Consider the following 104,848-nt stretch of genomic DNA (forward strand, 5'->3'; position numbering starts at 1 on the left):
TCTTTTAATTCTCTGGACTACATAGCAGATTCTAATTTCCAAGATAGGGCAATGCACAGTGATACAAAGAGAGAGATCACGGGATGGAAGAGCAAGCTAAATGGATGTAGATTAAACAGAGCAATAGATATCAATGGCAAAACTGTGATTTTTATGCTGGAAAATGAGAGAAGAGAGATGAAGGTGCTAACCTAGATCTGCTATAATGTAATAATAGGCCAGCAGCATTATTGTTTAAAAGAGGCATACCAATGACTGAGAAACTGCAAAAATGTGCAAGTAAGGGAACTTTACATTAATCGTCACACCTTGCACTATATAGACCTCACATTTCTTGACATATAGGGAACAGAGCTATTAAGAAAATAAATTTTACTTTAGGACCACAAGAAAGACATAGCTGGGAATTGTTAATCAAGACAATCCTTTTTCCTGCCTGTGGGCATTGCTACGTTAGAAGAGTGCAATGCAGAAGATGGTAGCTGGTATTTAGAGAAAAACACATACAAGTAGATCAAGTTTCTCCAGATGAATTCCTGGAACTCAGAACAGCTGACAATCTGTGGGAAATGCTCATGGTTGCATGCATTCCCTCAAGCATAGCACCTTGCTTGACGTGTACTGCAAATTCTTTATGGTTTTTCTTGCAAACCATTATGAAATTCTCTAGAACCAGATCTGGTCAACATGAAACGAAATAGAAAGTTCATTGGATTAAAAGTCAAGCCTTCATAAACTATAGCAATTATTAAATATATTTTCAAGGAGCATATAAAGATACAGTAAGACTCTTTCTCTGAAGGATATACCATGTATAGACAATTCTCTCTCTCCATACTGAAACAGAATTCCCTATATTAAATCATGGCAATATTGGCTTTAAAATCTCAGTAATGAATTTACCTTCTATTAAGTCAGTTGAAGGTAAAGTTGCTATGAATCTGATCTGGAAAAATAAAAATAAATCTAAGGCATTTGTGAGGGGGAAATCACAACAGGACATCACTATCTGCTGTACGTTTTTAAAACAGAGCACTTTTCATCTTCAAATACTCATTACAGCTATTACATTAGTTATAATGACCCCTATTTGTAGATAGCAAATAGATTACACTAGAATCGTGCATCTTCAGTGAATTGTTTTCTTAAGCATTTTGGTGCATTTTGCTCACATCCTAGGCATAGAGGTAGGTTATGGGTAAGCATAAGATGATGTATATTGCTGAGCAACTGGGGATGGTATAGAGAAGGTTCTCTCCAGTTTCTTTTTCTGTATCAACTATAGGATCAATGATATAGAGGTAAATACTGTTCCTTAAGTTCTGGGTTGCTACATAAATTGTCTTAAGCAAGTCGATTAAACTTGGAGCTATGGGAAAGCTTTTTGAGGAAAAATACATTTTTTGGAAAATGGAAAAATGCAGTATTAGCTTTCTTTATAACTGAGAGTCACTATGGACCTCATCACACTAGATGAATCCTTCTCAGAAATGGGATTTAAAAGTAGGGGAAAAAACCACAAATGCGAGAGGTTTTTTAGATGATGTGTCCCCCAAACAGAAATAACATGAAAATAAAGCAAATGGAAAGTGGACAAAAGTGACACCTTTTTTACTTTTGGGAATTTTCTGAAAGTAAAAAGGTGTCGTTTTTGTCCACTTTCCATTCATTTTATTTTTGCATTATTTCTGTTTGGGAGAAATGCGTCTGAAAATCATCTCACATTTGCAGTTTTTTTCTACTTCTAAAATCCTGTTTCTGAGACGGATTTGTCTAGTGTGATAAGGCTCTGTTATTTTAAGGACATAAAATGGATTAAATAAATAAATAATAAAATAAAACTTATTTATATCCTGCTTTTCTGTGACAAGACAATCAAAGCGGCTTACAACACATTAAAATCCACATTTACAAATTTATGTCCCAAATCCCCCCCCTTAAAACAGGATTAAACAAGTTACAATTTAAAACATCTATTAAAAACACAATAAAAATACAGCGAGGACAGAGCGGTGGGCTGATTATGCATAACTTCTTGTTGTGAACCTTCCAGTCATTTGTAGGCCAACCCTAGTATAGAATTTTTTAAATAAGATTCATTTATTATTTGTAATTTATTATCTTTCTCTCACAATGGGATTCATTCAATTTATTCCAGGAGGTTTGCAATGGCCTTCCTCTTAGGCTGAGAAAGTGCCTAAGGTCAACCAGTGGCTGAGCACAGATTCAAACTCTGGTCTCCTGGTCCAATGCTCAAACCACTTGGCTTGGCATAAAAGTAGCATGTTTGATATACTGAAAGTACTATTTTTTCAGAAAATAATTTCAAGTTGAATTCACTTTTTTACATATTTTGGTTGGCTGGTAGTTTACAAATGAAGCTACAAGCTCCTGAACCTGTAAGGAACTGTTTCGTTTTTACCTGTTTATGGCCAAAGTACAAAATAAAATTTTAAAAAATCCCCCTCATAAAAACAAGAAATCAAACTTACTAAAACAAAGAAAATTATTTGTCTCCTCTAGTCCTCCAACGTGCCAGACAGACATAAAGCACTCATTTTCTCATGAAAAGAAATGAGAAAAGGAAACTAAGACCAGGAATTGCAATGTAAAGTACTGCACAATATATGGGGTGTGTGTGTGTTAAATGCTGGGGGGCAAATATAAGAACACTTTGTGTTAAATATTTTATTCCATAATAAGAATATTCCATAAGCAGGGGGAGGCTATGGGGGTATTTTCCCAGAATGATTCTTACCCCACCCCACCCTGTCCCGGGCCTTCACATCTTTCATTTTTACCAGATTGGACTAATTACTCAGAACAGTCAAAATGTTTTCCTGTTGGCGAACATGAGATGGTCAGGTTAAACAGAAGGTGACATTTGAACTCAGTTCCAAAGCCAGCCTGAGGAAAGAGCAAAACTGATTTTAAAAGACAACAGTTTGCAAAAGACTCTTGTTTGTTTTTGTTTTTTCAAAAATTCAAAGCAAATCTGTTAACCAATCTGAATAATATTTTATTTTAAAAAAATACTCCTGAGTGTAAAAATATGGAAGGAGGGACCTCAGCTATGGAATGCTTTCTCCATAGCTGAGGTGTTAACGGCACAAAACTGAAGCCCTTTTGTTTGCCCAGGCCTTTTAAGATTAGCTGATGGAATCTCTTATTGTTTTTCTTTATCTTAGTTGGGAGTTTTTATGGTTTTAATTATATTTGTATTTAATTATATTTGTATTCTGTCCTGGTACCCATAAGGAGGAAGGTCATTTTTTAAATGTTACAAAAAATAAATATAAACATAAATGTGCATACTATAATTTGAAGGCACAAAACAGCATGCATTGGGGGAGAAAGTACTTAAAGTATAACTGTTTTTTCTCCAGTTGACTTATTTACAAATACTTTTTCAAAAGTCCATACCAGAATATTATGCAAAAACTTGCATTTTGCAAGACAGAAACATTCTTATCAATGAAGTCCACTATCAACAGAAAAGCCTCAGGTCATGCCTTGGGAACTGAGAGAAGGCAAAGTTCATCCCAGAATAAATAGCTCACCCCTTCCCCTATTTGTGTACCTTGAAAGTTCTTGAAAGATGAAACAGTGGCATTTCATATACAAATTACAACTGAATCCTAACCTAGATATTTTTATTTTTTTTAATTAATACATAATCTTAAAAGACAAAAGGTAGAACAATGAAAAAATGCATCCAAACTATAAAACTAAAACTTACTACTTTTACAAACCACACAAACTAAACAAAGTAACCATTACACAAAATATCCAGCTAAGAAAGGGGAGAAAAGAGAAACAAGAATGATTTCGTATTTGCCAGCTAATGGTTATAATTATCAAATTGTTCTACTTCCTCTAAATATATATATATAGAGAGAGAGAGAGAGAGAATACATGTCTATAATCCAAATTTAGAAATTAAAGCTAATTTGCCATTTTTAGCAGGCTTGCTTGAAAGCAGACTCCATAAAAATCAACCAAATATACTGTTATAAATAAATAATAATAATAATAAAAGTTTTATTTTTATACCGCCCTTCTTACAATCAGGGCGGTGCACAACATATCAATGGTTACAAATACAAATACAGTAAAAATACAATTGAAATCCACATTAAAACCCCATTCTGGCCAGCTTGCCACTGCTGTCAGGGGGGGGGGGAGAGACTAACTGGAACTTGTGTCCGGGAATGCTAACTGGAACAGGAAGGTCTTTAATTCCTTCCTGAACTGGGCCAGGGAGGTGGCCGAGCGGAGCTCTATGGGCAGCGTGTTCCAGAGGGTCGGGGCGATGATGGTAAACGACCTCCTTGATGTGGAGGCTAATCTAGCCCCTGGGACCCTCAGTAGTTGCTGCCCAGAGGTTCTGAGGGTGCGGGGCGGATTGTATGGAGAGAGGTGGTCCTCTAGGTATCCTGGGCCCAAGCCATGTAGGGCTTTATAGGTTATAACCAACACCTTGTATTGCGCCCGGAAGCGAATAGGCAGCCAATGCAGATCTTTAAGTACAGGTGTAATATGACTGGCCCTGGATGTGCCAGTGACCAGTCTGGCTGCCATATACTGTACCATTTGTAGCTTCCGGGTATGGTACAAGGGTTGCCCCATGTAGAGCGCATTGCAGAAATCCAATCGAGAGGTTACCAGAGCATGTACTACCGTTTCAAGGTCCCTCTGGACCAGGTATGGGCGCAGCTGGCGGATAAGCCGAAGCTGATAACAGGTGCTCCTGACCGTCGCGTCCACCTGAGATGTAAGGTGGAGCGACGAGTCAAGGAGCACCCTCAGACTGCGCACAGAGTCCTTCACGGGAAGCGTGATCCCGTTCATGACAGGTGGAACCACCGCCATTCCCGGGCCAAGAGAACCTATCACAAGTACCTCTGTTTTCTCTGGATTCAGACTGAGTCGGTTTTCCCTCATCCAGCCCATTACTGACTCTAGGCAGGCCACAAGAGGAGAGATGCCATCCTCGGTCACTGCATCAGTCGGAGACATAGAGAAGACTATTTGGGTGTCATCAGCGTACTGATAACCCCGCGCCCCATGTCTCCGGATGATCTCTCCCAGCGGTTTCATGTAAATGTTAAAAAGCATGGGAGACATGAACTTGCAGTCTACTTGGAGTCCTAGATCCCTTTCACATGTAGTCTCGTTAAGCCTGGTGTCCCCCATCCTATGTATATGCATTTCATTTTTCCACCCTAAGTGAGTACCTTTCATTTCTCCTTGTTGAAATTCATTTTAGAATCATAGAATCATGGAGTTGGAAGACACCACAAGGGCCATCCAGTCCCATCACCTGCCCTGCAGGAACTCTCAATCAAAGCATCCCTGACAGATGGCCTGCTTAAAAACCTCCAAGGAAGGAGACTCCACTACACTTCAAGGAAGAGTGTCCCACTGTCGAACAGCCCTTACTGTCAGGACGTTCCTCCTAATGTTGAGGTGGAATCTCTTTTCCTGGAGCTTGCATCCATTGCTCTGGGTCCTGTTCTCTGGAGCAGCAGAAAACAAGCTTGCTCCCTCCTCAATCTGACATCCCTTCAAATATTTAAACAGGGCTATCATATCACCTCTTAACCTTCTCTTCTCCAGGCTAAACATACCCAGCTCCCTAAGACATTCCTCATAGGGCACGGTTTCCAGACCCTTCATAATCTTAATTGCCCTCCTCTGGACACACTCCAGTTTCTCCACATCCTTTTTGAACTGTGGTGCCCAGAACTGGACACAATATTCCAGGTGGGGTCTGACCAAAGCAGACTAGAGTGGCACTATTACTTCCCTTGATCTAGACACTATACTTCTATTGATGCAGCCTAAAATTGCATTGGCCTTTTTAGCTGTCGCATCGCACTGTTGACTCATGTTCATGTGCATTTCATGTTTCCGCCCTAAGTGCACCTTATATTTCTCCGTGTTGAATTTCATTTTGTTAGCTTTGGCCCAGTTTTCTAGTCTATTCATGTCATTTTGAATTTTTATCTTCTCCTCTGGGGTATCAGCTACTTGGTCTAATTTGGTGTCATCTGCAGATGGGACTTAAAAAGTTTTATTTTTTCATTTCATTGATGGCTGTGATCCTGCTTTGGAAGATGAGGCCCACTGTCTCAAGTAGTGGCCACTGAAGCGTGGTGGCTAAAAACCATTAGGCTATGCCCCTATAGTCACGCAAAGCATCATCTCCCATGACTTCTAGAAGGTCTTGGAGGATGCCTTCATATGTCTAACTGTGGGGACATAGTCCAATGCTTCTCAGCCATCCATTGGGGGGTGAGAGGCAGCAGGAAATGGGGGGGGGGCCACTGGCATCACTATGTTTGGTGTCACCAAATGGGGTCAACTGCAAGTGCGAAAGATGAGCCCACCCCACACACACTACACCTTCCAGCTTGGCTCGTGGGACAAAGAGGTGCTTTTCTTGCTTATAGTCACATCTCTTTGCATGTCTGGAAGGCATGGGGAGCAGGCATGGGGTGTGATCGGGACAAAGAGAGACTCTTCTGGCCTGCTCACTGGTGATGGCATTGAGTGAGAAGAGCATCTCTTCACCCTGCAAACATGGCTGGAAGGCTCAGAGGGCAGAGAGACATCCCCCATTCTCTTATCTGGAAATGGGAGAATTTCTCTCTGTCTCCCTGAGCCTGTCTGAAAGGCATGGGGTGGGTGGGGCGCAGCTCAGAGGACAGGGAGAGCTCTCCTGGCCTGCTCGCTGGTGGTGACTGAAGTAAATAGAATGTCTCTCTGCCCCTTGTGTGACATCCCACCCCCCACTCCCTGTCCTCTCCAGCCATACTAAGGGGATATAGAGATGTTCTCCTCACAATTACCATCAGAGAATGGAAGAGCGTCTCTCTGCCCCCTGAACTACCTGCGTCCCACCCACCTCCCACCTCCCACCTTGCAGTCATATTCATTGTTCATAATCAGTGAGCAGGAGAGCATCTCTCTGCCTGCTGAGCATGTTTGGGGAGCAGTGGTGTCACCCCACTTTGGATATCTCCTAGTGTGGTTTGCACCCCCTGCACTCCCTATAAGATGCCTCTGGTTGTGGGGGAGTCATTGTGTGTGGGAGGTAGTGAATTCCCACCTCCTCAATGATCTGAAAACCATGCCCTGTGTTGAAGGGCTTAGGGAGCTGGGTGTGTTTAGCCAGGGAAGAGAACATTAAGAGGTGACATGATAGATAGCCATGTTTAAATATTTGAAAGGATGTCATGTTGAAGATGGAGCAAGCTGCTCCAGAGAAGAAGACTCTGAGCAATGGATTCAAACTACAGGAAAAGAGATTCCACCTCAACATTAGGAACAGCCTCCTGACAGCAAGAGCTGTTCAACAATGGAGCACGCTCCCTTGGAATGTGGTGGAGTCTCCTTCTTTGGAGGTTTTTTAAATAGAGGCTGGGTGGCCAGCTGTTGGAGCTGCTTTGACTGTGAGTTCCTACATGACAGGAAGTTGGACTGGATGGCCTTTGTCGTCTCTTCCAATTTTATGATTCTATGAATGTCCAAAAAAGAGACAAATGCCAGCATTATGCCAGTGAAAGTCACCAACACTTTCATTTGCTTTCCTCATGTAAACCCAAAAATAATGTGACCGACAACTACCATATCCCATTGACTGGAATGGGTCAGGACTAAAAGTGACCATAAATCCAACTAATTGTTTCTCTTTCAGACATGTAAAATTAATGTGTGGGACAAGTTGTCTACCCAAAGAAGCACTTTGTAATTTCTCTGTACATGTGTATGTCACACTCTTTCATTTTCCTCTGCCTCCTCTTTTTTTTGTGGGTATCAGGAAGCAACTAACCAAACCGACCTCCCTATGTCCTTCACTCATGTAAAGATTGGGAAACAGGTGAAAGGCATCTAGTGTTTTGCGTTTTGCGTTCCAGAGAAAATAAGCTGGTGCTACAGATGCATATTATTGCAAAGCAACTTGGCTTTAAGAAAGCACAGGATGACAATGACAGTGGGTGGATCCTCTGTAGAAATTAAGTGAATAAACGATAACATGTCAGAGAAAAGGGACAATATAGACATAACTCACTGTGAGTATTATACCTTGTTACAACTGTGTAGGCTTAAGTTTCTATCAGTTTTACTTTCTCATGGAAAATGGAAACTGCTTGTGGATGCTTTTGGAATATGATATTATGAGAAAGAATTCCGACAAAACATGAAATGTACTTCCATCACATTACTTGACCACAATACTAATTACTGGATTAAAAAACTGGGTTTGTAAACATGATAGATTTAATGTATATCTTGTGGAGAAAATGGAAATTCACCTTTTGCTGCATGTAACAATTATTTGACCAACTTCGATCAGTCCAGAAGTCAGAGATGCAATTAAAAGTAATTTTATTTTTGTATTTTGCTTTCCTTTCACAACCACATCTCTTTTCAAAGTCTCTGTTTATGCTCCCTCCTGGTGGGTTCTGGAGTGGGTTTAGACAACCATCTGGACCTGCCTGCGGCCTGATTTAAGAGGATTTCCTTTGTCTTATTGTTCACTCAGCTGGGTTTGGTGAGGGCTGCCATGCTTGAACTTTCTACCTCAACCTGTTTGGGATGACAGACACATCTTTGTGGTTAGGAGGCTGATCTCTGCTTAATTTATGGGAAGCCAGAAGAACTCTGGACTGAATTGTCAGGGGGAATGCAGAAAGACATTATCAGTAGCTAAAAAGAAAGAAAAGCCTCAGTGGATGACTGAAACACTTCAAGCAGTTAAGGACAAAAGAGAAGCAAAATAGCATGCACTATTTACATAATTTACATGCATTCACAAGTTGCCAAAGCACATGCATGCTCAGTAAAAGATTCTAGAGGCAGATGCTATTTACCTTACCTACTATAGGTGAGTAAACATGGCAACAGTAGAATCAGCTAGAGTAGAATCTTGCTCTTTTCCAGCTTAAGCTTTATTGCACTGTTTATTACACACATACTGCTGCAACCCAAAACAAAGCTTGTTTCTCCAATTCTCCCTCACCATCCCTGCAATGCTGATTCTGCTAAAAACATCCAGCTTGACAGAAGACAAGGAGGAAGAGGGCTTGGAACTCTTTCTAAAGAGGAGCTTTACTATCAGAGGGTTTGTTAAGTGACGTATGCCTATAATGTACCGTAGCCAACTAATGTAGTAATTAGTTCAAATGAAAGGGTTTTATTGAATTCACATTGTCACTCTTTCCTCAGAATTCTAGGCATGGGTTTTATAAGCCAAGGTCATGGAGTACTTAAAGAAAACTACAGCCAGTGCAACAATGTGTTGTACTTTTTGCTCTCTTGTTACTAAACCTATTTACATCACGTAAGGATACAGCACTAACAAAACCCAACTGGAATTTTTGCTACTGACTTCAATGGGAAAAGGACCACACATTTAAGCTTCTTGCTATGATAGAAGAAAAGCGTATAGCCCACTAATATCTGCTTCCACTGGGTTGTTAATAAGTAGTAAACTGAAACTATGCAGTCAGGATTATTTAATCTTGTTTTAAGGGGGGTATTATGTATATATGGATGCATTTTAACCTGTTGTACACTGCTTTGATTGCCTGGCAAAAAGCGGGATAGAAATAAAAATTGTATTATTATTTATTTTTATTTTATAGGATTATACAATGCGGTGGTAAGAGGACTATAATGTACAAATACTAAGACCTTCTTTGTTGTGCCTGGCAAATAGGTTTCTACAGAGAACCTCCAAATTTTGGAAAACATGCAGTTGGCAGACTTTGTGTTTTATGTCTGAAACTGCATTGCAACATTCTGGAAAGATAAAAGCAGTCTGAGGAAATTTCAATTTTAAGGCAACTACTTGAATACATTAATTTTTCACAAAAATGTATTAGTGTGGTATTAGCTGTTGCCTCTTTTCTGTGATTATCAGGATTGCAAATTAATTTAGCCCACTGCTACAAAATAATACATAATAATGTGGGTTCTCCTTAGGGCCTACATCAGTGATGGGCAATGGTGGCCATCCTATGGTCCTCTGTAGTTCTTTTTTTAACATATTATATGAGTGTATTAATATAAACATTTTACCTTAGAAGCCAACAAATTAATCACATTCTATCTCAAAATGTTCTCAGCTATTAACTAAACCCTCATATATACACATCATATTTCCTCTATTTATTTGTTTGTTTGTTTGTTTGTTTTTACCCCTTCCTCCGCCCCAGGAATGGTGTATTCTTTTTAATTTCTTTTTCTTCCCATGTGGAAAATCATTTTAACTGTATCCTTAAAAATTTTATACCCCTTCTCCTAACTCAACAAACCCAGTCATTATTTTCCAATTATTAACCCAAATGTCTTCTTTCAATTGACCAAAATAATCCCCCCTTTTTTCTATTATAAAATCAAACATCATATATTCTAATATATATTGCTTCCATCTATTAAAGTTCCATTTTTCTTTATCCTTCCACCCATATGCAATTACTACATATGCTGCTATAATTAACTGTTTGATTAAATATTCCTCCTCCTTCTGTAATCCTATATTCCTAATATTACCAGTTATACATCTTTATTTTATTTTATTTTTCCCTCTTATTTTATGAATGTGGTCCTCCATAGTTTATGCTGGCTAGAGCTACTGAGAGTTGTAGAGCAAGAACATCTGGAGGGCCAGTTTCTTACCCTCACTCTAAATCCAAATACCATTTTCAGGTAAGACATGTCAACTAGATAGGGTTGCTAGATCAGAATTGTCCCAGGGATTTTTCCTAAGTCAAAAAGCAACATGATTTTGCCACTTTTTGCATGGGTTATTTTCATGTTAATGCCAAAGTCACACAACATCATCTGAAAACAATCCCACTCTTACAGAATATTCATGAATTTAAACCCTGTTTATCCACAGGATTTGGGTGCTTCCCTCCCAAGTGATAAGCTCCATAGCAAAATCAGTCAAATGATACAATGCAAAGTCTGATGAAATAATATCAGTAAGACTCTTGGAAAAACCCATCAATACAGGTAGACTATTCCATATCTGATCATCCAAAATGCTCCAAAATCTAGTACTTTTTTCATGGATGGCTGAGAAAGTTTTGCTTTCCGATGGTTCAATGTACACAAACTTTGTTTCATATAGAAAATTATTCAAAATATTGTATAAAATTACTTTCAAGCTATGTCTAAAAGGTGTACACAAAAAAGAAATGAATTCCATGTTTAGACATGGATCTCATCTCCTAGATATCTCACTATGTATATGCTAATATTTCAGAATCTAAAATCTGAAACACTTCTCATCCCAAACATTTTGGATAAGGGATAATCAACCTATATAACTGTAAACCAAGTTTATGATTCAACTAACTAGGCAGAAGAAGAAAAATTGAAAGATATGCTAGAGTCCAGAAGGAAACTGATCACACACCAAAACAGGACTTCTTGTTAATCATAGGCGATTGGAATGCAAAAATAAGAAACAGAGCAGAATCAAAAAATGTAGGAAAATTTGGCCTAGGATCAAGAAATGAAGCAGGAGAATGACTGAATTTTGTGAGATTAATAGTTTGTTCATCTCAAACACATTTTTCAAGTAATCCAAGAAGTAACCATAGACATGGGCATCACCTGATGGCCAACACAGAAATCAAATAGACGATGATGAAGAAGCTCCAATCTCTCTCTGCAAAAACAAAATCAGGAGCAAATTTTGGCCCAAAACAGATAGGTACACAGGGGCAGGTTTTGGCAGCTCAGGAGAGTGGCATTTAGATGATGCATGGCCCCAGAGCACCCAGAAGCTTGCCTAAGGCAGCCCAAAAAGAAGCAGCTGTTTTGTACTTCTTGCTGTGGTCTATTTAGGACCATGGCTATGGGTGCCCACGGGGCCATGGCATGTGTTTGCCATGGCCCTGGGGCAATTGGGCCAGGAGTGGCTTCTGTTCTGGCCAATCCTTCCTGCCCATCTGTTTTGCCCATATGTCACAGACCATGAACTATTAATATAAAAATTAGAGTAATTCTAAAGGAAAGCACTTAACCAAAATACAACCAGAAGAATATCCTTGTAGAATTTAAAGATTTTTTAAAAAAAAAAAAAGATTTGCATTATTAAGCCTAAATAATAGGACAGCCAACAAGAAAGCGATGCCTCAATGGATTACAGATCATAAGGACAGATGAGAAGAAAAAGTAAATGGGGACATAAATAGAGTCAGAACACCAAGTGCAACTGTTCAATTACTTATGCACAGGGACAAGGAAAACTAATATAATATTCGTGTAGAGAAACAGAAGATGACAACACAAAAAGTAAAACAAGAGACCTCCTCCACAAGATCTGAGACTTCAAAGGGAAATTTTAAACAAGAGTGGGGATGCTCTACAATATCAGCAGGGAAACACATTGCATGATCAAGAAATAAAAAGATGATGGAAACAATATAGTGAAGAACTACTGTACATATTCAAATATAAGTCAAGAAATTTATGCCCCAAAATTGACCTAAAATCCTGGGTTGACTTACATACAGGGCAATACATTAATACTATTGTACTTAGAAAGGTACTGAAACAGGCAAGCCTGATGCCCCACTCCTGGTGCCTCAAGGCATCTCTCTCTCTCTCTCTCTCTCTCCCTGTCTGTGAAAGAGGCTCCCATTCTGATTGGCAAGGCTTCCCACTTCCTTCCCTCCCTAGTTCGATTCTCTTCCCGTGGAAGAAACTACCCATTGAACACCACTCCCTTCCCAGTCCGATTTGCAAAGCTTCTCCCATGGAAGAAATACCTCATAGAATACCACTTCCTTCCCTTCCTAATCCGATTTGCAAACCTTCTCTTCCCACTAAAGAAACACCTCTTTTAACACCACTTGCTTCCCTTCTCAATCTGATGTTAAGATCTCTCCTCCAGCACCTAGGAATCGGTGGTCTGGAGAAGTCCAGAGAAAGAGAAGGCGGGACAGAAGTGGTATTTCCCCCTTTCCATCCTTTGTTATAGCCCCCTAAGTTTTACCCTCCACTTATTCACAGGTCATATCAAAATCCATGATTTTGACCCTGAAACCTACCCTGGACTTAAACATATCAACTTGTACATGAGTATATATGGTATATAAAAGAGATGGGAGAATGGCAAACCATTCTTCAGCACACCACTAGCAGAAAATAGCAAAGACTTGGAACAATTACTGGAGAAAGTCAAGAAAAAAAGTACAAAGGCAGGTTTACAGTTAAACATTATGAAGAAAACAAAAATAATAAGCACAGATGATTTTAATAACTTTAAAATAGATGATGAAGACATTTGAATAGTGCAGGATTTTTTTTATACCTTGGCAATCATTAATCAGAATGGAAATTGTAGTCAAAAGATGAGAATAAGACTGGGACTTGGAAAGGCAGCTAGGAAGGAATTAGACAAAATCCTGAAGTGTGAAGATATGTTATTGAATAATAAAGTCAAGATTGTTCATGTCATCATATTCCTAATTTCTATGTATGGTTCTGAAAAATGGACAGTGAAGAAAGCTGATAGGAAGAAAACTAATTCAATTGTAATGTGGTGCTTAAGGAAAAGTTCTATGGATACTGTGTACTGCTAAAAAAACACACACAAATAAATGGGTCATAGGACAAATCAAGCCTGAACTCTCTTTAGAAGCCAAAATGACTAAATTGAGACTGTTATACTTTGGACGTATCTGAGAAGACATGACTCACCAGAAAAGAGTTGGTAAGGTAGAAGGCAGTAGGAAAAAAAGAAGACTGCATTACAGACAGATAAAGCCAATCAAAGAAGCCACAGCCCCGCGTCTGCAAAACCTGAGTAAGGCAGTTGATTGCAGGATTGCTTGGAGGTTTCTCATTCATGTGCATATATGTGTATGTAACCTCAAGTCGCCTGTCAACTTATGGGCAACCCCATTAATTTCTTAAGGTTTTCTTAGGCAAGGAATACTGAGGAGTTTTTGCCTGTTCCTTCCTCAGCACCTAGTACTCCTTGGCAGTATTTCATCCAAGTACTAACCAGGGCTGACCTGCTTACCTTTGAAGATCTGCTGCCTTTAGGGTATTTACACCCCCTTTTTCATTCATATGGTTGCTGGAAGTCGAAATCGATTTGATACCATTAACAACAAAAACAGCACCAGCTTGTCTTTAGGGTGTCATGCAAAATATATTTTTAATTGCCCAGGCATTCCTACATGTTTTATTGTACATTCTTTTTCTGGTTTTGTGTCAATAGATTGCTAGATTTTATGTATTTGCTGACTCTACTGGTCATTGCCTGCTGCTTCTGCAGTTTGTATTGACTCTGGATGGTATTCATGGGTGTTTTTTTTCTTGGTTTTTGTTTGTTTTTTATTGTTTGTTGCCTTAAGAGTCTTACTCTGGAGGATGCACTACATTTTTGTTCAAAATGAGTTTGTTTCTGTAGCAAACTTCTCTAAGATGGTTCTGAATGCCATGGGAACAGCTCAGGACAGAGAAGGCTTGATAAAGGGCAGTCCTAGTAGTTATTTCTAGTTTCATGACCATTGTTCCATTATAATCATAGCTGTTTCTGAGTGAGCTCTGACTACAGCACTGTAGCTTCCTCCAGATATTCTCTGTGGCTTTACACTTTGTTGTTGTTGGCTTTACACTTAGTCATTTGTTAATAAAAGAAATCAATAAACAGTGCCCTTTTAAATGAAGTGTCAAAGTGCTAAACAGCTGAGGTAACAATGCCTAGCTTGGGATTGGTGAAAACAACAACATCAAATTTAACCTCCCTTCACAGAACCACCCCTATGTTGTTCCCTCCACATATGAACAGATTTAAAATCACAGATATCTCTGCATTGCATCGTCAGAATCCATACTGTGTCACCTGCCTTTCCATTCTTTGGTTTCCCTGCAAGTTTGCAAAGTATTTTTAAAAGGGAACCTTTGGGGTGGTTTTAAATATGTTAACTGATGGTGGAGAGATTTAAACCTCCACCGGAGGAAAGCAATGGCAAACCACCTCTGAGTTTTCCATGCATAAGAAAATTTTATAAAATGAATGGGATCACCATAGTTCGACTTGAGGGCACACACTTGAATGTCTGGAAACCATGCCCTATGAGGAATGGCTTAGGAAGCTGGGTATGTTTTGCCTGAAGAAGAGAAGGTGAAGAGGTGATATAATAGCCCTGTTTAAATATTTGAAGGGATGTCATATTAAGGATGGAGCAAGCTTGTTTTCTGCTGCTCCAGAGACTAGGACGTGGAGCAATAGATTCAACATACAGGAAAAGAGATTCTACATAAACATTAGCAAGAACTTCCCGACAGTAAGAAATGTTTGACAGTGAAACACACTGCCTCAGAGAATGGTGGAGTCTCCTTCTTTGGAGGTTTTTAAACAGAAGCTAGACGGTCATCTGTCAGGAGTGCTTTATTGTGTATTCCTGCATCGCAGGGAGTTGGATTGAGTGGATCCTGTGGTTTCTTCCAACTCAATGATTCTATGACCTACACTTCCAAGTATCCCTATTTGTATAGGGGGGGAAACAGAATTGTCTACATGCTATGCATTTAATGTATTGCATAGTTTAGCTTGACTGTTTCATGTGAAATGCTGACAAAGAAATACTTTGCATTCCTCTAAAGAGCCAGAGTTTCACTTACCCTCCGGTCAGGTTTCTTGTGATAAGTACATAAAAGAGTTAAAGAACTGGTCCCTCCTAGAAAGATATGGGAAGATTTGTAGACAGAAAGATATAGACAAGGTAAATCCTGCTTAACTGAAACTAATGCAAATACAAGGAGCATAAGTGTTTGCCTGCATGCACATCAGACCATATGGAGAGACTTCTGGCTACATGCATCTAAATTTGTAAAGTGGAACATCAATTTTTACTTTTATTAGGACTTATCATTGGAGGAAGGAAAATAATTAAGCACTGGGCAAGCTGTGTGGCCCCTCTTTCCCCAGACATGACTTCCAAGATGATGGGGGTGAGGGCAAAGCAAAGGAGGGCAAAGCCTGTTTCCTCCATTCATTAGGGAAGTCTTCAATCTGTGAGACCCTTTTGGTGGCCCTTGGAGCCCCCTCTTACTTCAATGCCAAAAAGGAAACATGGAGAACGGTATCTCTGGAAGTCTCCAAGTATACAATTATTGGATAAAGCCAGTTCCCTGTGCCTTATTTTAACACACACACACACACACCCCATATCTTTTTAAATTAAACAGCAACTGCCCTTCTGTTCTAGTGGGAGGAATGGTCAACCAAGTGCAGGATCAAAGAAAGAAATGGGGTAGGTATGACCCCCTTCGGGCTTTCCTTCCTCTACATGATTGGGGTGGGGGCAATTGAAAACTGAGCTGGTCACAGCTACCACTAAAGTAGCAGGCATCAGACAGTGGCCAACTGTTAAGCTCATATGGCTGTAATATTGTCAATGTGACATGGCAACAGCTGAGGCTGAAGCCCTATAGAAGATGAATAGCTGGCAGCATTTACTTCAGAAGGAAAAGTGGCTGGGCTGAGGAGAGAACCTCCCTTCTGTTTTCATTGGCATTGCAACACTGGAGGTGTTGTCAATCTCCTTTCTTCCTGGACAGAAAGGGTTGGAGTACCAGCACAGAGGCCTGCATTTTCAAAAACCTGCATTAGGCCTCACGCTTTGGGCAGGCTCTTGGTTGATCCTGTATTGAGAAGCACAACATTGCCACCGTATGGTCAGAATGCTCAAGAAGGCTCTCCTACTGAGTTGTTAATTGTCCCTGAGCTGAGTTCGACTCATGTAAATGTGACACCTCCAAGACCCCCTGTCTTCCACTGCTCTGCTCAGGTCCTGCAGGCTCAGGCTCATGGCACTCCCTGATTGAGTCTAGCCATCTGGCATGCAGTTTTCCTCTCTTCCTACTGTCCTCCACCTTGCCTTCTTGTGATGTGGCGAAAGTATAGCAGCTTCAGTTCAGTTATCCAGGGAGACTTTGGCCTTGATATGTTCTAGGACCCATTTGTTTGTCTTTCTGGCTGACCGTGGTATCCTTAGCACTCTTCTCCTGCACCATATCTATTCGCTTTCTTCACTGTCCAGGTCTCACATCCATACATGGTAATGGCTTGGACAATCTTAACTTTAATGCTCAGTTGTATATCTTTACACTTTAGGATCTTGTCTAGTTCTTTCATAGCTGCCCTTTCCAATCCTAGTCTTCTTCTGAGTTCTTGACTGCAGTCTCTGTTCTGATCAGTGTTTGATCCAAAGTATGGGAACTCTTTGACTATGTCTAGTGTCATCATCTAAGATGAATTCATGTAGTTCTTCATTGGTTAATATTTTTGTTTTCTTGATATTTGCAATAAGCCTTCCTTAGCACTTTCTTTCATTTTCTTTAGCAACTGTTCTAGATCTTTGTTGTTTTCTACTGGTACTGTACTATGGTGTGATCTGCATATTTTAGGTTACAAATGTTCCTTCCTCTGATCTTCATTATTCCTGCCTCTAAACCTGCTCTATGTATATTTTCTGCATACAGAATGAATAAATAGGGTGACAGAATGCAGCCTTCCCTGACCCCTTTGCAAACTGCCCATTGAGTTTACCATATATTTGTGTTAACACCTGATTTGTGACTGTTCCAGATCTGCCTTTGACTACCTATCCATGCATCTTTCTCCTCTTACTTGGCACATTCCTCTCTATGCATTCTTCCAGCAGGCCTGGCCCAAGATATTTTGGTGCCATGGGGCCCTTTCACACTACACAGTATGATTCAACTTAAACTGCTATGACTACATTCTATGGAATCCCAGGAATTGCAGTTTAGGAAGACTTTAGATTTCTTTTTAGACTTGTAAGCCAGACGTCTTTTGTGCCTCGCTGGATTCCATAGGTTGCAGCAGAGGTAGTTACAATTGGAATCTTGGTAGTATAATTAGGTAACGTGAACAGGCCCCAGGATCACAGTCTTTTGTTCACTTACCTGAGAACAAGTTCCAGTGAATACTTCTGAGTTAAATAATCACCCTCTGTCTCCCACTATACTAGCCTTAAAGATGCTAATAGTCAGCTACATAAAGCAAGTGCCTCATCTGGCTTCATGGAAAGGCAGTTGATTCTGCTTGTTTTTCAGCATCTATGGATTTGTCAAGCTAAATATATGACACAGCTAAATATGACACAGGTCTCTCCTATTTTGCTCTGTCTGTGTTCTGGGAAATGTTGGTATTTTCATCTTTTCTTTTTCCTTGTTAACTTTCCATCTTCCCCTGTTTCTCTCAGCTCATGCTTGTTACCATCATGTTTCCATCATTCCATTATCTGTATATAAAGTTCATCCTAGTAAACAAAGTTGTCCCTAGGTACTGGAGATTACCGCCAGAGGTTCTACAAACGGTATTGAAGTGGAATTACAACAACTGGTTCCACCGTTTTTCACACAACACAGACATTCCTTCATTGTTGTCTTGTTGCCCTACTGTTACTATTGTGCAAAACTGAATTAATGAGAAAAATCCATTGATGACCGCCAATATCACTACATTCAAGCAATTGTGCAAGTGCGAATCACTTTAGTGCTACAGTAGTGAGTTGGTGAAGTCCATGTTATGAAGGAAGGTGTGACATTAACTGTTCTCGCCACTTCTGTTGTATCAAGCAACTTCCATTGTTGGTATGAAAAAGGGCACTCTGCCCAAAACTGGTGAGATTGTACTCTTTATTCATATTGATGTATATATTTTATTCAAATTTAATAGTGCACAATTTCGAAGTCATGAGAAATTGCAGTGTTATTTCCTGTTTCCATGTAAGTGATTTTTCAGGTTCTCAGGGTACATTGTATACATCTAAAGTGACACGTATGTAATCCAACATAAGGTTTCCCAAAACAGACCTCAGTTTCACTGGATCCAGTGATACAAGGTAAGAAAGCATGTTGTTGTCTGCAGAATCACAGATCCTAAAACCTAAAACAACTACATGCAACTCTAAAATCACAAATCACTGGAAATGAGAGAAGACAAAAGAATCTTGCAATTGTGGGTCTAATGTCATTGCTGCAAGACTTCGGGTAAAAAGCTTTTTTAAAACGTCACATGTGCAAAAGAGGAAAAAGAAGGGGTGGAGGCTAGGGTAGCATGCAGTATGAGGAAAACAGATAATATACACTTTTCACACAAAACAAGGACTTTCATTCAATTAACTGATAATGCAGAAAGAAGTATTTTAATAATTGTATTATACTGTTATTGGAATTGCATGAATATAGTGCAAAAGCATCCTTGTGCGATCTTGCTGCTATATGCTTACATAATGCATTTACTTGCTTTCCTTTTACTGACTGGTAAAGATCTTTTTAAAAGGCATTTAGTGATTAACTGGTTGTGCAGAAGGGTTTTTAATGGAAGATGTGTACTTTTATTTTCATTGATATGTTTTTAAAATTAATGTATAGTGTTTTAAATTGTTGTTTTAACGCAATAGTTAACTTAATAATAAAAAAGTTTTAAAAACATGTTAAGTTTTTAGCTGCATTTTTTCATAAGCCACCTTGGGTTCCATGTCAGGAAAAAGGCAGGATATCAATAAAATAAAATAAATTGATAAGATAACTATTAACCCTAGACAAATTATTACAAATAGAAAATGTGCCCTGCCTTGCCCTTGAATACATACAGTTTCTAATACTTTTGTGGACAAGTTTGTAGCCCTTTTATTTCAAGCTGTTCCTTTTGGCTGCAGTACTGGGTTGCACTACTTGGCTGTTTGACGGTGGAGCCCACTCCGTCCACTTGACTGAGAAACTGGTTACTACTTGAATTCTCTTCTCCATGAACTTTCTCTGTTTAAAATGATCATAGTAAGAGAGTTGCATAACTTTAAAAACCAGGTCCTCAGTTTGCTTGTTTTTCTCTTTTTTTTTCCTCTTCTCTACCCATTTCTTTCACCCCTATACATCACTTGGCGGCTCTAGGTATTTTATAAATTTATAACAAGTGTGTCTAGAAAAAGTGAGAGTCTTTTCAGTGACTGCTCCTAAACTCTGGAACTCCTTTCCAAGGGAAGTTCAATTTGCCCCTCTTTGGTTGTATCTGCACTTCAGAAATAACATTTTAATTGCAGCTTGATAACATTTTAACTGTCATGGCTCCATCCTATGGAATCATGAGATTTGTAGTTTGTTGTGGCACCAGAGCTTTCTGATAGAGAAGGCAAAATATCTTGGAAAACTACAAATGCCATAATTACATAGCACTGAGCCATGGTAATTAAACTAGTGGCAAATTGTATTATTTCTGCAGTGCAGATGCAGCCTCTGTTGTCTTTTCGGCAGCAAGCAAATTATTGTTTAAACAGGCCTTCAGTCTTTGCTGACCAGGATGGACTGATGTGCAAATAAGTGTTCCTTTTTTATTTTTTAGTATGTACATTTTTCATTGTTTTCATTATATACATCAATAATGTTCGAAACAACAGCAGAGTAATCTAAAAGGATATTCACTGTAAGGTATTCAAATGCAGCTTCCTGGAATCTCAGTTCTACAAAATTGTAACTGTCCTGAATAAAAAGACCAATGCACCTATCTATTAATACAAACTTTATGCATTGTAATAACTTAAAACCCAAGGGCTTGGAAACCAATCAAATCAGGTAATCTCTGCAGGAAAAACAAGAAATTCTTCAACTCAAGCCAAATGTGGTTTGAACATTCCAGCTCTAGAATCCAAGATTACAAGTATTCAGTGTGAGCTTCTTAACATTTCACAGATTTGTTCCAACATTATATCCACCACTCTGCAGAACTTCCTAATGACTCTCAAGATCCACAATATTTTTTCAGCATTTTCTTGAGTCTGGCCCATAAAATTCATTACCTTAATTCAACTGTAAAGTCCCTGGAGTTCTCCTCCCACACAGATAGCAAATCAGCATACTCTACCTTCTTGCCTTGAAGTGACACTGAATTAGCCTCAGGAGAAGCAAAAGAATGAGGAACAACTTCAATAGCACCTTTATGATAACCAACTATTGCCACAAAAGAAATTCCCAACTTCAGCTGCTGAGCAACAGGGACTATGAGCACCCGCTAACATCATAGCATAAAGGTACAGAAGAAGCAATGAACAAGTGAGAGCTCCTACATTTCACATACCAGGCACTCCCCTGACACAGCTGCCACATGTCCAAAAACTTGTAACAAAAACATTGAGGGGGAATAGGTATGTAAATTCTAACCTAGAAGTTTGATATCCAAGAAATTTCTAATCAAAAGAAAAATCAAAAGAACAGAAGTAGAGAAACAAACTGCTGTACTGTGTTCAGATGTGAAACACTTAAAGTAGAATAACTCTGTTTTCCGCTCTGTGTGTGTGAGTGTGTACGTCTTCAAATATAGCCTACAACACCTGGTACAGTTGGCCCTTCCTATCTTTAGGCAAGATGTTTTCATTAGTTCCTTCTTCTGAAATATAGTTGATATTTGCTGCCTGTCTCCCATCCAGTACTAACCAGGGCTGAACCTGCTTAGCTCCCACAATCAGATGGAATCTGGTGATTTTGGGGTATTCAGGCTGTTTCTGTTTTCTCCTAGAAGCCTCTTAATAGCAGCCTCAAAAATAGCCAATGGAATGCCTATTATGACATTTTCTTTCTTCGCCAGAATTTAGTCAGTTGACAGCTTAAAAGTTTCCCTAAGATTTGCAGTTTCAGTGCTCTGTCAACCTGGCCTTTGCTCTCACATCACACTAACAAATCATCTCCTGACTGAACAATATCTTCCTCTGCTTTATGTAGCCATCTTACCATCTTCATAGTATTCACCACCCCTACCTTTATATTTTGTGCAACTGTCTTAATCATGAGCAAATTTTCTTGATTTTCCCCTTCCTGATTAAAGTCAGTGACAGAATCCCCACCATTCTTCTTTTATGCCTGAGCAGGCTTCGTGGTTGAGTGTGCTCATGGTTTCAGGTGGCAGAAAAGAAGGAGCAGCAGAAACATCCCAAGATCCCAAGCTCCTCAGCTGTCTTTGCATTCTTACTGATGACAGCAACATTTATCACTTTAGAAGGGAACACACACTGCCGACAGGAGCTATTTTGCTGCAGATACCTGCTCCTTACCTCCACAAGATATTTTCTTTGTGCCACCACGTCTCCTGTGACTCCCTCCAGGCATGATATCTGATTTCAAGGGGCTAGCTGAGAATTATGAGCTTCCTTCTCCCATCTTTTCCCTTCTGCCATTGTTGTTACTGCGGAATTGATCAGGTTGCAGTACTGAGATGAACCCATCCCTGCCCTGGCCCAACTACCCCATGCCAAGGGAGGATAGGAGAAGAACAGATTCAGCAGCATCTTCTGCAAAGCTAAAGGATCCGTATTTTGAGGATACGGGTTTCCAGTTTCAAGAAAAGAAAGGAATAAAATCCAGAAATTGATCCTTGCAAAATGTTAACACATCCTGGACAGTCAGAGAGGTTGGTTATCTTCACTCTGGCCAAAGTCCTCTCCCATGCCCTGCTAAATATTAGACCTCTCTTCATTTAATTGTCATACTTGATAGTTATGTCTGTTTTTACTTTTTCTAAAGTAGCTTTAAGTAGCATCCTTCACTAATCTGTGGGTCTTACTGTTGAGTTAACTTGCATAAGCCAAATGGGAGTCAACTCACACTGAGGCACCATTCCCAATCGCTCATTTGCTCTGGATAGAACTGGGCAGATCTGGGTGACCCCATCTTGAATCTGCTCGGAAACAAGTTCATACTACCTTTACCTCAATCAGGGTAATTTGCCCCTCTGAAGTCCACATTTGCGGTACCAGTTTAAAATGGAGCCTCCTCTGTTGTCAATCAAATTCACTTCCACTTTCGTCAAAGGTGACATATCCTACAGCCATTGGCTTTCCCCCTCCTTTAAAAAAAACTGCCAGCAGTGTGTGCATATTCTGTCAACTTGTCAAATTTAAAAACCTCCAGGTGTGTGTGTGTTGTGTGTATTTGGGTCATTACAGATTCTGGCAACCCTAAAACAACCCCGTCCTGGGGTTTTCTTGGCAAGATTGGTTCCAAGGAGATTTGCCATTGCCTTTCCCCTGAGGCTGAGAGAGTGTGACTTCCCCAAAGTCATGGGTTTCCACATGCCAGCCTCTAGCTTCCCCTTTGCTTGCAGCCCAGCATTTCCTCCTCTTTGGAACCATTTCCCTTCCCTTCGCTTCCAGCCCAATGCCGAAGCTCTAGCCTCCCCCTCGGATGCCAGCCTTCTGCCTCCCCCAAAGTCATAGGTTTCCGCTGCCTTCCAGCCTCTAGCTTCCCCTTCGCTTCCAGCCCAATGCCGAAGCCCTTGCCTCTCTCCCATGCCATCTCCTCTTCCCATAATAATAATAATAATAATAATAATAATAATAATTTATCACTCCAGAATGCCATCTATGCATCCTCTTGCTTTGCTTTCCCTCCTTGCAACCCCAGAATGCCTCACATACACATGCACATATGTAGCAAAAGCATTCTGTATCAGTTTGCCAAATTGAAAGGGAAACATTTGTAACATTCACATTGTAGCATTTACGTATTACATACAATTTTTTTTAAATTAAAAAAAGCCTCATTGCAAAGTGAAGTGCCCTGCCGGCAGCAAGCAAACGAAAGGGAAATGTAGCACAAGCAGACACATTCTATCAAAATGTATCAACCTGTAGAACTATTTGCATAGTCTGTCAAAAATAAAAATACAAAAGAGAGAGAGAGAGAGAGAGAGAAAGCTGTCTGCGAGAGCAAAGGCATGTTCCATTCCCTGCCCTCCCTCTGACCTAAATCCCTCCCCTGAGCTTGACCTAATCATGACCGGGGCCAAGTTCATATTTGCTGGAATCCAGTTTTTGTCAAAAGATACAGGTAAAACTCTGCTTTCAAAAGCCCTGTGCCAAGGGGGATTTGCCCCTGAACGAATGTGCAAACTTCAAATTCGGATGTTAAACAATTGGGGCCAATATGAACTTCCCACTTTTAATCCGATTTCGGAACCAGGGTAAAAGGTAGTCTGAATGGCCCCTTAGGAAACTTTCACATGGCACAATTACAGCACTTCCATTCCACTTCAACTGCCATGGCTGCATCTAACAAAATCCAGGGATTTGTGGTTTGACAAGGTACTATATGAGAGCCAGCATGCTGTATTGATTCGAGTGTTTGACTAAAATCCTAGGAGACCAGGGTCTGAGTCCCTATTAGCCATAAAAAAAACCCATAAGGTGATCTTGGATATTCTCTCAGTCTTAGAGGATGGCAAAGGACCTTTGAATAGATCTTGCCAAAACCCTTCTATGATAGAGCAGTCATAAGTCAGAGCCAACCTGAAGACACACAATGACAATAAAGCACTACAGCTGTCTGAGAGGGCATGTTAAATACATAACAAATATCTAAACTCAGATGGTGTAGGATGGAGCCATGGCAATTAAAGTGGTATCAAAATTACATAATTGTGTAGTGTTAAAGGAACCTTAGATGGTCGCAGCATTTTAATTTATAACCAATTCTCTGTTAGACTGACTCTCTTTCATTGAAAGAGCTCATGGCAAACTTGTATCCATTTTCTCAGTAGTCCAAGCCCCCTAGGTCCACACCACACAGGTCCAACAGGTCACTCCATTTCATTCTGTAGTGAGCTATGCCTTTTCCACCAACTGGATGTATATTTTGTAGTAGTAGTAATAGTAATAGTAACAACAACAACAACAACAATATCTGGCCTTTCTTCCAAAATCGGAATTTAATTTAGAGTTCTTGTTAGCATCATGATCAAATGTGAACAGGTGTCCAGTCTAGAATAAATAACACCTGGCTGAATGAAACTACGCGTGAAAGGGATCTGAGAGTCCAAGTAGACCACAAATTGAACATGAGTCAACAGTGCGATGCGGCAGCTAACAAGGCCAATGTGATTTTAGGCTGCATCAATAGAACTATAGTGTCTAGATCAAGAGAAGTAATAGTGTCACTCTATTCTTCTTTGGTCAGGCCCCACCTGGAATATTGTGTCCAGTTCTGGGCACCACAATTCAAAAAGGACATTGAGAAACTGGAGTGTGTCCAAAGGAGGGTGACTAAAATGGTGAAGGGTCTGGAAAGCATGTCCTATGAAGAACGACTCAGGGAGCTGGGGATGTTTAGCCTAGAGAAAAGAAGGTTGAAGTCATATGATAGCACTGTTTAAATACTTGAAGGGATGTCATATTGAGGAAGGAGCTGACTTGTTTTCTGCTGCTCCAGAGAACAGGACCCAGAGCAATGGATGCAAGCTCCAGGAAAAGAGATTCCACCTCAACATTAGGAGGAACTTCCTGACAGTAAGGGCTGTTTGACAGTGGGATACACACCCTTGGAGTGTAATAGAATCTCCTTCTTTGGAGGTCTTTAAGCAGAGGCTGGATGGCCATCTGTCAGGTATGCTTTGACTGAGAGTTCCTGCATGGCAGAATGGGGTTGGACTGGACTGCTCTTGTGGTCTCTTCCAACTCTGTGATTCTATGATTCTATGATTAAATTTGCATTGTTGTCTTACACTTTTTGCATTAGCTTGGTAGGTTGTGGCTGAGAAAAGATATGGAGGCAGGGAATGGAGTGGGGGAGTAAATTTTCCACTATTATTAACCTCCTTGTACAGTTCTCATAGCTGAGGGCGGGGTGAGAGATGGATCATGCTGGCATACTGTGATTTTCTTTGTTTGCATCTGCACTACATAACCCTGGGGAGTCCATCTTCCATCAGCTTTGCCCTGGAGAATGTGTGCTCCATGCCAGGGGCCCCATTTAGCTAGCAATGGGGAATTTGATCACTGGCCAGGGATGGTCTGGGTAGAATTTGTTGTTTAGGGTTCCAATTATAGCATTTGCTGTGAGGGGCTGCTAGATGAAAAGACTGGGATGTTTCTCTGCTGTGTACCATCTGCTACGTCATTTACTGCCAATAAGCTTATCTTATAGTAACCTAAAGTGTTCGTTGTTCTTGGAGAGGCAAGTCAGCACCTACACACAACTCTGGTACAGAACATACCCCTTGACCTTCCTCTGACACTACCAGATTTGATTTAAAACAAAATGCTGCATTTCAATCCCTCTGTGCAATGTAACTTCCCCTTCCTCATTTGTTGGTTCACACACCCACACAAACATTTTCATTGAGGATCTGAGGAATTCCTCTGTTAAAGATAAATATTTGCATTCAGAAAGATGTTCAAATGAAGAGGTCGATCTTGCCTTATATTTTCACAAGACCACAAGTGTCACACCTCCGACAGTGAGTAAACAATTCAGAGCTTACATACTGTACATCTCTTTAAGAGCAATATAAAAACCAGAACATCCACATGGTTTTTCATCTTATTTAGATGGGCTTACTACATATAGCACAGGTACTCCAGTAATGTGATGAGTTTTTGTTGAAGGCAGAAAGTTTGGTTTCTTAGGAACATGCAGCAAATTGTTAGTTTATCTCAGGGGTAGGCAACCTTTTTGAGCCGGGGGCCGGGTTGGTGTCCCTCAGGCGACTGGGGGGCCAAAGCCGGGGGTGGAGCTTCAACCCTCTGGGGCGGGGCCACGTGCGGGGGGTGGAGCTTCCACCCTCTGGGGCGGGGCCGTGTGCCGGGGGTGGAGCTTCCACCCTCCGGGGCGGGGCTGCGTGCCGGGGGCGGAGCTTCCACCCTCCGGGGGCCAGGCCTCCCCACCTTTGCTGGCCCCTGACGGGGCCCCAGGCCCCGTTAGAGACCGGCAAAAAAGCTGGTGGGGGCCACCAGCGCTGGAGGGCCCCCTGGAGGGCCCCAGCGACAGCACCAGGCCTCCCAGAGGCCCCCTGCCGTCCCTCGGAGCCCTCCTGGAGGGCCCCAGGGATGGCAAAGGGCCCCCCAGAGGCCCCCTGCCGCCCTCGGAGCCCTCCTGGAGGGCCCCAGGGATGGCAGCAGGCCCCCAGAGGCCCCCTGCCGCCCTCGGAGCCCTCCTGGAGGGCCCCAGGGACGGCAAAGGGTCCCCCAGAGGCCCCCTGCCGCCCTCGGAGCCCTCCTGGAGGGCCCCAGGGACGGCAGCGGGCCCCCCAGAGGCCCCCTGCCGCCCTCGGAGCCCTCCTGGAGGGCCCCAGGGACGGCAAATGGTCCCCCAGAGGCCCCCTGCCACCCTCGGAGCCCTCCTGGAGGGCCCCAGGGACGGCAGCGGGCCCCCCAGAGGCCCCCTGCCACCCTCGGAGCCCTCCTGGAGGGCCCCAGGGACGGCAGCAGGCCCCCTGCCGCCCTCGGAGCCCTCCTGGAGGGCCCCAGGGACTGCAAAGGGTCCCCCAGAGGCCCCCTGCCGCCCTCGGAGCCCTCCTGGAGGGCCCCAGGGATGGCAGCAGGCCCCCTGCCGCCCTCGGAGCCCTCCTGGAGGGCCCCAGAGACGGTAGCGGGCCTCTCAAAGGCCCGCCGCCGCTGCCGCCGATCTCAGCTTTTCGCCGCTCTGGGCGCCGCCATTTTGGGCGGCAAAATGGCGGCGAAGTCTCGCGCGACCTCTCCCAAGGTCGCGCGAGATTTCGCCGCCATTTTGGGTGAAAAAATGGCGGCGCCCATAGCCCCAGAGGCCGCTCTGGGCGCTGCCATTTTTTCACCTAAAATGGCCACGAAGTCTCGCGCGACCTCGAGGGAGGTCGCGCGAGACTTCGCCGCCATTTTGCCGCCCAAAATGGCGGCACCCAGAGCGGCGAAACGCCGCGACGGGTGGCCGCGGCGGCGGCGGCAACGGGAGGCAGGGGCCGGCCGCTAGGCCTCTGCGGGCCGCATCCGGCCCGCGGGCCGGAGGTTGCCGACCCCTGGTTTATCTCATTTAGGTGTGATTGGATTTTTACTGCCAGCGAAAGGGAGTGGTGCTTGTGGGATTTCCTCCTTCTTGGCCGCCTTCAGGTGCTGTGGATCTTGGCTTGTGGAAGTCTCTGTTTGCTGTTTTTCCTCAGGCAGCAAAAGGTCTTGGGATGGGCCTGTGTGTCCCTAACCAACAATCCTTCGTGAGCCCCTCTCTTCTGCAGTCTTACAGATTTGTTCATTTGAAATGACCCTGTCTTCTTACTTCTCACTTTTTCAGCAGAGAGAGAGAGAGAACTCTTATTAAAAAGCAATACGAATTTCAAAATCCCTGCAGCTTTTCTCAGCTCTGGCTCTTCCTTTCATCAGAAGTGTCCCAAAATGAACCACTAATCAGATATTGGGAAAAGAAACGGCCAGGCTCCAATAATGTAAATCAATAGTAAGTAAGTAATTAGTTACTTAATTAGTAATTACTGATTAGTGATTAAGACAGAAGGTCCAAATTGAAGCATGGTATTTGCAAGCAGAAATGAATAAATAGTAGAGGTTCTGATATAAACGTTAAATCGAAAACTGTAGAGAGTCATAGGTACAATATACGCTGTTAAGGTTTCAGTAAGTTTCTTGGCAAGATTTGTTCAGAGGTTTGCCATTGCCTTCCCCTGAGGCTGAGAGAGTGTGACTTGCCCAGGGTCACCCACTGGGCTTCATGGCCAAGCAGGGATTTGAACCCTGGTCCCCAAGCCATAAACCAACGCTCAAGTCCAAAACACATTGCAGAAATAATCCAGTCTGAGACTGCTTTAACTCCTTTGGCTCAATGCTAGGGAATCCTGGGCACTGTAGTTCAGCACCAGAGCTCTCTCTGCAGGAGAAGGTCTCACAGAACTACAGTTCCCAGAATTCCCAATTAAATGGGTCTCAAACTGGACTATATTTCTGCAGTGTGTTTTGGACCCTGATTTTGGTCAGGAAACAGATAGCGACCTTTTCAATACAAGGTGGATACTCATTTTAAAGCCCTGCCTGGGATCGAACTCACAACCCTGAGGCTGCAGTACTGGCGTTTAACCACTGCGCCACCAGGGCTCCCATTCTATGTCTATGTTATACACATACGCTCTCTCTCCTTTGCGTCCCTGTTGGAATCGCCGGCCGCGAGATGGCGCTGAAGTGCCCTCACTTAAGATGTCGCCGGCGGCGTCAGTGCCAGAGCTTTTCTGCGCGTGCGCGGCAGGCTGGAGCGTGCGTGTGATTGGTGGGCGAACTCCGTGCGTGCGTGATGACGCGCGCGGATCCTTTGGCCCCGCCCCTTGCCGGAGCGCGGCGCCTGCAGTCTTGGTGGTTGGTGCCTCAGAGAGAGAGAGGTGACCCGGCGAGGCAGTGGGGCCTTGGCAGCAGCAGCGGCTGAGGCGCCTCCGCTTCCACCACCGGCAGCAAGGCTCCTCTCTCGCCCAGTCGCCCTCCGCCTTCGCCTCCTTCTCCCCAACCGCCTCAGGATGTCTTCGATGCCGGCCGCGGCCGCCGGGGACGAGATGAAGCAAGCCAAGGAGATGGAGGACGCGGAGAAGTACTCCTTCATGTCCACCCTCACCAAGGCCCCCAAGAAGGCAAGGACCCCGGGGCAGCCGGGCAACAGATAGAGCATCCGCACGGCGCACATAACCCGGTTTGATCCCGGTATCAAACCGGGTTATGTCTGACTATGCTGTGGAATTCTGGGAACGGTAGTTGGTTGCGACGCCTTTAAAAGAGGGAGGAAGTGGGGTGGGAGGAAGGAGCGATTCAGAGCCTGGGGGAGACACGTCCTCCATTTCCCGGACACGTCCTCCCTTCCAGCCTTCTCTGGGGGGGTTCCACAGTGGTCCTCCATTTTTGGAGCAGGACTCAGAAGCATGGCTTTACATGCATTTGGCTTTCCAGGCGTCCTCCTTTTCCCGGACACGTCCTCCATTCCAGTCTTCCTCCAGGAGGGATTCCAATATGTCCTCTATTTGGAGCAGGACTGAGAAGCATGGCTTTACATGCATCTGGCTTTCCAGGCGTCCTCCTTTTCCAGGACACGCCCTCCATCCCAGCCTTCCCTCCAGGTGGGATTCTAAAATGTCCTCCTTTTGGAGCAGGCCTGAGGAGTATTGCTTTACATGCATTTGGCCCTTCTTTGGTCGTGTCCTACACATGCTCACCAGGCATCCTCTTTTTCCAGGACAGGTCCTACATCTCAGCCTTCTGTCTAGGAGGAATCCCACAATGTCCTCCATTTTGAGCATGGCTGTGACCAGACGTCCTCCTTTTCCTGGTCACAAGCATGGCTTTACATGAATTTGGCTTTTTTTGGTCATGTCCTGCACAGGCTGACCAGCCGTCCTCCTTTTCCAGGAGAGGCCCTACATTTCAGCCTTCTGCCCAGGAGGGATTCCACAATGCCCTCCATTTGAAGCATGGCTTTACCTTTTTATATGAGTGTGTCTAGCTTTTCTTTGCTCATGTCCTCCATGTTTTCCTGAATGTCCTCTAGTTTGTGGTGCCTTGTCCTCCTTTGAGGTGAGGAGGACACCTGGCGGAGCCTGTCAGGTGTTTTGGCCTAGCTGTAAGGCAGGTATTAGGGCTCAAAGGGAAGGATCCTTAAGAGACAGTTTCCTTGGCAGGTCAGGCCCTGTTCCTTCACAGTGTTTCTCATTGCCTGAAGCTTAACTGGGTCTAAGATCTTTATCCCTGTCTCTCTCTATGGAAGGTTAACTCCATCTGGCAGTCTTTATGAACACACCTGCTAGTCCCCTTTAAAGAGCCAGCATGGGGTAGTGGTTTGAGTGCTGGACTACAACTCTGCAGACCAGGGTTCAAATCCATGCTTGGCCTTGGAAACCCACTGCGTGAATCCCACTCTCAGCCTCAGAGGATGGCAATGGCAAGCCCCCTCTGAAGAACCTTGCCAAGCAAACCCCATCATAGGTTTGCCTTAGGGTCACCATAAATCAAAAATGAAGAGAGCCAGCATGATGCAGTGGTTTGAGAGTTGGACCTACAACTCTGGCCACCAGGGTTTGATTCCCAGCTTAGCCATGAAACCCACTGGGTGACCTTGGTGAGTCCCACTTTCTCAGCCTCAGAGGATGTCAGTGGCAAACCCCCTCTTAAGAAACCTGCCCAGAAAACTCTATATAAGTTAGCTTTAGGGTCGACATAATAGTACTTGGAAAGAACAGCATGTATACAGTCCTGGGTCATGGCAGTTCCCCTCCTTTTATCCCACAGGCTGGGAGCAATGTGGGTCAGCATGGCTATATGTGATCTATAAGCCAGGCCTCCCCTGAGAATGTTCTGCAGAAAGAGGTCCTTCTCCTTCCCACTGGTACTGTGTCTGTTCCTCTTTGGAATTTATCTTATGCATATATATGTCGCTAATGGCTATTATGCAAGCTATAACTGGGTTGCGGGTTTTTCTGTAACAGTTATGGGCCCTGTAACTCTTTCACAGATCTGGGTGTGCTTCTGTATTATCATTATTGGCACACTATAAGATTGATTTCACTCGTTAATAAACCACCACAAAGTTGCTTGAGCTGCGTGTGAGTGTTACACCTACCAATAGAAAAGGAGTATCCCTGTCTCAAGATCTTCCCCAAATTCTTCAAGTGAAATTTAATAGGAATTCATGAATAGGTGGGTGCTACTTCTACTTTGTGCTCCTGTTTTGTTTGGTTTTCCAAAAATTATCTTTGCTTAACATAATAGCTGGAATGGAAACTGAACTTGGGAATTATGACTTCTACACGGATAGATGCAGTCAAAATTCCCACCTTAGATTTACTGTAGAACCTCCTTGTACATAAAATATTGTGTTCTTTTTATTTGCATAGCTCTGAATTTAAATCTAAATGGTGTGGTAGGTAAATAGGTAAAAAAACCTGAGAGCTGTTAGAGGTTTTCTTGGGGTGATAATATTTCCCTGTTGATAACTGGCCTGAAGCAGAACTGAATCCACTTATATAGTTTATAGCACATCATTTTATTAAAAAAAGAAGACTTAACTTCATCTTGAATGTGTGACCAAAGCTTTGATTCCCTCACAGATAGTAACAGTTGAACAACTAGTTTTTTTCCTTCAATTTAGCAAGTTCTATTCTGAACTGTATTCTGTTCTTAACTACATTTGTTTGCTTTACTTTGCTCATGGGCACTAGCGGCATGCATCCTTTTAGCCTGAAATCCAGCTTCCAAAAAAGCATAGCATTTGCCTCAGACACAGTATCCCTGAAGATGTTTCCATAAGATGAACAGTTAGCATCAGAGACTCATCAACCTGCACAGTGAAATCTTGAGGGATATGTATTGTTGTTGTTGTTATTATTATTACTACTACTACTATCTCACCTTCCTCTTGGTACAGGTACTAAATGAACACTTCAAACAAGAATTTTGTCTAGATCATTAAAAAAAATACTTGTGGAATTGGCCTTACCAGCCATCTTAACAGTATTTTTACATGCAACGGGAATAAGATTAAATCAGATCTTGTATGCACAGCACTGTGTAAATCTACAGTGCTATATAAAGATTAATAATAATAATAATAGAGACTGAATAGCCTCTTTTGTACTCATCTCTGTCCCAGTATTTTGTCTTTTGCATATGCTTAGGTAGCGTCTTTCTTACTCCTATTATGTTGCTCTACTCATGTAAATTGAAAGCTATGTCTCCCTTATATGTCCAGGGGGACAGTGGTTTCCACAAATTAAGACACAGTGCTGATGTTGCTGTGGATGTGCTTTTCATTTCAAAAAGCAGGGTTGAAATGTACAGACTGATCTTAGGCGCATACTCTGTGCATCAGGCAGGAGTTTTAGCTTTTTCCCAGTCTACTTTTATACAATTTAGATAAGTGAATGTTATAAATGCAGGCTGCTCAAACAGCCAGAGGTGTTCTGTACTTCTGCTATTTAACCCAATGTGCAGCTCTTATATACTCCAGATCCCATTCTATTTTTTGTGTGGATTTCCTATGTTACACAAAACACTGAGTGTATGTAATATGCAGTCATGCATGTGCTAATTGTTGTCTCTTATAGACCCTTGGATTTCAGGTTAGTTCAAATCAGTTTAAATCAGAACTTGGAAATGTTTCATTTTGACACAAGAGTTTCTAAGATACCCTAGCCAATATCACCGTGCTGTATGTCGGATTCTGAGATTGCTAGAAGAAATGTTTCTGAGTCCTGCTTTAATTGAATCCTTGACAATATAGGATGCATTATTTGTAAGCCTTTGTTTCTTCCAAATTTGCAAAGTTTACATGTTCCTTAAATTAGGAATTGTTTTTTAACATGGGCATTAAATTCTGTTACGCAGGGTTTATTAGATAATGTTCTACATTGCTAAGTATATTTCTTGGAAATTTGCCTATTAAGGGAAAGAGTGAAAATGACTTTGTAAGTACAAGTATACCTCAGTTAATGAAGTAGATGTGTTCCTGGGCATTACTGCCTTAACAGCAAATGCATATGGGATGAGGTAAGCCTTGCATAAATAAACAGAAACATTTCTGGAAATCACTTGAAATCTTCCAAAATGCATTGATGTATGGATGGCCAAACTTATAGATCTATGCTGTTTTTAACATGTTGATAGTAACTGGTGAAGTAGATTTATCTGCTTTATCCTTTTCTCTCTGTTTTGCTGGTCAGGCTCAGGCACACTCAGCAAGGGATTCTGGAGCTGCAGTTTGCCTTGTCTTATTCTGGTAAACCTGCAGTTTGCCTTGTCCTTTGTAGGCAGGCATACGTAGCTACGGTTACACCCATTCTTTCCCAGCTCAAGCTTGAGTACATCAGTTATGGCAAACACACAATATGCTCAAAGTCTGGCTTTCTTCTTCCAGTGTCAATGCTGCTAAAAAAGTAACCTAAACTGAGGAGGAAAAAGGAGGTATTGGGCAGGAGTGAAAAGATATTTTGTTAGATATTTTGTGAAGTTTGCCTGTATTTTGTTTTGGATTTTCATTATGAACAACAGGTTTATAAAAAGAGATGGTTTAAATTGGTATGAGTATTTTGTAGAGATATGATGTAAGGACTGATGGGAGTAAGTTCCAGTGTGACTTTTACAAATTACACTGAATTTCTAGCAAGGTATCCTTCTTGCATTGGCTGTTTTCTTGGTACAGACTAATGCTTATGTCTGTCTTACAAAATTTTCGGCCTTTTATGAGGGAATCGACAGTTAGGATATCATTTAGGTAATTTTGTCTTGATTAATCCATGTTTTCTACTTTGAATGAAAATGGAGTATCAAAGGAGAGATGATCAGTAGATTCAGGTACAATCAATTTTGCATGTAAATTGAAGTCCAAAGACTGTCCTGTAAGCATTGACGGTGATTATTCAGGTACTTACACATTTTCTTAACAACAAGATTACTTCGTAGACTTTAGCCCTTCAGCGTTGTAGATCTTCAGCCACTGTGTGTATTTAAGTAAGATGTGCTGTATTTTTCAACATGTCATAATATATCTATACTATGAAACTTTAGAAAAACCTTGCAAACAAATCCACAGAAATTGCTCTATATACTCAACTATAAGTTGAGAAATTTATGCCCCAAAATTGACCCTAAAATCCCAGGTCAGTTTATATATGGGGCAGTACACTAATACTGCTTAGAAAGGTCCTTAAACAAGCACCACCGTGATGCCCCACTCTTCTTGCCTTGAGGCAGGAGTTTTTCTGCATGTGCACGTGTGTGAAAGAAGTTCCCAATCTGATTTGAAAGCCTTCTCTTCCATTCAAAGAAAAGCCCCCTTTAATTCCATTTCTTCCCCTTCCGAATCCAATTTTATAGCTTTCTCATCCCATCAAAGAAACACCCCTTTTAACTCCTCTTCCTTTTCTCTCCCATCTGATTTCCAAAGCTCTCCTGCAGCACCTGGGAAATGGTATCAGGTAATCGGGAGAGGTCCAGAGAAGAAAGAGGGAAGAAAGTGGTGTTTTCTCCTTTACATTTTTTGTTATAGCCCCCTAAGTTTTACCCTCGACTTATCCATGGGTCATACCAAAATCCATGATTTTAACCCTGAAACCTTCCCTCGACTTATGCATGAGGTTGACTTGTAACTGAACATATACGGTATAAGCCTATCTTGCAGTTAGTCATAGTTGTCATTGATGGTTTGGATCAATCTAACCACAAAAATGACAAAAAGTAACCTTAAAATATTTTACTAAATTAACTGCTTTTCAATGAAAATTGGTTGGGGGAATCACTTGAATATGGTGTCAGTATGGGGATATGTTCACAGCTGCCACACTAAGACAGATTTAAGGATGTTCAAGATGAATTGAAGCCATTGGTATAAAATAAAATTCATTGATCTTACATGGGTGCAGTACATGTCTTACAGTAAAGCAGTGGTTTACAAACTGTGGTCCTCCAGATATTTTGGACTTCAGGTCCCAGAATTCCTGTGTCTTGGCCAATGTGGCTAGGACTTCTGGAAGCTGAAATCCAAAACACCTGGAGGATGAAAGTTTGGGAATCACTGCAGTACAGGGAGGCTGTCTCCTGTGTTGCTGTAATGAACCTCCACTCACCCACAGAAGGCATTGTCTTAGAATTTACTGTGGCGGGTTACAGACTGCCGCTTTGCGGCGGTCTGCCGCCGCCGCCTGCTCCATGCGGGAGCCGCAGCAGCCACACCGCGCAGCTCCCGCACGGACCGAAAAACAAGCTCCAAAATGGAGCTTCTTTAAGCGGCGCCTCTATGACATCGCGAGGCACCAGGAGTGCACTCGCGACGTCATAGACGCCGCGACATGTGCGGACGCACAGCGTCCGATACGTAAATATGGCGGCGGCTGTGTGGAACGGCCGCCGCCATATTGTATGTACAGAATACGTACTAGGGTTAGGGGGGTGCGGAAGCACCGCCCCTTCCTAACCCTAGTACATATTCATTACGTACTAAATGGCGGTGTGTAACCCGCCCTTGTTTCTTGGGCATGTATACATCTAAGAAGAAGCTGGAGGTGTGCTACAGGCTAAGGGTTTATATGAACTGTCCCCCTCAAGTTCTGAGAATGGAAAAACAGAATGCCTACAGCAAGTTCTCTCCTTCACCATACACATTTTTTCAGGGCCAAGCAGAGAGGTGAGGAGATAGAAGTATATCAGATTTTCAAAGGAGAACCATCTCATTTTCTCTTATCTACTGGAATGCCATGCTGGGGTAAATAGTGTAGTAAATCCCACCTATGTTCTCATTGCAACATAACCCTTTCATGCTCATTTTCATATTCCGCCCACAATAGTTTGTGAATAGAGCAAATATCTATGGCAAGTACCCTTGCTGCCATGGGCCAAGCCCACTACAAATACATTGCCTTTCCTTTTCATTGATTCAGGGGGGTAGAAATGAACAAACTTGTGTCCACTTAGCTTTCTAGTTAACTACATGTTAGCAAACTAGCTTCTAAGTACAACAAAGCTAGGCAAGGTTTTTAAACTTCATATTTCCTTGATGTCCCTTTTACTTTCATTCAGCTTTCTTTCCTGTTGAATTGGGGTTTGGCCCCTAAACTCCCTTTTTTGCTCATTGCATAACTACGTATAATCAATCTTGCATAGCCTTCATACTGCTTTTGTATAGAATTTCCTCTTAATGCAACTATAAGCTCGCTGCAAATGCAAATTGCTAATTAGAAATTGCTTTGCACATTTTTCTACTTAAGCCTCCAGGCAAGGAAAGGGTAAAATAAAAGACCATACTTGCAGAGCACAGGCAATCTGCTGGCTGGGTTCTTTTCAGTTTTACCTGTTTTTGATCAAGCATGAAAGGGGAACAGACAGCAGAACTTATAGCAAAAAGCTTTGCATGAAGGTTTTGCTTCATAAATTTGTTGTTATGTGTGTCAAGTTATTTCTGACTTATGATAACCCCATTTGAATCTTTTTCACAAGGTTTTCTTGGCAGAATTTATTCAGAGGTATTTGCCCTTGCGTCTCTCTGAGGTTGAGAGTGTGTGACTTGCCCAAGGTCAACCAGTGGGTTTCCACAGCCGAGTGGGTATTCAAACCCTGCTTTCCCAGTGTCCTAATCCAACAGTCAGATCACTACAGCTAGTAAGATGGTTTATTAGCTTTAAAAAATTTGAGTATTTATTTATGACCATTGTGGATTTCATTTTGAAATGGCTAGACTCATTCAGCTAAGAAGTGTGTTAGTATCAAGGCCTCTGATGTTGCTTGTAAGTATCATTGTTGACTATACTTTTGTGACAGATTAGATGTAAAGGCACTGCTGAAAAACCTCTAAACTCTGTAATGTCAAATGTTGATCAGATCTCCATTTTGCATTTCTTTCATTATGGACACTTGCTGTACACAGCTCTTAATTAACTTGGCTTCATGAAGTGTGTGTCCATTAAAAAAGAAAGCATTTTTCAAAGACAGTGCATGAAGTAGATCTAACTGCCAGGTGTTGCAGGACTGTCCCTTAAGTGTGATAATTGTGCTTGACCCGTTAACAGTTTTCAGTCATGTGTTCTTCTGAGTTACTTTCTGGGATAGGACTTGCTAGTACTGTTTTACAATGGATTTGAATCTTTCAAGAGGGATGAATTCAGAAGGTAGTGATTGGGTAATCCTGTTTGATGCTACGGACATTGGCCTGTGACAGCCCCCAGGATCTTGTTTCCCCCATGCTATTAAACATATACATGGAATGGCTGGAAGAGTTCATTTGGAGTGATGAGGTTTGATGGCACTAGTATGTTGACAACACTCACTTCTGTCACTTTTCCCCCCATCTAAATCAAAACTGTTCAGAACCACTGTCAGTAATGTAGTGGGTGTTTGTGAGCAAACTGGAACTTAAACCATGCCAAGATGGTGGTGGTCTTGAATAGTCAAAATGCAGGTTGGGGCTTAGAGATTTAGCCTGTGTTGGGTCGGGTCCACACTTTCATTGAAAACTTGGGTTTACTGTGGATGTGCTCCTGGATTTAGCCCTGATGTCCAGGTTTCAGCAATGCCTAGGAATTTTCTTCCAGATATGACCTGGTGTTCTAGCTGCTCCCTTTGCAAGAATTTTTGGATATGGTCACAGGGTCAGGTGTTTTATTTACATCCTGATTGGAGTACTGTAACATGATCTTTGCAGGCCTGTCTTTGAAAATGTTTGGAGATTCCAGGTGGTCTAGGGTGTTGCTGTCAGCCTGTTGAGTAGGGCCAGTTACAGCAATATGTGATTCCCTTCTTACACATGCTCCATTGACTACTAGTCAGCTTCTAGGAACACGTCAAAATGCTGGTTATGTTCTGTAATTCATGTGCAACCTGGGTCCAGGCCTGGGGGGAACTAGGGGTGCATTTACACTTTAGAATAATGCAGTTTGATGCCTGTAGCTTCATCTTGTGGAATCCTAGGATTTGTAGTTTCATCAGGTCTTTAGCCTTCTCTGTCAAAGAGTGGTTGTACCTCACAAACTCCCAGGATTCTGTAGGGTGGAGCCATGGGAGTTAGGATGGTGTCAAAATGCATTACACTGATCCCTCCGCATTCGCTGGGGTTAGGGGCATAAGACCCCCATGAATGTGGAAAAATCGCAGATAACAAGAATACTATGTTTTTATCTGAGAGAACACCTCTCTAGAAATCTCTAGGTCTTCCAATGCAACTCTTTGGTCAACATCTGCCAGACACTGACTATAGAATTGTGCTGGAGGAGCTACAGATGCCTAGTGGAGTGTTCTTTCTAGGAATTTTTAGGTCCTTCAGTGCGACCTTTGGTTAAAGTTGACTATAGAGTTGAGCTAGAGGACCTAGACGTGCCTAGAGAGAACATATTCATAAAATTAGTGAATAATCATATCTGCAAAAGTCACGCCGCAAATGTCGGGGGGGCGGGGGACGAATGTATTTGTCCTGTGTAGATGCACTCTAGGCTGGTGATATTTTTGTTGTTCTGCTATTGACAAAGACATACTTATTCAGACCAGACCTCAGCACTGGCATTGTGGTGTTATGGAAGAAGTTTTAATAGCAATAACAAGTATATTTCTATACCGCTTACTGATGTACTAAGTGGTTTGCAAAGTGTAAGTTAATTGTGCCCAACAAGCTGGGTACTCATTTTAGCAACCTGCTGAAGGATGCTAGGCTGAGTTGACTCAGAGCTCCTGACTGGTATTGAACTCACAACCTTATGTTTTGTAAGTGAGTTGCTGTAGTACAGGCATTTAATGACTGTGTTACCAGGACTCCTTTAACATCTCGGATGCTGTCATTTATTTTGTTGATGTATGCTCAATCTGTTTTAATATTTAAATTGTGTTTATTTTGTTTTTGTTATCTTAACTTATACACTGCCTCTCCCTTCTCAAAGACTCAAGTCAGTTAACAGTTTGAAACAAGTGCAGTATAGGTAAAAAAACAGAGAAGTCAACATTAAAATAGGATTAAATTAGCACAATATGAAAATATTTTAAAACCTATAGTTACAGAGGATAAAAAAACAATTAAAGCAGTTCAGTAAAATCAGTATAGTATAATAACACATATTATGCAGTAGTACAGCATATATAGCTGTATAATATAGCATAAAATGTAATGGCATAAAATATAATATTAAATAGTATAGCATAAAACAGTTCTATTATTGTTAGCTACCTTGCCATTTTTGACACAGAGACAGAATATAAATGTAATAAAAACAATATTTTTTATTATTTTTCTTATGTTATGTATACCCTGCTTTTCAGAGGCTATCAGAGCGACTTACCATTATTATTTTTAATTAGACGGTTCCCTGCCCTCAGGTTTACAATCTAAAAAGATATGACACAAAAGGAGAAGGGATTGGTGATGGGGAAGGGGATCAGGTCCAGCAGTTCTTCTCTCCCTCTGAGGCCTGGACCAAGGTAGATGGACTGGAGGGATGGCTCTTCTTATTAAGGATAGGCCTGATGGTGTTGGGCCTGCCTTTTCACTCCCTCCCAGGCCAGATGGAGTCAGAAATATATTATTATATATTTTCATAAAATATATGGAAATGTATAGAGTGACAATAAAAAAAATAGAAAAGCATGGAGCTGAATGCCCTCTTGCCAACTCTATAGTTCTTTATTTCTAAATCTTCCTGAATTTCATTTTATTATTAATGTAATCAGCCATGGTGGGTTACATAATAAAACCTAAAATGTGAAAGGGGAGCAAAATACTGCCCTATATCTGTTTTTCCATGGATGATGAGACACTGAACTTGCTAAGACCATTTCTTTCCTGCCTTCCAAAAATAATAGTACTCTTAGCACACCCTCTTAGTACATACTCTAAGCCTAAATACTCTAAAGGCACCAAATCTTGTTTGATCTTGGAAGCTAAGCAAGTTCAGCCGTGGCTAGTATTTGGATGGGAGGCAGCCAATGAATACCAGGTGCTATAGGCTATATTTCAGAGGCAGGAAATGGCATCACGTCACGTCAGTATTCCTTGCTTACGAAAACTATTAAATTCATGGGGTCACCACAAGTCAACTGGCAATGTGAAGGCATATACATACACACTCTCACCCTCTTGTACTCGACAGCAATCTCTGTTCATTGCCAGTGAGGCACTCACATAGGTCTGCCTTTGTTGTGCTATGCTTTTCTTTCTTTTAATATGTCTGAAGGAATCGGTTAAATCCTGCTGGAACTGTATATTTGAGATGCTGCAGGGAATTTTTTATCTTGTATTGGAATGTTTTAATAATTTTGTAAGCCGCCCTGATCATACCTATGGAAGGGCGGGGTAGAAATAAAATTTATTATTATTATTATTATTATTATTATTATTATTATTATTATTGCTAATGCAGTGCTTCAGTTTGCCATAGCAGAGTCTGAATTCCTGTGTGAAAATTATTGGGGGAGGTAGTTCAGAGAAAACATTCATTAATGACGGGATTGTTTCTAATGGGGCTTGAGTTTACGTGGTTTTTCCCTTATGCGGCAGAGTCTGGAACGGATCTGCCTCGTAAGGGAAGGGCCAACTGTACTAATCCTTTGGAGGACCTGTGCCAGGTTTCTCAAGAGTCTTATTGTAATTGTCTCGGTGATGAGCTAGAGTTATGTTGAAACATTTTACTACCATGTGTTCATCTCTCTGCTGTTTTGATATACCAGCAGAGGGTAAAGTGATTGTCTTGCCAGTTGTGAAATCTGAGAAGGACATATTTGGGGATGTTGGAGGGCAGTGGGCTTTTAAACTTTCTTGCCAATATACAGAAAGACTTATTGCTTCCCTGGGTTTGTGATGGAGTCCAAGCTAGTCCATGTGAACTTTGAGATAGCACCACTCCCTTGATTAATTCTTAATATGACTGTAGAAATTCCCCAACAGGCATAGTTTAAATTTTAGGTGTTGATCAGAACGGCACAGTATCTGCCTGGGACATTATGTACCTATAGAAAGTCTTGTGCTTGATCTGTTTAATGACTAGGCAGAGGTATGTCAATAAAGGAACAGCCTGCCAGGTATCTTTGAGGTCCAGTGGCACAAGATAGTATTACCTAATTCAGGAGACCTCTTGCATTGGCTTTGCATTATACACTTATTTACTGAGTAGAGGCAGTTTGTAAATTATAAGGATATTTCTGCTCTCCACCTGATTCTTTTCTTTCCAGTGACCAATGACTCACAAAAAGGCAGGATGGTAAAAAGATATATACACATAGTATGTGCGTGTTTTGCATTTAGTAGTTCTTGCATTTTTATGACATTATTTCAAAGTTGGCTCCACAGAATAATTTTTAAAGGAATTGTATTTTAATTCTTTGGTGCTTGCTCATGCTTTATAATGTGAAAATCTTTTAAAGTCATGAAAAGTCACATGGCCAAAATATTAGATTAAAATTTGATTCCATTAGTTCATGGGGACATAAGAGCCTCAAGGGCTTACCCGCACTGAACTTACTATCTTTGGCTGCCCTTTCTTTTGTGATCTTGAGCTGTTCCATTGTGAAGTTTCCTCAATCAGAGGCCCATCTGCTTTATACTGTATGATCATGTAGCAAACCTTAAATAACCTTCCTTGGGGTTGTATGCAGGTCAACAAATCTCAGTCCTCAGTGGTGGCAATATGAAAGTGATTTTGACAGATTGATAGCAAGCAGTTAGCATATGGTAATGAAATTGATTTAAAGTGTATACAGTATAATCCTATTTAAAAATCTAGCATCTTCCTTTAAAATGAAGATTTCTTTACCTTTAGGTCCTGGAGTGCAGGGCCTGCCCTTTCCTGTTATACTGGGTTAGCTGAACTAGAATATGTGCTCTGATCAATACTGTCTCTTTGGTAACAAGCTTACTGCTGCAGCAGCTGCAAAACCTGTTCACTTGACACTTGTAACAGGAAGAGGAAAGAAGGGATTTTGTGGCAGGAGACTAGGTGTTCTAATAAATCAAATCAAAAGTACAGTATACTGGTTTATGCTCAGAATCGTTGTGATTGAAGGAGGAGCAGAGTGCTCTAGCATAGTATGCAGTTGAATGGTCTTGAGCTAACTGCTTAGTGTCATGTCTCTTTTAGCACTAGTGGTAGGAAGAGTGCATATAGCTCATAAAACTAAGAGGTGGGGGTTGTTAAAATCAGAGTGGGTATGGTCAGGCACCTTGTCAAAGAATGAACCAGTGGGAGTTTCTCCTATGTCCTCTGGAATATATTACCTTTAGCCATTCTTCCCTCAACTACCCACCCAAAATCTTGACCAGAATTCTGTGCATTCTTTTCCAGCTCCATAGGGAGAGGATTAATTTGGTTCTGCATGAATGCCAAATAAGAGCATATTGCCAGTTCCTTTCAAAGGTGGATTGAGTGACTCTGTGTATAACAAAGCATGACTTTCCTGTGCCTTAATGAAGTTAATTCTTATTTCTCCTTGCTGTAGCTGTGTGGATTGAAGACTGTATCCTGCAGTTAAACTGGGTCATTAATTTTTTTAATTAAAAACAACAACAGCAGCCCTTTGCACCCTGCACGGGGCCAGTCATACATTCATTTCAGCCACTGAATTTTTTAGATGGCAGAAAACATTCTAGGAGAGGCATTGGGGATGAATTGGCTTTCCTCCTTGTAGCAACCAAACATGAGAGTATATTCAGCTAGGAGAAGTCATACTACTACTTTCACCAACCTTCAGATTTCTCCATCAGTAGTTAGCATAAACTGCTGACCCTGTTTCAGTCTCATTCAGTTATAGGGCCCGAACAGACAGGCCAAAAAAGCTGCTTCAGGTCACACTGGAGGTATGCTGTTTAAATGATGCATGCATCCTAAGAGACCAGAAGTTGTGCCAAAGCCACGCTCTAGTCCTAAGGACAGGAGCACAGCTTTGGCACAGCTTCTGAACTCTTAGGACGCATGCATCATTTAAACAGCATACCTCCAATGTGACCCGAAGCAGCTTTATTTTGGCCTGTCTCTTTGGGCCCATAATAGAGGATGGGCTGAAATTAGAAATAGGAAGAGAGCCAAAGAAAAACTCCCAGTTATTACCAGCATCTGCTTGCAGGTTCTGATTTAGGATACAACCTTACCTGTAGTCTGTTTCAACACAGCAATATACAACTAAAATATTTTGTCTCTTAGTTCAGCTATCTGATCAAAAGAGAGATGATACTAGCCATTGGCTATTTTTAATTGCCATCTTGTTATTTAGCATTTAAAGAAGTCACACTGAACGTAGTGCCTGAAGCTCTAATACCACAGATAGCATTGCTTCCTGTAAGTCTGCATTCCCTGCAGGTCTTCCTGAGAATAAAATTTTTTCTGCACTTTTGTGACAAGATCAAGCACACGTGCACCTCTTGAAAAAGGAGTAGGAGATTGTCTTTCCTTTTATTTCAGAGGAATCACTTCCATTTTTTTCTTCTTCCTTTTCTGCAGCATTTTCCAGCCTTCTAGTGTGTTTTTTCTCTTTTAATTCACCTCCAGAGGAGAAAATAATAAGAGATGAATTTCCCCCTTTATTCTGATTTGTGGTGGTGGTGGTAGGGGGTTGAATTGCAAATAGGGCTAAGGAATGGAGAGGAGGTGGGAGAAGTAAAAGGATGATTTGCCTTCTGTCCCCCCCCCCCCCCCACACACACACCTTCAGTTAATCAGACTACAAAGCAGATCTTCCTTACGCTTAAAAAAAAGTCTACCTGTAGTTGAAATTAACCAGCGCAGGTGCATCTTATCTATGAGATATTTAAAAGAAATATACTTGTGAGGTGGGGGGTGGATACAGAGTTCTAGGAGGAGGATAGTGTTGAGGGAGAAGGACAGCTCTGTATGGGGAATATCAGAAATGAACCAGCAGCAAGGGCCAAATTTAAAAATGGCACCCCACCCATCAATCTACAGTATTGCCAGAAAGGGAAGCAAGCCAATGCCCCCAGTTTTTCTGACAGCCTAATTTAGCTGCTGTAATGCAGCCTTCCTCTCTGATTATTTGTGCTTGCCAAGATGAAAGATTTTCTTGCCTCTGGCCTGTTATTGAGCAGGTTTGAGAGGGCTGTTTATATGACCTTCAGGTGTTATTCAGTTTGCTGAGTCTTCTAATATAAATACTTTCCAGCTTCTTCTACTTTGTTTCTGCAGATTTCTCTTGTTTTCCTACCAGAACAATTTGATCAAAACAAGCAATAGCAGCTGTTTCCACATGGTCTCTGTATTACAAAGCAACCTGATTCTCCTACTAGAAAAAATCAAGAGGTTTCTTAATTTGCATATGTTTGGATATGTTCCAATTTCAAGACACCTATTACAGAATTGCACAAGAGTATTCAAGGATACAATAAACCTAGCACTCTAGATGTTTGTACATAGGGTCATTCAATTTTTTAAAAAAGTAGAACAGTTTATCTGCTCTGTGGGAAATTAGTGCTTTTTAAAAAAATCAACTATACTATTTGATAAACTCTTTATATCCTGTCCAGGGAGCCATTCGGTATTTTATATGAAATATTCTGTATTACAAAAAGCTTCCAATGCAGTTTTTGAAGCTGAACTATGATATAAATCTAAAAATGCTTTACAGTAGTAGCATTAAAAGGAGCATAGATAGATAGATAGATAGATAGATAGATAGATAGATGATAGATAGATAGAGCGAACTCAAATATTGGCTTTAAAATGCAACAATAAAATTGGTGCTGTTATACAGTGGGCCCTTGCTATCCACTGGGGTTTGGTTAGCTGAAAGCCGCGTAAAGCACGCCCACGTATGACGCAAGCGCACTGTAATAAATTAAATAACCATCATTTCCTTCCCTTTCATGACATCTAAAACCAGCTACTTAATGGTAGTGTCTTTTTCTGCCTGATGAAAGGGCAAGCCATAGTTTAATTACATAAATTCACAGTTTTACTTGGACATTTATTGAAATGACTTGAAGATGTTACAGATCAGTAACTTGTTTTCCTTACAGTGTTTAGCTTTTAAGAAAAAAGAATGCACACTTAAAATGTGGATTAACAGATTTTAACACAGCTGAGAAGGCACCTTAAAGTTTACACTGATAGGAGATTTGACTGTTATTGTATTTATTCCAATATTCATTCCAGTTGTCCAATATGATTCGTAATGTATTCTCTTTCTGTGTTATTCATTTTATAAAACACTGTTTCTAAAAATGGAAAATTTTCCACAGAAAAACATAACAATGGAAGGTTTTCCATCCTGTATTATTGTCAGCAGACCACCCTTAAATGTTTATTGCAAAAGTACTACATAGGCCTAAAGTCTGTTTCCATCCTGACTAGACTAAACCCATTGAATCCATTAAGTTTATCTATGTATTGCCTCACCATTCATTAATTGATTGAATTGGCCTACTCTTGTTAGGATAAAACATAATACTATCTGTAATGAATTTAATGCTATTCACTAGGCTCAGGAGCAGGACAAGTATTTAGGAGATTACCCAAAAAGTATCAAGATAGCAAAAATTTCACAACCAAAGTAATAGGGATTAACACACCTTTAAATGTCATAATTCTTGCCTATATCCAGAATTGCCTTGATTTCTGTACCTTGTTGGCTTAAAGGAGCAATGAGCTATTGCTATGAAGCTGGAGTAACAGATGTAGGTGATCTCATTTGTTACGTATATTGCTTTGTTCCTGTACAATTTTGCTTTAGAAGAAGAAAGCTAAATCTACTTAAGACTATCATAATAGAATCAAAATTGACAAGCAACTTTTTTTGTCCCCAGACAAAGGCAAGCTTTCCTAGGCAAAACTGGTTGTTTTCTTGAATATGTTGTTAGATTTAATTTTAATATTATTAGCAAACATGCTTGATAAAAAAAAAATAAACTGTCTCAGTCTCCATGAAGTTTTCAGCCCTCAAAACCTAGACACATACTTTCTAAACCTGTGTAGTATAATCGTTTCTTGATCGTGCAACATGTTTAAATATGACTGCTAGACTACAGTGAGTGGATGACTTACCATACTTGTTGGGACACAGTCTAAAAACTTGATAGGTGTGCTAAAGTATTTGGAATGGTTAGCTACTGAGCAGAAATAATTGAACCTTTTTCTACAGTAGCACTAAGCAAAATTCACTAATCTGGCCCTGATTCCTGATACTGTCAGGTTCAGAGAAGGTAACTTTCTTAGCATTTTCCTGTGGCACCTCCAGGCCACCTCATCACTCATGATTTGGAGGCCCTCCCAAACTCGATAGGGAAGGGGTTGATCATTAAAAATTGGAGAGAGGAACATCCCATAAAGGGAGCTGAGCTCATGTAACTCCCCCCCCCCCCCAGCCTAGTCCTGCTTGCCACAGCCCACCCAGGAGAGTTCCAACTCAGTAAAGGTCTTAAGGAGGGGGGCTGCTAACAATGTAAGAGAAAGGAGATTCACCTTCCGCCAACTATATTTTTTTCCAGTCTTCTAATGATCCAGGTTTCTCTCCCCAAATTGCACGTATTAAGTGAGTGTACTTTGGGCTCAGAATAGAGAAATATTGCCATGGGAGTGCCTCCTTTTTGCCTGCTTGTTCTTAAGTGCACACATTACACTTGCACCTGGGATACTTTTCAAATATGATTTTGTCTTCAATCAATTTAAATATAAAAATGTCACTGTTATCTTTCTTTATAAAACAACATGAGAGCAAAGATTGAAAGCAAGGGCCAGCAATCATATTCATTCTCCTTACTGTGGCAGGAGGTCAACTAAGCAATGGAGGCACCCAAGGCTTCCTCCCATCACTAGAACAATGGTTTTTAAAAATGTTTTTTGCCCAAGCATGGGTGTAATCTTTGTTTCCCTCTGTTCTTGCTGGGTGCAAGCAAAGAGCCACAATGTTTTGCCTTCTCACAGAAGGAAGAGAATGAGGTCATAGAATCATAGAGTTGGAAGAGACCGCAAGGGCCATCCAGTCCAACCCCCCACCATGCAGGAAATCCAGATCAAAGCATCCCCGACAGATGGCCATCCAGCCTCCGTTTGAAGACCTCCAAGCAGGGAGACTCCACTACACTCCGAGGAAGTGTGTTCCACTGTCGAACAGCCCTTACTGTCAGGAAGTTCCTCCTAATGTTGAGGTGGAATCTCTTTTCCTGCAGCTTGCATCCATTGCTCCGGGTCCTAGTCTCTGGAGCAGCAGAAAACAATCTTGCTCCCTCCTCAATATGACATCCTTTCAAATATTTAAACAGGGCTATCATATCACCTCTTAACCTTCTTTTCTCCAGGCTAAACATCCCCAGTTTCCTAAGTCGTTCCTCATAGGGCATGGTTTCCAGACCTTTCACCATTTTAGTCGCCCTCCTTTGGACATGCTCCAGTTTCTCAATGTCCTTTTTGAATTGTGGCGCCCAGAACTGGACACAGTATTCCAGGTGACCAAGGCAGAATAGAGTGGCACTATTACTTCCCTTGATCTAGACACTATACTTCTATTGATGCAGCCTAAAATCGCATTGGCCTTGTTAGCTGTCGCATCGCACTATTGACTCGTGTTCAACTTATGGTCTACTTGTACTCCAAGATCCCTTTCACATGCAGTTTCATTCAGCCAGGTGTCCCCCATCCTATATCTGTGCATTTCATTTTTCTGCCCTAAGTGCAGTACCTTACATTTCTCCGTGTTGAATTTCATTTTGTTAGCTTTGGCCCAGTTTTCTAATCTATTAAGCCATTTTGAATTTTGATCCTGTCCTCTGGGGTATTAGCTACTCCTCCTAATTTGGTGTAATCTGAAAATTTGATAAGTATACCCCCAATTTTGTCCTCCAAGTCATTGATAAAGATGTTGAATAACACTGGCCCCAGGACAGAGCCCTGTGGGATCCCACTGGTCACTTCTCTCCAGGATGAAAAGGAGACATTGTTGAGCACCCTTTGGATTCGGCTGGTCAACCGATTACAAATCCATGTAACAGTTCCTTTGTCTAGCCCACATTTTACAAGCTTGTTTGCAAGAATATCATGGGGAACTTGCTCAAAGGCCTTACTGAAATCAAGATATACTATATCCACAGCATTCCCTTCATCTACCAAGCTGGTAATTTTATCAAAGAAAGAGATAAGATTTGACTGGCATGACTTCTTTCTCTGAAACCCGTGTTGACTTTTTGAGATTATGGCATTGCTTTCTAGATGTTCACAGACTCTCTTTTTAATGATCTGCTCTAGAATCTTTCCTGGTATTGATGTCAGACTAACTGGACAATAATTGTTTGGATCCTCTTTTTCCCCCCTTTTTGGAGATGGGGACAACGTTTGCCCTCCTCCAGTCTGCTGGGACTTCTCCTGTTCTCCAGGAGTTCTCAAAGATTGAGAAGCCCCATCTATTTCCCTCCCACTAATCAGCCCTCAGGTGGGCTATTGAGGAGAAGATTGCTGTTCCCATTATTCTGTCCTTGAGAACAGTCGTTTTGGCTGCCTTTGTGAGGAGTATTAGGAAGTCTTTCTTGCTGTGCCTGCCCAACGCAACTAAGCATCAGTGTTGTCAACCTCCCTTGAAGATATTCCTCGAGACTGGTTCCCGGATTCCCTGGATTCTCCCCAAATTACCTGGAACGGGGTGGGACTTCCAATTCGGGCGGGGGAGGGGGGCCAAGCCATTATGGGAAAGCCTAAAGGGGACGCGGCTTCCGATTTGGAGGGTATGAACTATGGGAAGGCCTAAAGCTTGCAATAACTGGTAGTTCTTTCATCAGGACTTCCTGATTGGCCACTGTTTGAGAGGGAAGGTTTAATTCCCTGGAAATACTTCAGAAATTTTGCAGACATGGAAATTAAATGGAAAGAGATTAAATTCTCTTGTTTCTGGGGAATTCCTCAGAAATTGGCAATCCTGCTAGACATACTCTCTTTTCCCATCCCCCCCCCCCCATTTGTGTGTGTATAAAAGAGAGAGAGAGAAAGGAAATGAGAGGGACACTACTCCTGACTACGTCTTTCGCTGTTTCCTGCCATTGGTATGTAGCTCTTGGAAGTGAAAAGATCCCTGCCTTAAACAATTCATCTTTATCATTCAGAAACTGGGCAGAGAGTGCGGTCAAAATAAGCAGATCTCATGGAACTTAAGAGTAGCAGTAAATTGTAATATCAGTGTCAGCCCATCTATCCACATCTAAATCCTCATTCTTAAGGATGCATAAACCCTGCTGAACTGGTGGGAATTGTTTCTGAGTAAAATATATAGTGGTTGCAAGTGTCCAGAGAAATGTGGTATTTGAACCTACATTTATTTGATTATTAGCCTACTCCATATCAGACAGGTAAGGTGTCCTTAAATATAGCAGTTCTGTTTTTATGTTTGGAATTAATTTCTGAAAGATCCATAGCTTCAGGTTCTCACATGATTTTCTTGGACTTTAAAAGGTGAACCTTTTGAATCAACCAAACCTTCTTTTCACATGTTAGTTTATTTTTTCAATATTTGATCACTACTGTTACCTGTTTCATGTACATTGTCTTGATTTTTAAAAATTTGGAATCTGAAACGAGAGAGTCGAGTTGAGGCTTTGTTGTGGAAATAATATGATATGATGAACATAATGTTTTTCTGTTCTTTCCCACACATGCAATTTCTACTTTGTACATTGTGTACCTATCCACTGTTATTCAGTAGTCTTCACATACTAGGAGTTTTTTGTTGGTTCATTGTAGTATATTAGAAAATAGCACAGAATTGAAGTTGGTGGGGACACATCTTACAAACTGTTTCTCTGGAGCCCTTCAGCCTCTCCCCTCCCCTTTTTTCCTTTTTACCTGAGGGGGCAAAATTTCACAAGGGGGCAACAGTCTTTGTTAATTTATTAAGGATGACAGAAGTTTTCAGTGTGATTCATATCCTCTAGCATAATGCTGAATGTAGATGTTTCACCAGTGCGGAGGAGCTGTGATCTTTTAAACAGTTACCATATTTGCTCTGTGTTTACAGTCTTCCACTGCTCATCTAGTTTTTTATTAGATTTGGTCATATAGTTTAACATCTAGCTATATTTCTTGGAAAATATACTAATCTGTTTTGCCTTTCACCAATTTAAAACTAATTGGCTGGTTTTCATTTAAGACTCTGGGGCAAATACTGTCTATGCATCAGTACGCTTAACATTAGTATGTTAATTTATATTGGGGCCCAAAGGTTTGGAATGCTGGAAAGGAGCATTTATTTATTACTATGTGCCTACATTACATTTGAATATAAATGTGTTTGGCAAAATACTGCCTAATTGCTTATACACCATTGAAACCCCTAATCTACCTACCTACACTGTCAAGTCACATCAATTTCTTATCAGTCTGACATTCTCATTGTCTGCTGACATTTGATGCCACCCATTGCTTTGAGGAGAAAATGATGGTGCACCAAAAGAGGAAAATAATTGAAGTCTGGTATTAAAACTCTAGTCTTTCCTGCATTTAGAGAAATGAAATTGAAATTATGTGAAAGCTCTACCTTTTTTTTTTTGGGGGGGGGGGAGGGGGAGATTATTTGGAACTGAGATACCTCAGTAATCTGAAAATCTGAGCATGTTATTTCATGTTATGTTATGTTACTGACTAAATATGTTCAAGTATATTTAAATGGTTTAGTTTAAATAGTTTAATAGTTTGCATTAGTTTGATAATTTGGTTAGCTAAACTAAGTGTAGTGGCATGTAAACATCTGTGTGTACTTTGTGTCATACTTTAATAACAAAGAAGTAACTGGTAGGAATAAAACAATGCCCCTGTGAATTCATACAAGCCTTCAGAAATACAACCCCGAATTATGTAACTTGCACCCAAAGTCATAACGCCTGCTGTTAAAAAACTTTCCAGATATGAGAATTGCAACCCTTCCCTTTTGTATGTAGCCTTTGGCATTAAAAATGCCTTTGGCATTAAAAAAAGTTAATGAGTTGCAGAAATGATTCACCTTTGACCAGCAGTATTTGTAAAGCTATGATGTTAACATATTAGACATGGGAACATTTCTTAGATAACTCTGCTTAAAATAATTATTGGCCCGCATTTGACAGTATCCTATCGTAATAAATAGCTGGTGCGTTAACAGTAACAGAACTGAAAGGGTAAATCCAGCAACAAAAATGACTACTTTCATAGCAACTGTACAACCAGTTGCCCTCCAATAATGACATTACCCTCTGGCAGCTTCTCTACTAACTGAATTCAGAGCATGAGTCAAAATACAGCATCACAAGAATTGCACTGGTTCCAATAAATTACTCCTGTATGCACCAATCATGGTTACAGCCATAGGCAACAGCAATCATAATCATAGTGCTCTAGTTCATCACACTGATTTTTAGGATACAATTCCTTCATAAGGAAGACATAAAGTCCTGTTTGCTATGGATGATGCCAGTTCCCTTTCTATCCCATCGCTGGTCCTCAACAGCATTGCCTGTAGTCATTATTTTCAGTGCATTTCAGAACTGATAGGTAAACACCCATATCATAACTATTTAGTGCTGTTAGCATTCTGTAATTCAAAGATATAGCTGTGTTAGTCTGGAATATCAATATGCAAAAGGATCTTGTAGAACCTTTGAGACTGCGAAAAAAGATGTAGCATAAGCTTTTGTAGACCTGGTCTGAGGAAGTAGACCAAGTCTAAAAAAAGCTTATGCTACTACTTTTGCACCATTTAGTTTCAAAGGTATTACAAGATCCCTTTGCATAATGAGGATTCTATGGTGTGAGTTTAGTCATTGAGAGTACTACTATGGGTAAGAAAGTAAAAGTTGTAAGCCTGTTTATTTCTTTCTGACACATAAAAAAATCTTGGTTCACTGCACTTATACATCATAGAACTGTGCCTTTTCAGTTAGGAAAGAGCACATGGTTTGCATGCAAAAGTATCATATTATATTCCTGGTATCTACTAGTAGGTGTAGGAAGGATCTCAGTGTGAAATCCTGGAAGACCCACTGGCATTTAGTAATACTTTGCTAATTGGACTGATGATCATTAATAGATGTTTAAACTGCTGCCTTTATGGGAGATATTTGTCTATCATCTTGTGGACTTGTGTAAAGCTAAAACATCTGTCAGTCCTAGTTGAGACTCTTGCTGGATTCTTTGAGATAAAGTAATAAGCATTCTGGGGTGTTTACAGATTGTTCAGCACTGCTGACCATGTTTTCAAAAATGTAGTATTGAAGACTATCATGGCCCATGGTGTTCTTTCTGTTCTTTTTGTTTCACCATGTTTTCTGGTCAAATAGTAGTTGTAGAACCAATTAATACTGTTGCAAGACCATAGTCTCAGTTTATTGGTAGGGACCTTGTTTGTGCCTTTGCACAGGGGTGAGACAAAGAGCAGGCTGTGAATCCTTCTGCATGTTATGCAGTTGGTTCAGCTGCAGGCTGGTAGTCTTGACTGGTGTCCAGTGGCAGAGCCTGGGGTGGACTGAGGAGAGAAAGTTCCTTTTCACCTCCTAAAGCATAAAAACTGCCCTGTGATCAGAATTGTTCAAGATTGAAAACATATACATACAGTTTATTTGGGCATGTGACTTTTGTAGTGATCTGCTGATTTAGTTGGAGCTGTTAGACTTGGTGGTGATTTGAGCAAGGCCAGCTGCCCATGTCCTATGGCAATGGAGCCTTGTGCTGGATACACTTAGAACTGGGAAGGCTGGAGATTCCCAGAAATTATTTTGGGATGGCTATTCAGGTGTCTAGCTTAGTAGTGCAGACTAGTAGCTGTGCCATTGTGTGAGGGACTCATGGGAGAGGTTCATACTAAAAGTCTCAGAATTCTGTTGGTTGTTAACAACCTTCGAGTCGATCTTGACCCATGGTGACCCTGTAGATGTGACATCTCATAAGACTCCCTTTCCTCCACTGCTCTGCTCAGTTCCTGCAAATTCATACCCCTGACCACTTTTATAGAGTCCACCCATCTATCATGGGGTCTTCCTCTCTTTCTGCTTCCCTCCACCTTACCTAGCATTATTGTTTTTTTTTTTCCAATGAATCATGCCATCCCATGATATGGCCAAAGTATGACATCCTAGTCATCTTGGCTTCCAGAGATTTCTTATTTGATGTGTTCTAGCACCCATTAGATTGGCATTGGCTGTCTGTGGTATCTTCAGCATTCTTCTCCAGCACCACATCTCGAATGCATTGATTTTCTTCTTATCCGCTTTCTTAACTGCCCAGCTCTCTCCTACATACATGGTAATAGGGAATACAGTTGCTTGTATGATTCTAACTTTCATGCTCAGTTGTATATCTTTAAATTTTAGGATCTTTTCTAGTTCTTTCATAGCTGCCCTCCTCATTTTTAGTCATCTTATGATTTCTTGATTGCAGTCCCTTCTCTGGTCAATGTTTGATCCCAGGTATGAGAACTCTTTTACTATTTCTGTTTATCATTGTCTAGTTTAACATTTGTAAATTTTCTGTGGTCATTATTTTTGTTTTCTTTATGTTCAACAACAAGGCTGCCTTTGCACTTTCTCCCTTGGTCTTCCTTAGTAGTTGCTCTAGGGCTATGATACTTTCTGCTAGTAGTATTGTGTCATCTGCATACCTTAGATTGTTGATATTCTTTCCTTCTATTTTCACTCCTCCTTTTTCCCTGTCCAATCCTGCTTTTTGTATAACATGTTCTGTATACAAGTTGAACAGATAAGAGTGAACGGATGTAGCCTTGCCTGACCTCTTTGCCAGTTGGGAACCATTCTGTTTCTCCATATTCTGTTCTGACAGTAGCTGCTTGTCCTAGGTACAGGTTTCTTATCAGGACTATCAGGTGTCTTGGCACTCCCATGTCTTTAAGGTCATTCCATAGCCTTTCATGATCTATACAGTCAAAGGCTTTACAAACCACATGGTGGTCTACAAACCACATGGTGATTTTCATTTGGAATTCTTTGGTGCATTCCATTAGCCACCATATATTTGCAGTGTGGTCCCTAGTACCTCATCCTTTCCTGAACCCCACTTGAACCTCTGGGATTTCTCTCCCCATGTATGATTGGAGTCTAGGTTGCAGAATTTTGAGCATATATTTGCTTGCATGAGAGATTATTGCTACAGCCCTATAGTTGCTGCTGTGTCTCCTTTTTTGTGTGTGCATGGGATGTATGTTGATCATTTCGAATCTGTTGGCCATAATTTTGTTTTCGATATCTGTTGGCATATGTTGATTAGTACTGGAGTTGATGAAATCAGTGTGGATTGAAGCAATTCATTTGGAATATCATCTGTTCCTGGTGATTTATTTTCCCCCATTTCTCCAGCTTCCACCTCTCTTTTTAGAATTTGGGAATTCTTACCACTCCCCAAAGTGTTGTCTCAATAACTTCCTTATTCCAATCCAGTCATTAGTACACAGTCACAGACCATTGAAACACAAGATATCCATAATATAAAACACATAATAAAATGAACAGATAATAACAATTCAGCAGCTCTTTACGATTTTAAAAACATAATAAACTTAGTATAATTAAAAAGGGAGACAACCCCTGGGTGTTACATACATGTTTATTAGTATCAGCTAAGGTGGTGCATCCCGCTTGGCCATCAAACCTACTGGGTGACTTTGGGCAAGTCACATGCTCTCAGCCTCAAGGGAAGGCAGTACCAAACCTCTGAACAAATCCTGCCAAGAAAACCCCATGATTGGGTAGCCATATGTTGGAAACAATTTGAAGGCACACAACAACAAAATTAATTGATACTTCTCATCTCTAAAAAATTACAAAATCAAAATACATGGGATAGAGAGTCTACTAATTCATACCCACTTAATACAAACACGATTTTTGTAAGGAATTCTGTGGAAGTGACCATCCAGCATAGCAAATGGCCAGATTTTCAAGATAATGTGCACCCCTATTTGTAGTGTAAGCAGCAGAAAGTGAATATTGCATATCAATATCTTTAACCTGGTGAGCAAGAATCAATTTTGCCTTATTCGTGGGTGGAAAGGACATTATTAGAGAAATCGCTTCTCTGTAATTTGTCTTTGATAACTTGAGACTACTGGCTAATCTAGTCTTCCTGAAGATGCATATCACTTGATTTAGGACTGTATTCCATAACGAGAGAGGAAAACTGAAGCAAGTTCACACAGCAGATTGACAATCGGGGGCCCGAACAGACAGGCCAAAATAAAGCTGCTTTGGGTCACTTTGGAGGTATGCTGTTTAAATGATGCATGTGTCCTAAGAGGCCGAAAGCCGGTCCAAAGCCACACTCCAATCCTAAGGACTGGAGTGCTGCTTTGGCACAGCTTCTGGCCTCTTAAGATATGTGTGCCATTTAAACAGCATACCTCCAAAGTGACCTGAAGCAGCTTTATTTTGGCCTGTCTGTACGGACTCTAAGAGACAGAGTTGCTCAAGCCTTTTAAACCATCAAGACTCAGTCCTACTCTCCTGGCCTCCAACAGTTTGAAACTATCACCCTGATTAAATCTGTTTAAAATTATATAATGTAATATAGCTGGCTGGAACCCTGAATCTAAAGACTGTGCTGTACAACTTTTTTATTTAATAGTCTTTTGATAGTCTTATCCCTGTACACCTCATTTAAGAACATTTTTCTTTTAAACTTTATTAGGGCTGTTTCTTTCATAGGACATGGGAGAGAGGCATGTTAAAAGCCTGTCATCCTGGAGTCAGATTCTTTCTCTGAATCCCCTTCTTATTATATTTGTGCTATTATCACTACCCTTGCTGGGTAAAGGATTGTGCTAACATCAAAGCAAAGGGAAGGTTGCAACAAAGCCTCACAGGAAGTTTCAGTATGCAACCTAAAATTGTTGCTCATAAGCACATGCCTGAATATCGTGGGAGATAGCTTCAAGGTACCATGCCAGTCATTTCCAGTTTGACCCAGAGAATAATACTCTGCAGCTCTAGCCTGACTGTGGAACTTAATTGTTCTTGTATAGTTGACCAAAGCAGAGCTGATGCAAATTGATTGATTGATTGATTGCAGTTATATTCCACCTTTCTCCCAAAATAAGGAGCCAAAGCTTTCCTTCCTCCTGTGGATATTTTATTCAATATAGCAACATGCTTCCCAAAATAAATGAATTGAAACAGTTGCCATTCAAAAGTCTTTCCGATTAAAAATTTTGTAGGAGTTTACAAGACATCAAGTCTAGCATTTTGGGAGACATTGCTCTGGGGTTTATTTTCATTGAGTAATTTATCATTAATGGTGGCAGTAGTCATTCAGAATTCTTGTCCTAGCAAAAAATTATATGCATGTAGCTTTAGACTGAGATTTCTGAAATTTTATTTCAATATTTGCTTTTATTGGGAAGAGCTGGCAGGTTAATTGCAAACATTTGTGTATACAGTTATCCATGGATGCTCAAATCCTATTAAATACAGAGGCATAGTAAAATGTTGTCCCTTAAATAAAATGGCAAAATCAAGACTTCTTTTTAGGAATTTATGTATTTTTAATATTATCAAGCCATGGATGCTTGAATCTGTGAATAAAGAATCCTTGGACAAGGACGTCCCACTGTATATAAATTTAGCTTAACCTAACATTTATTTGTGTTCTGTTACTAACTTCTGTTTGGGGGGAAATGGCCAGCTCTTTTCTGATGAAGCCTTGTGTCAGAATGAATATGAAGTTATGAATGAGAAGAACAGGTCATACCAGGACATGCTGTTGTGCATAATTTCTGTAGAAGCAAAATAGCAAATTAGTGGAAAGAGCTACTATTAGAAGTCAGTAAGGAATCTTAGCCTGAGCTCTGGGCAAAGACAGGCAGTGTTTTTTCTGCTGAATATTTTAGGGCAATGCTGTATGATAAGCAGTGGCACGCATGCCTAAGGCTGGTTGTTTGGCCTGATGCTTGCTGATCATGAAGAAAGGGGGTTTTGGTTATTTCTTGGGCCTTTATCAGTACCAATACTGAGATAGGATCCTGAAGAACAGTAGAATGTATGAAAGACCCTACAGAAATATTGAAATATATAAAAATCACTCTGGAAAGAGGCACAGGACAAAGTTCGTAGATTAGATCGAAAGAGTCCAGACCCAAGAGGGTACCCGATAGGGTGGTTATACCACTTACTTTCAATACACATTCACAGAGGGTCAAAGAAAGCATTATGAAACATTGGCACCTGCTGGAAAATATTCCAGGATATAAAAACAAACCGATGTTTGCCTATAAACGTACTCAAAATATCAAGAACATATTAGTATGGGCAGACTTTGCTTTTCCGGGTATACAAAAGAGTTTGACTGTCAAGGGACATCACATCTGTGGACATTGTTCAGTATGTAGACATAGCAGCAATTTGAAATGTTTTGTGAACACTGCTGATGGCAAAAGTTATGAAATATATTTTTTTTATATGTGCAAGTAAAAATGTTATATACATAATTGAATGCCCTTGTAAACTACTTTATGTGGGGATGACCAGCAGGGAGATAAGAACACGAATTATTGAACACAGAAGTTGTATCAAAAACCATAAAATAGAAGCTCCGTTGGTAAAACATTTTTTAGAGGAACATGATACTTTTGATTCATTCAAATTTTGGTGCATATAGGCGATACCACGCCTATATGTTTTATGGTAAAGCCAAAGTACATGCTGTCTTCAAAAATAATTTTATAAGTGCTTCCCTATACAAAATATGGGAGAAATATAAAAGATGAATCAGTTCAGATATCCCCCTCTGGTTATCCCCCCATGAAGCATTGTTTAATGTACAAAAAAAAGAAAATTGGTTGAGGTATAAAGATGTATTAACAAAAACAGGTGATGGATTTGCAATGAAACCTTTAGAACAGATTAAAGATGAAGGCTTTAAGTGTAATTGGTTTCTGTATTATCAAATGGAAGCTAGATTTAGAGTGGATAAAAGTACAATGAAAATTACAGAAAGTCTCTCGAAACTAGAAGAAATAATGTTGAAAGAGAAACTAGCTGCTCTATCAAGATTCTATAAGACATTATTGGATTACCAGATGGAAGGAATCTAGTTAAAGAAAACATGATCAAATGGGCAAAAGACTGTAAAAAATCATTGGAATTAAGACAATGGGAAATATGGTGGGGACAAAGAATGAAATATACTGTAAGTCAGGATATAAAGGAAAATTTCGTTACAATTATGTATAGATGGCATTTATCTCTGGAAAAACTGTGTAGAATCTATGGTAATGGTCAAATCTATTGTTGGAAATGTCAAAGGGAGAAAGGTACGTTTTATCATTTATGGTGGAATTGTGTATATGCAGAAAATTTTTGGAAAATGATAGTTAAAGGAATTAAAGAAATATTGGATATAGAGTTAAAGCACAAACCTGAAATTTTGTTATTAAATATGTTGGAGGATGAGATAGAAAGAAGATTCGGCAAAAAAATTTTCTACATGTTAACAGCTGCCAGATTAACGTATGCAAAATACTGGGGAAAAAAGGAAGACATTATGTTGGAAGAATGGATTCTCAAATTGTTAGAAATGATGGAAATAGATATAATCTCGGAAGGATTAAGAGATAACTTAGCCATAAATGCAGAAGCTAAAGAAAAAAGGAAGCAGGATAGAAAGGTCTGGGAAAAACTGTATAGTTACATAAGGGGAAAATGGCCTAACATACAAGACAAAATCTAACAAGGGACTTACGTAGGTAAGTCAGTTTAAAAGAAAATGAAACGTTTAAGAAAGTAATATAAACAAGGAGAATGAATTAAGATCAGGAAAGTCAAAAGTGTTATCGATGAAGTCAAAACAAAATCAGTTACTACTAACAAAAAGGTAGACAATTAGAGTCAATAAAATAAACGGTAAGGGTTCAGACCAAGGAAGTCAGTTTTGTGTTGTCTAGTCTAGGGAATGTATGAAGAGGAGTATGGAAGGAATTTTAAGTCTAGGGGAGGGGGAGGGGGGAGGGAAGGGGACGATAGAGATGAATGTTATTGGTTTATGTTATATGTTACATGTTATGTATGTGTACTTTATTTGTAATAAATAAAATTTAAAAAAAAAATTTGGTGCATAGATGGGATTTCCAATATTAAAAACATGAAACAATTACAAATACTGGAACTAAAATGGATTCATCATTTGAATTCTGAATCCCCGGTGGGTCTAAATGGAAATGTGAATTGGTTAGTTTGAGTTTTTTTATGTCTTTCCATACCCTATTTCTTCCCTAACTTTTTCTGTTTTTGAGTTTTGGCAGAATGGTTCCCACTACCGGTTTGGCTGGCCATATAAGAGACTCTTTAAATAGGAGAAGGATTCCATTAAAGTTTGGGTGCATGGATGGGATATTTAATACTAAGAAAACCACATAACAACCACAAAAATTGGAACCCAAATGGATTCATCATTGGAGATCTGAATCCCCGGTGGGCTCAAGTGTGAGTTGGAGATTTGAGCTTTTCATTGCTCTTTTACACCCAAAGTTTTCCCTGGGATCTTTTCCTGAATCTTAGCAGGATTGTTCCTATTACCATATTGGCTGTTTATATAAGGATCTTAGTGAGCAGCACAAGACCACGGTTGCTTTTGAATTGAGCACAAACACATTGTGGGAGCTGATGAGCAGATACAGCCAGCCCTTCTTATACGCGGATTTGCCATCTGTGGATTTGAGCATCCGCGGATGGCAAATCGGGAAATTGTCCCCAATGGCGGTGCGCATGCACGTGTGCCACCATTGGGGACAACTTCCTTCTCCCTCCCCTCCCTCGCTTCCCTCCTCCCTTCCCTCCCTGCCTCCCTCCCTTTTCTTCCCCTTACTTACCTTTAAAGTCTCGGCGCGCCTGCTTGGCCTCCACCGCTGCCGCCGCCGCTGCGGGGCAAGCCGGGTGGCAGCAACGGCGGCGGAGGCCAAGTCTTAGCTTCCTCGCCGCTGCCGTAAAAGGGCGCAATGGCGGTGCTGGAGGCCTCTTGGCCCCCAACAGCACCGCCACCGGGCCTTTCCCACGGTGGTGGTGAGGAGGCCGGGTGACGGTGCCAGAGGCCTTGAAGGCCTCTGGCGCTGCTGCCCTCCGTGCCTCCTCTTCGCCGCCTCCGTGCCTTTTTTTTTTGAAGAGGAGGTGCGGAAGGCAGCAGCGCCAGAGGCCTTCAAGGCCTCTGGCACCGTTACCCGGCCTCCTCACCGCTGCTGCCGCCGCGGAAGGGGCAGATGTTGGTGCTGGGGCCCTCTTGGCCTCCAGCACCGGTATCCGGCCCTTCCGCGGCGGCAGAGGCATGGAGGAGGCCGGATGCCAGTGCTGGAGGCCTTGAAGGCCTCCGCTGCGGCAGCTCTGCCTCCTCACCGCCACCACGGGAAAGGCCCGGTGGCGGTGCTGTTGGGGGCCAAGAGGCCTCCAGCACCGCCATCGTACCCTTTTATGGCGGCAGCGAGGATGCCAAGACTTGGCCGCCGCCGCTGCCACCCAGCTTGCCCTGCAGCAGCGGCGGCGGAGGCCAAGCAGGCGCGCCAAGACTTTAAAGGTAAGTAAGGGGAAGAAAAGGGAGGGAGGGAGGCAGGGAGGGAAGGGAGGAGGGAAGTGGGGGAGGGGAGGCAGGGGGCAGGAACTTTTGTCCCAATGGCGGCGCGCGTGCACGTGCGCAGCCATTGGGACAAATGGGTCTTGAGCATACGCGGATTTTGGTATACGGGGGGGGTCTGGAATGGATCCCCCGCGTATACCAAGGGCCCACTATATATTATATTTTAAATGGTTGCAGGCCACTGAGGAAGACTGGTGTCGAAACACATCTGGCCTTTAGTGTTTTATATCATTTTATGATTTTATTTTTTGCATTTGCGTAACTCTTAGTGGTGTATTGTTACCCTTTTAGAAATTTTACTGGCTTTCCTGTTCCAGGGATTGATTACTCTGGATTTGAGTTTGGATATTTTTTGCTCATTTTTCAGTGAGGTACTTATACCCTTTTAGAAATTTTACTGGCTTCTCCAGGGTTTATTTAATCCCTTATTTCTTCACAGTAGTGTCTTTTGGTAATTGGAAGTGGGATATAATTTATTTAGTTTTTTACTTTTTCTCCCCTCAGGCACATCCCTGCTTTTTGGAAAGTGAGAGGGCAGGAAGGAAGCTGGGAATATGCTAATATTTGGATATTCTCTATCATATATGAGAGACTACAGAAGAGCTAGGACACATCACTGTTTCCTTCTTAAGGAAGTACATTAGCACATTTTGATATATGTGTGGTTGCTTTGTGTCATGTTTACCAGGTAGGAAGGTCAGAACAAAGTGCTGGTTGTGTGTGTATGTGAAGGCAACACCCCATAGTAGTTACTCTATGTGCTCTGTTAATGGGATTGTCTGTCTTGGTTGAAAGCAGTTTTTATATTCTGTAATGAGCAGGCAGTAGTAGTCTGCTTGCAAGTCTGTATTATGGCAGCATGGGGCAATAACTGGGTGTTATTGGACTGGAGTTACCAACAGCCCCAGCCAAAACAGACCATAAGGAGAGACAGATGTGTATAAGGATTTTTTTTCCTCCTGGAAAAAAAAACTAATTTTTGTGGGAAATTAAGTACTGTACTGTATATCTAATATTTATTTTGAGAACAAAGGCCTTTTTTGAGTCTCATCAGCATCAGATGTTTCAATCATAATTTAATTAGCATACAAAATTGTACTACTTGGCATATTGATGAAATTTAAAAATACAAAAGCCTTAATTTTGTGCAAGCAAAATTGTAACTATGCCTTAAATTAAAGAGAGAGATTCAGTGTGCTTTATCCTATGCTACCTAACTACATGCTTCTTAGGCTTTGCCAACTGAAATGTAAGAAAGAATGGAAAAAAGAGTAGCCACAAGTTCTGTAATAAACAAAGTAAAGCCAATGTAATTTAGATGAAAACAGTCACAAGGTCTTGGTTAGCATCCTATTTGGATACAAAATTTAATTCAACATTGAAATACTGATTCTCTCACCTCACCCTGATCTCTTAAGTTAATTTACAATTAAGGATTTCTCACTTTCTTTTAATTATAACTGTATGGCTGCACTTCACAAGGTTGGTAACATTAAAAAGTATAGCCATGTTAGTCTGTAGAATTAGTATGTACAAAGATCTCATAGCACCTTTGAGACTAACTGAAAGAAAGAAGTTGGCAGCATGAGCTTTCATAGACCTCAGTCAACTTCCTCAGATGCTTTTGCTTCAAAAGCATCTGAGGAAGTAGACTGAAGTCTACAAAAGCTCATGCTGCCAACTTCTTTCTTTCTTTCTGTTAGTTTCAAAGATGCTACAAGAGCTCTCTAAAGGCTGGTTATGAAACAGGGATGATTAAATAGCTCAAATTTTCTGGATTTTATAAGATTTTCTTCCAGCCTCTTTCTCTGATCAGAGGGGCAGGCCATTCTTATTTACCCCTTAAGAACTGTATGTAATGAACAAATAAGTCACAAAGAAGTTACATGCAAAGTTCAGATGTGTTCCATTTGTTCTATGCAAAGCTACATAGGCCTGTTACAGACTGCCAAAATAAAGCTGCTTCCGGTCTCTTTGGAGGTATGCTGTTTAAATGATGCATGCATCCTAAGAATCCAGAAGCTGCACCAAAGCTGCACTCCAGTGCTTAGGAATGGAGTGTGGCTTTGGCGCGACCTCCGGACTCTTAGGACCCATGCATCATTTAAATAGCATACCTCCAAAGAGACCCGAAGCAGCTTTATTTTGGCAGTCTGTAACAGGCCTTAATATACTTAAATGAGTTGAATAATCTCAGATATGTAGCAGACCACTCCTGTGCTGAGCCACAATAACAATTTGCAACCTACAGTTTTTTCTTCTTCTTTAGCTTATTCTTTTCAAAAAAAATTGTGACTGTTTTATGCTTCCCTCACTCTTGGCTTCAGGAATACCTCCAGGGAAAGATCAGGAGTTCTTGGACTTGCTCATTCCTCTCAGTATGGGTAGTAGTAATTGACCTAATCAGGAGATAATGCTTTTCCCAGAAGGAGAGATTTACCAAGGTCCAGAACATTTAGAAATGTAGATGTTCCAGTTTGGTGGTTCATTTCTCCTGGAGATAAGTAGAATGAGGGAAAGAAATATATGCTTGCCTCTGGGTAACTCGCTCATCTTTATCAGAGTAACAAATTTTCATTGTTTGGCTTTTTGGTATGGAGGAAGAAGATATATATGTGTGTGTGCTTGCGTGCGCGTGTACGCATGTGAATAGAACTATTCCTTCCCTATCATCTGTATGAGCTGGGCCTGGTAATTAATTATTGGCTTGTGCAAATGTAATTCATTACTCTTAGGCAAGTGAATTAAATAATGAAGAATTCACTTTAAGGCAGCATGCTTTCACTTGGTGACCTTAGTCATAATTTTACTTAGGGTAATGTATCTAAACTGGCTTAAATATACTGCATAACAAAAATGTGGATTGCTGCCATAAAACTCAGAACTGCAACTACAGCTTTCTGGAACAAAAAAGTGTCTGTCTAAGAAAGCTTGTGTAAAATCATCATGGTTGGTGTTGTGTTTCCCTTTTTCTAGTCTTAACGGAAGCTTACTGGCTTGATCTAACATGTTAATAATACATTACCTTATTGCAACTGTGGCTGCTGCTCCCCTTTTCTAGGGAGGGGGGCACGCAGCCTTTGGCATGTTTGTTTGGATGCAGATTCTTTCCACATCTTAAAGAAAGAATATAATCTCTTCTTCTGTCGGGGTGAATGGGGGGTCATCTAAATGTTCCAAAGTATCATATCACACAGTTCTCCTGGCATTGCGCCAGATCTGAAAGCTTGTCTTGTTCATGTGATTAAATGTCTCATTGTGTCCTCAAGTGTAGAAAATTAGCACACAAGGTAGAAAACTCAATCTCTTGCCCTTTATATATTTGCTTCCCATATTCAAGGAGGGCTGTAGTTTAGTTTTTGGGAAACAAATTTAGTCAAGCTACACCTGGGGCCAAATATGGTACATCCTAACTTTGCCACTACATAGACTAGCCATCACTTTCTTAAGTTACTGAAGATTGCCCCCCCCCCTTCCCCTTCCACCTCAAAGCAATTCAAGGCTGTACTATAATAAGTATAATGTTTGCACAATACTCTTTAATTAAAGTTACTGAAGCAAATATGGTGCTCTGTTCTTAGCATTTAGCCCTACAATAAAGGGTTCATTTCTCCATTCTCTAGGAAGAGAAAGTGAATAATTTAATGAATTTGTCTAAGTAGCCTCAGGAACAGATCTTTGGAACACAGACTACTTGAGGCGTTGGCTAGTCAGAATATTTCATGTTCTGTTTTGAAGTGCAAACACTGCATTGGGGATTATAATGTTTAGTTTTAATTTTTGCCTTTTAGATTGTGAGCATTAACTGAGAATGCTCATGGAATGTGCAGTCAGTTTACAGTTTTGTTTTCAAGATTTAAACTTTAAAATTTGCAAATATTTTGGTACATGTTCTGCATGAGATTTAAGTGCATTGAATATTTGGATGTTAGCATCTGAGGGTGGTAGTTCATAAGGATCTGTAAGTGGGTGGGGTGGGAATTGACCTAGGAGATCACTGTGCAACAGGAGCTTTGCTTTGTCCTCTTGACTTTTGAACAGACATCACGTACAGCATAAGTATTTCTAGGCCATTTTCACAATTGTTCAGTCTATAAAATTGCTTTAAAAAGAATTTTTTTTGGAAATTTTGTGCCAATTATTTCTTATTTGTACAGTGCATGTAAAGATATATGCAGTCTTAGTCTTTTCTGAATTTACACACACACAGTTTTCAGCATTCTTTTGGTTTCATCTTGTTTCTTCTGTTTTTGTCTTGAACTGCTCAGCTCTAAGCTAGGATGTATATGTTAAGATATATCTCTGGAGTGAATAGGACTGTAAATTTAAGTACATATATAGGCCTAAATAACCTAAAGGCACCCAATCCTATCTGATCTTGGAAGCTAAGCAGGATCAGCTCAGGTTAGTTCTTGGATGGGAGACCACCAATGAATGCCAGGTACTGTAGGCTATATTTTAGAAGGAACTAGCAAACCCACCTTACCTTAAAAAAAAACACTATGGAATTCATGGGGTTGCCATGAGTTGACAGATGAATTGAAAGTGCATACACACAGACATATTTGGCATATGGCTTGTAGAACAAAACGTTAATATTGTAAAATGCCAATGGTGTAGTTTGTACCCTGTGACTTGCATGTACAGTGGGCCCTTCTTCTTGCCCCCCCCCCCCCCGCATAAAAGAAAAAAACTTGTAAGCTCGAGCCCCATTGGAAGTAATAGGGCATGTGCCCGTCGTGTGGTGGGCACACGCCCCATTACTTCTTCTGCGGCGTGCAAGGTTTTTTTTCCAGCATGGCTTTCAACATAATTGTTGAAAATTTTGCTTTCAGCAAAAATTGTTGAAAATTAAACTGGAAGTAAATTGCTATTTCTGCATAGTTTTTAATTATCTATTTGCATAGTTCCTGCTTCTGTTTTTATTTCTGCCTGTTGTCAGGTGTTTTCTTTGTTCCTCTCCCACGTCTTTTGGAGGCGGCTGTCAGTGTCAGTATTTGCCACGTCTGGAGGCCTCAAGAAGTGGTATTTTACCAGTTGACCTCATACATCTGAGGAAGTAGGCTACAGTCTCATGCTCATGCTAGCAGCTTCTTTCTTTCAGTTAGGGTCATGTAGATGGGGCAAAAGGAACAGCCAGAGGTCACTGCTGCCCCGATCGCTCTGAGACCTCAGTGACCGGATACTATGTTCCCAAGGCTGGCCACTGCCGTGGTCTCATATGGAGTGCCGGCAAGAGCAGGTTTTTTCCATTGGTTTTCCAGGCAGCCTTAGCTATGCATCGTATAAACACCATGCCCCAATGTGGCCCAAAGCCAGCACTTTTTACCCATCTGATTTGGGCCTTTGTCTCAGAGATGCTACAAGATCCCTTTGCATACCAACTGTCAGCGATGCCCCCTCCCCAAGCCTTCAGCTGGTGGTATTTGAGGGACTTCAGTTTCTCCAACCCTGATACCAAAAAAAAAAAAAAAAAAACCCACCAAAACCAGAAGTTTTTCATTTGAGACTTGAGAATCAGTAGTCTGCCAGACATTAACAGTGGCATATAACAACTTGTGTTTCTTAGGTTTCACAAAAGAAGCATGTTTTACAGCAGTCATTGTAGTAGGCATCAGATCATATAAACAGTATGGGTTATTAGTTTTTTGTGGGTTTTTCGGGCTATGTGGCCATGTTCTAGAAGAGTTCATTCCTGATGTTTCGCCAGCATCTGTGGCTGGCATCTTCAGAGTATGGATTATTTATTTATTATCCATCGTCGCCGTCATCTACCTTGATATAATTCTTACACCTGTAAGAGTGATACTGACTGTTGTTTCAGCTTCGTGAATTAAAGCTCTAGGCAGGAATTAAATTCTGTCCCTTGCATTGTACTGAAGTACTGGAATTAAAAATATTTTCTTTTCTGCTCAATATTGCACTCCACCCGGTTAGGAAAGCAGTTTCCAGCAGTGAAAGAACTATGAGTTCCAATCAAAAGATGACACTATAAAGATTGCTTTTGGCTTTGGAAGCATGGAGTCCTTAGTGAAAAAAGGAACAGTTTTCTGCTTTCCTTGGTGAAGTTAAATTAGCTGGCCCTGAATTTGGCAAACTGTCCAATCTGTTCTGAAAACAAGCGCACAGAGGGCTAAATTCCACAGCAGTGAGTGCTGGAGACTCTCTGCAGCAGTCAATATTGGTGTCTGAGAGATTTGAGAGAGGATTTTCCTTTAATGTCAGCTAGTTATTCCAGTACATGAACGAGGAAGATATTGTGGGGAGGTCAACTTCTGAGGTTGCAATTGGGCCCTGTATTTTTTTGTAGGATGCTGTTCTTTTCTCTGGTCAGAAACCTTTTAGGTTGTAAATTGAGTTTAAAATTGATTTAACGCTGGAATAATTCACTACATTAGTAATCTGCTTCCAATGTTTGATAATATTTTTAGACAGGGCAGATTTTACTAAGCTGCAGAGTTCAGATGAGCTCCTTTAAAGCTGGTGCAGGGATTATGGTGGTACATTCTGCGGTTGATTTCATTACAGGCAGTTTCCTAGATCCAAATTGTCCTTTTTAGAGCTTAATAGCCAGATCCAACTACAACTTGTTTTGTTCCTCTTTGTATTCTGGTCAAATACTGGTAAGTAAAATGGGAACACAAGCCAGTTTGTATTAAGCTAATGTTTTCTGTAGATAAGTGGGATTTTCTTGTGGAAATAGGACTCCTCAGCTAACCAGGAATTTGCAAAACTGAGAAGATGCATGTTAAGGGCACTGTGATTTTGGCTCAGTAGACCGTGATAGACTGATGTGTTACATAGACTGATGTAATGGCTTGTGTTGGTCATAGGGGTTTGCCATGTAGGGGTGATCACCTTGAATTTAAACATTTCTTGCCTGGTTTTTGTTTTTACAGTTAATAATTTGTTATTGCATATTGCAGAGACAAAAAAGAGCCAACATAGTGTAGTGGTTTGAACATTGGACTATGACTGGACCCCAGAGTTCAATTCCCCATTCAGCCATGGAAACCCACTGGGTGACTTTAGGCAAATCACACTCTCTCAGCCTCAGGCAAACTCTCTCTGAAGAAATCCTCTATTGCTTCATCCAAGTCATTCATAAACATTTTGATGCGAATGTGTGAAAATATGTATCTATTTGCATAATACTTACGTATAGACTAGCCCAAAATTTGGAAAGCTAAGCAGGGGTAGGCAACCTTTTTGAGCCAGGGCCAGGTTGCTGTCCCTCAGACAACTGGGGGGTCGAAGCCAAAAAATAAATAATTAAATATTTTATTTTATTTTATTTAAAAAAAATTAAATAAATAAATAAATAAGCACTGCCTCATACCCTCCTCATGCAACGCCTTTCAAAATGCAGTTCCCCCAAAACCATTCACAGCCTCAGGAGTTGTAGTCTGGTAAGGCTCCAGAGCGCTCCGATAAACCCGGCTGAAAGGCCTCGCCAAGCTACAAATCCCAGGACTTTGCTGGATGGAGCCATGGCGGCTAAAGTGGAATCAAACTGCTTTACCTCTGCAGCGTATCTGGAAGACCAGGTGCATCTGATGACCTAAATAGGGATTAATATGAGTTATATCTGATAACCATTTGATTACCATCATCATCACTATCCATCACCATCCTCCTCCTCAGTCATCCCTCCTTGTTGTTGTTGTTGTTGTTGTTATCCTTCCTCCTTCATCTTCTCTTCCTCCTCCTGCCATCTCCTCCTTCCTCTTCTCAGTCCTCTTCCTTTCTCCTCCTGTCTCTTCCCCATTTTCTTCTCTCCTTCCACTTCTTCTTTCTCATTCCTCTTCCTTCTTCTTCTTCCTCCTCCTCCTACTTTTCCCTCCTTCTCCCTATTCTTCCTCTTCTTCTTCCTCCTTCCTCTCCCTCTTCCTTGTCCTTCTCCTCCCTCTTCCTCCCTCTTCCTGTTCCCCCTCCCTCTTCTTCTTCATCTTCCCTCTTTTTCCTTCTCCTCTTCCTCCTCCCTCTTCTTTCTTCCTCCTCCTCCTCTCTGTTTTCCTCTTTCCTCTTCCTCCCCTTCTTCCTTCTCTGCTTCCTTAATCTCTCTTTCTCTTCCTTCCTCCCCTTTCCTCTTCTTCTCCCCCCTCTTCCGTCTTCCTTTCCCCTTTTTCCTCCCCTTCTTGCTTCCTCTTCCTTCCTCCTTCTTTCCTATTCTTCTTCCTCCCTCCTAGTCCTTCATCCTCCTCCTTCCTTTTCCTCCCTTTCTTCCTTCTCCTCCTCCTTCTTCTTCTCGTTCCTCTTCCTCCACTTTCCTCTTTTTGCTCTTCTTCCTCCTCTTCCTTACCTGTCGTTGAGGCCCAGGGGCAGAGTGGGGTCTTCCCCCAGAAGGGAGTCCATGGCGGCAGACAGAGAGAGAGAGAGAGAAGGGAGCTGCGGCTCCTCCTCCGCCAGTGGCTCTGGCTCTTATTGTCCCCACTTTGGCGGCTGCCTCGGAATTCAAACGGCTGCAGCGGGCCTCGGACAGACGGGTGCCATCTTGGTGAAGCTGACGAAGCCGCCCTCAGAAGGGCAGCCCTAGCAAGAGAATGGCCTCGCCGCCCTTTCTCCTCCCCTTGAGGCTGTTTTGGACGCCATCTTTGTCGAGGGAACAGATGTGGCATCTCGTTCTATGTATAGAACACAAAATGGTGCCTGGAGTGGCACGGAAGCTGCGGAGGGGGCTGCAATCGGCAGCAGGACCGGGCTGGGGCTGGTCCCAAGGTCTTGCCGGGCCGGATTCGGCTTGCAGGTCATAGGTTGCCGACTCCTGCTCTACTGGATGCCGAAAATCAGCAAAGACTGCATCATTAATTGTATCAGTTAGCTTACTTAGTTTCTTGGACACAACTTTCATTTATTTCTAGAGCAACAATGATAGGATACTGGTGCAATTACTTACCAGTAATCTGACAGTCTTCTATATATGCTGATTAAAATGGCTTTCTCTGGATGGGGAAAGCCTAGAGCAGGCATGAAACATTTGGACACCATAGGCTGCATGCAGCTTTTAGGCCAAGTTCAGTGTTCCCTACAGTCACTGCCCCCCCCCCCCCCAATGGTTGTTGCCCAGCAGATTAACACATTTTCCCTCTGCCACCTCTCACTGCCCCACTGATAAGTCTAAGAAGCAAATGAGAAGAACACAGCAGAGAGGAGAGATGATATTCTCCGCATGCTTGGAGAGGAGGATCTCCCAAAGCTTTGAGAATGATTTGAAGGGGCACTGAGTGTTTGCAACAATTGGTATGTTCATGTAAGGAAAACAGTAAGCAGGGGGTGTGATTTTTATGCCTTATCTTGGAATAAGTTTATTACTGCTCTCCTTTTTTACTTCTAATCACACTGCTGCTAAGAATGATGTAGAAAAGTGGTAGGGGATGCTTCTGTGTTGTCCAAATTTGGTGGTACACTAGAAAATTAGAAGCAAAAATAGCCTTTAGGTAGGGGGGATGCAAACATTGAGGTGGGTCTGATTGTTGTCCAAGGGGCACATATTATCCAAGGAGCACATATTATATTGCATCTCTGTCTTGATTTTATATCTTTGTCTTGGACACCAGGTGTACTCAAAGCTTCCACAAATGGCTTGAATTTCAGCAGTATGTAGGAAAATGCTGTACCCACTGGTGCCTGACAGTAAGTGCCCAACTAGGCATGTAGAGTTCTGCTGACAGGGTTCCTGAACACTTGGAGGAATCCTAGTTTCATTTTGGAGTGATTTGTAGGCTTTACTTCAGTGTTTTTCTAAATTAGCCTGATTCTGTTTGTGATTGATGTGAATCCAGTGCAAATCCCCACTTTAAAAAACATTCTGGTTGGTAATATCATAGAATCATCAGTGGTAGAATAATGTAAAGAGATGGCACAGGTAGTCTTCAGCAAAGTGGTTGAAAGTACCTTCAGTGGCTGAAGCCCTGCCGAATATCCAGTTTTATATACTGGATCACTTTGAAGAAGAAATGGGATTTGTTGGGCCAAACTTTTTTCTTCAGATACCCAGGAAACTTGTTTGATATAGGTACAATTCTCTCTTTTTAGGAGGGCTTGGTGATCCCTATTGTTTGTTGTTCTGCCTATAGTGCTAGAGTTCTGTGGTGTATTCATTTAGTCTTCTGGTTATAAAAAAGAAAGGAGAAAAGGTGCTGTTTTAATTTGACAGTGTATTCCACACTATCTCCAGTATTGTGACTACTTGAACTTTAAAGTCATAAATCAGTTGCTGTCTTCCATATAGCTTGCAATTAATAGGACTTGACAGTACAGTACTTAAAATGTCAGAGGCCACTGGAGCTCTGGCTTCACAAGAATGAATTCTTTTTCTCTCTTACGTGGAGTATTTATGATGATAGCAATGGTAGGTTTGAAGAAAATCTATGCCTCATTAATTATGTTCTTCATGGTTTTGTTCTTGGAAAGCTGAATCCTACAAATCAGCTATACCAGTGGTTCTTAACCTTTTCTTTACCATGAGCTCCCTTTAAATATATTTTGTTGTCACAGACCATCAAGATTTAGCTCAAGCTTTAAACCCTAAAGTGCAGCAAATATTTAAAGTTGCTCGATAAAGTTGATAGAAAAAAAAAGTTGTGGGATGTGCAGTAAAGGACTTTTTTTAAAAAGCCCAAGCTTAGCTGACTAGCTCTTGTCACTTTGTCGTCATAAGAAGAGCAGCAGCACCACAGCAAAGTCAGGAGGGTGTGCTCAGCCCTTCTCATCCTGCAGCAGGATGAGGGCCCGATGAGGTGTCACCTGGTGTGGCCCCACTCCCCACACTTCCTAGTGACACCACTGGGTGAGAACAGGATGGCAGGAGCAGTGCTTAGGAGCCCCAGTCCTGCAGCTGAGCATGGCGTCTGGGGATTTTTAGGAGGCATGGACACTAGAGCTTGGCCACATTTTGCTTGAGGGCAGCTGGTGAAAGAAGGAAGGAGAGAAGGAAGCGGGAAGCCAGAGACCCGATGAACAAGAAAGAATGCCGGCTGGGACTGTGGGGACTTGTTTGGTCAAGGAATCCTTGCCATGGGGATGTCTTCTTGCCCTTTTCTTGCAGAGTTCCTGGAGGAACCTGAGCTAAAACAGCTCAATGTGACAGCTGGGAAGGCATGAGTGAGAGAGGGAAAAAGTGAGGAGGCATAGCTCTGCTGTTGTTGCTTGGGCTTGGTAGGAGGTTGCTTGGTAGAAGGGATAGAGCTCTCTTTCTCTCTTCCTATTTCTGCTCCCTCTTCCTTCCACTGTACATTTTCCAGCTTGGGATTGGACCTGAAAGGCCTTGGGTGGGCAAAAGGAGGTGAGTTGGTGGCCTGGGAGGGCAGAAGTGCTACCCCTGGGGTGGGTATCCATGGAGTAGAAAAGTCCATGGAAAGTGGTCTGGATGCCCATCTTCCTGGTCATTCCTCTACCTGGTTGCACCCTGGTTGCACAAAGTCGTATGAAGAGGGACGTGCTGCCAGCTGTTCCCACCTCCACCTTCCTTCCCTTCTTCTCTCTCCCCCCCCCCCCCCACTCTAGGGCTTTCCAGCCTTCTGCCTGAAAGTCGGTAATATTTCTTCAAATTTTCAGTGTGAGGACATTTCAATGTGAGGACATTGTAGCCCCCTGAGAGTCCGTGAACCACAGGTTCAGAATCACTGAGCTATAGAGCATGAGCCTTCATTGGCCTGAAGAAGAGAAGTCTGAGGTGAAGAAAGAAGCATGGTTTATTAATTTCTGGGGCGGCAATTCAAGCTGTTAATTTTAAGTCACAAAGAAAAATAGTCCTATTTAAATAAATTAATATATTGCTATAGCTTATCTCTTATATGGTGTAGGAGCAACATATAAAATACCTACTTGGACATACAGTCCACATGCCTTCTGAATTTCAAAATTACAGTGGTGCCCCGGGTTACGAAATTAATTCGTTCCGCTGTCAGTTTCGTAACCCGAAAGGCTTTCGCAAGCCGAATTCCCATAGGCGCTAATGGGGAAAAGCCGCGATTCCGTGTGAAATCGCGCCGAAAAGCACCAAAAGTTTTTTCGTAACCCGAAAAAACTTTTGTAACCCGGAACAATGTTTTCCAATGGGATTTTTTCGTATCCCGAAAATTTCGTAACCTGGGTATTTCATATCCCGAGGTACCACTGTATCTGCTTTGAGAATGAATAGTTTTTAGATAAATTTATTTATCTAGCTATCTATATGAGAGCTAGTGTGGTGTAATGGTTTCAGCATGGTGCTGCGACTCTGGAGACCAGGGTTTGATTCCTTGCAAGGCCGTGAAACCTACTAGTCACACTCTCCCAGCCTCAGTAGAAAGCCATGGCAAACCTCTTCTGAACAAACCATGCCAAGAAAAACCCATGATATGTTTATCTTAGGGTCCTCATAAGTCAGAAATGACTTGATGGTGAACAACATCGACAAAGCTATGTACATGGACATGAAGGAAGTATTTTTCATTTAGCCATTGGTTTTCAGAAGCAGAAGGTGGTTGGTTATGGAGCGTAATCTCAGTGGTGGTTATAGAGTCTCACTGTGAGATGGAAGTTAAGAGCACAAGACCTTCCTTGTTTGTTTGTTTGTTTATTGGATTTATATCCTACCTTTCTCCCAAAATGGAGCTCTTTCCGGGGCCATGGAAAGGACGCCCCAGGCGCCTTTGTGTGGCCCCAGTATGTCACTTCTGCTGCGCCCCGTTTGGAGGCGGCACGGTCGTGACGTAGCAATGGTGGCCCCCGTGTGGAATGAGCGCCGCCATTTTGTATGGACCCAGTCCGTACTTAGGGTTAGGGGCGTCAGGAAGTGACGCCCCTTCCTAACCCTAGTACGTCCTGGGGATGTACTTTGACCTTTATTAGGTCAACCATAATGCACAATTACATGTTGCAAACTTTCGAAGTCACACTGGCTTCAGGAAAACAGGAGAAAGAAATTGAATATGATAGTCATAGACCTGCATTTTCTATTTCTGGTCTTAATTCAGATGGTAGGGAGCGCTATCTGCAAGCTGGCACCTCTCCTTCTGGCCATGTGGTCACTGGTAGATTTTGAAAGTCAAGGAAATTTAGTATCTATTCACAATTCAAAGAAGGTGTTTCGTTGGAATCCAGCATGTCTCCTTCCTTTGTGAAGCCACAGGCTCCTACGTAGGTAGAGAAGACTGAATTTCTCAAGAGGTCTTCATGTTCTGCATCGGGAAAACTTTAGGTGGTGTAGAGGTAAAGCATGCCAATCAGTGCCAATATTAGAAAAATATTGTTTTACCTTTGTTGGTGGCAGAAGCCTTAGATGGCAAAAGTCCTCATTTTGGGATTTCCCTGTGATGGCTACAGTGTGGTATCTTGAAATCTAGAAAACATCTAGGGGTAGTCAATGTTGGCCATATAGCAAATCCAATAACATTGAAACAATGATACCTTTATTGGAACAACCAAAATGCACAATTATATGTTGCAAGCTTTTGAAGTCACACTGGCTTCTTCATCAGACAAACAGGAGTAAAAAAAAACCCTGAAGATGGTAGTTAAAGGCCTGCAATTTCTGTTTCTGGTCTTAGTTCAGATGGTAGGGAGGGCTATCTGCAAGTTGTAAATTTAGGATACTCATTCAGCAAAGTAGGATTTAATTTTTAATGTAGTAAATTAAAGAAGAAAGCTAGAGGCCTTGGATGGGGGAACCTATGACATTCCAATGTTAGACAGCAGCCCCATCATCCCAGGCCACTGTCTAGCTATGGTTGTTGGGAGTTAAATAACATATGAGTGTTTGGTATCTCTGGTATAGGTCAGTAGATATGCCTTCTACATTTTCAGTTATCACTTACAGTGCTACAAATAACATTAAATAGTTTAGAAATATAGTTGCAGTCCATTCATCGCTTTCAAAGACATTGAGTTAAAGTCTACTTTTCTAAGGAGAGTAGTGAATGTTTGTGTGGGGGATTAATTTTGAGCATTATACATAACCACTGCATTCTGTTTTTCTGTCTCACGCATTGAGTCCTAGATTCAATAATCTAATTTCCATAAATAAGCAAATTAAATATTTGTGTAGAGGTGAAGTTCAGTTTTAAAAGGCATTACTCAGGCAAAATCAATGAATAAATGTGGACTTAAAAGGCAAGTTTCTTTCGGTTACATTTAAGTTACTGTTTTTCCAGCTCAGTTTCTTGGCACTCCTATTGAGATCATGCTGCTCTTAATGCCACACAAGCAGCCCATGTGGGTGGTTTGTGGAAATAATCAAATCACATGACAACTGTTAGGATACTTGAGTTGTATGACTTAAGAATTAGGAGTGGGTTTTATATTTTGAATCAGTTGGGGTGTTCAGATTCTGTTTTAGATCTTTTTCTGTTGGTGGGTAGGCTTCTAATACTTTTTCTGGAACTTGCTTTATCGATTGATTACATTATTTTCAATAGTATAAAATGTGCCTTTTTTCATGAAGATGCAATTGCTAGAACTCAACAATTCACTCAACAATTTAAAAAACAAGGAATACATTATCTTATTCCCAGTCAAAGCAGTTCAAAGAGGCTTTGCAGCAAATATTTTAATTGTCACTTATTTGGAGCCAAGGTAATAACACCCCGTTCTTGTTTTCCTTATTCCTGTTGGATCCATGTAGGTCTATTTTCTCTTGCTCCCAGAGGGAAAGGCTCTCCTATAGACTACTGAATTTTGTTGAGTCTTATTCAGCAGTGTGAAAACGTGTTCTAGAATTTTGCTAACAGGGAATTGTCCTAGATCCCTTCGCTATGTGAATCTATGAGGTTTACATTTTGAAGTTTCCATTCTCCTTGTCCATCACTAAGCCCATCTAGGAATTTTAATGCAAAATGCCCAGTATATTCAGTTCATTGTGGAAATCAGAATGTTTTAGGCACTGTGTTGTCTGAGGAATACAAAATGTAAGCAAACTAGTTCTTGCATTCTTATTCTGCTTTCCTACCACTAAATTTTATTATTAAATAGTAGCCACAGAATAAATTATTCATCTTAACTTAGATCTTCTATTCAGAGTGTTTAAAATCCATTTTGATGTTTGATACTTGCCTCGCTGGATTTCAATGTTATCTATTAGTATGTTCCATAAGTGGTTTCAGATTTATAGCTAAAATAATTTTTTTAGCCAAGAATCAACAAACGTTAAATGTAGAACTTTGTGGGAGATGTGAATGTAGTATGAGTGTGGGGAATGTTTTTGTAGAGTACAAACTGTTATCATAGGTGGTGCTGTCTAGGTTTTGTAACTGCATTTGTTCTTATTCAGCATGCATGATTAATTGCTCATTAGTACTGGTAGCTTTGAGACTTGGCTGTACCATATATATCCTGTAGTTTTCTGTGTTAAGCTGTTCTTAGAACCCTGAAGAATCTTTGAATTTCTGGGGAAAAGGAAAGGTTCATTAAGTAATCACCATGTATTTTGGTGTAGCATCTTGTATGAGGCCTAATGTCTTGAAAAAATAGTGCTTGTTTGTTTGTCTTCAGTATTTTGGAGAGGCAAATCTGGTAATAAAATGATAAAGCAGTATAAACATGTGTGTTGTCTTATTCCTTTTATTTTTAGCAAATCCAGTTTGCAGATGATATGCAAGAGTTCAGTAAATTCCCAACTAAGACTGGTCGCAGGTCCCTATCGCGTTCCATTTCACAGTCTTCCACAGACAGTTACAGCTCTGGTAGGTGTCTTATTTTTCCTGATACTTAGTTCCCTTTTGGCTTATGCAGCACAGTGAGCATTAATCTACATGCTTGGAAGTGTTCAGTGATGATGCATCCCTAGTGAAAGGGAGTTAAAGGGAAAAACTAACCATTTCTTTTTGGCAGCCTCATTCTGGATTTTCAAAAAGCCTTGAAAATACTGGAATGTATTACAGTTGATAGATAGTGTTGAACTTTTGGTAGGGGCACACACCTTGACTGAGCACTCTTTGCTGTAAGACATTGGCACATTGAGATTACAGTGGAAGGGATATCCTATAGAGATATGCTATAGAATAGGCCACCTCTTACCCACTGCCAGACTTCAGACAGACTTCAGTAGTCTGTCAAAAAAACATTCCTTTTATTCCATAGTTACAACAATTAGCCTTTCCCTCTCTGCTATGTATAGCTGGCAGGATCCTACATGGACATAAATAAGAAATGTTGGTGCCATTCTGTTCACTGAAAACCCATTCCATATATTTAATCCAGTGCCTTACCATAACTGTAAGCAGCATGGTCATTGTGCTTGAACAACTTGGCTTGTTTGGATGACAGCCTAAAATTTGCAGTAAGTAAGATTGGATCTGTCTGCCAGTAATTTTCCAAGGATGTTGATATCATGCAGTATTTGAAACCCACATGGTGCCACCTTATGCCAGTGTAGATAAGCCAAGAAGCAAAAGACTAGAAACAGGAAGCCAGATTGACCAGGACACTTTCCTTGTTGAAGATGAATGATCAGAATAGAATTAAAATAGCACAGATGGTAAAATGTCAGCACTGACTAAGACAGGATCGTTTTAGTTTCTTTTATGTATTTTCTGTTCTCACCAAGCATTTTTGTTTTGTTTCTTTCTCTAGCGGCATCCTACACAGACAGTTCTGATGATGAAGTTTCCCCTAGAGAAAAGCAGCAAACTAATTCCAAGGGCAGTAGCAATTTCTGTGTTAAGAATATCAAGCAGGCAGAGTTTGGCCGTCGAGAAATAGAGATTGCTGAACAAGGTAAAGGGCTGTCTCCCTTCCTTTGGGTATCATAAATTGTATTTAGTTAGTCAACAAACATTTTGATGGCAGATCTGCTCTGTTGAAATGTCAGCAAAAGATACAAACCTAAAAGCAAAACTTAGCAGTTCCTTACAACAGGTATTATTAATAATGCCAATTGCAACAGTCTGTATACCCAGTTTTGTAAGCAACAAGCATCATCAATACGTGAAAAATGTTTTTGACCATTTACCTGCTAGAAACAAAATAATAGGACTTTATCCATGCAGCTCCATTTGGGGACAATTAAACCTTCTTGACAATTTCCCACCTTTTCTGGCTGCACTGTGAGATTGGCAGCATCTTTCAATTACATTTTGACTCTTTGATTGAATACAATTTTCATATTTGCCTTTCTGCAGCCCCTGTTGTGCACTATTTCTTTATAAACACACACATGGGTGTGCATACACATTTCTTAGAGTTGAATTAATACTATGTGATGATTGCTTGGCTGATTGGTGTAAATTGTTCTTCTTCTTTTGTAGATATGTCTGCACTGATTTCACTAAGAAAACGAGCTCAGGGGGAGAAGCCTTTGGCTGGAGCTAAAATAGTGGGATGTACGCACATTACAGCACAGACTGCAGTAAGTGCCCCATTCTAGCAGGCGTTCCACTAACTGAAACTGTTGCCTCTGCAGGTCATCTTGATCTATTTCAATCTAAAGAGATAAGAGGAGGTATATCTTGTTTCTGTAAACAAGAATACAGTTTAGTTACTAAGCAATTTTGGTGTGTGTGCACACAAATGCTCTATAACAAAGGTATCTGCTGTTATGAAACTCCGGTATGTCAAACAGGAGTTTGACAGATAGTTATAGTTCCTTTGGTTTGGAACTTGATGCATTCCTTTAGGTAGCTGATGATAGTGGTGAAATTATTTGGAGAGTGTAGGAATCATATTTGTAATGTTCTACTGAGTGTCTGGAATAGGATAAGCTATAAATTAAAGGAAATAAAAATATTTTAGCTATGGGATAATATTTTTCAAATCCTTCCAGCCATTGCTACTACATTTTAAGTTGATTCTCTGCTTACTTTGCCCTTCAGGTCTTAATTGAGACACTTTGTGCACTAGGAGCCCAGTGCCGGTGGTCTGCTTGTAATATTTATTCTACTCAAAATGAGGTGGCTGCTGCCTTGGCTGAAGCTGGTGAGTACAGGACAGCTTCATTGAGATTCAGCATCAGAGATAGAAATACAGTTTATATTTTGCTGCTTGCAATAGTTACTAGTTCGATCAAGTTCTTCAGTAGTTAAGAATACATAATGCATTGAGCTATTTGGCTACATTAAAAACTATTTATTTTCTTTAAGCACTAAAGCTCAGCAGCTTGTCACTAACTATTAAAACTTTTGGCAATGAATTTAGAACATATAAGACAACCATTAATTTAGAAAGAAGGATGTAATTACTTAATGAGCACAACATTTGAATAAGTATGGAGTGTTGTTTGAAAGAAATTGGATTGAGTATATCCGGCATGTGCATGGTAGTCATGCAAAAATACCATTGGTCTGAAGTATAAAATCAGAGGTTCATACTTTATTTGCTGCTCCATACGTTAATTTATCTGGATATGCAGACAAAATTAGATCTAGTGATATGGATGTAGCATTTTCTCATAGCTGCTTTGCACAAATATGTACTGTAGGACAACAATTAAAATATAGAGTTATTTGGAGATAAAATGGAGAATGATGATATCTACTAACCTTTTTTAAAAATTCTGTAATTGCTGTGTATTGTTAGGTGTATTTACATTAAGCCTTGTATCCATTTGTGAAAATTCAGAAAAGTAAATTGATGGAAAAATGATAGGATCTGTTGAGGCAAACAAAAGATCATGTATAACAAAAGTTTATTATTGAGAAATGGTATCCTTTGCGTTAATGATATGATACAAGACTTAAAATGGCTGTCTCATCACGTAGGCCAGTGGAAAGATATTAGACACAGTGAACCATAAATAAAATTATAGGATCACACTGTCGCCCATTTAACAACTTCTTTCATATGTAAAAGCATCCTATGTGTTACTTCAGTGTGTGTTTCATTTTTAATGATTGTGTGTACACATATTGATCAGTTTGTTATTGTTTGAAAGCCAATAAAAAATGGGGGGGGGGAATACCACTATTAATTTCACTGTCCTGTTTTTCTCTAAATTTTCTAAATGCTCAAATGCTGTTGAGTATTCTGCCAACCTTGCTCAGACTCCTATGATTTTTGAGAGAGAGACTAGATTTAGCTAAAGAGGACATGTTTAGCTTTAGGTTATTTACTCTGTTCTGTGGGCATCTTTTCCCTTTGAAAACTCATATCACAATAAATTTCTTAGTCTTAGTCTGTAGATGCCATAGGATTTTCTTTTTATACTGTTCTTTGTGTGTTCTGCCAAGAATATGGTCTAAGAGATGGTTAAAAACGAATGAAAGGTTATCTAACTGCTATTACTTGGGTAGTTTCAAAAACCCCAAGAAGTTTGTAGACTGTACAAATGAATTGTTTTAGTGTACACCCTTTATTGTCAGAGAAGACAATATAACTGGTAACCATGTTATGCTTTAACTGAGCCTTATCCTGGGTTACATTTTACTGACTAGTGACTGCTGCTAGAGATCACGGTCCTATTGTTTATGGGTTGCATAAAGATAATGTCTCTTCAGATAGCGTAGCCATTTAAATATGAAGCAGGAACAAAACAGTGAAGCTATGTTCTAATTCTCAAGCATTCAATCCAACAGATTTTTAAATTCTTAGTCAGCTTCCCTATATAATACTGCTTCTTCCAAATACACATTGCATGGAGAGCTACAGTTATCTTCCTGACCCTAGGGGTAAGAACATCTTGCTATATAGGCAGTGTATCAGCATTGTGCTTCATTAGAGAGGGCTTCAAACATCCCTGCTTGGTGAAAAAAATGGTCTTTTTTTAATTTTTTTAAAATTTCCCCTTCACTAGGTGTTGCTGTGTTTGCCTGGAAAGGGGAGTCAGAGGATGACTTTTGGTGGTGCATTGATCGCTGTGTTAATGTGGATAGCTGGCAAGCCAATATGGTAATAAATTCCTCAAGTTTCCCCTGTGCTTGCTCTTTTGTTTTCTTCTCCTTTGGAAATACTGTATATTGAAAAGGCCTGAAAAGGCAAAATTAGTTGAATGTTTGTATTCCCCCACCCCTTTGAATGGCAGACAACAATGCTGTACCAATTTAAATATGTCTGCTTCTGAAATGTTTTGTGTTTCAAAAAAGATTTGATAGGTTTAGTGAAACAGATACCTCAGATGTGCAGAACTAGTTGTGTGAATCCTGTACCATTCAGTAGATTGCCACTTTAAAACACTTCTTACGCTGTTTGTTTATCCATTCTTCTCTTTCCTCACCACTCTCACTTGATCAGTGGGACTTGTGTGGTTCTGGAGTAATTAATTCTTGTCCTAAAAGTGAGCTGAAAATGCTCATGGGAACGTTCCATTCAGATTGGAGGGAAGAGAAGTTTAGGTCCTCCAAACTAGAAGCCATTTTTCTGAGTGTGTGTGTGTGTATATATACATTGCAAAATTTATTGACAGGATGTGGAGAGGGGCTCACCATGAGCAGGTGTTTTTTCCTCTTTCATTTTTTCCCCCTTTTGTTGTTGCTTAATACTGCAGTAGCAGCCTGAACAGAACTCCTCTTTCAGCAATCCAGCAAGCATTTTGTTTTTCCCAGACTTTCTTGGACACATTGTGGAACTGGAAAGCAATGTTAACTGCTCCCCCCCCCCCCCCTTCACAATGTCCTGGGTAAATGCTACATCCCACATATTCTGGGGGAAAGGAAATAGTGGCTAGCCTGCCAAGAGAAAATTTTGGCTGTTTCCAATGCAAAAAAAGCGGAACCAACTGCTGTAAATGAAATGCCCCCCTCTGCAAATGTGACATTGAATTTCTCCCTCAGTGAAATTTTCCTCAAATTTGCCTCTCACAAATCACATGATGAATTTCTACAGGTAGTTTTGCTTTAATAGCACCTGGGTGTTCTGGAGGGACTGTTACCCCATTGACCCAAGTTAACTTGCTAGCTTTGAGCAACTTGCCACCCTTAAGTTTAACATATCTCAAGGACTTATTATAAAGATAAAAAGTAGGAAGAACAGAGAATATAAATATGATGAATACCCTCAGGACAAGGCAGCTCTAACATTAATAAACAGTTAAGTGAAGACAAAATAGACAGGGCAGGGAATGTCCTCTTGTTCTTTAGTTCTTAACTCATAGAACAAAAAAGGTAGCAACATTTTGCATCTTTAAAAAAAGTTAAATATCCAACATTAGTTTCAAAAATAATGCACTTACGGAAATTTTTCCCTTTATTTAGATTCACTAGTAAATGTCACAAAGTTAAATAACAGGCCGAACTCACTCAGAACCAACAGAATGTTGTTTTTTTAAAATGTGAAAGTATCTAGGATTAAAACTTAAACCCAATTGCTTGTACCAGCTACAGTAAACCCAGTGAATCAAGGGCTAAATTGGAAGTCATCACTTGTGCAAATACCATGGATTCAATGGGTCTATTCTAATTTGGACTAAAATTGGATTTAGAATTCCTCACTTCATGGGAAAAACAACTGATATCTCTCTCACCTGTGTTAGAGTAGATATTTTTAAGAGGACAAGAACAGGGCATTTAGTAGTTGCATGCCATAGGTTTTTGCGGACTTTAGAATAACCCTTCTTCTATAAACTGCATGTGTTGTGTACTGTCATCACTGTGGAGACAGTTCACTTGGTTTGGCCCGGTGTGCTGGATACACTTAAGTATTCATTCTTACTATTACAATGCTGGTTTATTGTTCAAAGGAAAATTGTGATATAACTCAACTTCCTGTTAATGTATTCTGTTGGTCTGATAATATTAAAAGATTCTTTAGTGCATTAACATGAGCAGAATGAGCAGAGTAACCAACCGTGCCTTATTTTTTTTTTCATGCGTTGACTCTTGCTCATGTATCTATATAAGGGAAACACATTCTGTTAATGAACATCATAGTGACCAGTGTAATAAAACACCTTCATATTAGCTATGTCCCCTCTTTTTAAGAACAAAGGCTACAGAGGAGCATTTCCTGTTTCTTGTCCTGCAGTTACCTACCAAAGGTACAAGTGATCACCAGTCTGAATATATATCTTATAAGCAGCCTTCAGGCTTTTACTTAAATTTGTTAATACTGGTGCTTTGGAGTGTGCTTTCCTTCAAGTCTCACAGCACTGCATTCTTCTTGTATATTCCAGTTTTTATATTAAAAAAACATCCCAGGTATCTTGTTACTTGAAAATCATATTGCAGCACATTAATGATTTTTTTTTAAAAAAAATAGGGTTCTGATCCTCAAATTTCTGTGTGACTAATACTTATGCTGAAGTGTGACATGCACATGAGCAGAATATCTTAAATTGATTATACTTCCCATATTTTTAGATCCTGGATGATGGGGGAGACCTGACTCATTGGGTTTACAAGAAATATCCAAATGTCTTTAAGAAGATCAGAGGCATTGTAGAAGAGAGTGTGACTGGTGTGCACAGGTAACAGACCCAAAAGGAACCTGAAACTTCTGCATATTATTTGTTTTGCTCATTAAATACTTCTGATAGATTTAGGCTCTTTTCTGTATTTAGTAAGTAGGCCTCCAAAAGCTGTCAAAGTTCTGTTTTAATAATGATGCCACTGTGGGATAATCATTAAGGGCAGGATGGATGAAATAAGGTAATAAAAGAATAGTATAGCTCAGGCAATGTAGAACTAGGATGCTTTTCCCCCTTACTAGTTTACCTCCTTATCTGACAAGCCATGGAAATTGATGGCAGTTCAAAAGTTGATAAGCTGTCCACACAGTAGACTTTCCCCTCTTGCCACATATTGTGTTAATAAAGTGGGAAATAGGTTTTAATTTTCCCCTAACCTTCCCTATAACTGGCCTGTTCTCTTCTTACTTCATTTGCCTTACCTTAGAAACTGCTTAGGCTGTTACCATTCAGTCGTTTCAACTCTCTCATTGACGCCATTAGTATTGCAGTATTAATTGTTTCTTACAAATTCATTCATTGCTAATAAAAAAAAATAAAAAACAAAACAAATTCATCCAGTGCTAAAGTTGCCAGTGACAACAACTTGCAGTATGGTTTGACTGTCATAAGAACCTCACATTTATCAAAGCGGATAGTTGGTCCATGTAGCTTAGTATTGGCTACAGTAACTGACAGCAATCCTCCAGGTCTTTAAATAAGTGTCTTTCTTATGCCAAGGAAAGAAAAGCTTTTGCAGTGATGGAGGTGGAGACATCCTCATGTGGGTTGCTCCCACCTCGTTGCTCCAGTAGGTAGGAAATAGACTTCGAGGGAGATACCAGTGGGGGGAGCATAACTTTGACCTCAAAACTTGCCTCATCTTATACATGAGCTCAATTTATAGTCAAGTATATATGGTATGCTGTACAGTGGAGTTAAAAGGAGAGAAGTGCATGCTGCTGCTCTGTCTCCCACAGCAATTTCGTGTGGTGATAATCATTAATAAATTCAGTAGTGGTGTGAAGCCACTATCTTTTACTTACATTTTTGTCGTGATTATCTCTAAGCATGCTAAGGGCTCTAGTTACATTGAGCATCTTCTAGCCTCACCATTGGTTTCTGTTCTTTTAAAAGTTAGAAGGAATATATGTATCAGAAGCAGATTTTTATTTATTTATTTATTTATTTTGGTGGAAGGGTACACCCATCTTTTATAGGAACAGGCATCACTACTTCTTTTTGAAAACAAGTTGTAAACATTTGTTGTTGGCCCAGGAAGCCAGTAATGCATTACTCTAATGATTCAATTTTAATCTCACTAACTTTCTATTTGAATGATTAAAGAATAATTATTTAATTTTCTTTCCCCTTTTCAGGTTATACCAGTTATCAAAGGCTGGGAAGCTGTGTGTTCCAGCCATGAATGTCAATGATTCTGTCACAAAACAGAAATTTGATAACCTGTACTGTTGCAGAGAGTCAATCTTGGATGGGTGAGTCTGACAGAAAGCTTTGATGGCAGAAAAGAAAAGAAATTTCAAAGCAATCTCCAGCTTCCATTATATATCTTTAGTGCTGTGGAGTTTAAATACATTGTTGTGCTGTCCAGTGATAGCATGTGGCCATACTGCTGTAGAAATCCAGAACACAATGTTAAAATATCATGGACCCAAGCTGTATCGGGATTTTTGGGTCAAAGGGCTTCTGTCACCATAGCTACGTCTCCCAGTGCAGGACCTTGGCCATACATTCTGTTTTAAATACCTCTGCACAACTTTTTGCATGTTTATGTATGTGTGATTGAGAAGAATTAATTGCTAGTTTTTATGCTTCTCTTTTAATTTGTATTCCACTCCATAAATATTCATTTTATTTTCCTTGAAGGTGTATTAGAGGAAGGTTATATATGTGACTTATTTTGATACAGATTTTGCTTATATAGGGTAAAATCAGGAGTTAATTTGGTGTAATTGTTATCTTCAATTTGTATTTGTGTGTGTGTGTGTGTGTGTGTATATGATGTATGTATGTATGTATGTATGTATGTATTCTACTTCATCATCTTAATCTAGCATGGACAACACATGGCCTACAGGCCACATGCACTACTAATACGTTTTGCAGCCTCCAGCCTTACATTTTCAAAATTGTTACTGAGCTACTGATGTGTCTTAGGGCAGTGGCAAAAAAACCTATTTTGCTTTACAAATGAGGTACATAATCCTTGCATATCTTTTTCTCAAAGAAAATGAACTATATACAGCAACAAAAAATTTAAGGAAATTTTTTTTTTGATACTGAATCCCTGAAGTTTAGCAGTACACTGACACAGGAGTGTAGCCTAAGTGGATTTGGATTCAGTGCAGCCCTCATTCCCCCCCAAAGTTGTCCAATCTTGTTCAAATCAGAGACGTTTTTACACCCAGACCCTTAAAATTTGAAAAGAGGAGCTCTTTTTCTTAATATCTTCCTTAATAGTTTGCCTTCATTGTGTATTCCTGCAAGGGAGGACGGTGGAGTGGATGGCCCTTGTGGTCTCTTCCAACTCTGTGATTCTAAATATGTAGCTTGTTGTGTTGTTACCATTTCAAAAAAAGGTCTCTTTTTTTTTCCATAGGCTTAAGCGAACAACTGATGTGATGTTTGGAGGGAAGCAAGTGGTGGTGTGTGGCTATGGTGAGGTGAGTTTCAGGAGTTAATCTAGGAGTTTTCATTAGTGCTTAGCATTCATTATATGCTATATTCATTATCAACTTTTTATTAGTAATAGTCTCTTGCATGTTTAATAGAAGTATTGGGAAGATCTTTTAATAACACAAGATTGAGGATTGCAAGTTATTGGTACCAGCTAGACATCATTAAATGAGTCCTTGATTTCAATTGTATTTCTACAATAAAACGTGGAAAGAATGTGCACATGATACAGCTGGCATTATGTTACAGATTATCCAGAAACATACATAATTTTTTTCTGATTTTCCTCCATTACCAACATTGTATCAGTGGAACCATTTTGAATTCTACACATTAAGGGCTAAACTAGATGCAACAACAACAGTTTTCTCTGTTGAAACATGGAATTACTCCAATATTGTCAATAGATTGAGTTGTGTGGATGGGAAGGCCTTAATGTTTTAATGGCAAAAGAATGTCAGAGTGGAGGATTATCCCTCTGGATCTTCTCTTCATAGCTGAATTTCACTATTGAAGTGACCTTGCCTGGAAAAAGGGCTGAGCAGAGGTACATTCCAATGTTAGGGGAGGGTACTGGCCCTTGGCTGTTTCCTAACCTTTCATAGACTCAGTGATATAAAGCAACAGTGAGAATTGTGTAGCCCATTAAGTTTGCTAGTTTTCCCTGCCCCCATCCAAGTCCTCTATTGCTTGGAGTAAAATAGGCCCCAAAATGGAGAATTGCCTCCATCAGATATCTCTCAGGAGCAATACTCAATTTTAAGGCTGTTTCTCCATCATTACCACCCACACAGAGAGATACCGTTGGGACCTAAAATGGCCTTTTTTTCAAAACTGGAACTGTCTGATTGGTTCCAGATTTGAAAAAACAAATGAGTGAATGAGGATCACAGGTATTAGGTAGATTAAGTAGAAAATGGGGTGAGTGCCTTTTGCAGCTCTTTGTCCCTAACATGTTAAAGCAGTAGTTTTAATTTAACTACTTTACTTGCTTTTTTCCTAGTTTGGCATAAAATGAGCCAATACAGAAAGATATCTTACCACATGATAGGATTTTCTACTGTATGATTACTTTATTGTTTTATTGGAAACATAGTGTATATTTTTATGCTGTGTATACTTACGTGATAAAAAGTGCTGACTTTTCCAGGTAGTAAGCCTTTATTACACAGTTGAAGGCTTCTCACTATTATAGGGCCAGGGGATAAAGGTGGGATCCCCAAAACCCCTTATTAGAGTTTGTTGTTGTTGTTGTTGCTGTTGTTTTATGTAAACTGGTGTTTCTGTTGGTTTAAACCAATTATTTTTCATTGATGTTTTAATGAAAAAATGAATTCGGCTTATATTAATACTGTGAAAATTATTTTATGTATTAGAAAGCTTGATCAATCATGTTTTAATACTTTCTGACATTAACAGTCCAAAGTTTTTAGGCTTTGATATGATTTACATCTTTCAATAAAACTTTGGAAGTATATTGACAAGTCAGTAGCCTATATACCATGCGCCCTTGTTTTATGTGGGGGATCTGTTCCGGACCCCCACACGTAAAACAAAAAGTGCATATGCTCAAGTCCCATTACAAGTAATGGGGCTTGTGCTCGTGGCGGGCACAGTGTACAAGTATAGGACTACACCAGTATAAGACTAAATCAGAAAATTAAAATGCATTTCAAATGGTATGGCCACTATGTCTAATAATAATTGTTCTTTTAAAATGTGTTCTTTTGAAGCAAGTTGTTTTGGTTGAACTTATGATAACTGAAAGATTTCTTTCTGAATGGCATTTCTTGCACTATAAAATAAAGTGGTTAATAAAAAAACCACTGACGTTGGATACTAATCTAACAATGAACAACTCTCAATAAACAGTTAATGTTAAAATGTTTAAATTTAGATAGTCGTTGTTCCAGTAAGAGGTTGGAAAATAGCCAGACTATACATGCACACATACATACACACACTCTGTGTGTGTGTGTGTGGGGGGGGGGGGTTAAAGTCATTTTAAGTAACTCAAGTCATTAACCAACCCTTCTGTATTAATAAGCCATTGTTTGTAATTATAAGCAAGGAAGGTATTTTCCTGAGTGACTGTTCCATGGCTAGAGATTTGTTATTTTAAGAAATCTCTTGACTAGTGTTGGTGTGGGTAAAGTACACGAAGTAGCTTGAGTTTGGAGGAAGATGCTTTACCATGAAACCATACTGTGATACTACTTATATCAGGCTTTATGGGATGAGTGCATGTGATTAATTTGGACTGCAGTATGTAAAGTGAAATAAGGAGGTCCTCAATTTTTAAAAAAATAAAAATTTCATTCTTTTTCACTGACATGTGGAAAACACAGTGGATAATCACATTGAAATAAATACCTTTAAAATCATAAGTATTTGGAAACTAGAGAAGATTTGACAGTTAGTTCTGCTCCTAATCTCAAAAGTTAAGTCATAAAAGACAAAACCAGGAGATACTGATAACAATACAGCAATGAATGGAGAGACAGACTTTATGTCTTCACCTCCTAATAACAGACAGTAAACAACTACAAAACAAATTACCACCAACCATATTACTGCAGTGCAGGGGACATAGAAGTAAACTTTCTAACACTTTCACCTAATTTGGTTATTTGTCATCACCTATGCTATCCTTTGTCCATCAATGAATAAGCATGGTATGTTTGAACTTTTCCACAGAAATGTCAGGTTATAGTTCATGGATCCACTATGTACAACTTTGTGTGTATATATCTGCCAGTGACTTTATGCATCAGAAGAGAGTTTAGACCCACAGTTTATGCCGTAATAAATATGTTCTTTTGCCTTTGTTTTGGTTTTGTGACTTGTGCAGGTTGGAAAAGGATGCTGTGCAGCTCTGAAGGCCCTGGGAGCCATAGTTTACATTACAGAGATTGATCCCATCTGTGCTCTTCAAGCTTGGTAAGAAATGAACTGCTACCCAAACTCTAACAATATAAGATAATCCACACTAGAAGGTATACATCTTCAGGGGATCTTCCATCTCATGTTTGTTGTTAACTGCCCTTTTCCGATCTGACTCATGGCAACCTTGTGGATGAGACGGTTCTAAGCCCCCCTGCTCTGCTTAGGTTCTGCAGATTCATGCCTGTGATTTCTCTGATTGAGTCTATCAATCCTCTTTCTGCTGCCCTCTACCTTCACTAGCATTATTGTTTTTTCTAGTTAGTCATGACTTCTCATGATGTGACGAATGTAAGGCAGACTCAGTTTCATCATCCTGGCTTCCAGGGAGAGTTCAGGCTTGATCTGATCCAAAACCCATTTGTTTGTCTTTTTGGATTTCCACAGTATCCTGAGTACTCTTCTCAGCACCACATGTCAAATTAGTTTTTCTTTCTGTTGGCTTTCTTCACTATCCAGCTCTCACATCCGTACAATGGCTTGGACAAGTCAAACTTCAGTGCTTAGTTGTATATCCTTGCACTTTAAAATCCATGGCTGCCATTCCTATTCCTAGTCTTATTGTTGTTGTTTTTTACTATGGTCTCCATTCTGATCAATGTTTGAACCAAGGTACAGGAAGTCTTTATCTGAATTTCTTCATTATCTAGCTTGCATTTCTGTATATCCTCTGTGGTCATTATTTTTGTTGTCTTTATGTTCAATAGTAAGCCTGCCCTTGCACTTTTTTCCTTGATTGTTCCAAGTCTTTGATACTTTTCACTAAAAGTATGTGTCATCTGCATATCTTAGATTATTAATGTTCATTCCTTTTATCTTCAGTCCTCCTTCTGAGTCTAAGCCTACTCTTCTTACAATATTTTATGTATACAAGTTGAACAAATAGGCTGATAGAATGCATCCCTTGCCTGACCCCTTTGCCAATTGGGAACCATTCTGTTTCTCCATATTCTCTTCTAACAGTGACATCTTGTCCTTAAGTATAGTTTTCTCATCAGGATATCAAATGTGGCATTCCCATGTCTTTAAGAGGGTTCCATATGGACATTATATTCTCCATGAAGGTCTTTATAAATATGTCACCTACATGCTCCTTACCTAAGAGCACTCACCTCATGAATTTTTGATTTCTCTGTTGCCACGTCTGCTGCTTAACAGCAATGTCTTATCTATATATAGACTCATTTGTCAATATATGAAAAAAAATAGATAAGATCAGTGGATTTCTTGGGAACATCCTCTGATAATGTTCTCCCCCCCCCCCTTTATTTGTTGATTTTAAACCCAATAATGCCATATAACTTATATAATAAAATCATTACTAAATTTTTCCTTTTTTACTCCACAAACATTTCAATGGTTATGATAGATATTTTGGTACCTAATACCTATAATGTGGGATATCTTATTAATAGTTTCTCTCACTTCTTTGTACTCCTTTACACCTTTGACATTCTCAGTCCAACCAGATCATTTCATTTATTTGACTATTATATTTTCCTTTTCTCTCCCTTAAAAATAATAGATATTTTGGCTTGTTACAGACTGCCAAAATAAAGCTGCTTCGGATCTCTTTGGAGGTATGCTATTTAAATGATGCATGGGTCCTAAGAGTCCAGAGGTCGTACCAAAGCCACACTCCATTCCTAAGCACTGGAGTACAGCTTTGGTGCAGCTTCCGGATACTTAGGATGCATGCATCATTTAAATAGCATACCTCCAAAGAGATCCGAAGCAGCTTTATTTTGGCAGTCTGTAACAGGCCTTTGTGACTATTTTTGTCCCAATACTATTACAGTGTGTGCAGGTCATAAATTTTTTTTAGTCTAAATTTATCTAAATTCAGTCCCATTTATCTTAAGTTAAAAGTTAACTATCTTTATTAAATTGGAGGTTTCTCCCCATCATACTATTTATCTCTTGAACATTTTCTAACCAAAATCTTTGTATATAGGGGAACTCTCACCATATATGAACATATTGTCCCCACTTGCCCATATTCATGCCAATAATTTGGGGAATGTTTTTTTTTTATTTATCATTGCAATCTGATGTGGAGTTTTATACCACTTGCTAATTAACTTTTATTGTTGTGTTCTAACCTTTGTCTTTGATTTTAGTTATCTAGGAGATCCAAAGTGTTATGTCTTCTATATTTATCTTCAAATCCTTCTTCCATATTCCAGTCAAGCCTTCCTTTATTAAAAATTATTTCTCCAAAATTAACTTGTATACCCTTCCTATTATGCCCCTTTCTCCCCTTATTCTTCTTTTTATTAAATCCTCAAAATGTGACATATCATTACCTTTTTTTCTTGTAAGATTCTTCCTATTGCCATTAAATGGAGCCATTATTTCTTGCTAATTAATTGAGTTAATTTTTCAATCCCAATTGGTTTCCCTCTTTCTTCAAATAAATCACCTGTAATTCTATATTTTATCGTTTTATTTCTTTGATCTATCTTCCTAATTCTTGAATTCCACTTTTATTTAAACATTCTATTGCATAACATTTTAAATTTTCTATTTTTATTCTGTTATACCATATATGTAGGCTTGATTGATAGGGTCTCATCTTCACACCCATGGTCTTCTTACTCATTGGTTTCATTTGAAGTGTGTGTGTGTAATCCATGTTATTCACATATTTTTTTCAGTTCTAACCCACCTTTTTTCTGCATATTCAAAATCTAATATATAAAATATCTGGGATGCTTCAAAATATAATTCCAAAAATGGGACTTCCTGACCTCCTTTTTCTTGATGGAAGTAAACTAATATTTTAATACTCTAAATTTTTTATTTCCTGTAATTCAGTCTTTAATACTCTTATCCCATTGTCTAATTACCCTTGATGTTGTTTGAAAAAGGTATAATAATTTTCAGATCAACTTCATTTTAAGTACTGTTATTCTAGTGAAGAGCAGTCAGCCTTTAGTAGCTGTGGGGGTTCTGTTCCAGATTCCCCTGTGGATTAAAAAAAAACTGTGGGACCTCAAGTCCTGTGGTTTTCAATGTTCCTTCTTGTCCCTGCACAGTCACAAGCAGCCATTTGGGGTAATGGGCTTGCCGTCCACAGATGCTTAAATCCAAGGGTGGCAAACCAAGAGCTGGGATGGGTGGGTGGCCTGTATTCCATTTTTATACAACCACTTTGATATCTATTTATCCACCCCCCCAAAAAAAGCCTGATTATAATTACCTTGTATCATATTATTTGCATTAGTCATTATATGTACTGCCAGATATTTCATTTTCTTAACTCCTAATTACAGTTTATTACAATCTGCATTATCTTTTGTTCCTGCCATTTGGTATTGCAAAAGATTATTTCTGATTTTTGAATATTAATTTTAAGTCCTGATACCTTTTCAAACTTTTGCACTATTCCAGTTAGTTTTTTTAATGTATTGGTAAGGTTGTGTCCTTTGTCCTGCATAATATTCACCTCTCTATTCCATTGTTATTTTGGAAGGATGCCAAAGATATAAGGAAATAGGTGGACATCATTTCTGTTTTCCATGTCTACTGAGCATAGGAAGAGTTTCAGTATACAGTACTGCGGTTTTTGTTGACTTCACATGAAATCAGCTGTTCTGGACTAGTTCAACAGCTTATCTTTCTTCTGCTGTTGCTATTTTAGGCAATGTCAGTGTTTTCAATAATACCTATAAAGAGGATGCCCATGTAGGGAATGGGTTAAAAAGGTGTGAGGTTGTTGGAGTATATATCTATTGGAAATATCAAAATGCTTGAACACTGAGTAAATCATAAAGCATTGCTCCCTGGTTCTTCCTTTTTCTAAATGCAGTTAAGCAGTTGCTGTTTATAATAGAATCATAGAATTGGAAGAAACCACAATGGCCATATCAAAGCATTCCTGACAAATGGCCATCCTGCCTCTGTTTAAAGACCTCCAAGGAAGGCAACCCCACCATACTACACTCTTACTGTCAGGAAGATCCTCCTAATGTTGAGGTAGAATCTCTGCTCCTAGAGCTTGCATCCATTGTTCCATGTTCTAGTCTCTGGAGCAGCAGAAAACAAGCTTGCTCCATCCTCAGTATGACACCCCTTTCAAATACATAAACAGGGCTATTATATCATCCCGTAAGCATCTCTTCTCCAGGCTAAACATACCCAGCTCCCGAAGTTTTTCCTCATAAGGCATGATTTCCAGACTCTTCATCATTTTGGTCGCCCTCCACACTCCAATTTGTCAACATCCTTTTTGAATTATGGTGTCCAGAACTGGACATAGTATTCCAGATGAGGCCTGACCAAAGCAGAATAGAGTGGCACTGTTACTTCCCTTGACCTAGACACTACACCTCTATTGATGCAACCTAAAATTGCATTGGCCTTTTTAGCTGCCGCATCACACTCATGTTCAACTGTGATCTAGATCCTTTTCACACATTGTCTCCTTAAGCCAGGTGTCTCCCATCATAACAGTATAAGAGTAGCATTTTTAACAGTGTGAAGAAGAGATCCAGTTATCATACTGAAACCTAACAAATTGTTTGTGGATTATTTAACTTTTAATTCAGCAAGAGGAAAATATCCATGAATTACATCTTGCTTCAAAAAGTTGCACCTAATAGCTTCCCAAAGCTCAGCCTCCACCTCTTCGGAAAATGTATTGGTGAAACCAGGCATCATCAAATTATTCATGAAACTGCATTACAGAAGCATTGTTTTCTTCTATGAAGTTGCTTGGGAATATTTTTTCAAACCCCTGCCGAAATGTTGCAGTAGATTGTCTAAACTGATCATATGTTGAGGAATCCATTTTAAATGGTCAGATCAGTACTTTGATTTTGCATTGTTGTGGTCAGTGTCCTTTTACTGTCTTGTTTTCTCTTTGGCAGCATGGATGGATTTCGGGTAGTGAAGCTCAGTGAAGTCATTCGCCAGGTGGATGTAGTTATAACTTGTACAGGTAAAAAAATTTAAGGTGTGTGTTTGGAAAGGGTGCCTTCAAGCATATGGTTATACTGTATCTCCCCTACTGAAATTCATCTAGTTCAGTGGCTCCTAATCTTTGGTCCTCCGTTTGTTTTAGACTTCAGTTCCCAAAATCACCACCCAACTTGGCCAACAGGCAGGAATTATGGATGTTGAAGTCCAAATCATCTGGAGGACCACAGGGGACATCTGTTCTAGTTCTGCCTTTCTGTTTGTTTCCAAGAAGTACTACTTCCATTTGATATGAAAACATTTCCCCATTCAAATTTTAAATGTTAAGGTAGACTAGAAAATTTCTGCAGATACATAAGAAGTATATGGAATATACATCTTTGACCAATGATCTGTTCTGTATGCAGTTTGGGAATTAATACTTTAACCATAGACAAGGAGTAGCTAAGAATTCAAAATCTTTCCCCAACTTGCTTTAGCTGTCTCTTTTTCACTTTAGGAAACAAGAATGTTGTGACTAGGGAGCACTTGGACCGAATGAAGAATAGCTGCATTGTATGTAATATGGGCCATTCTAACACTGAAATTGATGTGGTGAGTATCTATTAATTTTAATTCTTCTTTCAGTCCACTTCACAAAGTCTAGTTCTTGACCCAAGGCTTCATCTCTCCCCTCTCAGGCTAGTCTTCGTACACCAGAGCTTACCTGGGAGCGTGTACGTTCTCAAGTGGATCATGTAATCTGGCCTGACGGCAAGCGAGTTGTTCTCCTAGCTGAGGTATGTCTGGGAAAGCCCAAACAGAAGCTTCTGTTGGAGACATTATAAAGAGTTGTTTATCTGCTTTTTTGTTGCGAAGGAATTGAAACATAATAGGATGGACATCTAAATACATACCATGCAAGCAAGGGGAGGTTGTGGTGCTAGAAGGACAGTGAGGATCTAGAGCAGGAAAACGAGATTGCCTTCTGTACCTCAGAACTATCCGGCTTGTGTAGAAACCCAAATATAATAAGACAAAAGTGTATATAGAGGCCTCAAAGGTTCTGCTAAAAATATTTTAATTCCCCACATAGCTAGATGGTGCCTTTGATTTTGGATTCAGTACAGCTCTAATCATCTGAAGTATGCATCAGAAAGAGAAATAGCTGCCTTCATCTAGGAATATCTAGGTTGTTTGTCTTGGACAGGAAACACATTGTTCTTGGTCCAGACTATGTATGCATATTCAAAGTCTGCAGGAGTGTAAATGAATTGGCCTACAAACATGGCTTATGGCATATATAGGCCTATCCTGGATCTCTTTGTAGGTAGGCGCTTGCTTGTTAAAGTAAATGGAACCTGTAATATTTTTCAGAAGTTTGATGGTTCTTTTTGTGTCTGCCATATTGTTAATTTCTCAGACTATCTTCATGTTTTCTATTTGGTCCTGTTGCTTTAGGGACGACTTCTCAATCTGAGCTGTTCAACTGTTCCTACCTTTGTTCTGTCTATCACAGCTACCACCCAGGTATTTCATTGTGGAATATTTTTTCTGCATGTCTTCCTGATTTTCCCTATGCTGTAGTTATAGCGTGCTTGGAGTGTATATCTTCATCTAAACTCTAGGAAAGCCACTTTAGAAAACGTTTGAACTGTGCTTTTTCTGTCATTTTAGATCTTTATACTGATGCATGGTATTGAAAATGATTGCATCTACAGCATTAGTGTAACTTTGAAAACATAAGGCCCTCCAGATATTGCAGGACTGCGGCTCCCATCAGTGTTCATAGTAAAGGGTTGTTGGAGTTGTGGGCCATATTTGGAGTGCTTTATTTTGCTGACCTCTGCTGTACAGCCTGTAAACATGCATATTTATTCTGCAATTGTTGTCCCTATTGTTTATTCCCCACTTTTTCCCAGTTTAGGACTCAAGGCATCTTACCAGTGTTAAAACAAACATAGTTAAAAATTAACAGTATGCAAAAGTTAAAGAACAAACTATCACAAAATCTGAAACCAGTTAAAATAAATTATGACAACAACAGATAAAAGTCCAGCATATTATACAAGGCCTTTCCTCCTGAAAAATCAATTCTCAAAGGCCTATCAGAATAAAAAGTGCTTTACCTCCTTGCAGAAAGATAGTAAGAAAAGTGCCAGTCTAAGCACCCTCTAGGTCTAGCATCTCTCTAGGAAGGGACTTCCAGAGACTTCTCCATGTTCCCATCAAATGTCCCCTTGGGGGTGACATCAGATAATTTTCCTACAAATCCAAAGCTCTCAGGATGCCAGACTTTTTTCTCAGTAAACCTAAAAACAAATATTTAAAAATGATGCCTCACTTACTCATAATATCCATATTGGCAATTTTAAATATAACATAACTATTTTGATACCTGTTTGTCACATTCATACAAGGGAGGTTGCCCTTTCTCCTCAATGAAATGACATTATGAACCTTAGTTTGTTTAGGTGCTAGGATGTACCCTAAATAATAATGGAGCATTTTTCCATTCCTTATCTTTGTTCAAATTGAACAAGCACAGAAATACCAGTCAGTATCCATTTCACCAAGTTGCTATATTCTGAACCAACAAACCCACCCTGCAATTTCATAACCTTTTCAAAAATAAGTTTATATCAGAACCAAGAATCATACAGCCCTCCACATATCATTGCAGGGAAATTCCTAGCATTCATCATCATTGGATATGCTGGCTGCGGTTGCTGAGATTTGCAGCTCAACAGCATCTGGCAGGTCATGTGATTTCCACCTCCAGTTGAGATTCTCAATGCTTTTATCAACTTCCCTTTAAAAACTGAAGATCACCACTACTAAATTCAAGGTCTAATGAACCTGTGTTGATTATAAGTTAGCAGATTTGACTCAAAGGAATGTCAAAACCACAATAATGGTGTTTCAAAGTGTGTTGGAAACAGTGGATGAAGTTTGCAGCTGTTACTTTCTCATTTCTCCGATTTTCACAGGCTCTGGCTTTGATTGAGCTTTATAATGCTCCTGAGGGACGATATAAACAAGATGTGTACTTGCTGCCTAAAAAAATGGGTGAGCAAATTAAATGTTAAAATCCTTGGTTGTTTTGTGAGAATTAGACTACTTGGAGCACAAGGAATAATGCTTCGTCGTATGTTTGTGCAGGACAGCCAAGTTTTGAGAACACAAAAGGACTTTGGATAGGTTTTTTATACTGGATTTTGTGTACTGTCTACCCATTTTATGCATGGCCTCTGAAGGCCACTGGAGTTTAGATATACTTATGTAACCACTTCCTGTATTGGGAAACAGTTCTGTCAGTTTGATCTGTTTCATTTTATTACTGTGAATGTAAACTTGAGGATAGAGGCCTGAAATAACTCACCTTGGAAATCACATCATCAAAAGATGGGATACAAACCTAAAAATAGATGCATGCCAAGCATCTGGATACTTAAACATTTATTTTAAGTCTTTACAGATAGAACGCTCTCTTATACAGAGGTTTCAAGCATTATCCTGAGGAATGAACATGATCATTCTGTTTACAGTTTTCAGAGGGACCTATTTTTTTTTTTATTTATTTATTTTTTTTGTGATGTTTCTGCCTACCAGTACATTGATGGGATGTCTTTAATATGAAGAAAACATGAGGCAAAAGCATTTCCTGTGCCCCCTGGCAAGAACTGTAAAATGAAAAGTTATTTTCAGTATTGGGTCAAGGCTATGCAAATTTTTAGGTTGTAACTTCTCACCAGTGACTTCAGGTAAGAATATTTAGAAAGGAAAAAGTTCCATGTCTGGATGGAGCAAAACACATAGCTAAGAAAAATGTTTAACTTTGCTATGCTAGCCCTTTTCCCTAACTGTTCATATAACTAGCCACAGTCCTGCATATCTCAGCATAGCATGTTAGTTTCACATATAGAACTATGCTACCCTGAGCCATTTAAATATAATAAATAATAATAAAACTTTTATTTGTATACTGCCTTTCCTCCAGATCAAAGCGGTTCACATATCATAGCTATAACATATTACAATACAATGGAGTACAATACATCAAAATTTCATACAAGTTAAAAACCTTAAAAACAATATATCAAACAGTCACGCTATCAGTTTTGGCTAGGCATCCTGATCTTCTTGGGGTGTTATATCGCTAAATAGAGTTGGAAGGATATGCCAACTGAAAAAGATGGGTTTTCAGTGCCTTTTTAAAGGCTTCCAATGTGGGACTGAGTCTGATCTCTTCCGGGAGTGCATTCCAATAGGATGGAGCTATTGCCGTGTAGGCTCTCTGGTGAGTTGATGTCAATCTCACTCTGGGGTGTTCGAGTAAATATTTCCCCATTGTTCTGAGAATGCGGGGCCGATTATGTAGGGAGAGGTGTTCCTTCAAGTAACTCAGGCCCAAGCCATATAGGGCTTTATAGGTAATGACCAACACTTTGTATTTACCACCACCTGGACCTACCAAGGAACCTGTGAAGCTTCTCCCATGGCCATTATATACTTAGTGGGGAGGGGGAAGATCACAGAAGCATCTGGCTGTGTCCCTGTATCCAGAGGCAAAGCACTTCATCATCTGCTGGGATCCTCAGAAAGTCTTAGCAGCTGATGTAATCATTTCACATCTGGCTATAAGGACATAGCCAGACAAATCTTCAGTTCTGCCCTCCACCAAGCATTGAATGGCCAACAGCAGAGGCACTTTGGAAACTCTCTGGTAGGTCAGGAGAGGCTGTTGTAAGGTATATACCACTAACAGGATCCCTATCAAAATCTATTATTTATCCTATGATAGAACTCAAAGCTAGCTTTATATTGTGCCTACTATTGATGGAGATGGCTTTCAGCATTATCTAAATCTGATCAGTGTAAACAGGGGTGTTTATTAGCTAAACAAGTATCTGTCTTTTTTGCTCTTCCTAGATGAATATGTTGCCAGCTTGCACCTGCCTTCATTTGATGCTCATCTGACAGAACTATCAGATGATCAAGCGAAATATCTGGGACTCAATAAAAACGGGCCCTTCAAACCAAACTATTATAGGTAACCATCTCCATGAGAGAAAATGGGAAACAACTAAAAACATGTGTCTATAATTTAGCTAAAACAGGATGGCATGTATTTCTTTGTAGTCTTGTCAGTAATCTCTTGTGATAGATTTGGATGCAAAAATTCAAGTTCAAAGACCTGCTCAGTCCTTCTGAAATGAACAAGGGAAATATTTGACAACTGCCATTGTAACCTACTGGATAAGATGATAGTTAGGCTATTCTGAGCACCTAGTGGAAAGGCTGAGAAACAAAAATAACAGAAAGATAGTGTCTTAAATGAAAATACTGTATACAGTCGCCCCTCCTTTCTCGTGGACTTGAGGTCCACAGTCTTGAATATTCACGGAGGGATGTCCTCCATCATTTTCAATGGGGCACCCCCCCTGCAGCACGTGTCCTGTGTGCGCTTGCAGGCACGCACCCCATTCAAGCCTATGGGGCTTGAATATAGGCGAGTCTCCATTTTTGCAGGGATGTGTGTCCCCGGAACAGATCCCTTGTGAAAATAGAAGGCTGATTGTACTTCTGAATGAAATGTCTGCTGTCAGTTGGTATTTGGCATTATACACTGAATAAAAGAAGTGGGCTGGCAGAGGCAGCAGTCTCTGTTGCCTGAAGTAGGAGTGCCTGCAGTCAACGGTGTGTCTTGGTGGGGTTCACAGTGCTTAACAGTGGCTTTCTATCTGCTTTTCTATAGGTACTGATGGACCATAATCCTGAAGGACCAGACTACGTAATCTACACAAGAGCTTTAGCAAGAATATTTTTAAAGAACATATTTTGTGTTAGTTCTAAAATGTTTTTTCTTTTATTCATGTGATTTTATTGTCTGCTCTCATTCTTTTAATATTCTCAGTCTTTTTGTCTGATATTGCAGACAACCTGGGATTTCCCTGCTGCATCACCCCTAAAATTATTGTGGTTTCAGCTCCTAGCTCTGCTACTATGGAGTGGATTCCCTTTGGTGATGTGTCACATTCATTTCCTGTGGTGATTTTATTTTTTTTAATTTAAAACTTTCCAGGGCACCTTAGTTGCAGTTGGCAGATCTGCAAAATATTGAGAGTACTATTTTTTTTCCTGTGGAATTATTTGCAAATTCTAAATTGCCTTAATGAGCCCCAGTTCATTAGCTGCCAGATTAGTGCTCCTTTTCCTGTATGGAAACAGAGTTGACACCTTATGGCCAGTTAGGTTATAGGTGTATATTCAGCAAATGCCTAATCCCTGATCCTAACTGTGTTACATTGAGAAAAGTCCTATTGATTTCAGTGGGACAATCTCAAATATTGTTTATAATCCATTACACTATTTTTCCTACATGAAACATGTAGCTGCATGCTTGGGTTCACTAAGCCAGGGTGAGACTGATGTAGCCCTCCAGATGTTGTATTGAAATTCCCAGCATTCCTCACCACTGGCTTTGTTGGCTAGAACCACTGGAATTTTTAGTCCAAGTACACCTGGAGAACCACATAATTCCTCACCCTGTAATAAATCTAGCTAGATTTTATCTTTCTAAGTTGCTAGGTGCTAATATGAATTGAAATGGATATTGCCTATCCACTATCTTCATCACTCCATAGTTCCTAGATTTTAAGGGGGGGAGGTTTCTTGCTTCTTTAAGTGAAGACATCCTAAAACCATAGTTAAAGTGAACTAGGTGAGAATTTCTTTTGCTTCTAGTTTGTAGATGTTTTAAGACAGAAGATTTCAGTTAATGTATTGCAGAATTCTTAGGGGCCACTAAGAACCAGATCAGCCCTTTTGAGCTGAAATATCTCTTGTATTTTATTCCTTCATTTGCACAGTACAGGAGATGCTTGAATGATGTAGCAGCTTAGCTTCTCAAATCTCAAAGGAATTATTCATGATGTCAAACACTTTCCTCCATCTTCAGGCTCCATTTGTAGCAAATGAATATTGAAGGTGGACTCCCATCCCATTGGCACTGCTATTTTAAGTGCTCTGTTGTTTTGTCTTATTTCAGTTAGGCTAGAATATCCAGTTAACATATGAGATTACAGTGCAGCCCAGTTTATATTTTAGTGCCATGAAAATGAGGGGAAGCTTCAGCATGGGTGAGGAAGAGATATATTAAGCTAAAGGTAATTCAGGCAAATATTGCCTGGGTCTGATCACTTCAGACTTGTGTTGAAGTCTCAAGGGGCAGTGACAAAAAGCCAGAAACTACTGTGAATCATAGTGAACACATGACCAACCTTGAACTTTCTGCCTTTTTATGTAACCTTTGCAGAAGACATGATGTAAATACAGAAGATGACATTCCTAATTCCATCTTCATAAAATCTGTCCTACTATTCTATTATGTAGGTTGTTACCCTTCCTGGTAGCCCTTCACTAGGGAAAATAAATTAGCTGTGATGAGGAGCCCGAGCCACCAAACCTTAGCACAAGCATCATAATTCTCTGATCCCAAAAAGACCTTTCTGTGGTATCTTTTGTATCAGGTGGGTGTTTGGTTTCTCTTTGTCAGATACACGGAGACAACCAAGCCTTGCAAAATGGTGCTGGCCATTGACTGACTTGAATCCCTGGAATTCCCTATGCCTCTAGTAACTTGTATCCATCCCATTTTCCAGAATCTGGTTTTAGGTTTGACCAGCCCTAATAGATGCTGTTCTTTCAACCTGATAAAATATCTCATGCACTCTTCACATTTCCCAGTTCTGTCACCACATGTTCTGATCCTAAAATTGGCTTGGGTCCTTCTAAGCCAAGGAGAGTGCATTTCCAAAACTTCTCCATGAAACTCAGGAGGACCTCCTCATTCCATTTGTCTGCCTCTGTGCTGCAGTTTCAATAGATAACTTAGCTAAGGGCTCCATCTCTGTATAAGCCATGGAATAAATTCTCATGCCTGGCAACACCTCAGTTTGGTTGGAGGGAGCATGTTATAGCATCAACCCAGGTGGGAATAGGTTTATTTTGTATATGAATGATTTTTAATGAATGCAATATTAATTCTTGCAGATGAGCAATAAATCATTACGCAAAGTCTAAATAAAATGATTAGAAAATTACCTCTGCCTGGAGGTTTCTTTTCTTCTGGATGAACAGCCAGATATAGCAATTTCTAAGGAACTGGGAAACAAGCTGTCTGACAATTTCAATGGTAGATCTCAGGTTTTTCATTTATATTGCTCCAATCAGAGTAAAGGGTGTGAAACAGAAGCTTCAAAGCACATGGAAGAGCATGTGCTTCTCCAAGACTTCACAAGTTGATTTCCATTTTGCAAAAATTAGGTGCTAACTGTAAAGCACAGATGGAAAGCCCTGGATCCATGCTTCCACAATCAAACACTTGTGCATAACTGTATCTAGCAGCAGCAGATGCACACTAAGCTAGTTCCTATTGTTAATAGCCATATAAAGAAAATACTTTTAATTATAGTTGACATTTCAGCCAATTACATTTTTGCTACAAGATATGTTTCTGGCTTAAGCTAATTAAAACTGAATGAAACTAAAGTTACTAATACTGAACTGGGAATGTTTCATTGAGTGGGATCCTTTTTTATAACCTCAGGGTGGTTTAAAATACAGGATGCAAAACTGTACTTAGACTTTGCTTTCCTAAATTAAAATACTATGGCTCATGCTCAAATCATGTCTCCCCACCTGAATGTGAGCCTTTGAAATGGGACTTCAATTTTTATTTAGAAAGCTGGCATTGTGTAGTGTTTGAGCACTGGACTATAACTCTGAAGATCAGGGTTCAATTCCCTGCTCAGCCATAGGAACCCACTGGGTAAGGTTGCCATAAGTCAGGACCTCCAAACCGGGACAAATGTAGGACAACATTTTAAAATGTAGGACACCTTTTTAAGGGCATGCGAAAAAAATGGGTGATTGTTTAAAAAATGTTAATATAAATGCAGAGGGGGCCCGGCCTGTCAGGAGGGGAGGGGGCCAGGCGGGGAAGGAATCCTCCCCTCAGGGAGGCTTTCTTTCCCCGCCTGGGCTCCGTCCCTGCCGGCGGAGCCAAGGCGGGGAAAGAATCCTCGCTGAGGGGAGGATTCTTTCCCCGCCTGGGCTCCGTTCTCGGCGGCAGAGCCCAGGCGGGGAAAGAAGTCTGGCCTCGGCGAGGCTTCTTTCCCTCCCTTGGCTCCGGCAGAGCCAAAGAGGGGTGGGAAGCCCCCCCACCAAAGGAGAGAGGCCTACACAAAGCCCGGGGGCGGGGGCAACCCGGGGCGGAACCGTGCAAACCCGCCAAAAAACAGGAAAGTCCCGCCCACTGGCAGGATATGGCAACCCTACCACTGGGTGATCTTGGACAAGTCAGCCACAGAAAACCCCATGACAGATTCACCTTGGGGTCGCCATAAGAAACAAAGGCACAAACTAACATTTTTTTATTTATCTGTATAAAAGGCTGCCCTATAATAATAAGCTGTTAAGATGATTTAGTATTAAATACATATTTAAAATCAACAGTAGTAGAATGCATGTTACAGGAATTACAATGCAACATGAAAATCAATTGAAAAACAAGTGCAGAGAATACAAAGAGTGAAAGCAAGGTCAAGAGGATGAAGGAAGACTTAAAAGCTGTCTAGCAGGCACCAAAAGACCAGCTAGGTGCCAAGTGCATATCTCTAAAGAAAGCATTTTGCAACTAGGAAACTACTACTTATAGTCCAGCATTTTGTGCGGTGTGTGAACAAAAGCTTCTGACTGGAGGATCCAGGTAGGTATGTCCAGGAACAAGTAGCCTCAAGTACCTATTAACCAGCTTAAAAGTAAAAAAAATGCTCTTTGAATTGGTCCTAAAAATAGAATGAAAGCCAATAAAGATGGCAAGCTACTGGATAATATGTTTTGGTTGAGTTGTGAGGTAGGATTGGATATAAGGATGGAGAACAGACTAAATATGGGATTTAGTGTGAAAGTGGAAGGAAGCCATTCCATAAAAATGTAGAGGGCAAAATGTGAGCCCTGAGAACCTCCTCATAAGAGGATACAGGAAGAGGTAACCATTAGCATGAGATGGAGATAGCCTGGTGAAACCTCAGTCTGTTGGCTCTTTAGGATTACAATATGAGATGTGTTGGCTTTGTGGTTAAGACACCAATTCTGAAGATTGTAAGGCTGGCAATTCGAGGCCCGAGCTGCTATCACTAGGCTTAGCTTCTGCCAACCTAGCAGTTCGAAATCATGCAAATGCAAGTAGATAGGTACCACTTCGGTGGGAACAGAACAGCATTCCGTGGAGTCAGGCTGGCTACACGACCACTGGATTTGTCTATGGACAACGCTGGCCCTTCGGATTAGAAACAGAGATGAGCACTGGTCCCTACAGTCTGTTGCAACTAAACATTCATGTCAAGGGGAAACGTTTACTTTTACCTTTAGAATTACAATACAATCAGCCCTCCTTATCCACAGATTCAAGCATCCATGGCTTGAAAATATTCCAAAAAAGTATTTCCTATTTTATATAAGGGACACCATTTTGCTATGCCATTATATTTAATGGGGCTTGGAAATACATGGATTTTGTTATCCATGAGGGGTCCTGGAACCAACCCCCAGCAGATAACAAGGGCCTATTGTAACTTCATTTTAGCTAATGCTGGCATTTCAACTGATGTCAATTGGCTTTTTTAAAAAATGAAAATGCCCAGCTTAACTTATCTTAATTAGTAAATTTCTCTCTTTGGGTCTGGCTCCAGACTTGTTTTGTGCATGTGGCAGGGTCTCTTTCTGACACACACAAAGCATAAACATAAACTGTAAAATTCTGCACTGTGAGGACAAACCAATCATTGACCCCAGCAGGCCTTGTCCGCACTGCAGAAATAATGCAGTTTGACACCACTTCAACAACTATTGCCAATGCTGGGATTTTGTAGTTTTGTGAGGTATTCCACCTTCCCTTAGAGTGCTCTGGTGCCACCTCACCAAACTACAAATCCCAGAATGCCACAGCAGATAAGTGGTGTCAAACTACATTATTATTTCTTGTCAAAGAAGAGAGGGACAATGATAGTAGGGCTTGATGTAGGAGCAATAAGGAAGTAGACTGAATACAAACAGAAATAACAGAGACATTTTTGGATTATTTAGACTTTAATGTATTTGTAGTTATTGTTAGGAGTGTATTCGATAATATA

At 40.3% G+C, this 104,848-nt stretch overlaps 1 protein-coding gene across 1 annotated transcript; it reads left to right on the forward strand.

The window, feature by feature from the left end:
• Positions 1-29,176: 29,176 nt before the first annotated feature.
• AHCYL1 (adenosylhomocysteinase like 1) lies at positions 29,177-101,755 on the forward strand. Its single transcript, XM_089514869.1, has 17 exons — positions 29,177-29,428; positions 76,371-76,482; positions 77,372-77,515; positions 78,046-78,146; positions 78,610-78,712; positions 80,526-80,620; positions 83,026-83,132; positions 84,491-84,607; positions 85,732-85,795; positions 88,660-88,748; positions 93,623-93,693; positions 94,171-94,265; positions 94,352-94,450; positions 95,112-95,180; positions 96,641-96,719; positions 98,583-98,703; positions 99,409-101,755. The coding sequence occupies exons 1-17, from the start codon at positions 29,318-29,320 to the stop codon at positions 99,413-99,415; spliced, it is 1,584 nt and encodes a 527-aa protein (XP_089370995.1). The 5' UTR covers positions 29,177-29,317; the 3' UTR covers positions 99,416-101,755.
• Positions 101,756-104,848: the final 3,093 nt, after the last annotated feature.

Source organism: Sceloporus occidentalis, unplaced genomic scaffold (genome assembly GCF_023333645.1).
Source record: "Sceloporus occidentalis isolate IW3139 unplaced genomic scaffold, rSceOcc1.0.p SCAF_3, whole genome shotgun sequence".
In the NCBI taxonomy this organism is placed as follows: domain Eukaryota; kingdom Metazoa; phylum Chordata; class Lepidosauria; order Squamata; family Phrynosomatidae; genus Sceloporus; species Sceloporus occidentalis.

Coding starts and splice junctions, on each gene's coding strand:
- AHCYL1 (XM_089514869.1), top strand. CDS start 29,318: ATGTCTTCGATGCCGGCCGCGGCCGCCGGGGACGAGATGAAGCAAGCC. Junction 93,694..94,170: donor TGTAGTTATAACTTGTACAG/GTAAAAAAATTT, acceptor TTTTCACTTTAG/GAAACAAGAATGTTGTGACT. Junction 94,451..95,111: donor GAGTTGTTCTCCTAGCTGAG/GTATGTCTGGGA, acceptor CTGTTGCTTTAG/GGACGACTTCTCAATCTGAG.